Below are 144,179 nucleotides of genomic sequence, written 5' to 3' on the forward strand. Positions count from 1 at the left end.
TCACATCTGAGTATACCCTTCCACACTTGTGGTGGCCAAAACGATTCATAAAGGGGATGGTGATGGACAGAGTATCTGAATTAAGCAGAACACTCCTACCCAGTCAAAAGATCAGGGCTTGATCCATCACCGTTTTTTAGCTCACTGCACCATCCCAGCTCAGAACCTGGCTATATGCAAATTAGGCTGACCCTGGCCCAGTGCATCATGGGAACAGGGCAGACCAAACTACCAAGCCAATTCTTTACTGGAAAGGAATCAAACTTCCGGGAACCGATTTCTGGCATTACAGCCGTCTTCGGCCCGGCTTGCTTCAATCCTGATGGTGCAGTGAGCAAGGGACTCACATCTGAGTATACCCTTCCACACTTGTGGTGGCCAAAATGATTCATAAAGGGGGTGGTGATGGACAGAGTATCTGAATTAAGCGGAACACTCCTACCCAGTCAAAAGATCAGGGCTTGATCCATCACCGTTTTTTAGCTCACTGCACCATCCCAGCTCAGAACCTGGCTATATGCAAATTAGTCTGACCCTGGCCCAGTGCATCATGGGAACAGGGCAGACCAAACTACCAAGCCAATTCTTTACTGGAAAGGAATCAAGCTTCCGGGAACCGATTTCTGGCATTACAGCCGTCTTCGGCCCGGCTTGCTTCAATCCTGATGGTGCAGTGAGCAAGGGACTCACATCTGAGTATACCCTTCCACACTTGTGGTGGCCAAAACGATTCATAAAGGGGGTGGTGAAGGACAGAGTATCTGAATAAAGCAGAACACTCCTACCCAGTCAAAAGATCAGGGCTTGATCCATCACCGTTTTTTAGCTCACTGCACCATCCCAGCTCAGAACCTGGCTATATGCAAATTAGTCTGACCCTGGCCCAGTGCATCATGGGAACAGGGCAGACCAAACTACCAAGCCAATTCTTTACTGGAAAGGAATCAAGCTTCCGGGAACCGGTTTCTGGCATTACAGCCGTCTTCGGCCCGGCTTGCTTCAATCCTGATGGTGCAGTGAGCAAGGGACTCACATCTAAGTATACCCTTCCACACTTGTGGTGGCCAAAACGATTCATAAAGAAGGTGGTGATGGAGAGAGTATCTGAATTAAGCAGAACACTCCTACCCAGTCAAAAGATCAGGGCTTGATCCATCACCGTTTTTTAGCTCACTGCACCATCCCAGCTCAGAACCTGGCTATATGCAAATTAGTCTGACCCTGGCCCAGTGCATCATGGGAACAGGGCAGACCAAACTACCAAGCCAATTCTTTACTGGAAAGGAATCAAGCTTCCGAGAACCGGTTTCTGGCATTACAGCCGTCTTCGGCCCGGCTTGCTTGAATCCTGATGGTGCAGTGAGCAAGGGACTCACATCTGAGTATACCCTTCCACACTTGTGGTGGCCAAAACGATTCATAAAGGGGATGGTGATGGACAGAGTATCTGAATTAAGCAGAACACTCCTACCCAGTCAAAAGATCAGGGCTTGATCCATCACCGTTTTTTAGCTCACTGCACCATCCCAGCTCAGAACCTGGCTATATGCAAATTAGTCTGACCCTGGCCCAGTGCATCATGGGAACAGGGCAGACCAAACTACCAAGCCAATTCTTTACTGGAAAGGAATCAAGCTTCCGGGAACCGGTTTCTGGCTTTACAGCTGTCTTCGGCCCGGCTTGCTTGAATCCTGATGGTGCAGTGACCAAGGGACCCACATCTGAGTATACCCTTCCACACTTGTGGTGGCCAAAACGATTCATAAAGGGGGTGGTGATGGACAGAGTATCTGAATTAATCAGAACACTCCTACCCAGTCAAAAGATCAGGGCTTGATCCATCACCGTTTTTTAGCTCACTGCACCCTCCCAGCTCAGAACCTGGCTATATGCAAATTAGTCTGACCTTGGCCCAGTGCATCATGGGAACAGGGCAGACCAAACTACCAAGCCAATTCTTTACTGGAAAGGAATCAAGCTTCCGGGAACCGGTTTCTGGCATTACAGCCGTCTTCGGCCCGGCTTGCTTGAATCCTGATGGTGCAGTGAGCAAGGGACTCACATCTGAGTATACCCTTCCACACTTGTGGTGGCCAAAACGATTCATAAAGGGGGTGGTGATGGACAGAGTATCTGAATTAAGCAGAACTCTCCTACCCAGTCAAAAGATCATGGCTTGATCCATCACCGTTTTTTAGCTCACTGCACCATCCCAGCTCAGAACCTGGCTATATGCAAATTAGTCTGACCCTGGCCCAGTGCATCATGGGAACAGGGCAGACCAAAATACCAAGCCAATTCTTTACTGGAAAGGAATCAAGCTTCCGGGAACCGGTTTCTGGCATTACAGCCGTCTTCGGCCCGGCTTGCTTGAATCCTGATGGTGCAGTGAGCAAGGGACTCACATCTGAGTATACCCTTCCACACTTGTGGTGGCCAAAACGATTCATAAAGGGGGTGGTGATGGACAGAGTATCTGAATTAAGCAGAACACTCCTACCCAGTCAAAAGATCAGGGCTTGATCCATCACCGTTTTTTAGCTCACTGCACCATCCCAGCTCAGAACCTGGCTATATGCAAATTAGTCTGACCCTGGCCCAGTGCATCATGGAAACAGGGCAGACCAAACTACCAAGCCAATTCTTTACTGGAAAGGAATCAAGCTTCCGGGAACCGGTTTCTGGCATTACAGCCGTCTTCGGCCCGGCTTGCTTGAATCCTGATGGTGCAGTGAGCAAGGGACTCACATCTGAGTATACCCTTCCACACTTGTGGTGGCCAAAACGATTCATAAAGGGGGTGGTGATGGACAGAGTATTTGAATTAAGCAGAACACTCCTACCCAGTCAAAAGATCAGGGCTTGATCCATCACCGTTTTTTAGCGCACTGCACCATCCCAGCTCAGAACCTGGCTATATGCAAATTAGTCTGACCCTGGCCCAGTGCATCATGGGAACAGGGCAGACCAAATTACCAAGCCAATTCTTTACCGGAAAGGAATCAAGCTTCCGGGAACCGGTTTGTGGCATTACAGCCGTCTTCGGCCCGGCTTGCTTGAATCCTGATGGTGCAGTGAGCAAGGGACTCACATCTGAGTATACCCTTCCACACTTGTGGTGGCCAAAACGATTAATAAAGGGGGTGGTGATGGACAGAGTATCTGAATTAAGCAGAACACTCCTACCCAGTCAAAAGCTCAGGGCTTGATCCATCACCGTTTTTTAGCTCACTGCACCATCCCAGCTCAGAACCTGGCTATATGCAAATTAGTCTGACCCTGGCCCAGTGCATCATGGGAACAGGGCAGACCAAACTACCAAGCCAATTCTTTACTGGAAAGGAATCAAGCTTCCGGGAACCGGTTTCTGGCATTACAGCCGTCTTCGGCCCGGCTTGCTTGAATCCTGATGGTGCAGTGAGCAAGGGACTCACATCTGAGTATACCCTTCCACACTTGTGGTGGCCATAACGATTCATAAAGGGGGTGGTGATGGACAGAGTATCTGAATTAAGCAGAACACTCCTACCCAGTCAAAAGATCAGGGCTTGATCCATCACCGTTTTTTAGCTCACTGCACCATCCCAGCTCAGAACCTGGCTATATGCAAATTAGTCTGACCCTGGCCCAGTGCATCATGGGAACAGGGCAGACCAAACTACCAAGCCAATTCTTTACGGGAAAGGAATCAAGCTTCCGGAACCGGTTTCTGGCATTACAGCCGTCTTCGGCCCGGCTTGCTTGAATCCTGATGGTGCAGTGAGCAAGGGACTCACATCTGAGTATACCCTTCCACACTTGTGGTGGCCAAAACGATTCATAAAGGGGGTGGTGATGGACAGAGTATCTGAATTAAGCAGAACACTCCTACCCAGTCAAAAGATCAGGGCTTGATCCATCACCGTTTTTTAGCTCACTGCACCATCCCAGCTCAGAACCTGGCTATATGCAAATTAGTCTGACCCTGGCCCAGTGCATCATGGGAGCAGGGCAGACCAAACTACCAAGCCAATTCTTTACTGGAAAGGACTCAAGCTTCCGGGAACCGGTTTCTGGCATTACAGCCGTCTTCGGCCCGGCTTGCTTGAATCCTGATGGTGCAGTGAGCAAGGGACTCACATCTGAGTATACCCTTCCACACTTGTGGTGGCCAAAACGATTCATAAAGGGGGTGGTGATGGACAGAGTATCTGAATTAGGCGGAACACTCCTACCCAGTCAAAAGATCAGGGCTTGATCCATCACCGTTTTTTAGCTCACTGCACCATCCCAGCTCAGAACCTGGCTATATGCAAATTAGTCTGACCCTGGCCCAGTGCATCATGGGAACAGGGCAGACCAAATTACCAAGCCAATTCTTTACCGGAAAGGAATCAAGCTTCCGGGAACCGGTTTGTGGCATTACAGCCGTCTTCGGCCCGGCTTGCTTGAATCCTGATGGTGCAGTGAGCAAGGGACTCACATCTGAGTATACCCTTCCACACTTGTGGTGGCCAAAACGATTAATAAAGGGGGTGGTGATGGACAGAGTACCTGAATTAAGCAGAACACTCCTACCCAGTCAAAAGATCAGGGCTTGATCCATCACCGTTTTTTACCTCACTGCACCATCCCAGCTCAGAACCTGGCTATATGCAAATTAGTCTGACCCTGGCCCAGTGCATCATGGGAACAGGGCAGACCAAATTACCAAGCCAATTCTTTACCGGAAAGGAATCAAGCTTCCGGGAACCGGTTTGTGGCATTACAGCCGTCTTCGGCCCGGCTTGCTTGAATCCTGATGGTGCAGTGAGCAAGGGACTCACATCTGAGTATACCCTTCCACACTTGTGGTGGCCAAAACGATTAATAAAGGGGGTGGTGATGGACAGAGTATCTGAATTAAGCAGAACACTCCTTCCCAGTCAAAAGATCAGGGCTTGATCCATCACCGTTTTTTAGCTCACTGCACCATCCCAGCTCAGAACCTGGCTATATGCAAATTAGTCTGACCTTGGCCCAGTGCATCATGGGAACAGGGCAGACCAAACTACCAAGCCAATTCTTTACTGGAAAGGAATCAAGCTTCCGGGAACCGGTTTCTGGCATTACAGCCGTCTTCGGTCCGGCTTGCTTGAATCCTGATGGTGCAGTGAGCAAGGGACTCACATCTGAGTATACCCTTCCACACTTGTGGTGGCCATAACGATTCATAAAGGGGGTGGTGATGGACAGAGTATCTGAATTAAGCAGAACACTCCTACCCAGTCAAAAGATCAGGGCTTGATCCATCACCGTTTTTTAGCTCACTGCACCATCCCAGCTCAGAACCTGGCTATATGCAAATTAGTCTGACCCTGGCCCAGTGCATCATGGGAACAGGGCAGACCAAACTACCAAGCCAATTCTTTACTGGAAAGGAATCAAGCTTCCGGGAACCGGTTTCTGGCATTACAGCCGTCTTCGGCCCGGCTTGCTTGAATCCTGATGGTGCAGTGAGCAAGGGACTCACATCTGAGTATACCCTTCCACACTTGTGGTGGCCAAAACGATTCATAAAGGGGGTGGTGATGGACAGAGTATCTGAATTAAGCAGAACACTCCTACCCAGTCAAAAGATCAGGGCTTGATCCATCACCGTTTTTTAGCTCACTGCACCATCCCAGCTCAGAACCTGGCTATATGCAAATTAGTCTGACCCTGGCCCAGTGCATCATGGGAACAGGGCAGACCAAAATAACAAGCCAATTCTTTACTGGAAAGGAATCAAGCTTCCGGAACCGGTTTCTGGCATTACAGCCGTCTTCGGCCCGGCTTGCTTGAATCCTGATGGTGCAGTGAGCAAGGGACTCACATCTGAGTATACCCTTCCACACTTGTGGTGGCCAAAACGATTCATAAAGGGGGTGGTGATGGACAGAGTATCTGAATTAAGCAGAACACTCCTACCCAGTCAAAAGATCAGGGCTTGATCCATCACCGTTTTTTAGCTCACTGCACCATCCCAGCTCAGAACCTGGCTATATGCAAATTAGTCTGACCCTGGCCCAGTGCATCATGGGAACAGGGCAGACCAAACTACCAAGCCAATTCTTTACTGGAAAGGAATCAAGCTTCCGGGAACCGGTTTCTGGCATTACAGCCGTCTTCGGCCCGGCTTGCTTGAATCCTGATGGTGCAGTGAGCAAGGGACTCACATCTGAGTATACCCTTCCACACTTGTGGTGGCCAAAACGATTCATAAAGGGGGTGGTGATGGACAGAGTATCTGAATTAAGCAGAACACTCCTACCCAGTCAAAAGATCAGGGCTTGATCCATCACCGTTTTTTAGCTCACTGCACCATCCCAGCTCAGAACCTGGCTATTTGCAAATTAGTCTGACCCTGGCCCAGTGCATCATGGGAACAGGGCAGACCAAACTACCAAGCCAATTCTTTACCGGAAAGGACTCAAGCTTCCGGGAACCGGTTTCTGGCATTACAGCCGTCTTCGGCCCGGCTTGCTTGAATCCTGATGGTGCAGTGAGCACGGGACTCACATCTGAGTATACCCTTCCACACTTGTGGTGGCCAAAACGATTCATAAAGGGGGTGGTGATGGACAGAGTATCTGAATTAAGCAGAACACTCCTACCCAGTCAAAAGATCAGGGCTTGATCCATCACCGTTTTTTAGCTCACTGCACCATCCCAGCTCAGAACCTGGCTATATGCAAATTAGTCTGACCCTCGTCCAGTGCATCATGGGAACAGGGCAGACCAAACTACCAAGCCAATTCTTTACTGGAAAGGAATCAAGCTTCCGGGAACCGGTTTCTGGCATTACAGCCGTCTTCGGCCCGGCTTGCTTGAATCCTGATGGTGCAGTGAGCAAGGGACTCACATCTGAGTATACCCTTCCACACTTGTGGTGGCCAAAATGATTCATAAAGTTCTGTTCATCAGCACCCCCTTTTCTGAATCGTTTTTGGCCACTATAGGTGTGGCAGGGTATACTCAGACATGAGTCCCTTGCTCACTGCTCCATCAGGATTCAAGCAAGCCGGGCCGACGAGGCTGAAATGCCAGAAACCGGTCCCCGGTAGCTTGTCTCCTTTCTGGTGAAGAATTGGCTTGGTAGTTTGGTCTGCCCTGTTCCCATGATGCACTGGGCCAGGGACAGACTAATTTGCATATAGCCAGGTTCTGAGCTGGGATGGGGCAGTGAGCTAAATAACGGTGATGGATCAAGCCCTGATCTTTGGACTGGGTAAGAGTGGTCTGCTTAATTCAGACACTCTGTTCATCACCACCCCCTTTTCTGAATCGTTTTTGGCCACTATAGGTGTGGCAGGGTATACTCAGACATGAGTCCCTTGCTCACTGCTCCATCAGGATTCAAGCAAGCCGGGCCGACGAGGCTGAAATGCCAGAAACCGGTCCCCGGTAGCTTGTCTCCTTTCTGGTGAGGAATTGGCTTGGTAGTTTGGTCTGCCCTGTTCCCATGATGCACTGGGCCAGGGACAGACTAATATGCATATAGCCAGGTTCTGAGCTGGGATGGGGCAGTGAGCTAAATAACGGTGATGGATCAAGCCCTGATCTTTGGACTGGGTAAGAGTGGTCTGCTTAATTCAGACACTCTGTTCATCACCACCCCCTTTTCTGAATCGTTTTTGGCCACTATAGGTGTGGCAGGGTATACTCAGACATGAGTCCCTTGCTCACTGCTCCATCAGGATTCAAGCAAGCCGGGCCGACGAGGCTGAAATGCCAGAAACCGGTCCCCGGTAGCTTGTCTCCTTTCTGGTGAAGAATTGGCTTGGTAGTTTGGTCTGCCCTGTTCCCATGATGCACTGGGCCAGGGACAGACTAATTTGCATATAGCCAGGTTCTGAGCTGGGATGGGGCAGTGAGCTAAATAACGGTGATGGATCAAGCCCTGATCTTTGGACTGGGTAAGAGTGGTCTGCTTAATTCAGACACTCTGTTCATCACCACCCCCTTTTCTGAATCGTTTTTGGCCACTATAGGTGTGGCAGGGTATACTCAGACATGAGTCCCTTGCTCACTGCTCCATCAGGATTCAAGCAAGCCGGGCCGACGAGGCTGAAATGCCAGAAACCGGTCCCCGGTAGCTTGTCTCCTTTCTGGTGAAGAATTGGCTTGGTAGTTTGGTCTGCCCTGTTCCCACGATGCACTGGGCCAGGGACAGACTAATTTGCATATAGCCAGGTTCTGAGCTGGGATGGGGCAGTGAGTTAAATAACGGTGATGGATCAAGCCCTGATCTTTGGACTGGGTAGGAGTGGTCTGCTTAATTCAGACACTCTGTTCATCACCACCCCCTTTTCTGAATCGTTTTTGGCCACTATAGGTGTGGCAGGGTATACTCAGACATGAGTCCCTTGCTCACTGCTCCATCAGGATTCAAGCAAGCCGGGCCGACGTGGCTGAAATGCCAGAAACCAGTCCCCGGTAGCTTGTCTCCTTTCTGGTGAAGAATTGGCATGGTAGTTTGGTCTGCCCTGTTCCCATGATGCACTGGGCCAGGGACAGACTAATTTGCATATAGCCAGGTTCTGAGCTGGGATGGGGCAGTGAGCTAAATAACGGTGATGGATCAAGCCCTGATCTTTGGACTGGGTAAGAGTGGTCTGCTTAATTCAGACACTCTGTTCATCACCACCCCCTTTTCTGAATCGTTTTTGGCCACTATAGGTGTGGCAGGGTATACTCAGACATGAGTCCCTTGCTCACTGCCCCATCAGGATTCAAGCAAGCCGGGCCGACGAGGCTGAAATGCCAGAAACCGGTCCCCGGTAGCTTGTCTCCTTTCTGGTGAAGAATTGGCTTGGTAGTTTGGTCTGCCCTGTTCCCATGATGCACTGGGCCAGGGACAGACTAATTTGCATATAGCCAGGTTCTGAGCTGGGATGGGGCAGTGAGCTAAATAACGGTGATGGATCAAGCCCTGATCTTTGGACTGGGTAAAAGTGGTCTGCTTAATTCAGACACTCTGTTCATCACCACCCCCTTTTCTGAATCGTTTTTGGCCACTATAGGTGTGGCAGGGTATACTCAGACATGAGTCCCTTGCTCACTGCTCCATCAGGATTCAAGCAAGCCGGGCCGACGAGGCTGAAATGCCAGAAACCGGTCCCCGGTAGCTTGTCTCCTTTCTGGTGAAGAATTGGCTTGGTAGTTTGGTCTGCCCTGTTCACATGATGCACTGGGCCAGGGACAGACTAATTTGCATATAGCCAGGTTCTGAGCTGGGATGGGGCAGTGAGCTAAATAACGGTGATGGATCAAGCCCTGATCTTTGGACTGGGTAAGAGTGGTCTGCTTAATTCAGACACTCTGTTCATCACCACCCCCTTTTCTGAATCGTTTTTGGCCACTATAGGTGTGGCAGGGTATACTCAGACATGAGTCCCTTGCTCACTGCTCCATCAGGATTCAAGCAAGCCGGGCCGACGAGGCTGAAATGCCAGAAACCAGTCCCCGGTAGCTTGTCTCCTTTCTGGTGAAGAATTGGCTTGGTAGTTTGGTCTGCCCTGTTCCTATGATGCACTGGGCCAGGGACAGACTAATTTGCATATAGCCAGGTTCTGAGCTGGGATGGGGCAGTGAGCTAAATAACGGTGAAGGATCAAGCCCTGATCTTTGGACTGGGTAAGAGTGGTCTGCTTAATTCAGACACTCTGTTCATCACCACCCCCTTTTCTGAATCGTTTTTGGCCACTATAGGTGTGGCAGGGTATACTCAGACATGAGTCCCTTGCTCACTGCTCCATCAGGATTCAAGCAAGCCGGGCCGACGAGGCTGAAATGCCAGAAACCGGTCCCCGGTAGCTTGTCTCCTTTCTGGTGAAGAATTGGCTTGGTAGCTTGGTCTGCCCTATTCCCATGATGCACTGGGCCAGGGACAGACTAATTTGCATATAGCCAGGTTCTGAGCTGGGATGGGGCAGTGAGCTAAATAACGGTGATGGATCAAGCCCTGATCTTTGGACTGGGTAAGAGTGGTCTGCTTAATTCAGACACTCTGTTCATCACCACCCCCTTTTCTGAATCGTTTTTGGCCACTATAGGTGTGGCAGGGTATACTCAGACATGAGTCCCTTGCTCACTGCTCCATCAGGATTCAAGCAAGCTGGGCCGATGAGGCTGAAATGCCAGAAACCGGTCCCCGGTAGCTTGTCTCCTTTCTGGTGAAGAATTGGCTTGGTAGTTTGGTCTGCCCTGTTCCCATGATGCACTGGGCCAGGGACCGACTAATTTGCATATAGCCAGGTTCTGAGCTGGGATGGGGCAGTGAGCTAAATAACGGTGATGGATCAAGCCCTGATCTTCGGACTGGGTAAGAGTGGTCTGCTTAATTCAGACACTCTGTTCATCACCACCCCCTTTTCTGAATCATTTTTGGCCACTATAGGTGTGGCAGGGAATACTCAGACATGAGTCCCTTGCTCACTGCTCCATCAGGATTCAAGCAAGCCGGGCCGACGAGGCTGAAATGCCAGAAACCGGTCCCCGGTAGCTTGTCTCCTTTCTGGTGAAGAATTGGCTTGGTAGTTTGGTCTGCCCTGTTCCCACGATGCACTGGGCCAGGGACAGACTAATTTGCATATAGCCAGGTTCTGAGCTGGGATGGGGCAGTGAGTTAAATAACGGTGATGGATCAAGCCCTGATCTTTGGACTGGGTAGGAGTGGTCTGCTTAATTCAGACACTCTATTCATCACCACCCCCTTTTCTGAATCGTTTTTGGCCACTATAGGTGTGGCAGGGTATACTCAGACATGAGTCCCTTGCTCACTGCTCCATCAGGATTCAAGCAAGCCGGGCCGACGTGGCTGAAATGCCAGAAACCAGTCCCCGGTAGCTTGTCTCCTTTCTGGTGAAGAATTGGCATGGTAGTTTGGTCTGCCCTGTTCCCATGATGCACTGGGCCAGGGACAGACTAATTTGCATATAGCCAGGTTCTGAGCTGGGATGGGGCAGTGAGCTAAATAACGGTGATGGATCAAGCCCTGATCTTTGGACTGGGTAAGAGTGGTCTGCTTAATTCAGACACTCTGTTCATCACCACCCCCTTTTCTGAATCGTTTTTGGCCACTATAGGTGTGGCAGGGTATACTCAGACATGAGTCCCTTGCTCACTGCTCCATCAGGATTCAAGCAAGCCGGGCCGACGAGGCTGAAATGCCAGAAACCGGTCCCCGGTAGCTTGTCTCCTTTCTGGTGAAGAATTGGCTTGGTAGTTTGGTCTGCCCTGTTCCCATGATGCACTGGGCCAGGGACAGACTAATTTGCATATAGCCAGGTTCTGAGCTGGGATGGGGCAGTGAGCTAAATAACGGTGATGGATCAAGCCCTGATCTTTGGACTGGGTAAAAGTGGTCTGCTTAATTCAGACACTCTGTTCATCACCACCCCCTTTTCTGAATCGTTTTTGGCCACTATAGGTGTGGCAGGGTATACTCAGACATGAGTCCCTTGCTCACTGCTCCATCAGGATTCAAGCAAGCCGGGCCGACGAGGCTGAAATGCCAGAAACCGGTCCCCGGTAGCTTGTCTCCTTTCTGGTGAAGAATTGGCTTGGTAGTTTGGTCTGCCCTGTTCACATGATGCACTGGGCCAGGGACAGACTAATTTGCATATAGCCAGGTTCTGAGCTGGGATGGGGCAGTGAGCTAAATAACGGTGATGGATCAAGCCCTGATCTTTGGACTGGGTAAGAGTGGTCTGCTTAATTCAGACACTCTGTTCATCACCACCCCCTTTTCTGAATCGTTTTTGGCCACTATAGGTGTGGCAGGGTATACTCAGACATGAGTCCCTTGCTCACTGCTCCATCAGGATTCAAGCAAGCCGGGCCGACGAGGCTGAAATGCCAGAAACCAGTCCCCGGTAGCTTGTCTCCTTTCTGGTGAAGAATTGGCTTGGTAGTTTGGTCTGCCCTGTTCCTATGATGCACTGGGCCAGGGACAGACTAATTTGCATATAGCCAGGTTCTGAGCTGGGATGGGGCAGTGAGCTAAATAACGGTGAAGGATCAAGCCCTGATCTTTGGACTGGGTAAGAGTGGTCTGCTTAATTCAGACACTCTGTTCATCACCACCCCCTTTTCTGAATCGTTTTTGGCCACTATAGGTGTGGCAGGGTATACTCAGACATGAGTCCCTTGCTCACTGCTCCATCAGGATTCAAGCAAGCCGGGCCGACGAGGCTGAAATGCCAGAAACCGGTCCCCGGTAGCTTGTCTCCTTTCTGGTGAAGAATTGGCTTGGTAGCTTGGTCTGCCCTATTCCCATGATGCACTGGGCCAGGGACAGACTAATTTGCATATAGCCAGGTTCTGAGCTGGGATGGGGCAGTGAGCTAAATAACGGTGATGGATCAAGCCCTGATCTTTGGACTGGGTAAGAGTGGTCTGCTTAATTCAGACACTCTGTTCATCACCACCCCCTTTTCTGAATCGTTTTTGGCCACTATAGGTGTGGCAGGGTATACTCAGACATGAGTCCCTTGCTCACTGCTCCATCAGGATTCAAGCAAGCTGGGCCGATGAGGCTGAAATGCCAGAAACCGGTCCCCGGTAGCTTGTCTCCTTTCTGGTGAAGAATTGGCTTGGTAGTTTGGTCTGCCCTGTTCCCATGATGCACTGGGCCAGGGACCGACTAATTTGCATATAGCCAGGTTCTGAGCTGGGATGGGGCAGTGAGCTAAATAACGGTGATGGATCAAGCCCTGATCTTCGGACTGGGTAAGAGTGGTCTGCTTAATTCAGACACTCTGTTCATCACCACCCCCTTTTCTGAATCATTTTTGGCCACTATAGGTGTGGCAGGGAATACTCAGACATGAGTCCCTTGCTCACTGCTCCATCAGGATTCAAGCAAGCCGGGCCGACGAGGCTGAAATGCCAGAAACCGGTCCCCGGTAGCTTGTCTCCTTTCTGGTGAAGAATTGGCTTGGTAGTTTGGTCTGCCCTGTTCCCATGATGCACTGGGCCAGGGACAGACTAATTTGCATATAGCCAGGTTCTGAGCTGGGATGGGGCAGTGAGCTAAATAACGGTGATGGATCAAGCCCTGATCTTTGGACTGGGTAAGAGTGGTCTGCTTAATTCAGACACTCTGTTCATCACCACCCCCTTTTCTGAATCGTTTTTGGCCACTATAGGTGTGGCAGGGTATACTCAGACATGAGTCCCTTGCTCACTGCTCCATCAGGATTCAAGCAAGCCGGGCCGACGAGGCTGAAATGCCAGAAACCGGTCCCCGGTAGCTTGTCTCCTTTCTGGTGAGGAATTGGCTTGGTAGTTTGGTCTGCCCTGTTCCCATGATGCACTGGGCCAGGGACAGACTAATATGCATATAGCCAGGTTCTGAGCTGGGATGGGGCAGTGAGCTAAATAACGGTGATGGATCAAGCCCTGATCTTTGGACTGGGTAAGAGTGGTCTGCTTAATTCAGACACTCTGTTCATCACCACCCCCTTTTCTGAATCGTTTTTGGCCACTATAGGTGTGGCAGGGTATACTCAGACATGAGTCCCTTGCTCACTGCTCCATCAGGATTCAAGCAAGCCGGGCCGACGAGGCTGAAATGCCAGAAACCGGTCCCCGGTAGCTTGTCTCCTTTCTGGTGAAGAATTGGCTTGGTAGTTTGGTCTGCCCTGTTCCCATGATGCACTGGGCCAGGGACAGACTAATTTGCATATAGCCAGGTTCTGAGCTGGGATGGGGCAGTGAGCTAAATAACGGTGATGGATCAAGCCCTGATCTTTGGACTGGGTAAGAGTGGTCTGCTTAATTCAGACACTCTGTTCATCACCACCCCCTTTTCTGAATCGTTTTTGGCCACTATAGGTGTGGCAGGGTATACTCAGACATGAGTCCCTTGCTCACTGCTCCATCAGGATTCAAGCAAGCCGGGCCGACGAGGCTGAAATGCCAGAAACCGGTCCCCGGTAGCTTGTCTCCTTTCTGGTGAAGAATTGGCTTGGTAGTTTGGTCTGCCCTGTTCCCATGATGCACTGGGCCAGGGACAGACTAATTTGCATATAGCCAGGTTCTGAGCTGGGATGGGGCAGTGAGTTAAATAACGGTGATGGATCAAGCCCTGATCTTTGGACTGGGTAGGAGTGGTCTGCTTAATTCAGACACTCTGTTCATCACCACCCCCTTTTCTGAATCGTTTTTGGCCACTATAGGTGTGGCAGGGTATACTCAGACATGAGTCCCTTGCTCACTGCTCCATCAGGATTCAAGCAAGCCGGGCCGACGTGGCTGAAATGCCAGAAACCAGTCCCCGGTAGCTTGTCTCCTTTCTGGTGAAGAATTGGCATGGTAGTTTGGTCTGCCCTGTTCCCATGATGCACTGGGCCAGGGACAGACTAATTTGCATATAGCCAGGTTCTGAGCTGGGATGGGGCAGTGAGCTAAATAACGGTGATGGATCAAGCCCTGATCTTTGGACTGGGTAAGAGTGGTCTGCTTAATTCAGACACTCTGTTCATCACCACCCCCTTTTCTGAATCGTTTTTGGCCACTATAGGTGTGGCAGGGTATACTCAGACATGAGTCCCTTGCTCACTGCTCCATCAGGATTCAAGCAAGCCGGGCCGACGAGGCTGAAATGCCAGAAACCGGTCCCCGGTAGCTTGTCTCCTTTCTGGTGAAGAATTGGCTTGGTAGTTTGGTCTGCCCTGTTCCCATGATGCACTGGGCCAGGGACAGACTAATTTGCATATAGCCAGGTTCTGAGCTGGGATGGGGCAGTGAGCTAAATAACGGTGATGGATCAAGCCCTGATCTTTGGACTGGGTAAAAGTGGTCTGCTTAATTCAGACACTCTGTTCATCACCACCCCCTTTTCTGAATCGTTTTTGGCCACTATAGGTGTGGCAGGGTATACTCAGACATGAGTCCCTTGCTCACTGCTCCATCAGGATTCAAGCAAGCCGGGCCGACGAGGCTGAAATGCCAGAAACCGGTCCCCGGTAGCTTGTCTCCTTTCTGGTGAAGAATTGGCTTGGTAGTTTGGTCTGCCCTGTTCACATGATGCACTGGGCCAGGGACAGACTAATTTGCATATAGCCAGGTTCTGAGCTGGGATGGGGCAGTGAGCTAAATAACGGTGATGGATCAAGCCCTGATCTTTGGACTGGGTAAGAGTGGTCTGCTTAATTCAGACACTCTGTTCATCACCACCCCCTTTTCTGAATCGTTTTTGGCCACTATAGGTGTGGCAGGGAATACTCAGACATGAGTCCCTTGCTCACTGCTCCATCAGGATTCAAGCAAGCCGGGCCGACGAGGCTGAAATGCCAGAAACCAGTCCCCGGTAGCTTGTCTCCTTTCTGGTGAAGAATTGGCTTGGTAGTTTGGTCTGCCCTGTTCCCATGATACACTGGGCCAGGGACAGACTAATTTGCATATAGCCAGGTTCTGAGCTGGGATGGGGCAGTGAGCTAAATAACGGTGATGGATCAAGCCCTGATCTTTGGACTGGGTAAGAGTGGTCTGCTTAATTCAGACACTCTGTTCATCACCACCCCCTTTTCTGAATCGTTTTTGGCCACTATAGGTGTGGCAGGGTATACTCAGACATGAGTCCCTTGCTCACTGCTCCATCAGGATTCAAGCAAGCCGGGCCGACGAGGCTGAAATGCCAGAAACCAGTCCCCGGTAGCTTGTCTCCTTTCTGGTGAAGAATTGGCTTGGTAGTTTGGTCTGCCCTGTTCCTATGATGCACTGGGCCAGGGACAGACTAATTTGCATATAGCCAGGTTCTGAGCTGGGATGGGGCAGTGAGCTAAATAACGGTGAAGGATCAAGCCCTGATCTTTGGACTGGGTAAGAGTGGTCTGCTTAATTCAGACACTCTGTTCATCACCACCCCCTTTTCTGAATCGTTTTTGGCCACTATAGGTGTGGCAGGGTATACTCAGACATGAGTCCCTTGCTCACTGCTCCATCAGGATTCAAGCAAGCCGGGCCGACGAGGCTGAAATGCCAGAAACCGGTCCCCGGTAGCTTGTCTCCTTTCTGGTGAAGAATTGGCTTGGTAGCTTGGTCTGCCCTATTCCCATGATGCACTGGGCCAGGGACAGACTAATTTGCATATAGCCAGGTTCTGAGCTGGGATGGGGCAGTGAGCTAAATAACGGTGATGGATCAAGCCCTGATCTTTGGACTGGGTAAGAGTGGTCTGCTTAATTCAGACACTCTGTTCATCACCACCCCCTTTTCTGAATCGTTTTTGGCCACTATAGGTGTGGCAGGGTATACTCAGACATGAGTCCCTTGCTCACTGCTCCATCAGGATTCAAGCAAGCTGGGCCGATGAGGCTGAAATGCCAGAAACCGGTCCCCGGTAGCTTGTCTCCTTTCTGGTGAAGAATTGGCTTGGTAGTTTGGTCTGCCCTGTTCCCATGATGCACTGGGCCAGGGACCGACTAATTTGCATATAGCCAGGTTCTGAGCTGGGATGGGGCAGTGAGCTAAATAACGGTGATGGATCAAGCCCTGATCTTCGGACTGGGTAAGAGTGGTCTGCTTAATTCAGACACTCTGTTCATCACCACCCCCTTTTCTGAATCATTTTTGGCCACTATAGGTGTGGCAGGGTATACTCAGACATGAGTCCCTTGCTCACTGCTCCATCAGGATTCAAGCAAGCCGGGCCGACGAGGCTGAAATGCCAGAAACCGGTCCCCGGTAGCTTGTCTCCTTTCTGGTGAAGAATTGGCTTGGTAGTTTGGTCTGCCCTGTTCCCATGATGCACTGGGCCAGGGACAGACTACTTTGCATATAGCCAGGTTCTGAGCTGGGATGGGGCAGTGAGCTAAATAACGGTGATGGATCAAGCCCTGATCTTTGGACTGGGTAAGAGTGGTCTGCTTAATTCAGACACTCTGTTCATCACCACCCCCTTTTCTGAATCGCAAATTTCTGTACAGCACAGCTTAAAGACATAGGTAAAGTCAATATCTCCGGCTAAACACATAAGTTCCCAATGCTTGTTTCTGTTGTCCACTACACTACACAGCATGGAGCAATGGGCTAACTTCACTGCCTATGATGACATTTTACTCTTTCACATGCACACATCTAACTAAAATGTAGGCCACTTCAGTACCAGTGGAGGTATACCAGTCTCTCATTTGAAGTCAACTGGCCGAATCCTAGACGCTTCAGAGAACCTGCTGTTGGAACATTGGTCCTGACAGTGCTAATTAACTAAATCCCAAAGATGAAATTAGAAACCTAACTGCGAATGTATATGCATTTTTCTCTTTTCTCCTATTGACTTCAATGGCGCGTAATTGCAGATAAAAGTAATACATTATTCAAACTTTGAAAATTGCTATCATGAAAAGTGGTTACTGTAGAAAATTATTAGTCTAAAAAACTACATGAAATTCAATGTTTTTTTTACAAATTGGTTTCGGATGTATTCTTGAGTGTGTGTCTCATTTATTGCTTCAATGAGTTACAACAAATGCTTATCATGATCCTCTGATAAAACTAACTGCAGGGGGGCGGAGCTTGCTGGCGCCAAAGATTGCCGCCTAAGAGAAGAGCTCCGCACAAGTATCCCACAATCCTGAAGGAATCTGGCATTGGCAGAAAGCGCCAATTCATTAATGCAGCATTAGCAACAGCTGAGGCGCTCCGCTGCGCTTTGAGCCGCCCCTGACGTCTAGGGGTAAAGTGTGGGCTGAACGGATGTCATCGGTGGAGCGGAGCGCCGATCAGGCCTCGAAGCACCGGCCTCTGGTAGTTACACATGCCCAGAGGCTGAGGACCTCACTGGGGTGCTGTGCCTCGGTGTGCCGGCCGGAACTGCGGAACAGCGTAAAGCACTCTCAAGGCCATGTGATCAACTTCGGGGCGGGGAGAGCAATCGGCGCCTACCTGATTACCAGTAGGAGGTGGCAGGACAGCGAGCACACCTGGGTCGGGGCCACGATTGGCGAACGCTCCGAGATCGAACTGTGAGGATGACATTTTATACTGGGCAGTAATGCGGGGCTTAGTTTGATCACAGGCCTATGCTTGGAATTGATAAAGATGCTTTAAAGACATCATCCCAGCTGTACTACTTCCGTGGCTGAGTGATACTGCTGCTCTGGGGGCCCCTTCCTCCCTCATGCAATTTTGTCTTTTATAATCAAACAGACCCGAGATGCCTCCGTCCAGCTCCACTTGCTTTATGGCGATCAATGGTGGCTGGGAGCCTGCCAGAGTCCATGGGGGATGTTCGCAGAAGTGCACTGCTGCTGACTGAGAGCACTGTAGTGCGACGGCCCACAAGAGATCCAGTGGGAGTAGGGCTACGGGCATCAGAGTGATTGGTCTTGTCAAGCAGTTGTCCTGGAGTGGCACACAGAAGACACGACTGGTCTGAGAGCCCAATACGTGCCTTAACCTGCTACACACCAGGAGAGAGCTAGTTGCGACTGCACTGTGGCTTCCTGCCTTAGTGATAACAACCAAAGCTGGCAAGTATGGGCAGAATGGACAGAACAAAGCCGATATTAACATTTGAGCAATGCAAACCTAGAGAGCGTGCAACGTCTACCGAGGAAGGGGAAAATGGTAGAGAACAAGACCGGGAGACACACGACGGAAATATAAAGTCCATATTTGCCTCGATGGAGAAGGGTCTACAAAACTCATTAGCTGTCTTGGGCACGAAGATGGATTCTCTATACTATCACATGGACAGGATGTCCGAGAGGCTTGACAAGCATGCGGAACACATTGATATGGCCAAACGGTGTATCACAGAGGTCGAGGAGTTGCAGACGGAATTGGTCACTGGTCACAAACAACTAGATAAGACGCTTCAGGTGTTGCAAGATAAAGCCGAAGACTTAGAAGCAAGATCCCGGAGGAGCTACCCTAGAATTACAGGCCAGCCGGAATCGACACCGACTGGCAACATGGAACAATTCATGGAGAAATTGCTGGTCACGCTCCTTGGTAGTGACATCTTCTCACCCATGTTTGTGGTTGAGAGAGCGCATCGCTCCCTGGGCCCTCGCCCTCCGCCTGGTGTCCCCCCAGGCCAATAATTGCAAAGCTGCTAAATTACTGCAACAGGGACGCCGCACTGAGAGTAGCCAGAGAGAAAAAGACCTTACACTATGAAGGTTCCATCCTCTCACTATTTCCAGACTTCACGATGAAGGTTCAGGAGGCGCGCCGTCAGTTTGCGCCACTCAAGAGGCAGTTAAAAGAGCATAATATAGACTATGCAATGCTGTACCCTGCTCGCCTACGTGTTAACCGCTAAGGCCAGTCACAGATTTTCACAGTCCCCAAGATCCTACAGAAAGCCATGAAAGACTGGACCAGGGAACCGTGACGCTGTCCGGATAGAGGCGTCTCAGCCGGAGCAGATAGAGGTTCCACGGAAAAACAGGACTGAACTCTTGCATGACCACAACACAGATAAGAATTGTGCATAAATGGGGGATAGAGTAAGACAAAGCCATTTAGGAGATTTTACTGATCTCGGGGGGGTAATGGTTGGTTGCATGGCACCTGGCTATGCCACAGAAGTCCTGTTGTAGTTTCTCCCTCCCCTGGTTAAATGCCCTGAGCCCTGCAGTGGTGTAGACTTGGTCGGTTCCTGGGCAGCTCATGTTCACCGGGGTGGGAAATGAATTCCTTCCTGCTACTGCATACTATTAGTTTGATGGTGTGCAGAGGAGTTTGATAAGTAAACATCGCTGTTTGGAAGATTTCTGTTGCAAACCTCCGCCTACGAGTGAAACACACCCTTGGGGTATTGGAATTGTTTTTGTTTGTGAGGGTGGGATGGGTTATGGCTGTTCTGGACAGTATTACATAAGTATTGTACTGGGTGGCTATTGGGGTATTTTTCATCAGGTCAAGGTCTGGGGTGTCCTGATGTGGGTTGGGGTGGAGGGTTATTGAGACTCAGACGACGTAATGTACCAGAAAACAGACATTCACACCTGCTATACTGCAAATCTGTATCAAACATAATCACACCATGGCTACATTGACTGATTCCATGACGCACATGACTAAAAGCAATCGAGAGACAAAGGTGGACACTCTTAGAACACATACATGGAATGTTAAAGGACTGAATAATCACAGAAAATTTTGTAAAGTCATTTCATATCTGACGAGACACACAATGGATTTAGCCCTACTGCAAGAAACACACCTCCCTCCCAAGTTCCCTATGTTACGCTGCAGAGGATTGCATGACAACATTCATGACGCAGGCTTTACCACCCATGCACTAGGTGTACTTACTTGGGTTAACCCTAAATCGTCCCTCACCCTCAATCTAGTGATCACTGACACAGCAGGCAGATACGCGGTCTCAAGGGGCTGTGGGAAGGGCATGGATATACTCATTGTAAATACAACTTCGACAACCCAGAATTTGTTTCTACACTGTCTGACAGATTAGGCAGCTTCAACGAGGGGGAGAATCTTTGGGGGGGTGATTATAATTTAGTTCGGAACCCAAGACTAGATAGATCAGGTGGACCAGAGAGGCATACTACAGCAGCAGATAGGGTGGTATAGTGTGTGATGGTCAAATTTGATCTCAATGACGTTTGGAGCATGAAATACCGGCACCAAGGAGGCTTCACACACTACTTAGCATACCATACCCTACATACCCGTATTGATCACTGGCATGCTGCCAGGACACTGAGCGACAGGGTCAGCTCATGCCAGGTGCTACCCCATACACACTCAGACCACTCGCCGATTCTACTGGTGCTGGACACTCCTCACAGGCATATTTCCCCAGTCACATGGCGGTTTCCACCCTACTCACTATTAGACGCGGTGTTCAAAGAAGAACTGACTGAGGCAATAGATACGTTTTTTGATAAGAATGTGGGTTCTGTGGACAACTACCAAGTTGTCTGGGACGCTTTCAAAGTTTATATAAGGGGTCACAATATCAAAACACTTCTGAGGTCCTTCGCTCTATACGAAAACGCCTAACTGACTTAGAGAGGAAAATTAGGATTTTAGTACAGTGCCAATTGATGGATAAGGATGACACCATCAGGAGGAAACTCTTGGACTTGCTAGAGGCATACCATATGACATCAGATGACTAAATTAAACACCTGGGTAAATATGCCACAGCTAGGGCATATGGTGAGATCGAAAAACCGGAGTCAGTCTTAGCCCAATTGAGTAAAAAACGTAGGGAAAAAGTACAGGTGGCCGAAACCAAGTCAGCAGAAGGCGAGATTTTAACTGGGGTTAACGAGGTGGCAGACAGATACTGTGAATACTATACCGAACTATATGCAACTCGAAGTACCGCCTCAATAGACAAGATTATAGATTTAGCACACATAAAACTTCCATGGCTCTCTAACACACACAGGGAGTTCCTCATGAGACCCATTGAACATGACAAAATCCTACTAGCTTTGTCAAGTATGAGAGCAGGGGTGCTCCAGGCTCGAACAGGATGACAGTTTCCTTCTATAGGGCCTTCATAGATCAACTACTTCCACAGCTGGCTACTCTATTTGATGACGTGTGTTACAGGAATTATGCCACCCTCCATGATGGAAGCAGTGATAGTTGCCCTGCCTAAACGAGGTAAGCCCACAGAGGACTGCCCCTCTTATCTCCTGCTGTCATTGCTAAACGTGGACACGAAAATATTCGCAAAATTCCTCGCAAATTGATTGGTCCCTTTGGTCCCACTACTAGTTACACTGGAACAAGCGGGTTTTGTCCCAGGCAGAAATTTGACATATAATTTACTTACATTTTTTAGGACTCTACAGCACACCAAACCAGAAACACCAGTAGTGGCTGTCTTCCAAGACAGCGAAAGCCTTCGATTCTGTAGAGTGGCATTTCATGACACAAGTACTGACTAGGATGGGTGTGGGCCAGAATAAAAATAGGCTATAGTGATTGACCCATATGCATTACAAGGGGTATGCAACAAGACTGCCCCCTGAGTTCCACTGCTAAACGCGTTAGTGGCAGAGCCTCTTGCGTGTGCGCTTAAGGAATATCACCAGCATCGAGGTATATGCTATCCACACTACAAAATCATAGTTTCCACATACACTAATGACACACTTTTATACGTTAGAAACCCTGAAACCAACCTTTCTACAGCCTTACAAGAGGTAATGCACTTTGGCGCCCTGTCAGGTCTCCATGTCAACTGGCCGAAATCCATTATCTTTCCACTTACACCGAGCACACCCCAAATTGACCTGGATTATCCTTTACATTGGACCACAGAGGGGGTGAGATATTTGGGTATAAAAATCCACACAGACTCTGAAATACTGTTCAGGGAAAACTACAGAGTGACTTTCAGCAAACTTGAAGATGAGGTTGACTCCCGCTGTTCCTAATAGGTAGAATTTCCATCATGAAAATGGTGGTGTTGCCGCGTCTGTTGTTTTTATTTTCCAATATCCCTATGATACTCCTGCGTGCCTTTTTCAGCCGTCTCACCACACTGATGATCAAGTTATCTTGGACAGGTAAACAAACGCACGTTAAGTGGCAGATACTAGTCTTACCTTCTCATATGGGAGGACTGGAAGCACCAGATTTCAATTTATATTACACGGCTGCACAGAGTGCGCATGCATACCATTGGATTCATGCCTCTCCAGACATCCCACACCTTCGAATAGAAACTGAAGTTGCGTCACCGCTCCCACTCCCTGCCTTGCTGTTCAAAGACGTTGACCGGAGGACGGGTATACTAGACTCGATTAACGCAACAACGCATACCTGGAACTGTTGTATGGCGTTTTAGATTCCGATTAAAATTCCCGATTCATGCTCTTATATAGGTACAATTCACGTCGCCCTTATATAGGCATAGAAATCAAGCCCTTATTTAGGCATAGCCCATGCTACCCAAATACAGGCATGGCTACTTCCATCCGTACACCAAACGTCACAACGATTTCTTGGAAAACCGGACTCTTAAGCAGAAGGGACTTCCTCTAGCCTGGATATTGATTTCTCCAAGATACTCATCATTATGCATTAACAACTATTCCCTAGGGGTTCATTCATGATGTTCAAATGCCTGACTTTACGTCAAAGGTGGCATTCCTAAAACACCTAAATGTACCTTCACTTGCTATGGCAAAGCACGGTGTGGATCGGTGCAGTTCGACTACCTACTTGCCCGACGCAGCTCGCTACACCAAGTGCCGAAGGAAGCCAACTCTCCAGCTGACGCACTGAACGGAAGCTGTCCTCTTCTGCTGAGAATCCAGCTCCAGTGTTTCTGGCTCCCCTTGCGGGGTGTTGGGCAATCGAGTACGAGACAGAGATACCAACCTCCTTCATTCTAAGGTATGGAGCTGATTAGAACCTAGAGAAACCTTTGGCAAATTCTTGGCAAAAACTAAACCTATGCTAAAGACCACACTTACTTCTTCCCTGGTACTAGACCTAGGTTTGGTAAATTGGGGTAGGCGTATTTTAAAAGCACCAGTTGAGTATTTTAGCCTGTGTTATTTATGTATGTATTTTTATATGTCATAGCACCAGAAAATGCTATTACAGTATTATTTTATATTACTGTTTACGCTGTACGCATTATACTTTGCATTCTGTCTAACGATTGTAGCAGTTCACCTCTCTTGCATGAGAAAGAAGACTGTTCAATAAACACCTTTTATTGAAACGCCCGTCTCTACATTTTCTCTACAACTCTCTAGAAACGAAGCATGCAAGATTGACCGAGTAAAATAGTTATCTATTGTTTCCACGACTCTGAAGATATTTGTTCCAGTCCTAGGGAAACAAAACTTCATGTTTATGTGGTTGTCAGAAACTAATCCCTTCTTGGGTATTTGAGAAAGTTTCTAGTGACCTCTGAGCTAGCTGGCACTCACAATTAAGTTTAGTATATTCGATAGAGACATACTGACCTAAGTCCTATGTCATATCTATAGGGTATATTATTCCAATGGGCAGAGCCTATTGGGAATATAGGAACTACACTACATGGCGCCCAGCGTTTGGTAAGGCACTAATTTAACGCTAGATACTCAGTCGTGCTTTTCTCAGAGACCCTTTCTCTGTAATACTCCAATAGACGTCTGGAGTGGGTAAAGGGATAAAATCCACCATATATGAGTAGGACGAGAAATCCTATGTATTAGCTTTTTGGTTTATTCAACGTTGAAGAATACAGTTTTCCAAAATATTGTGCACCTTATCTTTGTTTCCTTGAAGCTTGCTCTGCAAACTTTCAGTCAACAAAATGGCAGACGAAGATAATCCCGGGGCCAGTGGAGCTACAGGCGACAACGCCGTACAAGCTTTAAACTATACAGGTTTCCAAGAAAACGACGAGGATGCTATATGCATTCCTTTGAATTTAAGGAAAGCCATCACTATAAAACGTATAAAAAATGGCCTAACATCGAGAGGTGGTAGGATAGTTTTTGTAATAGAGGCACATGAATATCACCAGACAGAGGTATTCTATTCATGGATAGTCTTCCCTGAAGCAAATCCAATAACAAATGTGTTTCACTCCTACAAAGAAGATGATCCACCGGAAGAATACATTCCTTTTGGGGATATTGAAATCCACTAACTTACCAGGGGCTTGCGCTCTGGTTTAAAGGCGCCCTAAAACATTTAAATCACATTACCAGGCTCGGTCCACTAGGTATACCAGGAGCAACATGGCCGGTCTTAGCCAGCTATTCACCACATCCTGACATTAATGAAATATCAGAAGTAGAATTACGAACTCAACTAAAAGAGTTAATCAACATTTATAGACAATTGGTTCAATATGTCATGCGGACTCTTACAGTACAACCTGCAATAATGATTCCACCACATACCCCTCACTAGTGGAACACACTAAAAATAACACCACAGACTTTACACTCAGTCATTGGTAAATTACCTGAAAAGCGGTTCAGAAACTCCATTTTGGATAGCTCAAAAAATTACTCAAATCGAAGCAGTATTTCCTAATACTACCACTCATGAGAAACACAGAATTTTAACAATCTGTTTACCAATGGGGATCGCACCACATCTGGAGAACTGCAACACTTGGGGTACAGTATTCGCTGCAATCTATACTAAAACATATGGTGTTCCGTCCATGGCGGTAATACCTGATGTCCTGAAACAGATTCAAAATGAATACGGGGCAGAGCCTGCTTTAAATCTGGGAATAAAATTACTGAAGGATTTGAAACAGGTCTCAACAATAATATTAACTAATATTAAAGGTGAAGCAGCATCAGTGGCGATTCGCCAGAATTTAAGGGAATTTGATGTAACTGAGCAACCACAAGAACTAGCCAGAATAATAAAAAAATCCTATTAAGAATTAGGCAAGGATAGTCGGGGTGGGAAACCAGTGAAACCCCAATTGTCTGAAAGTCCTGAAAAGGTATTTACTAAAAACACTCCTACTCCTTCTAAAAAGAAGTGGAAAATAGCAAACAAACTTCTAAAGAGAAGCGTTCTCATTCCAGAGGTAGGTCTCCTCAAAGGAGCCCTCTGGAAGGAGGTATTACCTCAGGAATAGGGATAATTTGCGAAAACTCGTTAGATATCAAGATACTGATATATGTTCCTCTCGTACCTTCAGACTTCATCACAGAAACCTGAAAGAAGAGGAGGGTCAGAACACAAGGAAGAACGTGTAAAGTCCAAAGACGATCAACACGTTCAGAAAAACAAGAAACCTCAATTCACCAAAAAGAAGGTAGCAGGTCTAAAAATCAGACATGCATAGGATCTTGAGGACATAACTCAAGAATGGAGAATGGGCTTAGACAATGTTGGACAGAGCAGTAGAAGTCACCATAGCTCGCAAGAACTTAAAGGATCACCTGGACACAGTGGACTTGAATGTATTCATACAAGTTGAAACTGCAGATACCAGGGTTAGTTCTCCACATAAGTTATATGAAGTAACAATCCGGATAGAGGGAGATATACCAATAAAAGTGAGAGCACTCTTTTGGGATCGACTTTCTAAGGGTTATGACATTCTTCTAGCTGAACAAGACTGGCCACCAAAATTTGCCAGGGAGTGCCCACATGGCGAAGACATCATTATGCCAGCCTTCTCCAACCACATTCCAATTCATTTAAAATATACTTATGCCAGGAAATGGGCAGTTGCCCAGGCTCCTGCATTATACAAAAATCATGTAGGATGGGATGAGGATTCTCCTCATCATAAAATCCAGTTAAAAAATCAGCCAACTGCACAAAGTCAGGATCTAGTTAATCAAGAAGCTAAAAAACAGGTCAGGGAGATCTTCTATACCACAGGGGTGTTTGAAACATGCAGCTCGTCAATGAACAATCATTTGTTTCCTGTCTTCAAACCAGACAATATGTATCATCTAGTTTTGGATTACAGACCCTTAAACTCTTGTTGCAAAACAATAACATTGTGTGTAAATAATATAAAACAACATTAGATATTTCTAACGGTTTCTTTTGTCAAAACATGCACCAGAAAGTAGGTATTTGACCGCTTTCTCAATTATGGGGACACAGCGTCACTTCTGTTGTCTCCCTCAATGATTCAAGAATAGTCCTGGGTTCTTTCAGCGAGGGTAACAGAGTTACTACAAATGTATGATGATGAAGCATTGTCATATGTGGATGACATCTATCTAACAGACGATGACTTGGACAGGCACTTGAACAGGGTGAACACCATTATACTGGGCTTCCCGTCTGAAGGGTACGAATTTAATTTTAAGAAATCAAGAATTGCCCACCTCAACGTCCTTTTCCTAGGATTTGAGTTATCAAGTGAAGGCAAAAGCCTGGCAGCCAACTTTTTAGAAAAGTGTGCACTGCTCCAACCTCCAAAAACGCTGAAAAACATACAGTCGATTCTAGGTTTCCTGAATTTCAAAAGAACATACATTCTAAATTACGCAGAAAGGGTGATACCTCTCTACAAATTAATTAAACCTGATTTTAAAAGAGTAAATTGGACACAAAAACACACAGAAATTTTGCGTTCATTGCAAACAGACATGTTAGTAACAAACCATTTGCAAATACGCGTAAACCTACACCTGAATCTGAATCATTCCAGGACAATACGGATTCACATACTTAACTTTTAACGAAGGTGAAAAAGTACCAATAGCTTACAAATCACATTTGTACACACAAACAGAAATGAAATTCACTTCAACAGAAAAAATTCTGACAGCGGTTCAGACTGCTGTAGCAAAAGAGAAAGCCCTGGCTCAGGGTAAGCGCCTATGGTCATTACACCTGTACCTGCCTTAGAAGCAGTGACAAAAGGGAGCATTCCAAATGCTAAAGCTTTACATCCAAGATGGATACAATGGGTTAATTCTCTTGCTGCAACAGACGTTGAATACGTCTTTGAGCCTTATTTGAAAACACAAGCATTTCTACAATATGAACAAGAATGTCCTCTGCCTACTGAAATTCTGCCTCTAGAGCAGTATGAATGTATAATTTTTACTGACGGATCAGTTCAACCCGCTACGGGGGGTAAACAAGCCTATTGTGCAGCGTGCTCGATCGTTAAAGGTCTTTGGCGCGATGGCAAATTCCGACCAATGGTCACTAAAACTCAATCTCTAGGAGATTGTACAGCTCAGCGAGCTGAACTACAAGCATTCAAAATGGCACTTGAAAAAACGGATCACGAACTCCCCACACTCATAGTGTGCGATTTGTAATATTGTGCTCAATATTACAATCAATATTTGTAAAATTGGCTTCAAAACGGTTTCGAAGATGTAAAAGGTGACACAATCAAGCATGAAATGCTTTGGGAACAAGTAGTTCAGTTACGACAAGGACTACAAAATACTCACGTGATACATATGCTGAGTCATCAACGTGATGGTGTTCACGTTGAAGGGAATTCATTGGCTGATGAATCTACGAAGGCAGCTGTGCAAACGGCATCCGTAGCTGCAATCACTGGTTAAAAAATTAAAATAGACGGCAAAATACCGCTAGCTGTCAATGCCACAAGCAAAGGCAGCGGTGCAGCGTTACCTAATAAGTTCCCACTTGAATACTCATATATAATTGATGCAAACAGTGTTCCTTTTGCTCGAATCCATGGAATGGGAGGGTAGAGTGATTCCAAACAGGAAACGTAGAGTAGCTTTGATATACGAAGCACATTTGGGAGAGGGTTTGATACATCAAGGGATCTCTAAAATTGTATTAAATGTTAAAGAGACATACTAGTGGCCAGGAATGAATGCTCACATTCATATGTTTGTCGTTGACTGCATAGACTGCACTAGAGATCGCAATACAGAACGCCGCCAGATACCTGACTATAGCATAGCCAGCCCAGTACAGACACCATTGTTAGACAGCATTAGATGTTCTACATGCAGTTCCTGTGGACAAATGCGGTCCCACAAATTTTAAGACAAGATTCATTTGGATGTGGCCTCAGCACTCGGCTGACGCTTAAACTGTTATAAAAGATTTGCAAGTCTTTATTTGCACATACGCAGTCGGCACGCTACATTCTGACCAGGGTCCTGCGTTTAGCTCTCGAGCTTACGAGGAGGCCATGGCCAAATTGGGTGTTGCATTGCAGTACTCTAGTCTATTCCATCCTGAGGGAAATTCAGTAGTGGAGAGAAAAAAATGGTACATAAAGCAATCTATAGCAGCTAGGGTATTAGACTTGGGTGACTGGTGGGTCAAACATCTAATAAGTGTCCAACGTAGTCTTAACAATCTGCCAAGAAGTTCTTTAGGGGGTATCACTCCATATGAAGTCTTTTTTGAGACCAGAATGTTAGTAGCGGACCTCAATTGTCAGACTTCAGTGGTAGACCAAAAAGCTTTCAATATCAATGAACGTTTATCTGTTTTACAGGACTTAAATGAAATAAGAACGAAATAAAGTAACATCCGTCCCAGCAAAGCCTGTCTGGATTCCTAAGCTTGGGGATCTAGCCAGAAAAAAGATCGCGGACAAGAAGGAATTTGGGCTTTCTTACAGACAACCTGAACCTGTCCTTGCAATCCACGGATCAAGAACAGTATAACTGCCACCCCTTGCTGGTAAAAAGGAGAACAGGTTTGTGTCAATCGACCTGGTCACACCACATCATGTAGCCGATAATAAGCAGTCGGCCAAGTGGACTCTGCTAATGTAGCAGACTCCCAGCTCTGGCTACTATCCAAGAGGTTCAAACTGAGAGACTCATCACCTTTGAAGAACCTGCAGGGCGAAATGAAGGACTAAGCAACAAAGCTATGGAACTTGTACCTCTTGAGACCCAAATAACAGTTTGTCAAGAAACGCCTGTCTACAACGAGGTAGCATCTAACTACACAAATGTAGCAAGTGATCCTGAGGTTCCAGCGATTTCAATGAATCCTTATGCAATCCCTACAATTGGCAGAATGGCCTCTGGGTATTTCATTAACTTTGATACATTTTCCAAGGATCCCAGCAAACCTGAAACAATGCCAGAAAAAAGAACTTTGAAAGAACAAGCAACAGACCTTTTTCATCACCTGGAAAATACTTATCTGGTTTCACCATGGATTGAACTTTGGATTGCATTGGGTTTGCTTTTTCTTCTACTTTGGTTGACTCTAGTAATAACTTTGGGAATGCTGATAAATGGAAGATATGTCAAATTGGATACAGCAAGTAAGAGCATCAACGTACTCCTCAATCCCCACAAATCATCTCATCGTGAACAAAGAGACTTGTCATCAGTGAACATCACAGCCGGTCCGATACCTGGGGGTATAGCCTGGGACAGAACTGATTATGAAATTTTTGGCCCGTCTGAGCTGTTGAAGATTCCACACTTATTCAAGATTTCATTAAGTGATTTTGTTTCATCAAGTACCATTTCTGATGATTGGGACTTCGAGACTGTTAATAATATGATGTCAGACTTAGAAATGTCTGCAGTATTTACAAATCATGAATATTTAGAAGGTTCATCAGACTATGAACAAATGTAATGTTATAACCATTATGGTCATCATTTCTTGCACAAATCTGCAAATCCTAGAAATGTATTAATGTATAACCAATGGGAAAATTGTCCTACGCCACCAAAGGGTAGCTGAAAAACATTTGCTAGAAAATTTCCGTATTTTTCAGGGTTCAATGTATCCAATCCAGAATCATGTTACTTTAAAAATATAAACAAAACAGGCATGAAAAGTATCAACTATTAATAATGGTAACCAGGTATGCACTTGGGCGCACAACTTGATGTAAAGGCAAATGTTGGTGAAATGTAATAAGTGAGTGCTCCTAAGAGAGAAGGATAGGTTACCAATCTATCCCACAGGTCCCCAAAAAAATAGGGTACATCAGTAATAGCAAATAGATTCCCCCTGAGCACTTCAAGAATCAATAATAAAATACATAAATTCATATGACACAATATAATATCCGTGATAGTGTAAAGCAGCCCAAATGTTTTCTATGCAAAGTCCAAATAATGAAGTTCCGTTTGTAGAAAACCAAACTCAAATATCCAGCAAGGTAAGTACGTCCAGAAGGAATTTATTTGTTGTCATCACAAAGAACTTCCTATGCAGCCAGCACGTGTTTCGTCATGCAAAATTCACATGTATCATTGACTTCATAAAGGTAGCAACCCAAAAATGTATCCTGCCACCTGCAAGGTTCACCAGCCGCGGTGATTGATCCAATTTTTGGACAACTCTCGAATGTGAGTTACCTTATTGTTGAATGATCACAGCTGCTGTGACATTTTGCCAGGAATAGCCCATCTCGTAACTGGGTCATCCAGGGTCACTTGTTGTATGCAAGTATTGTTTCCAAAAACTAAGAAAGACGGGGAGTCGCCGTTATGGCCTTCACTGAACATCTCTTCTATACAAATTGATCCTTTAAGCAGAAGGAAAGCCATTCTTTTGCAAAAAACTGTGCCACTGACCTCGGCCAAAGAAACTTATGATCTGCAAGTCGCAAGGACTTCTGCCGAGATACATGCCCTCTTAACTACAAACTGCCCTATATATTTCTCAGAAATGTGAAGTTGTATCTTAAACATGTCTGATACGAGTGGCATTGTACATGTATTTAAGACCGTATTTTCAGGACTGTTAGCACCTTTTGAAGCAGTACTAGGAATATTTCCAAACTTTGTGCACTCTGTGTTCGGCGGACTGCTCCTCATTTTGGGACTCGCTGCAGGGAAACTATTTTTGCTCCTACTGCTGCGATATGGCAAGCCAATTCACCAGCGACACCCAGTTCTCCATGGAGACAACTCTACTGGCGATGAAGTGTCATGAGCGCATTGTCCAAATTTTGGGACTACCTTGTCTAAGAGAATTAAATACCACATGGATTCTGTCATTCAGACCAATTTGGCAAGATTGCATCTTACCTGTTCTACGCTGCCGGCTATGCAGAGAAGAATGTGTGTTCGACTCATGTCTCACACTAACATCAGTCATGCCAACGGATGTTGATACTTTGCTTGAATCATTAACGGACCATGGACTGTGTTGTCCCCAGCGGCTACCAATTCTGATGACGGCATTCATTTTGATCTCACAGAAGCAAAATGCTGACGTTGAGGTACGAGAGGAAACAGGCGCGCAGATACCATCCATTATGAACATTGCGACCAATGCTGACGGCGATGCTTCACATCTATGTGTGGTTAATCTTCTAAACAAGGTAATCCAACTTTCACCTACAATGGTAGATGAATTTTTAACAGACTTAGAAGATTTGATGTTTTCTCTAAACGCAAACACTGACTTTTGAGTTGGCACACAGTGTTCTGAGAGACTGTGAATTCGACCTTCATTTTTCAAAACACAAAGTAATCTGCCTAAAGTAGAACTATTCATAGAGAACAAGAATTCTTTGAAAAAACTTCCAGAGACAATATTTGCCCTTTTGCACATACCAGCAGTTTCATGTAATCCGACATGAAATGGTTTCGGCACATTTTTCTTCTGTATTAACAAGCCGTTTCATACATTTATATTTTCATGATTCATTCAAACAGCATTTTTTTCAAATGTCATCTATATGCTTATAATGAAACATTGCTTTAAATGTGTACAGCACCATTGCTCGTTTGTGTACAACCAGTACCAATGCATTTGTATATATTTTGGGTGGGTTTTAAACACTTGTTGTGTAGATGTATTTTAGATATGTTTCAACATGTTTAGGACTTAGGGCTAGATGTAGGTAATTGAAATTTACCGATTCGAAAATACCGAATTTTACTGATTCAGTATTTTTTAATCCATAAATGGTATGTAGCTAAAACATCGGTAAAAATTACCAAATTGTTAAGATTACCGATTCGGTAATTGACATTTATTCCTATGGGCCCGGAGGCTCATAAGAATGAATGTCAATTACCGAATCGGTAAATACCGATTCAGTAAAATAGGGAAAGAGTCAAGGGTGGCAGGGTGTCAGATTGACACCCTGTTGCACCCCTAAATAGTGCTTGTGTGCGCATGTGGCAAACATACATGCCCCTAAGGGTATTTACCGAATCTGTAAGTTGGCCACCTACATCACAAAAGCCTATTACCGGTCGCTAACAGCCGAAATTCGTTAATTTCGTCCGTTACCGACCGGTAATAGCCTTCCTGCATCTGGCCCTTAGTATTTTAGTAAAAGTCGTACATAAGAAAGTGGAGTGAGTGTTGTATGGCGTTTTAGATTCTGATTGAAATTCCTGATTCATGCCCTTATATAGGTACAATTCGCATTGCACTTATATAGGCATAGAAATCAAGCCCTTATTTAGGCATAGCCCATGCTATCCAAATACAGGCATGGCTACTTCCATCCGTTCACCAAACATCACAACGATTTCTTGGAAAACCAGACTCTTAAGCAGAAGGGACTTCCCCTAGCTTGGATGTTGATTTCTCCAAGAAACTCATCATCATGCATGAAAAACTATTCCTTAGGGGTTCATTCATATGCCCGACTTTACGTCAAATGTGGCTTTCCTAAAACACCTTCAAGGTAAAAAATATCCTTTCACTTGCTATGGCAAAGCACGGTGTGGTTCGGTGTAGTTGGACTACCTACTTGGCCGACGCAGCTCGCTACAGCAAGTGCCGAAGGAAGCCGACTCTCCAGCTGATGCACTGATCGGAAGCTGTCCTCTGCCGAGAATCCATCTCCAGTGTTTCTGGCTCCCCTTGCGTGGTGTTGGGAAATCGAGTCTAAGACAGAGATACCAACCTCCTTCATTCTAAGGTATGGAGCTGATTAGAACCTAGAGAAACCTATTCTTGGCAAAAACTTAACCTATGCTAAAGACCACACTTACTTCTTCCCTGGTACTAGACCTAGGTTAGGTACATTGGGGTAGGCTTATTTTAGAAGCACCAGTTGAGTATTTTAGCCTGTGTTATTTTTGTATGTATTTTTATATGTCATAGCACCAGACAATGCTATTACAGTATTATTTTATATTACTGTTTACGTTTTACGCATTATACTTTGCATTCTGTCTAACAATTGTAACAGTTCACCTCTCTTGCATGAGAAAGAAGACTGTTCAATAAACCCCTTTTATTGAAAGGCCCTTCTCTCTATTTTCTCTGCAACTCTGTAGAAACGAAGCATACACGATTGACTAAGTAAAATAGTTATCTATTGCTTCCACGACTCTGAAGATATTTGTTCCAGTCCTAGGGAAACAAAGTTGTCATGTTCAGGCGGTTGTCAGAAACTAATCCCTTCTTGTGTATTCGAGAAAGTTTCTAGTGACCTCTGAGCTAGCTGCCACTCACAATTAAGTTTAGTATATTCGATAAAGACATAGTGACCTAAGTCCTCGGTCATATCTATGGGGTATATTATTCCAATGCGCAGAGCCTATTGGGAATATAGGAAACACACTACAGCACCACCAATTGCAACAACTAGCAGGCACGATCATGTATTCACCGTCTACCCCACTTGATTGGTGCTTGTGGCTGCCACCATGTAAGGAAAGGGGGGTTACACAGGCACTTAACACTCTGGGCATACAGACAGTGGGCAAGTTGTTTGAAGATGGTGTGGCCAAAGCATGGGAAGACTTTACCCCTCTTGAACCAGAACCCACCACAATGACCAAATTTCAATTACATAGAATACGGCAGGCGCTGCGGATTACTCTAGGAGACGAATACCTCGAACCCCCAGAACTACTAACCTTAACACACACAATAAGGACGAAATCCCCTAAACAAATCGTATCTGCAATTTATAATTCATCAATGTCATATAGAGCGAACCATTACACCAAGGCCCGTTTGGCATGGCAATGGGACTTGAACATAGAAATAGCTGACACTATGTGGACCTATTGCTGCATCAGCACCTAATGTATCTCAGTTAATGGGCGGCACAGACTTGTACATTTTAAATACCTTAATAGGGTATATTACACCCCAAAGAGACTGCATAGATAGGGATTACTGGAAGACTCAACCTGTGACCGCTGCGCAGCACACTTAGCAAATTTCCTCCATTTAGCCTGGACCTGCCCTGGTATCTCTGCTTTTTGGGTTTCAGTCTTCAAAGAACTTGGACAAATGACTAAGCTAACCTTGGACCCTGATCCAGCGTTGGCTTTATTGGGCTACTCTAAATCAATACCAAAGGGAGTCCGTCTTCTAGTAGATATGGGACTGTTGATGGCCAAATGTAGGGTATCTATCAACTGGTCTCATGGTCCAGTCCCTTCGATCACACAGTGGACACGTGACATGACATATTGTAGTACACAGACTGAACTTTTCAGCGACTTACTCCCCACAAGTAACAGACCTAAAAACTTCTGGGAGACATATTACACTTATCTATGCACCACAGCTAGTGAAGTTACTGTGACACCAGATTGAACTCTAGACAAGATCATTCCGTTACTGACATCAGCAGACAACAACACTGCTGACCCAATTATTCACACCCCAGCTAGTTACAACAACATCATGTCGCTCGACTTAACTGACAGGTATGCAAGTGTTACAGATATGCCTCAGTCGATGTTTACTTCTCAGTCATGATGTATAGATGATTAATCAGACTACAATGGTTACCTACTGTCTTCATTCTGGATAGTGTGTGAAATGTACAATGTACTCCTGCAATCTTGAGTGTCACTATTGGCTGTACTAAGAAAACCAATAGGAAAAAAAAGACTAACTGCTCGCCCATATTACCACAAAATAGAGCATTAGGGTTATCTGTTTTGCCTCTTTATATCAATCTGAGTCTCACTGGACTCTATGCACAGTGTACTTCATTTTAGTACACGATGTAGAGATTAGGCTTCATTTCACCAGGTCTGTGCATTTTAACTATATGCTGCTGACACCCATCGACTCACAAGAAGACCGAGTAGCTGACAGGATGCATGGACGATGAATCTTAGCGTGACATTTCTGGCAGAGCACCAGCTAAACCAGTTACCCAGGAAAGGGGGACTGCAGCCTAGGCGGTGCCTCAGATTCTAGTAATCTCTAGATACATGGATGCGGAGAGCCCTGTGGCCCAGTCCCAGCAGTGCTGAGCAAAAGTAGTCTATATATCCTGCTGGGAATCACAACACCAACACCTCCTAGAAAAACCCCAAGAACAATGACACATCTGCATATGAGCCCCATATCGCACAGCGTGTGAACCTGGGAGGCACTTTGAGTGTGGGACATGGACCAGGTCACCCCTGACTCCAAAGGTTTACAGGACTGGTCCAGAAGCAAGCAGTGCCAATGTTTACTTTACTTTTGGCAGGTCCTTTCAACTGTCTAATCATAGTATAAATCGCAGAGTGGTGGCACACTCGCTGGCCAGTGTGCTGGGGCCACGTGTGTCGAGGCTGCTGGTGGAAGCGATGCACTGGCTGCAATACACACATGCAAACCCCCTCACCATGTTACACATGAAATACACTGCCTGCCACAAAGGTAAATGTAAATCCAGTGGATGTCAGGTATGGAGCCTTGACAGCTGGCAATTGAACGTCCAAATCTTCCCTATTATAAATATATACAACTAGTCATTTTCCTCATGTTACATGGTAGGTCCTGGGCATAGCATTATCTGTGGGGCATGCAGGTTCTCACTTCCACAACAGAAAAGAATTGCCGCCCTTGAATATCCTCAGAATCTCATGACTCATGATTTTAACATCCCTTATTAGAAGTCTACGCTTCATGGCGGTCTTGTTAATGCTGGATCTTTGGTTAAGCATAAATATGAAGTAGCCTACATTATAGAAAACCTGGGTCTGGATATTCTTTTTATAACTGAAACTTGGGCAGATGATGCTTCAGACCCCGATTTTGTCACTGCTACCAATGTGGGTTTTAGAGTGATTAGAGTAGACAGGCCTTTGAAAAGAGGGGGCGGAGTAGCAATTATCTTTAGGGAACACCTCACAGTTACTTACTACCCTGTCTCCACTCCTTCTTACGAGGCTCTGCAATTTATGTTTGAACTTATTTTGAAACTGACATTTAAAGGTATATTACTGTATCGCCCGCCAGGGATGAGAAATACGTTTTTTAGCAAATTTTGATACCCTGCTTGAATCTACTTTTTAAGTAAGGATTTTACTATTCTTGGAGATTTTAACTTCCATTTGGAAGACACAGGCAATAGAGAGACAGCTATGCTCTTAGACTCCTTAGGAGCGGTAGGACTTGTTCATTAGTGGTAGTACCCACCCACTAGGCTGGTCATACACTGGATGGTGTCTTCTCATCAGCACATGGACTTATAGTGAAAGACATCCTCCCTCTGTCATGGTCTGACCATTCTCTTATTAGGTTTAGTCTTCCTTGTAGTACGGTTGGACAGGCGAGTAATAGGAAGCCGCATGCATCCTCATGTAAAGCATGGAGCAAAGTGGATAAAACTGTCCTTCGTACTCATTTGCAAGCCTCATGCCCTCAATTTCAGGACCAGGTGGATGTAGCGGTCACTAAATATACTATCTGGATTTCCGAGGCAGTGAGGGCCGCAATTCCTATAAAAAAACTGTCTGGAAATAGGACCATCCCGTCGGCCCCTTGGTTTTCTGATTTACTTCGTAAGGAAAAGTAAAACTGTCGCCGTCTAGAACATCGCCGGTGAACAAATTACTTTGAGTCAGATAGACAAGTATAAAAAAAAGCCTTAATGAACTATAAAAAAGTACTTACTGTAGAAAAGAAAAACTATTTTACTCTACAGATTGAGTTAGCTAACAATTCCTCAAAGGAATTGTTTTCGGTCATTAACAAACACACCCTGCCTGCCAACGCTGGAAAAAAGGGTAATTGTGATATTGCGACAACCTTCAAATCAAAAGTGTTGGGCATCTTTAAAGCTTTTAAAGATGGACCAGGTCCCAGTATCTCATCCCAAGACCATGACCTGGACCCCAACAAAAACACCTTGTTGAATTTTTCCCCTGTGTCCTTGGTAGTGGGAAAGTGAATAACTGAAGCCAGATCTGGATCCCCATTGGACCCGTGTCCGCCAGCTCTTCTGAAAGAGTTGGGTGATCTGGTGAGTCCTGAGTCCTGGGCTGGTGGAGATTTTTAATCTTATCTTTGATTCGGAAATCTTTCCCACCAGTTGGAAGGAGACGTCTATCCTTCTTCTAATAACTCCTTTGGCGCTGATGACGGAACCGCTCCGTCATCAGCCGCGGTAGCGCTGTGCTGATGACGGAGCGGTTCCGTCATGGCCCGCTCGCCGCGCCTGCGCAGCGCGTATTCCGCGCCTGTGCAGGACATTCCATTGAGCGGGTGGGGCCATGACGGAACCGCTCCGTCATGAGCACAGCTCAACCGAGGTTGGTGACGGAGTGGCTCCGTCACCAACATGGGCGCGCCGCGCGGCCGCCCCGCCCCCTTAGCGCCGCAGCGAAGGTGTTAAAAAAGCCAATGTTGGATGCCACAAATCCATTGAACTATCGACCCATTGCTAGATTACCCGTACCAGCCAAGATAGTTGACAAAATTATGAACACTCAATTGTCACAATTTACCAGGGAGTATAGTTTGCTGGATGATTCCCAGTTTGGTTTCCGTAAGGAACACAGCACAGAAACAGCGCTTATTAAGGCGACCGAAGAAATCAGAGCGGTGATGGACGGAGGAGGCACAGCTGCTCTTGTGCTCCTCGATCTATCAGCTGCTTTTGATACGGTGGACCATGCTCTCTTACAACATCGGCTGAAAAAGATGGGATTGGACGGAATGGCGTTGGCTCTTCTGTCGTCTTTTCTAATAGATCGGAAATCACCGGTATCACTTGACGGTTTAAATTTGGCCCCTTACATTCTACCATGTGGAGTCCCCCAGGCCAGTTCATTGAGCCCCTCCTTGTTTAACATTTATGTCTCCGAACTGGCCCCACTGCCCGGGATTTTGGATTTAGTTTGACATCCTATGCCGCTGGCACCCAGATTGTGGTAGCGGCTTATAAACATCAGACATCTCCTTTTCAGTAGTTTCAAAACTGCATGAGTGCTATCAACAACTGGATGACTGCACATTGCCTCAAACTTAATTCCGATAAAACAGTGGTTTTGCATTTTGGCAATATGCAGCCTTGCTGGAGCAATCTATGGTGGCCGGCAGAGATTGGTGCCCCCCCAAACCTGAGGTAGAAGTAAAAAACTTAGGGGTTGTGATTGACAATAGACTTACGCTTTGTCAACAGACTAATGCCATTGTATCTGCCTCATACTTTCTTATAAAGAAAATAAGGAAGATTCTTCCCTATATACCGGCAGACACAAAGAAAACAGTAGTCCCGTCTCTCATTCAATCCAAATTGGACTACTGCAATGGGCTGTATCTGCACACCCAGAAGCAGTGTCTAAAGAAGCTCCAGATGGTGCAAAACTCAGCAGCGCGTCTTCTGCTTAATCTTCCCAGGCATAAAGCAGTTTCCAACAAAATTAGTAATCTTCATTGGCTGCCGGTACCTCAGCGCATTAAATTTAAGGAGTTGTTTTTTGCCTATAAAGCTTTAAATCACTCTAGTCCGGCGTTTTTACATAATCTTTTTGCTTGGTACCAACCTACTAGACTTCTTCAGTCAGCAGGTGCTAAATTTCTCCTAGTGCCTGAAATTCGGACCTCACACTGGGGTGGCCGCAGCTTCTACTACGGGACATCCAAACTCTGGAATTCTCTTCCATTTGAGCTTAGGAACGCTAGTTCCCTAACTAGTTTCAGGAGAAATTCGAAAACCTGGCTGTTCCGGGGCTAGGCGTACAACAGGTCAATGTGGTACTCAGCGCCAAGACACCATTAGGTATTCGTGCGCTTTTATAAATTTTATTAACATAACATAACATAACAGGTACATGGAATGTCGTGACCTTTCCACATCATTCTCTCTAAAGCTAAGACACCCTTTCCAAAGAAACTGAATAAGGATAACCACTGTGAGGCCAGGTAAATATAACCTTATGCTACTGTTATGGCGTTAACATATAATTGCTGCCAGCACCCTAATCAGACGTTATTGCACTTACATAGGCTTTACAATATGCACATCCAGAGCATTTGAACGATTGATCCAGTGGCTGCACCGAGTTGCAGTTCAGCTCATCTGTCATCTCGTTCCTTCCCCTCACTGGGGTAAGTTCTGTGTATTATACCAGCGATTGACATGCTGAGTTACCAGTCACTTTGGGGCACATGCTTCAAAGGATTTTGCGATCGCAAACAGTGCGATTCGCAAAAATCGGAGGTTTGCAATCCCAAATTGGCCTTTGGAGATGCATGAAAGTGTTTCTTATGCGCAATTTAAGAATTCGCAATTTGTTGCAAATTCCTACATTGCAACTGCATTTAAGGAATCACAATTTGTGACTCCTTAAATGCAATGCTAGAAGCACTTTCAAATAGCAATTTCACTATTTGGGATTGCAAATTACAGACAAATCAAACTTGTCTGTAATTTGCAAAAACTTTGACAGATGCACTAAAATGCATTTTTTAAAGTTTTAGGTTCCACACACACATGCCCTTGGGGCATGTGTGTGCGCAACATGGGTGCACATAATTTCAGGGGTGCAACAGGGTGTCATTTTGACACTCTTGAAATCGCACAAGCAATTTGCGAGTACCTGCTGGTACTCGCAAATTGCGCATGCAATCTCCAATTCATTCATATGGGCCTGTAGGCCCGTAGGAATGAATGGGACGGCATTCCTAAATTGTGACTTGCAATTTGCGAGTCTCAATTAAGGAATGTTTAGGAATCTCTATTTTCATAGAGATTCCTACATGCATAGGCTTTTGCGATTCCTTAATTGCGATTCCTTAATAAACTCAATTAAGAAATCGCAAAAGCCTACCTTGATGCATGTGCCAGTTTGTGCTTACCCAGTCTCATTTTATTTTACCACATGTGCAGCGCCCGGCTGGGATCCACATGAGTTACTTTTTTGTTATCACTCTTCGCTTCCCGTGGTGCACACATATGATGAAAGGCCATAATCCTTTCAGGTATAGGCCCTTTCTAGTCTCCCTATACAGTAACGCTGTTGCCCCTAAGGCTCATATCAGTCACAATATTCGTTTTTACCTTTTAGATGTCCCTATATCGTTAGGTCCTGAAGAGACATTTCATCCCCACAAGGATCGAAACGCAGTCGACGAAAATAAAGAAAACCATTCCTATCACAGATCTCTTTGGATGGTCAACTTTAATACTGTTTTGGAAACCCTTTATAATTGGTACAATTTTGTCACAAAGTGTTGTAGGTTCCATGTTCACTGGGGACACAATGCACTGTTCAGTTTTGTAATTATTTTTCATATATATATCTACATAAAAGTTATTTTTGTCTACATTTAACACTGAGTTGTGTAAGGTTCTTCTCCTTTTGATATCACCGTAACCCAATTGTTCAGAAAAAGGAATGGTGGCAGTGGAATAACTGAACCCGCCAGCACCTCCGCCGTGTTCGCATTAAAGTCAGTAAATAACCCTTTATTTTTCTCTATGTCTGCATACCGTGCCACCCACAGTATCACCTAATACAAACAGAATTTTCCGTATGTATTAATACATTTCTAAACATAGACAGAGCACAGCAAAAGGTAAGTAAACAGCCGATTGATCTCAACCAGCAAAGTTATTTTAATCCAAAATTCATGTAACAAATTCTGTTCAGTCAGCGATCTTCATGACAGTTGTTTTACACCAATGATACAGCTACATCCAGCCGACACGTGTTTCGTCGCCATTTGTGACTTTTTCAAGGCTGTTGGCAAGATCATACAGAATATTACCTTGTTTGTTCAGTTACAATTTGATGGAGAGATATAGCGAATTTGTCATAAAAATTCATTTTTAACAATTTGAATCTCTCGGGGGACCGAGGTCTTTGGGGGCATCACCCTCTCACCAGTACTAGCGTGGCTGTTCCCGGACCCGCGGACACCTTTGCTCTCCTCCGTCGCCGCAGCTGGCATAGCGGCCGCCAAGAGGGGAGAGCGAGCACCAGAAAACTACATTTCCCAGCGTCCCATGTGTGCCCCACAGGGACGCAGACCGCCGCATCACACAGCCGCGACCGGAGGCGCATAAGAAGGAGTTGCTTCTGCGGCGGAGCGGGGGACCGAGGTCTTTGGGGGCATCACCCTCTCACCAGTACTAGCGTGGCTGTTCCCGGATCCGTGGACACCTTTGCTCTCCTCCGCCGCCGCAGCTGGCATAGCGGCCGCCGAGAGGGGAGAGCGAGCACCAGGAAACTACATTTCCCAGCATCCCACGCCTGCCCCACAGGGACGCCGACCGCCGCATCACACAGACGCGACCGGAGGCGCATAAGAAGGAGCTGCGCCTGCGGCGGAGCGGGGGACCGAGGTCTTTGGGGGCATCACCCTCTCACCAGTACTAGCGTGGCTGTTCCCCCGACCCGCGGACACCTTTGCTCTCCTCCGCCGCCACAGCTGGCATAGCGGCCGCCGACAGGGGGGAGCGAGCACCAGGAAACTACATTTCCCAGCATCCCATGCCTGCCCCACAGGGCGCCGACCGCCGCATCACACAGCCGCGACCCGAGGCGCATAAGAAGGAGCTGCACCTCCCGCATCGCGGGACGCACGCAGGCGGCGCCGGGCTGAGCCCGGGCAGAGGGTGGGCCACCTAAGGCCATCAGGGGCCATAAGAGGCCAAGCAAGGCTAACCTCCTGAGACTACAATATGGGTTAGAGGAAGCAGCCTTCCAGGAGCACAGATGAAAGGAAAAAGGCGAAACACCCAAGGAAGGCTGATTCTATAATGTTGTATCTTACTTCAGCGGTGGGTATACTGACAAAAGAAATTGCCATTGCAGAGAAAGAACTGGGGCTAGCTAATGTGGTTAGCGACTCAACTAAACCGATAGAAAATGCAGGGTTTGTACCTTTGGAGCCGACTATTATTGCCAGTAACCCCCCCCCCGTGGCTCTGGACCCTTTACAACCTACTGAACACCCTGTTTCCCCAGTTGAAGTCCCAAATATTCTACACTGCCCGAACCTGCAGAAAGCACCCAGATCTAGAAAGTCATATGTGAAACGAAAGGGGGGTGGCTTCCCCTTCATTTAAAGGTCTCAAAGCACACATTGGGAAAATCATTGAGGATCTATTTACTTCCAGATTAGAGCCAGTTTTAGTAAATATGGCCTCGGACATTGTGGACACATTTAACTCTTGTGTATCGGGATTATTGTCTAAATGTGATAAAATGGACCGATTGCTAAATCAATATTCTGGGGGTGTGGGGCGTAGTGACCCGCCTCACCAACCAATTCTGTATAGGCCCTCTATGGTCATAGTGCCAACAGGTCAGATACCAACCAAAACTGGTAACATGGTTACGGAGGAGGGCCAGGTGGGGACTCGACCTAATGGAGGGGGGGCTGCTAGTCTGAGCCCCGGTGTTCCCACTTCCGGCAACCAGGCACAAGCTAGCACTAGGCATGGCTTCACTTTTTCTGGACATCTAGAGTTGCCCCTGGAGGCTGCTCTTTTGGTGGCTCTCTTCACTGGGAGAGAATGTTCAGGAATCAACTTACGATCTTATGATCCTAGCAAAGGAATGGTGTAGACTGCATAGTACTGGGGGAAATGACATTATAAACTCTGTCATCATGGCAAGAAGGGTCAGTTGGGTAGGCCGCTGTCCTAAAAATATACCCGGCGATTGTGTGGTTGTAAATTTTAATACCCACACGAGCCCTCAAAGGTTATTCTGGGACAACTCAGATCTGGACTATCAGGGTATTAGACCTTTACCTCTTGGATTCTTCTACCCCCCAGTCAGGCCTAATAACCTTCCCCGGCTAGTTAAGGGCAACACTTTTACATGGCCCACAAGCATACTCAATCAGAAAGGGGAGGCGGGATCCCCCAACCTAGATATCTAAAAGGGGTGACAGGGAGGGCTGTTAATGCTCACATAACATCACCTTTACGGGTGGGTAAGGTTGCAAATGCACCCATAACACCAGTCCCTTTACCAGGGTGTCAACCAATGGAGGGTATAAGTGTTCCAAACCGTTTCTCTCCCCTGTCTCAGTTGGAGTCAAACGGTTGACTACCCGAGGTCACCCTTAGCCCAGGGAAATTAACAGGAGACTCTAGGGTAAGAACCTCATGCAAATTGTTAAGCTGGAATGTTGCAGGTACTAGAACTAAATGGACATATCCTAATTGGATAACTTTCATAAGGTACTATGATATCTTGGCGCTCCAAGAAACGTGGGAAACTTCACATAGTCTTAGCCTGGATGGATATCGCAGTTTTGTTATACTTGCAGTATCAGGAACAGTAGGTAGATCTAGGGGCGGACTTCTCTTCTTAATTTCACTAAAGCTTGAGGGTACCTATAAGAAATTGGATTCCGTCTCGCCCAACTATTTCATTATTGAATGGATGGTCCCGGATCAACCTCCCCTTTTGTTAATAAATTTTTATAATGCCAAGGAAGGTGATAGCTATATGGTACACATTAGCTCCCTGAATCAATTCTTGTCAGTCTATCAGTTAAATCAGACCCATGTATCCGAGGTGATCCTTATGGGTGATTTTAATATACATCCCTGCTTGTGGGACTGTTACGGAGAGGATCAGGAAGGGTTACTGAGTGGGGGGTTGCCTCATTTTGAGCACAGTAAACAGGGTGAAGCTCTGGAGGAGGTCCTATCTAACCTAAATTTACTTGAACCGGGCAGGGAGGGGGGGGCAGGAAAGGGATCCCACTTTTATAGGCCATGGATCCAATACAGTGATTGACTATATCTTTGCCACCCCACTAATCCTGGATAGGTCCATAGGATACAGAGTAGTCAAGTCAGCATTCAGTGACCATAACCCGGTCTTGTTGGAGATTGAGCCGGAGGGATTGTTTGCTATCACTGAGGGAGGAGGGCCCCGTGTAGATTATCTACAAAAGATCAAGGTAGGCGCATTAAATGGGACTTTGTCGTCCCTGAAACTTTTTTTGAAGACCTGGCACTCATAGCGGAGGCTAATTTTGCTACCTGCCTTGATGACTCTGTTCCAGCTGGGGAAACTATTATAGCTTATGAAGCACTTTGTAATCAGGGAGCTGGGAAATAACAGGCAGCCAGCAGATTTAATACAAAGAAACCCTACAAATGGTTTGATCTTTCCTGTACTAGGGTTCACAAGGTGTTTTTGGAAGCTCTTAAGATGAGTCCAAGAGACAGGGCCTGGTTGCTTCATTACGTAAAGAGTATAAACTGGCCATTAGTGCGCGTAAACACACAATTAAAGAGGAAGCGTGAAGTCATCTTCAAACAGTCGATGTTTTAAGGTATAGCAGAAAGTTCTGGTCTATAATCAATCAGCCCTTCTTTAAAGAAAGTGAAATTAGAGATACAGATTGTGTAATTCCCGATGACATTTGGCTGATACATTTCAAGAATATCTACGCGATACCGAAAATATAGAGCCCGCCCCTAGGAGTGCTATCACTGTTGAGTCCCCTGCTACGCTGGTTTTTGACGTAGCAGACGTAGAAAAGGCAATTAGAGAAATGGCCAATCAGAAGGCGCCGGGTCCTGACGGGGTGCCCGCAGATCTTTATATCTTGTACCCTCAGTTCTGGGCAAAAGTTCTGACAAATGTTTTTAATGCGTCAGTCTCTGCAGGCTTCCCTGCCTCCTGGTCCACTTTGGTTATAGTACCGATTTTTAAAAAACGGAGTAGAGGGGACCCGGCCTGTTATAGGCCGATCTCCCTGATAGACTCTGCAGTTAAAATCATGGGCAGAGTCAGTTAAAAAAAATTAGGGGATTGGCTTACTAGCAGAGGGGTACTCTCTAACCTCCAATATGGTTTCCGAAAGCACAGAAGCACTATAGACCAATGTCTTAACCTGTATCTTTTGATAGGGAAATATACATTAGCAAAACCTGGCCACTTATACCTAGGTTTTATGGATTTGTCTTCGGCATTCGACCTGGTTAATCGGTCGAAACTATGGTCTACCCTCCGAGAAATGGGGATGGAAGCATCTCTGATTAATTTTCTTAGTGACCTCCATCAGGACCTTTCTGCCAAAGTGAGGACTACGTCAGATGGCCGATGCACTGGACACTTTAGCTCTAGGAGAGGGGTCAGACAAGGTTACATTTTGGCCCCTCTCCTTTTTACCTTGTATATCAATGCCCTGGAAGACTCTTTAGTTAAGGCTACAGTAGACGTCACGCGTATAGGAGGAAAAGGAATCCCGGCTCTCCTATACCTGGACGACGCTGTCCTACTGGCGCGTACAGGAACGTGCCTACAGAGGCTGCTAGATAACTTTGGCAGCTTTATGCAGTCCCTCGATCTAAAAGTCAACAGCAAAAAATCACATGTGATGGTAGCGGGAGTTACAAGGAAGAAGTTAAAGATCAGAAGTTTTACTTGTATGGGTGCTCCCGTGACACTATATACCTTCGATCTCTCATTTTTTAACAGTGTCACATCGGACACTACACGTTTAAAGACTTGCTTTTGGAGGCTACTGCGGCAAACAACATTTTCAGGAATTGATTTCTCTATACATTGAATTGGAAATACGAAGTGTATTTAAGAGAATTCTGGTAATGATTTAATTTTACTTTTCACTAGTGATGATTAGCAATAATGAGCTTCTTGAATTCATAGAGTTCCAATTTGGGTACTTGATTTCTAGTGGATGACTGGTGATATTTTCAGTCGTGTGTCAGACTAGAATTCCCATTTTTTGGATTGTTTTTTTCAGGTGATTTAATACAAAATGTGTGTTGGTTTTAAGTCTTTTCACCTTCTACATAGTTCTCTCTTTGTTGTGTTTGGCCTACATCAGTTTATAGTTCTGAGTTTTCGACCTTTTGTCTTTGTAGTATCCTGGTTATTATGTTTTACATGCTTTCCACTCTTCCATCTGTAGAACACTCTTGAGTTGATGTCACTTAGAATGTTGGTGTATGAAACAGACAGTTGGAGAAGGGCTGAGCGCCTTGCTGGCTGCTCCTGGTGGGGCTGCTTTCTATTGCACTACATATCTGTATCCAACTTGAATAAATCTTCATGAAACTTCACAATCAGCCTGGACTTGATTACTACATTTTATTTATATACACCTGAATAAATGTTCTTCTCTTTTGTTTTCCTTTGGAAGAAAGGAGTATAATAAAATGTAGTAACTGACTCCACGCAGGTAGATGATATTCAGGAGGATTTATTGAAGTTAGTTAGAAGATTAGAAGTACAATGGTAATCAGCCCCACCAGGAGCAGCCAGCAAGGCGCTCAGCCCTTCTCCAACTGTGTGATTCGTACACCAACATTCTAAGTGACATCATCTTAAGAGTGTTCCACTGGTAATGGGAATAGTAATGACAGGACTAAAACTCGGATCGCTGACATAATATCGAGTACACAAATATAGACATACAAAAATATCGAGGATAAAATATCGACTACAAAAATATTGAATTATTATCTACAAACAGGTAAGTACAAAAATATCGAATCAAACATATCGCTTAAAAATAATATAGATAGTAAAAATGTCGAATTTTTGTAAATGTCTTAAAAGTAATTTAAAATAAATGAAATATTAAAAATAATTAACTAAAAAATACTTAAAAATACTTCAATAACCTTAAAATTATAAAATAATTAATTTAAGCTAAAAAAAATAACATTTTATTTTTTAAAACATATATATATATTCGTCAGTTTCTCTTTAACACTGTCTTCAACATTTTCTTAAATTTAACCTTATGGAAATCTCACGTGGGTACTACACCCTTAATAACATTTTTCAAACCTTTTACCTAAAAACAAGGTATTGCATTGCATAAATCACACAATATTGGAATTGTGCCCTACGTTTTTAAACACCAATGAACATTGTTTCAATATTATGATTTGTAGTGGTACAACTGGGAACTCTGTGTGACTCGAACACAGAGTCTCTCTGCCATGTTTATTATTTTGTTGTCTATAAACACAGTAAAATGTCCGTGGTGGTCATGTGACCAAGAGCCTGTGCGCTCGAAACGCGTCTTCTTTGTGCCCAATAAAGAAAAATTGGAACAGTACCTGGCTGGTGTGGCTTGTCTTCCCTTCGCTTGCTGCGTAGGATAGAGTGGATATATATATATATATATATATATTCACTGAAAAAACCATAGGTTATAGACCATATATAGTTAGGAATTAGCATTTACAAAACCTTGAAAATTCACTGAAAAAACCATAGGTTATAGACCATATATAGTTAGGGATTAGCATTTACAAAACCTTATTTTACTCACACAAAACCATTGAAATTCCATATATAGTTAGTTGTACTAACTATATATCGCGCACCCCCAATCCACTGCTGATCATGTCACATATTACATCATTCATGACATGGTCAGTGACATCACTGATGACATCACTGATGACATCTCAAATGACATCACTGATGACATCACTGATGACATCTCAAATGACATCACTGATGACATCACTGATGACATCTCAAATGACATCACTGATGACATCACTGATGACATCTCATTTGACATTACTGATCACATCACTGATGACATCATTCATGTGATAATACGATGAACCTCTTCAGACTCTAATATAACCTTAGATACACTCAGTGTAAACACAGACTCACAGATTGTCATTCATCCATGAAGTTACACACACACACCTAGTCAGTCATGCAAACAATCAATCACACCTCCATTTTCCCAACTATTCAGTTATACACACCTTACTTATTCAAACATATACTAAAACATATTTACTCTCTTATACAATCCTGGATACAAGTTCACAATGATGCATACAGCCACTCACACATTCACTGGCTCTTATGGACAGTTATTTATATATGTCAAGTCTCACATGTACTGTGTTTTACATATGTACTTACTTTGACATGTAGCACTGAGATATCCATTCACTCACCAATAAACTGATGCACACAGTCAACCGCCCATACAGCTGTTTCCACATGCACTTTTGAACCCATACATCTAGTGAATCAACTGCTCACACATCTATGCACAGAGTCATACACCTCCCAGCCACCCACACATACACTCAGTCTCCCATACAAATACTTGGGCAACCAATCAATAACCCATATAGTTACTCATTTAGCTACTGAACAACACATGCAGCAGTTTTCAGAACAACAGACATAATGATGCACAAATTAAGACAGTTTAGTCACTAACCCATGCACTCAGTGAGACACATTTAATCACTCACTCATACAGTCAGTCATGCACCTACTAAATCCTTCATCCAGACACTTATACATCCACTCAAGACATATTTTAACTTTACAGAAAAATACAGTCACTGGGTATTGTCATCAGTGATGTCATCAGTGATGTCATTTGAGATGTCATCAGTGATGTCATCAGTGATGTCATTTGAGATGTCATCAGTGATGTCATCAGTGATGTCATTTGAGATGTCATCAGTGATGTCATCAGTGATGTCACTGACCATGTCATGAATGATGTAATATGTGACATGATCAGCAGTGGATTGCGGGTGCGCGATATATAGTTAGTACAACTAACTATATATGGAATTTCAATGGTTTTGTGTGAGTAAAATAAGGTTTTGTAAATGCTAATCCCTAACTATATATGGTCTATAACCTATGGTTTTTTCAGTGAATTTTCAAGGTTTTGTAAATGCTAATTCCTAACTATATATGGTCTATAACCTATGGTTTTTTCAGTGAATTTCAATGGTTTTTTAATAGCAAATATCAAAACCTTTACAATGTATTCTTCTTTAAATCGAAAAATATTTTTTACATGTTTTTAATACAATTTTTTTTTAATTATTTTTATTGTTTCGCTCCCGGTACGCGAACCGGTTAGCTTCCCGTTAGCTCAATTCGGAGCCGCGACCTGGTCCGCGAACCGGTAAACGTTCCGTTTGCGCAACTGTCGCGTCGCGTCAGCATGACGTTTCGCGTTCTCGCGTGATACGTCATATGACGTGCTACGTTAGCGTACCCGAAAGCGCAGCGGTACGCGAACCGGAAGCGATCCGCGGCGCGGCGCCGACCGCGTAACGTAAACACAGCAGGTCATGTGACTCGGTAATAACACTTTTCATTGGTTCATTTCACTTTTGGTTTCCTAATGATGTAATACTAGGTCATGTGATCTAAAATGAACACTTTTCATTGGTTTAGAACTTTTGCTTTTCCCAAATGATGAAAACCCCTCCTTCTTTCCTCACTCTGACTTTCATCTTGGTGAGAGAAAGACCCTTTATTTGCATTCTGACATGGCTTCATTAGTGGCTTCAGCTGGTTCTAACCCACCACCTCCACCAAATCCAAAGAAGAGAGGACCACCTGCTGAAGTAATTTTACAACAAGAAGAGGAAGAACAGGAAGAGGAGGAAGAGGAGGAAGAGCCAAGGTTTTTGCCAGAGGAGCCCAGGAGGTATAATCGAAAAGAGAACTACATTTGGCAATTCTATAAATTTCCTGAGGGGCAAAAAAAAGTAAATGCACGCTACGTGTTTTGCCGTATATGCGGTGATAGACTGTCAAGGGGAACTGAAAAAAAATACAGTTACGGCAACTACACTATGCATCGGCATATGAGTAGGTGGCATCCTAATAATTATAGTGCTGCCCAGCTACGTGATGAGCAACAAAATCCCCTTCCGATGGCAAGAAGATCGGTTGTTCCAGAGGTGTCGGGACCAGAGGCGAGGGAGATGATCCCAAACATTCAAATGTTGTTTGGGCACGTGAAGCAAGTGTGCGTGCACTGCGGCGATTTCATTTGCTACAGGGAACGTAGCATCATTTTGATTATGCGAGCTATTCAGAATCATGTTAATGTTTGTCCGAAATGCCCCAAAAAATAAATTCTTTTTTTTTTGTTGCTCCTGTTGAGCCCTTTCCAATGGATCGTTTTTGTTTCCCCCCCCCCAAAAAACCAAAAAAAATATAAAAACGTTCAGAAAATACAAAAAAAGTAAAAAAATGTTCAAAAAATACTAAAAAAAATATAAAACAACAAAAACATTAAAAAAAAGTTCTTTTCAGAACTACCTCCCCGTTATAAAAAAATTGGTAGAATATTTGGAACTCTGCCAACCTCTATTTCTCTTAGTTCGCTCCCCGGAGCGCTACCCGGTACGCGAACCGGAAGCTAACCAAAAAAATTATTTTTAAAAAAAAAGAACAGTAAGTATAAGGGAAGGAAACAGACAGTTATGTGAAAAGAAAGACAGCTCTAGGGAGTAAACAAGAGATACTGTTACCCACAATCCACTGCTGATGATGTCACATATTACATCATTCATGACATGGTCAGTAATATCATCAGCAGTGGATTGCGGGTAACAGTATCCTTAGTTTACTCTCTATAGCTGTCTTTCTTTTAACATAACTGTCTGTTTCCTTCCCTTATAGTTACTGTTCTTTTTTTAAAAAAATTTTTTTGATCAGTCAGAAACAATGACATTAATAGAAACAGAGAGAGTGAACAAGAGTGAAGAACTATGGTCCTCCTCAGCCACCCTCAGAAAACCAAGTGGGTCAAGATACATCTACCGTGCCCCCTTCTACCCATTCTGAACATTATTTGCCCTCCATCTTGTATCTTGATTCGACCGAAACACAAAATGGTGGACTCCCGTAACGCTGCTGGTTTGCGAACCGGGCCACTTCCCGGGAAGCGGTCCAAAAAAAAAGGTGGGTAAGTAATTCACAGACACTAAGAGTAATAGAGACGGAGTGAGTGAACAAGACTGAGGAACTATGAGAAGAGAGGGACTGAGAAAAAGAGTGGAAGGAGTTGAGTAAGTAGGTAATAGAGAAAGGAATGAGGAAAGTACCAAAGGCAGGAAACTGAGGGTTAAAGAAGTGAAGCAGTGGAACTAATAGTAGGTGAATGTGATAGAAATGTAACGAAAAGAGTACAACTATTTACCTTATAATTGCCGTTAAATTACTCACTTTTTATTTTTATACTTTCAATCTGTGAAAGAGAGAACCAACATTTGAAAAATATTAAAACATGTATTTAAAAATTACAAAAGACAAGGGAAAAGATTGAAGGACAAATAGTTTTTCAACAACTTTGACACTGACAGAAGCTTCTGCTTCTCCAGGTCCCCTACACAGTCCTAAAGATATACATTTTAAACTAACAGTATCTTGATACAGATGAAGTGAGGCCTATCTTAAAACATGGTGCATCTTTTGCATTGCTCTTGTTTCAGAAAAGTGTCGCTTCAGGATGCCAATAACATGTCTCCTATCCAGAGGTTTGTTTGAGGTGAGGCCTACTCAGAGTTCAAGATGAGATTTACACTTGTTGAAGTGTACAGAGGAGATAATATCTGTGAAAGTCTACCAATGAAGCGAGTCATGTCCACTGCACTCTTCAACAAAGTAGAAACCTCCTATGTTTCCCTGGACAGACCTAAACTTGATCTGCACAATGTGATTCGTAATGATAGGAAACACAGGTGATGTAATTAAAATACGTGCAATTTATTTTGCTCATTTCTGAATCACATCACTTGCGTTTCCTTTGCTTAGGTATCTCATTGTGCAGATGTAGTCTAGCATATGAAAGAATACGCAGAAGTGCAGCACTGCATGCAACAACTTTGACACTTACAGAAGCCTCACCTTCTCCATGCCTCCTACACAGTTCTACATATACATCATAAATGCAAACAGTACAGAATTAATTATACATGTTAAATGGTTTATTTTTGCTGTTCTCAGAATGTATCAAAATTCACTAAAAACAGTGACTTGAAGGTATTCATCATGTAACAGCGGGGAAAAAAAAACACAATCAAAATGATTGTGTTTAAAAAACCCATACAACATCAGAAATCAAAATTCAGAACTCCTTAAAGTTAACTTACTTTCCATGACGTCCAAGGATGTCCTATGAACAGCTTACACTCTTTTGTGCTGTTATTACTTTCAGCCCGCCACTTTCTGAAAGAAAATCTCCATCGTTTTTAAAAACACGTTACATGCAATAAATGACTTCTTGCTCTCTACCACAATTTTCCACAAGGCCAAATCTGGTCAGAGCAATTTATAACTCTTGGATTTCTTGTAAGCCAATCCCGTCATTTGGCATTTCCGCAACTTTCAGAATTAAAATGTTGAAGATCATTTTCACAATCCTGGAATAGTAATATCTTCCCCTTCTTGCTCAGTCATGTTCTACTTTTCCTATGACACTGATACAAGCAGACTTACACTACCTCTATGACTACTACAATTATTTAATTCTCTACATCACTTTTAATCACAAAGCAATGTAAAACAGTAGACAGCATTGCAGACTTACATTCCCTCTACTCCATGTTTTGATTGGCTGCTTCAATTAGTTTATAAAAAGAAACAGTTTTTCTGAACTCATTCAAAGTGCACGTATTTCTCCATAATGTCCAGTCCTATGGTTAGAAGTTATGTCTCTGAACTACACTTATCCTCAAGGCCAAATTGTGTAGGAGCCATTAGAACTTCTTGAAATTCCACAGAGCACATCCCGAGATTATTTCCCTAAAATTTTGGTTTTAAAAACACCAGGTAAGAGTTTTTAAGGTCATACGGCAATTTTTTTGTGAAAATTAAAACAGAATCATTGCAGAATGACCAGCCATTTTTAGACTTTAAATAAGCTGTGTAATGTCCTGATGTTATTGAAGGGCCGTCATGATATATAATTGCTGCAGTTACAAAAGTCCTTCCTGATATTGACAACTGCGAAGCTACAAAATTTTTAATTAAAGTTGTCAATTTTGTTCCATCAGGCCTACATCGTTGGAACATTAAAATGACATACTGGCCATATGTTCGTATAAATAATGTGGACATCATTTCAGATTTACATTGGCTACACTCCATGTTGTGATCAGCTGCTTTTACTAGCTTATTAAAGGAGACTGATTTACTGTCTGGCAAAGTTAAATATATAAATCTTTCTGAGTCTACACTAGTAGTACTTGATACCATACAGTTCTCGCAGTCATGCTGCCATTGATAAGAAAGCCCAAACAGCTGATCTACATCTACACCTTCAGCATGTAATACATCAAGCATATACATTAAAAACTCCTGACAATCTTGCTGAATATTTTGAGAGAATTGTGTTTGGCCTGAACATCTGTCTAACAGATTTCGAATTTCAGACACACTTTCTATGTTTCTTCTATCAGTGGTACATTTCTCTAACACAGAATTTAACAAACTGCTAAATCTTTGATCAGAATTGACCACAATCTCTTCTTTTACATATTTTAGAGAAAACAAAACATTAACAACTACATTAGCATAGCAGTTGACACCAGAACTGTTTTCAAACTGAAAACCAACAACATCTTCAACAGAATCCTTTTTGTTTCTGCTTGTAATTTTAGGTTCATTGACTTTTTGTCTTTTTGCTACAACCTCCCCAATATTGTTCTCATTTCTTCGTTTCCGGCCTACCACACGTTTCTCAAACAAAGGATACTGAGGCAAATGTGGCGCATACTCTCTTCTTAACCTATTGTATTCCTTAACACAATCTAGATCCGCACAAATGTTTGTGACATCACACTCAATCAAGTACAATCCCGATAAAGTTCTAACTCGTGACAATGCCACATATGCCATACCCTCCTTGAACACAGAACTGCCAATATTCACCAATGCACTGTCTACACTTAAACCTTGCGATTTATGAATTGTCACCGCATATGCCAAGCAAACAGGAAACTGCTTACGGCGAACATATAAGTCTTTTACAAGCAAAAATCTAGCAGAACAACGAGCAATTAGCTGTACTTCCTCAATGCCATCAAATTTAATTTTTAAAAATTCAATTCCATCTCTATTTCTGTATTTCACAAAATCAACAACATTACCCATTGATCCATTTACCAGACCTCTTTCAACATGTAAATTCCTTCTTAAAATTATACGGCAGTTCAAGCACACATTCAGAGTCTTTTCAAAACCTGCAGTTTTAGATATACTCTTCTCTAATGAATCCAATTTTGTTTTCAGATTCTCAGACAAAATAATTGTTGATCCCATATGCTCTACTCTATCAATAGCTTCCAGTTTCACAATCTCTTGCTTTTCTAAATGCAACATTTTGTTGTTAAATTTGGCACATTCTGCAAGAGTTGGCATCAAACATATTCCAGATTTCTTCTCAGTAATTTTCTGAAAAATATTCTCAGGCACAACATCTTGTTCTGGATATAAATTTGACAGTAATCGTGCATGTAAAGCTTCTTTCCCATGCTCGGTCACTTTTCCAATTCTAACATCTTGTAGAATAGTCTTGTAAACTTCATCCTTCGCCTGACGCATATTTTCATGCAGTTCAGCATAATTGAAGTTTAACCATATATTGACGTTGCCAATGCTGCCTAGGCACTTCCTGGTATCTTCATGCGTGAGCATTTTGAACACAGGTTGCCCTTTCACTGGTGTCAGCTGCAGAAGATCTCCGAAAACAATGAGGTGTTTGCCACCAAATAACACATCATACTCTGTTTTGAGAACTTCTTGCATCCTCAAATGCACAAAGGCAAGCATGACATTGGAAACCATGCTTACTTCGTCAATGATAAGAAGTTTCATTTTCCTCAAGATTCTTGAAACTTCAAAACAAGCATCTCCAGATAGCTTGTGATATTGTAATTTGTTGTCATGCTCCACTGGCAGCATCAGTAAACGATGTAAAGTAATCCCTTTAATATTATGTGCTGCCAGTCCAGTTGGAGCGGTGACAACACAAGACAGCGATGACTCTGTCCTTTCCTGCAAATAGCATGAAATTGCTTTAATGAGGAAACTTTTTCCAGTTCCCGCTTCTCCACTCACGTACAGTCGGACAGGCTTCAACGACGTACATGAGCACTCTTTCTTGTCATGACTTAATCCATGATCAATTTGCATGGTAACTTCGTCATATATTTTCCTCTGCTCAACGTTGAGTTGTCTTTCCAACTCTTCTAAGTTAACCGCATCCTCCTGAGCATGTGCCATGGCTCTTTCCACTTCATTCATAGCAGTGGCAGCTTCGTTTTCAATAACAGGTCCTCCTAGTGGATCCTGACTCAATGAAGCAGAACTCTGACTGTCCTGAGAACTGTCTCTGGCAATCTCGGCTGCAATCGTTGCTTCCTGCTCAATTTCCGCATTCAACATTTCTACATATTTGGGAAAAGCAGGACATTCTATGGTCTCCTTGGCGGCATTGAAAGAGTCTTCGTAACAGAGGAAATCTCCAAGCAGTTCCTCTTCTGCACGCCAAGGCTTGAAAAGTTGCAAAAGTGCTTAATAGAAAAACTCCTTTTTTTCAGGAGATTCACCACTCAATTTTCGATGGTTTACCAAGTGGCATTTTCTTTGCTTGACCAGACATCCCTCACTTCCTATTACAGCATACACTCCTTTCTCAGTATCTTCTTTGATGTTCCTCTTGAATATGTAATTTTGCAGAACCTCATACAGACAAACATTCTCGAGGTGACTGCTTCGATTTGGATAATATGTATCCAACATGTTTGTCTTCAAAATGTTGGTACTGTTTGGCTCCTTTTCCGCCAAATACTCAATTTCCCGCACAGGTTTGAGAACTCGATTACGCGTTGCTGCAAGACCAAGACTCGCCCAAACGATACTCCTGGACTTGGCATAGAGACTTGCTGAAGACAACCGGTCAGAACATTCGTACGCTCCGATTTCTCGATGCGACAACATCTTCAGACTGAAACTGTACAACTTCTTGCTGAGGCTCTTTTCATGGGAAATGTCCTCCCACATATCCTTCAATTCTGTCTTCTCTTTTTTGGTGATGTAAGACGTCACATACCGAGCCACAGCCATACAGTTATCAGCCACAAACTGTATATCCATGTTAGCATTCCACATGGACAAAATCACCGGGTTGTAGTCGTTGATGTACTTGGACTCTTCATTCCTCTTCAAATTGTAAGTGTTTTTAGGTGATTTCTTCATGACATTGTGTCGCAGCGAAGACATCAAACTGTTTACTCTTCCTTTAGAAATCACCGGTCGTGGAAAGCCGAAACGACATTTAGTGTAGAACTTGTCTTTGTTTCGGAATTTACGACGGCAGTACTTTCCACATCGATGGCTTTGGAAACGCAGAACTTTTTCTCTTAGGTTTTTCTTCTCCTTTGCGTTTGGAACAGCACACGTAGAATACTGTTGGATGAAACTCATCACTGAGTCTTCTGGATCCGTTCCAAATTTAGGTGCATCCTTGATCCACAGCAACATATGTATATGAGGAGCACCTCTTGCTTGGTACTCTTTTCTCCAGAAGAAATCCAACACCTCTCCAAGAGGTGGATTCTTCTTATTCATGATGAAAGACATCATAGCTTCAAATCTATGATTGAAGTACCTACATACATTGACTGGATCCAAAGAGCACAGTTCTCCGGGTGTCTTGAATTCGATGTTATCTACGTTAGCATTTGCCTCTCGTAGAAATTCAAGTAAGTCTTCCCAGCCATACTCGGCACAGCTCAGAGTGAGGAACCATGTGGGAGTACCTAAGTTCCTCAGCATACATTTTAAATCACCATGACGACGGTACCAGTACTCATTAGTACCACGCTGACACGCCATGAGATTAATCAGGTGAGAATCCAAAATACTATCTTGGACATTGACTTTATCCATAAAGTCACTTGCCGAGATGTTTTGCATGTGTATACCACTTTTCAAAATGTGGTTCACTGCATATGACAGTCCAGACAGATCGCTTTCAAACAGGAGATGAAACAAATAAGGAATGCATTGTCGAAACCTAGCATCTCCTGCATACAATCGCAAAGTCCGGTATTCAGAAGCAGGAATTTGATGAGGTCGCTCATCATATCTTCCTCCCTGACCTGTTGGAAAAAGCTGTGGGAAACACCGAGCTTCCAAACTTTCCTCCCAAACACTAATGGGACTCCCTTTGGCTTGTTTCATTTGAAACAACTCAATAGCATTCCCCATGACTTCCTTGGAATGCAAAGGATGAACACTATAATGTTCATATATTTCTTCACTAGTAGAGGGTTCTACTTTCTCAATTTGACCAGCACACAAATCGCTATCCTCTTCCTCACTTACTTCCTCTTCTGCAACATATACATTCTTACAGTATTTATTATTTTTTTTCAAATACAATGTTGCCTTTTTAACTTTCCTAACATCTACTAAATCTTGCCATATTTTCTTATTCTTTGTCGGAACCCCATTAACTAAGATAACCAGAGGTTCCTCTTCCACTTTTTCTACTCCAATTGTGTTAATGTTTTTCTTCAAATCTAGAGGCAAATAAACAACTCTTCCCTTTAATCCTCTCTGTAAATCTGATGGAGGCAATTTCCCTGTCTTTGGCTCCATTCTTACAATAGCCTGAAAGGGATGGATACTTTGAATCAAAATAGATTCATAAGTATTTAAATCCTTCAATTCAGAAGGAATCTCAACCAATTCCAGATTATTATGAACTGCTCTAGCAGGCATCTGGTTTTGATTTAATTTGCAAGAACAATAAGTACACACACGTTGATCCAATCCCAAATCAAAACAATTTTCTACCATCAAGTATGTTGCGAACACCTTCCATTCACTATTATTTTCCCTTTCACTTTTTGCATATAAATCCACTAACTTAGTCTGATTCTTATAATAAGTGCGTCGACAACACACACAAGTGAAATTCGGCCTCTCACTTGATTTCACCTCAAACGTCGCAATTTCCCTCTGGAAATTATCTGTACTGGAAACCTGTACACTATCTTCCACAAGACCCTCTTCTTCTTGCTCAATTTCAACATTCTCCTCTTTACTTCCAAAGTAACAAAACTCAATTTATTCACATATATTCTTCACATCTATTTCAGAACCATGCAAAAGAGCAGCGCATAATTGTTTAAGCATAATTGCTGGACTCTTAGCATAATACAACATTCTAACTAATTTCCTCACTTTGTTATGATGCACTGCTAGCATCCTGAAATGATGAAAAACACTCTGGCATATTCTCCTGGAAAGACAAGCCAGTGAATGTCCATGCAAACCTGTCACTTCTCTTACTCTGCAAGGATCTAATTCTTGCAACAACATCATTTTCTGCTTCAAACTTTTCTTATTAAATGACCGTACAAAATCACAAAGCAAATTGATGGAATCCTGTCGCACACTGCAAATACTACTACACTTCCAGGTGTACACAGGACCCTTAGCACGTCTTCCTAAAACCTCATTACCTAACACCTCTTCTGCCTCTGTTGTCACAAGTTTTTCTTTTTCAACTGGACAACCATCTTTCACTTCATAAGCACGACCACTGGTGTCAACTGCATGCACCAAATCATTATCCTGGAAATAACTCTCCTCATTAAAAAATGCCTCACAGCTTGAACTATGCATCCATTCTCCAGAAAAAACTTCACAAAAATTACTACGATTAACTATTCTCTTCCATCTACTATTTCTTTTGAAATCAAAAATTGCCTTGTTTAGCTTCCTAATTCTATTGATTATCAAAATAAATAACTTACGTTTAATTTCAAATGCCTGATCAATAACTTTCTCAATTTTTTTTTTTGTCTTATAAAAAACTAGTTTATGTTGACCTTTCTTAATATTTTTTAACAAATTGCCAATTATCCTGTTCCGGAACATTCGTTTACGAATCTCCCTAAACTGTTGTTTCCTTCTACTATCATGCACAGAGTTATCTCTTGCTCTAGCAGTAACATTTTTCATTGGCCTTTCTTTTCCATTTGATTTCCTTCTCGTTTTATGGACTGAAACATTTTCTGTAGTAATATTTTTTTTATTACACATATTTCTTATAAAGTGTTTTGTGCTCTTACCCGGTTGCTTTCTTCGTGACTTGACAAATCTTTTTGTTAGAGGACTGCTGCGTATTATTTTTCACCTGCTGTCTTTGACGTTTTGCAGCCTTTCTCTGTCTTTCTATTGTAGGCATGGTGAAATCTTGAAATGATCTGCAGTTGAATCTGTGGAAAAATATAATAAATAATGTTATTAACCATTATTACCAAACAGTAAATCAGTAACAGTGATAAAAAACTTAACACACTACTTGACATTTTATTTAGAAGATTTTTTAGTCGTTGGCAAATTTACAATACAGAAATACCAGAAAAGAAATGACATTTATATTTATGTTACCTATGCTATTTTATATGTGAATCTGATCTAATTTTATGAGCATATTTTAATATTTTATTGAAGACACTACACATAACCTGCTTTTGAAGGTGTCTTTATTTTTAAATTAAACGGTTTACCTTTTTACTTTTTATTAATTATAAATTTTAAAAATAAATGTTTATATTTCCAAAGGCTCAAGCAGGTCAGCTTCCCATCCTATATCATATAATTCGGACAAATCTGCATCCTCATCACGCTCTTCTTCATCCTCAGGATTTAAATCATCCAATGGATCAACATCCACTGATGTTTCAATTACAAGTTCAATGATGAGGTCAAAATCAACTGATTGCAGATTGTCGCTCATGTTGAGGTTGTCTTTATCTTTAAAGAAAGATAACAACAATGAGATGTTGCAGAGTAAGAGACAAATCTCACAGATTATAATAGTAAAATTGTTTAACAAGAGTAACATTTTGCAGCTATTATTTAGCCATGTCCAGCGATGCTGAGCAGGTGAAGCCTATGTCTAATTTTTCACTGAACAGGACTCATCTCTTCTTAACCTTGGATAAGCCTCACCGACTCTGTGTCCCCTGCACATACTTAAATGTAAAGGGGCAGATTTATGTTAAATGGCACATCCCCAGGCATGCACCAGTTAACGTGCACCACTGCTCTGCCACCCATGGTGTGCCGCATTTACAATCAGATAGGAGAAACCTGTGTCAAAACCCTGCGCCTGCTTGAAGCAGGCATAGGTCTTGACGCAACATTGTGGAGATGGTGCACCCCTGAGCCTTGCTGGAGCTGCATCGCACTTGCGATACAACTCCAGCAATGCGCCACCTTAAAGGCACAGATGCGTCAAGCATCTGTGCCGTTTTTGCCCCATGCTGCGCCGCATTGTAAATGCAGCACACCATGGGTGGCGGAACAGCGGCGCAAGATGACTGGCACATCCCTGGTGATGCACCAGTCATCATAAATCTATCCCTAAGCTTCTTATCTTGTTAGAGATGAACTGCCATATGTATCATCAAAATATTTTGCATTTCCTAAATAGCGAATTTTAAGGAATAAATAGCGATTCTTTACCATTCCTAATTTGCGATGAGCAAATTGCTAATTGCAAGTTACCCATTCATTTCCATGGGCTAGGAGGCTCATAGGAATGAAGGTTTAATTTGCGATTAGCAATTTGCTCATCACAAATTAGGAATTTTTCCAAGGGTGCAGGGGTGTCTCAAGAACACCCTGCTGCACCCCTGAAAAAGAAATTTGGGGGCATATGGCACACATACATGCCCTAAGGGCATGTGTTGGCGTCATATGGGACCTTTTGTTTTTTAAAAAAAAAGCTTTTTGAAAAGAATTCACAAATTACCACCAATTTACCACAATAGTTTCCAAATCCTTAATGTCATTTTTTACATATTTTTTGTTTGATACATTGCATTTAAGGAATCACAAAATTTGCAAATCCTTCAGTGCAATCGCAAAATAAGGAATAGCAAATTTTGCTACTCCTTATTTTGCATCAAACTTGTTTGATACATACCATTTGTCTAATTAACATTCGCAAAGGCCAAAATTCGTAGAATTTTGATCTTTGCGAATGCTAATTAGCTTGATACATATGGCCCCAAGTGAGGCCTGTCTTACGACATGGTGCATCTTTTGCATCACTGCTGCATCGGTTTCATGTGGTACGTTTTTTTTACACCATGACATATCTGCCTAAATGCATCAATTTGTAATGTTGTCGCCTCATAGCAAATCTTTTGCACCACCGCTGCATCATAAAAGTGACGCACAGTGGCACAAAAGAGGCATACACCTATCATAAATCTGTCCCTAGCATTTTAAATGATTAATCCAGGATGACGATAAAGTGTGGCCTATCCAGAGGTTTGTTTAAGGTGAGGCCTACTCAGGATTGCAGATTAAAGTTACGCTTGATGAAGAATACAGAGGAGATAATACATGTAAAGGCCTACCAATGAAGTAAGTAATGTGCACTTTATTGCGCCAGTCATCATAAATGTATCCCTAAGCTTCTTATCTTGTTACAGATCAACCACCATATCTACCATCAAACTATTTTGCATTTCCTAAATAGCAAATTTTAAGGAATAAATAGCAATTCTTTACCATTCATAATTTGCAATGAGCAAATTGCTAATTGCAAATTAGCACCGCCGTTGCATCATAAAAGTGACGCACAGTGGCACAAAAGAGGCATACACCTATCATAAATCTGTCCCTACCATTTTAAATGATTAATCCAGGATGACAATAAGGTGTGGCCTATCCAAAAGTTTGTTTAAGTTGAGGCCTACTCAGGATTGCAGATTAAAGTTACGCTTGATGAAGAATACAGAGGAGATAATACATGTAAAGGCCTACCAATGAAGTAAGTAATGTCCACTTTATTGCGCCAGTCATCATAAATGTATCCCTAAGCTTCTTATCTTGTTACAGATGAACCACCATATGTACCATCAAACTATTTTGCATTTCCTAAATAGCAAATTTTAAGGAATAAATAGCAATTCTTTACTATTCCTAATTTGCAATGAGCAAATTGCTAATTGCAAATTACCCATTCATTTCCATGGGCTAGGAGGCTCATAGGAATGAAGGTTGCAATTTGCGATTAGCAATTAGCTCATCACAAAATAGGAATTTTTTCAAGCGTGCAGGGGTATCTCAAGAACACCCTGCTGCACCCCTGAAAAATAAATTTGGGGGCATATGGCACACCTACATGCCCTAAGGGCATGTATGGGCGTCATATGGGACCTTTTGTTTTTTGGAAAAAAATGCTTTTTGAAAAGAATTCGCAAATTACCACAAACTAGAAGTTGGTGGTAGTTTCCAAATCCTTAATATCATTTTTTACATATTTTTTGTTTGATACATTGCATTTAAGGAATCGCACATTTTGAATTAAGGACATTTTAAGTCATTTCCACATGTGCAGTGTTTTCAAATTATGATTTGAAAATCGTTTTTGGGGAAAAGTAATGGTTTGCAAATTTATGACAAGGACATAATGGTGTATGCTTCTCTATAAGGCATTTCAGTGTCTCTGATGTCATTTTTCCCATATTACATTATAAGACCTTTCCCCATGGAGCACATTCCTTGTAAATATGCTCCCACCTGTGCATGGCGAATTTAGATTTTGACTGTTTGAGTCACATAGCCATGTTAAAAGTGACCCAAAAAAATTGCAAACGTTTTAAAAAAACACATTCATGTGTCTTAAGGACATTTTAAGTCATTTCCCCATGGACAATGTTTTCTAAGTGGCGCAAAAGAGGCATACACCTATCATAAATCTGTCCCTAGCATTTTAAATGATTAATTCAGGATAACAATAAGATGTGGCCTATCCAGAGGTTTGTTTAAAGTGAGGCCTACTCAGGATTGCAGATTAAAGTTACGCTTGATGAAGAATACAGAGGAGATAATACATGTAAAGCTCTACCAATGAAGTAAGTGATTTCTACTTCATTGCGCCAGTCATCATAAATGTATGCCTAAGCTTCTTATCTTGTTAGACATCAACCGCCATATGTATCATATAACTATATTGCATTTCCAAAAAAGCGAATTTTAAGGAATAAATAGCGATTCTTTACCATTCCAAATTTGCGATGAGAAAATTGCTAATTGCAAATTACCCATTCATTTCCATGGGCTAGGAGGCTCATATAAATGAAGGTGCAATTTGCGATTAACAATGTGCTCATCACAAATTAGGAATTTTTCCAAAGCTGCAGGGGTGTCTCAATAACACCCTGCTGCACCCCTGAAAAAGAAATTTGGGGGCATATGGCGCACATAAATTTTAACAACATTCCTTTACCTCAAAAACGATTTTCAAATCATAATTTCAAAACACTACACATGGGAAAATTACTTAAAATGTCCTTAAGACACATAAAAGCGTTTTTTGATTGCCTTTCCTGCATGGTTGGGTCACTTTTAACATGGCTATGTAACACAAACATTCAAAATCTAAATTTTCCATGCACATGTGGGAGCATATTTACAAGCAATTTGCGCCACAGAGAAAGGTCTTACACTAAAATGAGAAAAATAACATCAGGGACAGTCAATTGCCTTATAAAGAAGCATACACCATTATGTCCTTGTCATAAATTTAAATCAATTCCTTTTCCCCAAAAACGATTTTCAAATCATAATTTCAAAACACTGCACATGGCAAAATTACTTAAAATGTCCTTAAGACACATAAAAGCATTATTTCATTGCCTTTCCTGCATGTTTGTATCACTTTTAACATGGCTATGTAACACAAACATTCAAAATCAAAATTTTCCATGCACATGTGGGAGCATATTTACAAGCAATTTGCGCCACATAATTCATAATTTTCTCCTTAAAGCACACTATTCTCTATCTAAATTAAAGAAATATTTTCTCACCTTAGCAAATACTTTGAGTTTGAAAACAGTCTCAGAAACACACCAATTTGTCTTCAGCAGAGCAAAAGGTATGCACTCCAGAGTCTGCAGCTATCAAAAGCACAGAAATGCTGTAATTCTTCACACATATTTCTCATGTCACCCAATCAAAACTCTTCCCTCACTTTTTTCAAATGAAAACCCTTCCCCCCTCTGCCCTTTCTGTCTTTTCTGCATGGCAACCACCTCTTGGAAGACTTCTGGTGTTTGCAAGTTCACACAACTTTGTTGCAATTGAACTCTGAACTCTCAGTGCACCTGCATATCCAGTGCATTCTTTCATTTAATGATTTTTTATTGACCATTCAAAATACATCTTTCAAAGAACACATCCGTGCACCCTAACATTTTCTGTTTTCAGCAATCAAAATCCACCAATCACTGTTACTGCTTCATGAACACAGAAACTCCACAGTTTTTTTCATTTTAAACTCTCATTTTTTCAACTGCCATTTCATTGCCACACTTCATCTGACTGCAGGAGAACCTTCTCTCACCATGTTTTCTGTCTGGATTGTTGGACATAGTTATATTCACTGGGCTCAAAGGTACGTTGAAAACAGGAAATTACCTAACCTCAATTTACAAGATGTGGAAATTAAGTGGTTTGGCCACAGAGGATTAAAATGTCACCAATTGATACCATTGGTGAAAACCTTTATGCATTTGCCCAAACCTGACCTGTTAATTGTGCACTGTGGAGGTAATGACTTGGGCACTTTGACTGGTGTAAGTCTGGAAATGCTTTTAAAGGACACCTTTGAGCAATTAATGGCACTTTTTCCTCAGACTGCCTTGGTATATTCAAATATATGCCAAAGACAGAAATGGAGGTGGTCAAACCAATTTTGTCCACAAATTGAGAAGTCGAGGAAGCATGTAAACAAATCTGTTTCAGCTTACATGAGAGACCATGGAATGGGCTCCCTGTACAACAATAACTTGCGTTACTACATGCAAGATATCTACAGAGGAGATGGAGTTCACTTCTCAGATGAGGGCAACAGAGTTTTCACTCTGAATTTAAGAATGTGCATTGGTACCTACTTATAAGTACCTAAATGTACCATAAACCCAAAAGCTCTTCTCAGAGCTACCCTACATCTAATCACTCACAATTATTATTTTACTCTAACATTTTTCACTAATTTTCAACAAAGTACGCTCCCTGGGGCGCTACCCGGTACGCGAACCGGGAGCTAACCTCGCGAAATTTTTTTAAAAAATGTTTTTTTTCGCACATATAAGCCTCCTCAGCCACCCTCACAAAACCTAGGGGGTCAAGATAACTCTACCGTGCCCCCTTCTACCCATTCTGAACATTATTTACCCTCCATCTTGTATCTTAATTCGACCGAAATACAAAATGGTGGACTCCCGTAACGCTTAAAGTTCGCGAACCGGGGCGCTCAACAGTTCGCGTACCGGGTCGCTCCCTGGGAAGCGCACCATCAAAAAAGGTGGGAAAGTAGTTCACAGAAAATCTACTGGAGACAATTTCACCAAATATAGATTAGCTCATACTACATACCAATCCCTACCATTTTCACAAATTTGATTGGAATTCCATTTAACCATTTAACCTGTAGAACTCTCTAAATACCCTGAGGTAAATTACTTCTCAAAACACATCTGAAGTGTTGGAATTGACAACCAATGAAAATGTTACTTTCATTTTCTACTTTTTTTACCTGACATTTGATTGGTTATGTACCTGAATATATATAAAGAAAGAGAGAGAAACACAGCCATTTTGACTACTACTTCCTGAATTACATTGCAAGATCATTTTCACTCACAACTTAAACTTCTTTTTAGAAGGTGAGATATTATTTTATAAAATTGAAAACATTTTCAGATAGTTATATACTATCCCTCTGTAAGAGTTAGACATTGAGAAAGGCTTCTTTATTATAATTATGGATTGATTTAGGTTTCTGTGGTATAATTATGAATTTACTTAGGCTTCTTCACAGGCACTTTTTAATAGTACTACTTCACGCCTGAAACCATACAGTGCCCATAGATTACTTCTCTGTTATAAACTCACAAGTACCTGTCTGAACTTAAACCCAACAGTGCCCTATCTCTACTGATATATTTATTTTTTATGCAAATTACAGCAAGAAAATGGAAGGAGATCAGAATATTTCCTTCGAAATTGTTCTGGAGAACAACACAGGAAAAGATATTGAGGACAATGATGACTCAGATTTCATGGATGAATCACGGGACCATGAATTAGTTCAATGTGTAGAATCTGTGGATCATTTACTTCATTATGATGACGGTCAAATGTGGGAAGTTATGTTCACTCAACAAGAGGACATATCTGACAGTCAAATGTTAGACATTCTATTAAATTTTGAAAAACAATCCGAAAAATAAAATTATATGTAATATTAAAAAATTATTTGAGTCTTTAATCATTTTTATATGTAATTCATAAACTAGTGAAATGTTAGAAATGTTATTAAATGTTGAAACACAATCACAATAATAAATAATTGCTTAAAAAATAAAAAAATTAAAAAATAATCAACAAAACCAACAATCAATTAACATACAGTATTTGAAAAATCTATCATTCATTTTTCATTATAGTACGCTGGCTAGAACGCTTCCCGGTTCGCGGACCGGGCGCTAACCACGAAAAAAAACAAAAAAAAAATATTTTTTTTTTTGCCCCGCGGTGCCCTTTTAAAGCCTGCACATTAAACCTAGGGGATCAGGGAGGATCTACTATGCCCCCTTATGGTTATTTCCACCTTTGTTTTGGCCTCCTCTTGTCTCTCAATCCTCCCGAGAGACAAGATGGCGGCCGCTCCGGACTGTTTAGAATGTTGACAGACACCGGAGAGCCAATCAGCTTCGCTACGCGAAGTTCCGTTACGCTTAAGGTCCGCGGACCGGAGCGCTGCCCGGAGCGCGCTTACAGATATATATCTTTTTTTAAACGTTAATTTCTCAAAATCCACTGGAGCACATATATTGAGACCTAGAAAAGGCACATCGGGCTACCAGTCCCTACAATTTTGCGAAGTTTCATGGAAATCCATTCAGCCGTTCGGGCTAAAAGTGAGGCCAACCGCCCTATGGAAAACTCAATGTTAAAAACACGTTTTGGGACCCCCCTTTTTTTTCGGCCCCCCCTTGACGAAACCCACCCACATTTTCAATGGCTGCTCAGAAACAAAATGTTCCATTTTCCAGAAAATTTCAGCCAATTCCGTCCACAAACGCCAAAGTTATTAGACATAGAATTTTCAAAAATCCCATAGGGAAAAAATCCTAACTATATATACCTACTGGCGACCGCCAGTAGGTAATATATATACATATATATATATATTCACATGATATTAATAAAAAACATACAATATTTTTACCATAGGATAGCAGGAGGATAAAATTTACTATTCCCACTCCAGTGAGTGCAACAGTAGGGAAAGCGTTGGATAGCGTAGGGGTAAAAATTACTATTCCCACTCCAGTGAGTGCAACAGTAGGGAAAGCGTTGGATAGCATAGGGGTAAACATTACTATTCCCACTCCAGTGAGTGCAACAGTAGGTAAAGCGTTGGATAGCATAGGGGTAAAAATTACTATCCCACTTCAGTGAGTGCAACAGTAGGGAAAGCGTTGGATAGGGTAGGGGTAAAAATTACTATTCCGACTCCAGTGAGTGCAACAGTAGGGAAAGCGTTGGATAGCGTAGGGGTAAAAATTACTATTCCCACTCCAGTGAGTGCAACAGTAGGGAAAGCGTTGGATAGCGTAGGGGTAAAAAGTACTATTCCTACTCGAGTGAGTGCAACAGTGGGGAAAGCGTTGGAGAGCTTAGGGGTAAAATTTACTATTCCGATTCCAGAGAGTGCAACAGTAGGGAAAGCGTTGGATAGCGTAGGGGTAAAAATTACTATATCCACTCCAGTGAGTGCAACAGTAGGGAAAGCGTTGGATAGCGTAGGGGTAAAAATTACTATTCCCACTCTAGTGAGCTTAACAGTAGAGAAAGTAAATATTTATTATATTAATAAATATAAATTAAATATCAATACCAATAAAACATGATTTAAAAGTAAATACCAATTTAATACAATATATTAATTAATCAATTCAATTTTTATATTAAAATTCATTAACTATTAATACAAATTAATTACCAATTTACAATTAATAATTAAAAAATAAAATTTAATTACCAATTAATTCAAAATAAATACCAATAAATAAATAAAAACATTTAATTAATTACAATTAAATAACTTCCCACCCTATTTCCCTATAAACCCACAACCCGCTATGGAAAATAAATTAATTAAATTCACATAATTATCAATTAATCCATTAATACAAATTAATTACCAATCAAGTAGTAATTAATTACTAATTAAAAATGAATTAACATTTTTTTCAAAATAAATACCAATATATAAATTAAAATATTTAAATCATTACAATTAAATTACTTCCCACCTTATTCCCCTATAAACCCACAACCCGCTACAGAAAATAAATTAATACAATTCACATAATTATCAATTAATCAATTAATAAAATTAATTACCAATTAAGAATTAATTAATTACCAATTAAAAATGAATTAACAATGTATTCAGAATAAATACCAATAAATAAATTAACATATTTCATAAGTATATTTAAATTACTTCCCACCCTATTCCGGTATAAACCCACAACCCGCTACAGAATTAAATTACACAAAAATTAAATAACATAACATTCATTACTTAAAATGAATTACAAAAAAAATATACACTTATACTAACATACAAAACACTTAAAAAAATTCGATATTATTAAAAATTGGATAATTTTAATTCCCTATATTAGATACTTTTATATTTTGACTTTCTATATTTATAAAAATCAATATTACATTACTTACCTTAAAAACGATATTTTTGATGACTATATTCTGTCCAGTCGTTATTTTGTCCATTCTATATTTTGAAGTCGATATTTGTGTAATTCGATATTTTGAACTTGATATTTTGTCTGTATACCCTAAAACTCCTATGTGACGCCTCAAATTGAGGTACAGATTGTGCACTGTAGTGAAGGTAAGAACGTTAGACACCCAATGTAGGGTAAAAATAAAAACATTGTGCACTGTGTGAAGATACCCTAAGTAGAGTAAAAAAAACGTATTGTGCACTAAAACAACGTGAATGTAGACTTTTCGGGAAGGAACCCAAAATAAATAGGTAGGTACCCATGACTTATCTCTTATGAAAGAAAAGCCCCAAAAAAATGCAAGAGGACTGGAACCTATGCATAATTGCCCTGAAAAAATACACTTAAATATAAAACAAAATAGCAAGAGTACTAAAATAATGCATAAAAAGCGACATAGCAGTATGCATAGAATTAGGATTAAACAGACATTGTAACTTTTTGAAAATACTCCTAGCTTGTGTAAGAAAGGGTTAACATTGCTGCCAACGTAGATGTGGCTGTGAGCGAAAATAAATAGTACCAAAAAAAAACCATGTACAGCAAATACTTCAACACAAATCTCGGTGTAAAACAAACCACAATGTCCGCTCCACAGGTGACAGACGTGAGAAGTCCAATGCCGCAGATCCAGATTCCTTCAACATCGATGCATCGACAAGAGGCTATACCAGTGGTTCCCAAACTGTGCACCACGGCTCCCTAGTGCGCCATTAGGAGTTGTCAGGGGCGCCGTGCACGATTTGGGAAACAGCTTGTACCGAGGAAGTAGCTAATCATGTGAGAATGAATCAATTAAAAAATGATGCGTCTTTTGACGCCTTCTAACGGATTCCACCAACAACTGTAGTACTGCTCTATAATTAGAGCTCCACTCTAGTCTGTATTTGTTTTCATCTGAATTATATTTGTCCTCATTTTATCTGCATTTATCCGTATTTAGCGTTTTCTGAGACAATGAACTTGTAACTGGTATTTTTCCTATTTTCTTTCACCGGAAAAGGTACACTTGAAACTGGATGGCTGATGGGTTTTACTGATGCTACAAGAGGCCATGTATAATGCATCACTCTTAGTTAAAATATAGATATGAAATTAGTACTTTTTTATTAATTCTTCTCGTCTCCTCGTTGCTCTGCACAGCTATTGGCATCATGATGGGCAGCACAAAAGATCCGAATGCCTCGTTTCTGTGTTTGTTTTCATATGTAACAATACATGTAGACAGAGAAATTGTGTTCTCTCTGTAGTTTCTGTTAAAGGGCGGTACTCTACTTCAAAGTGAATGACAGAATCACAGCCCCCTTGTCTATTTTGGAACAGATTATTGAATTTGCGGCAATTGCAGGGGTTAATTTTGGCCGGTGCTTGAAGGTGGGGCCCACGGGCACACATGTTTTTGGGGACTGGCGCCTGTTTTTCCTCAACAAACTTTTATCTGGGGCACGAGACAGAGAGAAAACACAAAAGGGAGAAGAAAGAGAAATATGGAAACGCCATAGCAAAGGGAGAAAGTAGGGATGAAAAAGAACGTGCGAGCATGAGCTAAAGGGGCAGGGAGTCTCAGATGTGGATGAAGGTTGAAGTGAGTTGGAACTATGGGCACAGAACAACTCAAACCTCCCATAGTTTAACAATAAAAATATCCAGTCTTGGATGTATAATCCGCTTTTTTTACGTATCAGAATCTGACGGGATGAACCTGTGAAATGTTCCACTTTGCTGTGAGCAACAAGCATTGGCAAAGGCTTTAGGTCTCACCTATGCAAGATCTATTGGCTTTGTCAATTATTTTTGAGCCATGCTGTGCAGCAGCACAGCTTCTGTGCTCCATTGCTAAAAGAAATGAGGGGGCAGGATACTGAATGGGAGGGGGAAGTAGGATGTGGCGCTAAGGCAGAGCTGCCATCCTCAGAACTGGAGTACCTGGTTTGAGTCTCAGCATCAGCACAACATCCGCTGGATCTGGGCCAATCACTCAATCACCTTTTCTTTCCAAAATTAATAAATGTGAAGTTGTTCGATGTAATTAGTGCTCATTTGAAGCGCTAAAAAAAAGAAAAAATATGAATTTGTGTAATGTAACTGGTGCTCCTGTAAAGCGCTGATACCTTCAAGTCGAGTTTGCGCTATAAAATAAAATGCCAAAAAAAGAAGAAATGGTACATTAATCACAACACGAGCAGCCGATGGACACTAATTAACATTAATTAATTTGTACTTTTGTCATACGCTCGCAAACAAAACAAAAGTGACGCCTTAAATATTCTGCCGAATTAGAAGGGAGCAAAAAAGAGTGATAGGGATTCCAACAAATGTTAAGTAATGGGCGGGCTAAACACTCCCTTTTAGAGGTTTTTTTTTAGACACAAGCGATCATCACCATAGTGCACTGCCTGCAAGTGAGACCTAAAAACGGGCTTACATCCCCCCCAACGGTAAAAAAAAAGTGACATGATGGGGAGCCACGGCCAACTGCCAATTAGGTCGAGGGAGCCACAGGTCGAAAAAGTTTGGGAACCACTGGGCTATACTGAAGAAAGGACGTGGTTGGCAAATGGAAAGACAAGAATAGAAAACTGTATAAGCTGGAAATTCGAAGATGTTGCAGTGGTGCTAGATGGCCACTAGATTATTTGTATACAGGGAGATAGGTCCTGGGACGTAAGGACAGCTGGACCATATGTACATTTTTGAAAAAGGATAGTGCTGACCATACATAAAGTTTGTAACATCCCCTTATTTAGGGAAACAAATCAACTTCAATTGGAGATTTGTTTGGTATTATTTATTTATACCCTTTGAATTCATTTGTTTTTTGGTTAGAAAATAGTAAGTACGAAAAGACATACCATATATATACACTTATTCAAAAAAAGACATACTCAAAATGATAAAACTAAATCACAACATCATTACATAAGACATAAATCTAGACATTTCATATGTACATTTGCACAAGTATTTGTGTACCAACACAAATTTTCAATATCTGCATTTTCGATACAGTTAGTTTATAATCAAGAAAATAGTGCTTGTCTCCATTTTGGCCGACGCGTTTCGAACTCGCTATATTAATTCGCGTGTTCTCCTCAGGGCTTTATGACTTTTTCCTGCATGGTTTTGTGCAAAAAATATAAATGAAAGAGGAAGTTTGCATCAGTTCATCTTAAATAATAAATAGCCTCATTTTGTCGCTCAAAAATGACCTTTTTGGATGTGGAAATAAGATATATCGATGGGTGCCTCAAATTGTCTCTTTTTAAAAAAGAGACAGATAGAAATACCATTCTCCGCCACCACAGCGCACATCCCAGTAATTTGAGGACTAATTTGCCTTACGGGCAGCTTCTCCGAATTAGGAGGAACTGTTCAGAAATTAAGGATTATGATTTGCACTCCAAGAAGTTCTGTGAAGAAATGATCACCAGGGGATACCCCAAAAAATTGTTGAAACACGCATGCAAGAGGGCACGCTACACTCCACGAGAATGCCTCCTTGAACGAAAAAACAAACATGAATTAGAAAAAATGATTTGTGTTACAACGTTTGGCCCCCATGCCCATCAGGTACGACAGACCATACTTAAAAATTGGAAGAACTAGAATGCCCATTTCCAAAACCGATCTTTGCTTTAAAAAAACAAACGAAGCATAGGCCAGCAGATTGTTCGCGCTGATGTAATGATGGAAAAACCCAAACACGATTTGCTATCAGTATGGGGTCTAAAACAGATCACGGGCCACCATAGATGTGGTAACTGTGTGTCGTGTGACACAACAATTGAGGGCAGTGAATTTCTTCACAGGAACATAAGATGGAAGAATGAAAACTTCAGCAATTGCAAAACCAAAAATGTGGTTTATGCAATTATTTGTAGTTGTGACAAACTATATATAGGCAAAACAAATCAGCATATCAACACTTGTGTTACACAACACAGATCGCGCATCAAAAATAAAGTAGCGTCTGCTCCAATGGTCCAACATTTTATTGAACAAGGCCATTCAGAAATGGACTTCAAATGGACAGTCCTGTACACAATAGGGCACCGCAGAAGAGTCCAAGATGTTGATGATGCCTTACTCAAGAAGGAAGCCTACCTGATATTGCGATTTAATAGTTTTCAGACCGGGTTAAATTCCATGTCTGAAATTTCTAGATTGTAGACGCCCCTCAAATGTGATCTTGTTTAAACCTCCATGAGAAAGGGACTGAATTAGACTTCATAGCCCATAATTCCCAACTCTTAAAATGCAACACTCAAACCTACCACGAGAATGGTACTGAATGAAACTACATGTACCACAATTCCCGAGGTCGTGTGATTTGATAAAACACCCACACCCCCTTCCAACATGGCGCAATGATGGTATGCCGCTACGAGTTGGAATCACAGCCCTAAACAGAAGACAACGGGTAGGTGACTAACACGCGGTAACGCTTAACTCGAATTATGACAGAAATGACAAGCAGCGATTAACTGAGCGCTTGTCTCCTCTGCAGGACCCGGACCGCTCAAATTGATATTTAGCTGTCCCTGCCTGAAGACGCCTGGAGCAGTCATAATATATTCCGTCGAGTGCGGAGCACAGGTACATACTGGTGTGAGCTGAGGATGATTCAAGTGTTTTTAAATGGAAGGGGTACGAGTTACAGTTCCTCTTCATTTCACACTTTCAGGCTCACTAACGGGACCCGTGGGTGCTCGACATAACGCTACATAAAAAACATCCCTAAATACGTCGGATGACTACCGCAACTTGATTAAAAAACCGGAACATACGGACAAGGTTGGAAAGAGGGATGCACATTGCTTTGGCATCTGGTAATCCGCTCTCTAGTGGAACATTGTATTAATTAGGTTTCCCCTTCTTTCAGAAACCACGGCAGGGACCGTCACATAATAATTGAACCCTAACAAACTGCGACGATTTTTGTAAGGTAAACCCCTTGCATTTAACGTACATTTTTGAGCGACAAAATGAGGCTATTTATTATTTAAGATGAACTGATGCAAACTTCCTCTTTCATTTATATATTTTGCACAAAACCATGCAGGAAAAAGTCATAAAGCCCTGAGGAGAACACGCGAATTATTATAGCGAGTTCGAAACGCGTCGGCCAAAATGGAGACAAGCACTGTTTAAACATCTGGGAACAAAGTGCTCCCTTAATGACTGAAATTCTGATTAAGCCCTTCAGTCTGATTTACATTGTGCATGTTATTTATTTATCTCTTCTCCACTTGATTTTTTCTCTATTTTCTTGATTATAAACTAACTGTATCGAAAGTGCAGATATTGAAAATTTGTGTTGGTACACAAATACTTGTGCAAATGTACATATGAAATGTCTAGATTTATGTCTTATGTAATGATGTTGTGATTTAGTTTTATCATTTTGAGTATGTCTTTTTTTGAATAAGTGTATATATATATGGTATGCCTTTTCGTACTTACTATTTTCTAACCAAAAAACAAATGAATTTAAAGGGTATAAATGAATAATACCAAACAAATCTCCAATTGAAGTTGATTTGTTTCCCTAAATAGGGGGATGTTTCAAACTTTATGTATGGTCAGCACTATCTTTTTTCAAAAATGTACATATGGTCCAGCTGTCCTTACGTCCCAGGACCTATCTCCCTGTATACAAAAGTTCAGGGCGGGTGCATACCCGCGAGAGTGGTAAGGGCACCTTAAGTAGAACGTGTTCTTAAATCACTGTGATTTCATCAAGTAGGGGGACAGTCTCGTCCTTCTAAGATATGTCCAATAAAGACACTCTGTCGTTCTCAGAAAATCATATTCAGTCTCTAATAGCCTCAGCTCCATTTTCCAATATCGCTCTGAGCACTTCCGCGCAGCAGCAAAATGAATCTGATAAATTAATCAGATTAAGTAAGAAACATATTGGAACTGAGTTGCATGGCCATTTTCTTCTGAGGCACCTGAAGGGTGGCACCATCCCTTGGGGGCTATAGGTGAAAAATGTGCCAGTTATTTTTACGGAAGATGCAGAATACAAAAAGGGTTTTAACTGCATAAATACAAAATGCAGTAGGGACCTCATGGCCCACACGATTGAGACAGCCCAGCGTTTATGTAAAAAGGAACTAGAAGAAATTGAGGAAGTCACTAGAAGTATCCAAGAGAGCCAGCTGGTTCCTGATGCCAAAGCACTCCTTGAAAAAATTGAGAAGGAAATTTTGTCCTTTAAAGACACTGCTATAAACAATAAAACCACTCAGTACGAAAGGGACTCAAAATCTTTCACTCTGGAAAAAGCCTATCCGTTCCTGAAGGACGATTATTACTCACAGGCTGATTCCAGGGGGGCCCTATATAATTACCAAGGACGCTCACGAAACAGGTATAAAACTTTTTCAGAAACATCATCTTCATCGGACTCATCCGGCCCTGAAATACGAGGTAACAGTAACAAAAAGCAGGTCTCTTTTTTAGAGAAGGGCCAGCAAAGCAAACCCAGACAAAAGATACCATGGGAGATGCGCACTCGGAAAAACTCCTACAAATCATAGAGGCTCCATCAACTGTAGTTAATTTGTCAACAAAAATTTTAACATCGGATGAAGAGTCTGTGTTAAACTTGGGACTAAAATTTGTTCCAAGTACACAATGGAAATGATTGCTTTCTGTCGCAAAATTCGACTGAAGGCCTACTTTCATAACCAGCCACCCATAAATAATTATGAAACAACTGGGCTGAGGAACAAGTCCACATTTATCCCTAATCAGAATATTCCGAAACAGATTCATGCTTTTGAGCAAGTGGTTCTGTCTTCAATAAATAAGCTTGAGAAAAAGAACATGTATGTCAAGCCAAATTTAAGTAAAGGCCAGTTGACAGCATTGAAAGGTCTTAGTGAGGAACGCACAATTATAGTTAAACCTGCCGATAAGGGCGGAGCCACTGTTCTGTGGCCTAGGGACAAATATCTGAAGGAAGGTGAATCCCAGGTAAACAATCAAACCTGGTATAGAAAACTATCTGTGGATCCAACGAAGGAAATTCAATCAAAAATAGCCGATCTGATCCAAATGGGATGTGACGGTGGTTATGTAGGTTTGAAAGAAAGGGACTTTCGTTTGAAGAAATTCCCCTGCATACCACTGTTGTATCTACTCCCCAAGATACACAAAAACCCAGCCGAGCCCCCGGGAAGACCAATCGTCTCAGGGTGTGACTTGTGCTTGGAACCTCTCTCGAAGTACGTTGACTACTTTTTGAAGCCCTTTGTGAATACTGTAAAGTCGTATCTACAAGATACCACTGACTTTTTGGTCAAAATTGAAAACATGGAGTTTAACCCCTCCACTGAGATCATGGTCACGATGGACGTGACCTCACTATATACGCAAATCCCACAAAGTGAAGCACTTGAGGTCATGGAGCTATACCTGGACAGGAGAACAAGACCCCATAGGGTACCCACGTCTTTCATTTTAGAACTCGCTGAACTAACACTGAAGAAAAATGATTTTCGCTTCAATGACGAGTTCTTTGCACAAATCAAGGGGACAGCCATGGGCTGTCCTTATGCGCCGGAGATGGCCATATTGTTTATGGCAGAGTATGAGAACAAGTTCGTGGAGAACAATAATCCCTACAAGAAACATATAAAACAGTGGCTCAGATACATTGACGACATGTGGCTCCTGTGGCAGGGGAGCCACAATGAACTGATAGAATTCTATCAGTGGCTGAATAACAAGCATCAGGACATTAAATTCTCTATGGAACAGAGCAACTCAAAAATGACCTTTTTGGATGTGGAAATAAGATATATCGATGGGTGCCTCAAATCGTCTCTTTTTAAAAAAGAGACAGATAGAAATACCATTCTCCACCACCACAGCGCACATCCCAGAAATTTGAGGACTAATTTGCCTTATGGGCAGCTTCTCCAAATTAGGAGGAACTGTTCAGAAATTAAGGATTATGATTTGCACTCCAAGAAGTTCTGTGAAGAAATGATCACCAGGGGATACCCCAAAAAATTGTTGAAACACGCATGCAAGAGGGCACGCTACACTCCACGAGAATGCCTCCTTGAACGAAAAAACAAACATGAATTAGAAGAAATGGTTTGTGTTACAACGTTTGGCCCCCATGCCCATCAGGTACGACAGACCATACTTAAAAATTGGCATCTGTTGGAAGAACTAGAATGCCCATTTCCAAAACCGATCTTTGCTTTAAAAAAAACCGAAGCATAGGCCAGCAGATTGTTCGCGCTGATGTAATGATGGAAAAACCCAAACACGATTTGCTATCAGTATGGGGTCTAAAACAGATCACGGGCCACCATAGATGTGGTAACTGTGTGTCGTGTGACACAACAATTCAGGGCAGTGAATTTCTTCACAGGAACATAAGATGGAAGAATGAAAACTTCAGCAATTGCAAAACCAAAAATGTGGTTTATGCAATTATTTGTAGTTGTGACACACTATATATAGGCAAAACAAATCAGCAAATCAACACTCGTGTTACACAACACAGATCGCGCATCAAAAATAAAGTAGCGTCTGCTCCAATGGTCCAAAATTTTATTGAACAAGGCCATTCCGAAATGGACTTCAAATGGACAGTCCTGTACACAATATGGCAAAGCAGAAGAGTCCAAGATGTTGATGATGCCTTACTCAAGAAGGAAGCCTACCTGATATTGCGATTTAATAGTTTTCAGACCGGGTTAAATTCCATGTCTGAAATTTCTAGATTGTAGACGCCCCTCAAATGTGATCTTGTTTAAACCTCCATGAGAAAGGGACTGAATTAGACTTCATAGCCCATAATTCCCAACTCTTAAAATGCAACACTCAAACCTTCCACGAGAATGGTACTGAATGAGACTACATGTACCACAATTCCCGAGGTCATGTGATTTGATAAAACACCCACACCCCCTTCCAACATTGCGCAATGATGGTATGCCGCTACGAGTTGGAATCACAGCCCTAAACAGAAGACAACGGGTAGGTGACTAACACGCGGTAACGCTTAACTCGAATTATGACAGAAATGACAAGCAGCGATTAACTGAGCGCTTGTCTCCTCTGCAGGACCCGGACCGCTCCAATTGATATTTAGCTGTCCCTGCCTGAAGACGCCTGGAGCAGTCATAATATATTCCGCCGAGTGCGGAGCACAGGTACATACTGGTGTGAGCTGAGGATGATTCAAGTGTTTTTAAATGGAAGGGGTACGAGTTACAGTTCCTCTTCATTTCACTCTTTCAGGCTCACTAATGGGACCCGTGGGTGCTCGACATAACACTACATAAAAAACATCCCTAAATACGTCGGATGACTACCGCATCTTGATTAAAAAACCGGAACATACGGACAAGGTTTGAAAGAGGGATGCACATTGCTTTGGCATCTGGTAATCTGCTCTCTAGTGGAACATTGTATTAATTAGGGTTCCCCTTCTTTCAGAAACCACGGCAGGGACCGTCACATAATAATTGAACCCTAACAAACTGCGACGATTTTTGTAAGGTAAACCCCTTGCATTTAACGTACATTTTTGAGCGACAAAATGAGGCTATTTATTATTTAAGATGAACTGATGCAAACTTCCTCTTTCATTCATATTTTTTGCACAAAACCATGCAGGAAAAAGTCATAAAGCCCTGAGGAGAACACGCAAATTAATATAGCGAGTTCGAAACGCGTCGGCCAAAATGGAGACAAGCACTGTTTAAACATCTGGGAACAAAGTGCTCCCTTAATGACTGAAATCCCGATTAAGCCCTTCAGTCTGATTTACATTGTGCATGTTATTTATTTATCTCTTCTCCACTTGATTTTTTCTCTATTTTCTTGATTATAAACTAACTGTATCGAAAGTGCAGATATTGAAAATTTGTGTTGGTACACAAATACTTGTGCAAATGTACATATGAAATGTCTAGATTTATGTCTTATGTAATGATGTTGTGATTTAGTTTTATCATTTTGAGTATGTCTTTTTTTGAATAAGTGTATATATATGGTATGTCTTTTCGTACTTACTATTTTCTAACCAAAAAACAAATGAATTCAAAGGGTATAAATAAATAATACCAAACAAATCTCCAATTGAAGTTGATTTGTTTCCCTAAATAAGGGGATGTTACAAACTTTATGTATGGTCAGCACTATCTTTTTTCAAAAGATGGCCACTAGATGGTATGGCTGAATACCTGTTGTATTTTCCTGGTTCCGAAATATAAACGACACTCCAAAAGCACATGAAAACGAAAAAATAAAAGAAAAACGCTGTAGATGTAGAGACTCAAATAGTATCAGTATACATTTTCATCCACAAAATGGGGGCACGTAGCATACGCTGCACCGGGTGGCTCTCGACACGTTGATGCAGGACAGACGTGAGTGAGCATGGTAGAAGCAGTGAAGATGCCAGTAGCGTCAGAGAGCACACGGAGCTCAAGCACGAGACAGCACAATCAGGTAAGCTTTACGCGCTCGCGCACAGTTTTTTAAATACATCGTGACAGTTAAACTGCTGTCAGCCACACGGAGACAATATAAATTGTAAAATAAATAAAAAATCGAAGCACTGGTGCAGTAACACTTGTAAATAGCAGAAAACTCACTTGATGACTGCCAGGAACTCCCCAAGCAAACGCTCTCTAAGTAGCAAATACAGGCAGTATGCAGTACTTCTCTTGTGCAAAGAAGGTAGCTCACGATGATCTTTTTATAAAAAAGGCCATAAGCCATACAAAATGTTTAACCCTTACTGGTGCAGAAACACAGGCCACCACAGATTACTTTATTTGAAAAGGCACTGTATACAATTGATGTGGCTCTTGAAAACGTTTTTTGAGGCTTTATAGACATTTATTGTAGTATTAGATCATCTGTGCAACGTAGACAGAGTTGAGACAGGCTGTAGGAACAGCAGGCAAAAACTTGAGGTGCAAGTAGACTGGAACTGGCATTCGCATGAGAAAATACACTTCTTCACCAGACAGTGTACAGGCGAGATGATGGCAGACTCACCACACAAGACGCAAGCGTTGGCAGGCTTAATCTCACTGCAGAAGCTAGAACAGGCACTTTTGCGTTAAGAGCGACCGGTGGGAGGTCACTGGTGGGGTTGATGTGTGCCAGAAGAAGAGTTGGAGCTGCTGTAGATTCAGAAGTAGCTTGAGGTTAAGAGTAGGACCGGTCCTCAGAGGTAGCAGAGGCAGGTTCTTTAGATAAAATCGTCGCCAATAAAATGTAGTAACTGACTCCACGCAGGTAGATGATATTCAGGAGGATTTATTGAAGTTAGTTAGAAGATTAGAAGTACAATGGTAATCAGCCCCACCTGAAGCAGCCTGCAAGGCGCTCAGCCCTTCTCCAACTGTGTGAATCATACACCAACATTCTAAGTGACATCATCTTATGAGTGTTCCACTGGTGAAGCAGTGGAAGACATGTAAAACATAATAACCAAGATACCACAGTCTTTTTATACTTCTAAAAGGAAAATTGATATAAGGATGTGATTTACAGGCTATATTCGAACTACTACTTCTAGCTCTGGACTATTTTATCCATATTTTGCGTGCTTTGATCTATCAAATTAGATGTGATTTTCAATTTTTGTTCTGACGTTACATAGAAGGTATTTGTATCTAATTTCAACTCTGTTTTATTAATCACCAACTCGGTGTTCTCATTGGGCATTTTGATTGGTTCCTCTCTTCTATTTTTCATTCACAAATTTTTTTGGGGGTTTGCACACCACTCTTGATGACTATACATCCTTTTTAGATTAAGGGGAGTCTCGCAATTAATTCTTGGGAGATTCCCTGTCTTGGTCACTTTCTCTTTTTTGTGTATGATCACTAACGTAAAGGGGATAGGGACTCTTTGATTAAGCACATTAGAGAGATTCAAAGTGTTAAAATTGAATTTTTACAACAAATTCGCTATATCTCTCCATCAAATTGTAACTGAACAAACAAAGTAATATTCTGTATGATCTTGCCAACAGCCTTGAAAAAGTCGTGAATGGCGAAGAAACACGTGTTGGCTGGCTGTAGCTGTATCATTGGTGTAAAACAACTGTCATGAAGATCGCTGGCTGAACAGAATTACATGAATTTTGGATTAAAATAACTTTGCTGGTTGGGAGCAATCGGCTGTTTACTTACCTTGTGCTGTGCTCTGTCTATGTTTAGAAATAACCCATTTGTTCATTGCCATTGTGCACAATATTTATTGTCATTCCCAGTATTATTGCACAGGAATCATTGTTTCTGATTATAACACATGCCCCCTGGTTCCGTTGTGAGTAGTGTTCCCTGGTATTTTTCGACAAATGTACAGAGGGCTTCACAACTTGCTCCCTGAAGCGGATCACTGACGGCTGAAAAGCCATGCCTACCTCACTTCTCAGCAGCCTGGTTAAAACAAACACTGAGTCCTCCAAGAAGTGAAAACCTGCCGCAGGACTTCATGTGGTAATCTCAGTCTCTACACTAAACGCTGAGCAGCTTACTTTACAGGGCGCAAAGTGCACTGTCTCCAGGGGCATGTCTACCAGTGCTTCTACTGAATTTACTACTGTATAGGCACTTGCATTTCATAAATCTATTCCTGGGACGTGGCCTAACCGGGGAACATATAAAAAAATGAACTATTTTCTTTTTTTAATTTTGCCGTAGATACATAAATACATTTGTGATTTTGCAGCAAAATTAGAGAAAAAATGTTTTCATCCCCAGAAGGGTCACTGTAGGACCCCACCACCACACATAGGGGTCAGGGTATTCCTATCCCACCCGTTTTTCTTAATTTTAACCATTGTTATTGAGACTTGGCTGAAGCCTGCCTGGTTGAAGTGTTGGCAGTCAATCGGATTTCAGCGCGGGACTGTCAGATCTTCAGATCTGCAGAGGATCTGTGCCCCTATATGTATTTATTTATTAATTAATTTTTTTAGTCCTCATTTGCCAATGTTTGTATTAGGTGTCAAAGGATCCAAGCGGCTGCAGTTCGATGAAAGACCTCGACCTCTCCTTCAGGAGAGGAATCTATAAACATCCTGAGTCTTTTATGTGCTGCCAACCTGGAAACAACCCCTTTAAACAGGTGCTAAGCTTTGTACCACGGAACTAATGAGCTCGAGGACGCCTTCCTCCCTTTCAAGCTAATTGTGTATCATGTTGTTAATTATTGGACCAGTCAAATTAAAAAAAATAATATGGAGAAATATTTACATAGGCAACAAAACAAAAATGAAGAATAGAGAAAAACAAGCCAAACCCATCACAGCCTTTTTTTCCCAATTATCCAATAGGTCCAAAACCTTCCGGGCCTGCCGCTTTCCCTTTCTTTAAGCTACTTAAGGCTTTTTCAACCTCTTCCATACAAATAGGATTATTTAGTTTTTCTCTTAAAGCCCTTGAAGGTGTGGAAGGTCTAAATTTTGAAAAAAGCCTTAATTTGCTGTTTGCTTGGTGCTACATCCTCCATGTACTGGTCTTGAAAAAACTATACTAAGGCATTTTCAATTTCGCAACCTTCCAAAATTAGGTTACCTGAATTCAGGCATTTTAGGTCTTTTATGAAGTTCCTGGACTGGTTAGCGTTGATCTTCCAAGCTAACAATTTTCTGCGCCCCACCCCATATTCATAATAGGATAACCTGCTGGTCTCCCATTTCCGCCTTACTATAACCTCCAAAGAATCAGCTAGCTTGGATTTTGCCATCTGCAATTCCTGATTTGAGCTATATTTAAAGGGGTAGGTACCTGTGCAAAAGTACATTGGAGAGTTTTTATGGTGATTTCGAGAGTATTAATTTCTTCCCTGACCTTCTAGCTAATGGCAGAACCTAGGCTGGATAGAATGCCTCCAAGGAACGCCTTTATGTGTCCCCAAAAACATTTCAAGGGTTGAAAAGGAAAAACGCCTTTGTGGCCGCCCCAGGATTTTCCACCACCGCAACATGCGATTTACTGTCCAATGCTGCAGAGGGGCTTTATCTCTGAACATAATCTTGAGACAAACTGCAGAATGATCCAATAGATGTTCAGGAACATGCATGACTGTCCTAATGTTTTTACTAATAATTAAATCTACCACAAAGAAAACAATGACTGTGTTTTGTATTGTGGAAAATGAAGCTTTCCCCTTCTATCCCACCCTTGTAGTTCATAGTCCTGCAGATGAATACAAGACCTTTGTCAGCTATCAGTTGTTTCAGAGTCCCTCTAGTATTAGGGTTTGACAACGCTGCCCTCTTAGAGGTTGTATATTGTGCTGGATCCAGACAAACATTAAAGTCACTTCCCAATATGATGGGATGACTAATGCCAACTAAGTGTGAAAATAGGGTGCGTAAAGGTGCAGGGTCATCTAGGTTAGGGTCATAATATCCAACAAAAGCCAACCAAACATTATACATTTTAGCCTTAACTATTACCCACCTACCGGATGGCTCTACTACACACTCCCCCAATATGGCTTGGATGAATTTTTTTAAAAGAAGAAGAACCCCTTACACTGTACAGGACTGTGAAGTGTATATGCAATGCTCAATCCATTGCTGACTCCTTAAGATCTCAGGCCATTCTTTTTTGGCCAAATGTGATTCCTGAATAAAGAAAACATCTATATCCTTAATTCTCAAATACTCTAAGATTTTCCTCCTTCTTGCAGGAACCCTGAGACCATTGACTTTTCAGGATAGAATCTTTACAAACCTGGGCTTATCCAAATTTGCGATGAGGTGAATAGTAAATTAAAAAAATAAATGCCTAACCGCCTAGTTCTTCCAATCAGACTAGGAGACTTACATAACTAAAAAAAGGATCCTGGTCTGACAATTACAAAGGAACACAAACTATTTTCGTTTTTTTCCACATACTCTTTCACCCGGTGCAAAAGTGCTTTATTTACATTTTCCTGTGAATCCCTCCTTCCTGAAGTCGCCCCCACCCTGGGTAACCCTCCCTTTACACTAGAGGCATACTGATGTTACCTCATATGAACTCTCTCGCTATGCTAGGATGGAAATATTGAGAATTATACTTATTGTGCCTTAATCTGTTCGATAAATGTAGTAAATTCGCTTGGGACCCTGAAGTTGAACGTTTTATATTTAGCATCATCCTCAGCGTGGCTGGAAATCATATGTTTGCGGTACCTCCCATCTCCCTCAATTCCTGAATGAATTTGGCCCATTGCCTGCCCTGCGAGGCAGGCAAAATATCTGATCTAATACAGAAGGTCCAGCCATCTTTTTTTAAAGACTCTTGCTTTGAGGGCTTCTGCGAGAATTTTGTCTTTTAAGGTGTAAGATTTAAAGTTAACAAGGATCCTTCTTGGATTTTTCATCCCCGAACGCCTCGTTAAAGGATCCCTGTGTACTCTTAGAATATCCTTTTCTAGGCAACATTGATTAATTTCCATAGTAAATTCCTTCAGAAGATTTATCACAAAACATTCTAATGTCTCCCCTTTCGAGGCCCTCGGGCACATTCAGATTTCGAATATTGTTTCTTCTGGCATTATTCTCTAAAGACTCCAATTTATTTCTGAGCTCTTTCTCACTGTTCTTCAGACTCTATCTCTCCCTTATTGGCAGTTACTTTATTGGAGAGGTCCTCTAATGAGAACTCCATGACCACGACTTTTTCCACCAAATTATTAATCTTGACCTCAAGAGCCTCAACAGTACCCTACATTTTTGGCTGATTTAGTTCACAAATTGCAAACTTCTCCCGGACCTCTGTTAATAGAGTAGATAGAATTTTTTCCAGTTCAGGGCTGTTAGTCTGCTTAAAGTCTGCAATAACTTATCCATCCTGAACCCGCAAATGGCTCTCAGAGACTGTAGGACTTAGGGTCAAATATGTTCTCTAATTGTAGGGCATCTTCCTGAATGTTACCAGAAACTGTGTCCTCCATAGTTTTTTAGGGGGCTCTTGTCTCAACACGATGAGACAATGATATTGAGGGACAGGCCATTAAAGTATCATGTCCTTGAGCTTGGGCTTTGACTTTAAAATACGAGTGGAGTGATGAAGTTATTTGTATATTCTCTGTCTTCTTTTTCGTATGCCTGGTATTTGCTTTCTTCTGTGCCATTTCCCCTTGAGAGATTTTTTGACACACGATCACGAGAAACCTGGGAGGATAGAGGGGGAGCACATGGTATTTTGTAGCTTGTATGTATTGCTTTCAGGGAGGCTAGAGGAGCAGAGAAGATCTTTCTCTCCCCAAGATCATTATGAATATTGCACCCTCCTCTGCTTCTCAATGTATACCTCTTAATACTGCACACTGACCCTTCCCTGGACTCCTCGTTACTTTGAGCAATGACCACTTTATGCCTGGAGACACCTCCTAAGCTGCCATTGACTTTTTCAGAGGCGCGCTTCACTTCTCCTTACCGGAGTCATCAGTGGGCCCTGGATGGCATCTCCCTGCCTTGTCTGTCGCTCGATGGTGCATCCCCTGACGAACTGTAAACATACATCTTTCGCTCCCTGCGAGGCCCGCAAAGATGATCCTTGCTGCAATGTGGTCGCCCCAGCTGAGTCGTGCTGCAGCTTCCGCCCACACGCCTCTTCAGGGCTCCGTCCCCGCAGCGAGCAACACGGAGAGCCAAGTCCAGAAAAAGCAACCCTCTCCATCATCACAGCCAGGAAAACAACCTTAACAACGTGGTTGTTATGTTATGTTACAACCGCACTTTTTGAGCGCACGGCTACCCTGAAAGGGTGTCCCGGCGCTTTAGCAAAGAGGCCTGCATTGCGTTAGCATTACAACGACCACGTTTTACAACGCGATGCCATTACATCGCAAGTCATTAGATCAACCTGCTCTAGATGGCGCTCCAACCTAAGGAATGGTATGATTTACCATTCCAACACCTTCCCTACTGTTGCCCAGGGTGGAGTTGGAATAGTCAATTATATTTCGGAAAGCACTTGGACTACCTCCTCCCCTTCGGTGATATTGAGTATGGCTCAGTACTATGAGCATCGAGAAAATAAGGAAAAGGACAAGGTGGAGAAGAAGAGTAAGGATTTGAAAATGAGGGTATTGCAGTAGTAGGTTGCAATAGGGTCCAGAAGGGGATAAGGCACTGGTCCTGCTCAGAGGTTGCTGGGTGCCAGTAGAGGAGGTACACCCTTAGGGCCGAATCAGTGTGCATCTTGCAAGAAGGAGGGACATTGGCGAAGGGGGTGTCCAGATTAGTTACAGAAAATTGCAGTACCTAGAAGGCATGGTTTGAGTGGAAGGGTTTGTGATGAGATTGGTTGGGATGAGGTTCAAGCAGGTGCATCCTTGGGGGGTCGTTGTGATCAGAACTATTTTGATGACCCTCGGGGAAGGCAGTACTATTATGATGATTATGACATGAATGTAGCTGCGGGGATGTCTCATGGGTAGGACAGCCAGGGGCAGGGGAAGGGACCAGTCCAAATTCCTGTAGATCAGCGTGGTCCTTATGTCACAGCAGATTTGCATGATTCGGCACAGAAAATGTTGGTGGATACAGGTGCAATGAATAGCTCTGTTTCTCGTTCGCTGATCCCCAAGGCAGCCATGTCTGGCCGTAATAATGTTTTGGTAGGTTTTCCAGGCGTACCGTTTATGAGCCCTATCACCAAACCTCCTGCTTTGACTGTTGGTCCTTTCACTGTGGACTTCCCATTTTTGTTGACTGCGAATTGTGAAGAAAATGTATTAGCATTGGATTTGTTGAAAAAGCTACATGCTACCATTCCTCGGATGGTGTTTACATGACTGTTGGACCTAATATGGTTAGTGCAAAACAGTGTTTGGAATTAAGGATGTGCAGTCCTCATTGTGGCCCACAGGGGATATGGATGTGGGGTTGTTGCAGATACCACCAGTTTCTATAAAGGTCAAGGATAATGCTGTGCTCCCTTGTATTACCCAGAATAAAATATCACAAGCTGAAGAACAGGCGCTGATGCAGTATATACAGGACCTGATTAAGTCGGGATGGTTGAGAAGACAGTAGAAAATGTATGCAATAGCCCCATTCTTCCTATTCTTAAGAAGGCACCTCTGGATTCCCCTGATGCACGTCCTGAGATATATTGCTTTGTGATTGATCTACGGTAGAATAATAAGATATTAGTACCCCAGTTCCCAGTGGTTCCAGACATCACCGTTCTCTTGGCTATGATGCCTCCCACAGCGAAATTCTTTTCTGTGATTTATTTGAAAAATGCTTTCTTTAGTATTCCAATTCATCCAGATAGTAGGAATCTTTTTGGATTTGCTTTGGCTGGTAGGAGCTTCCAATTTTGTTGAGCTCCTCAGGGGTGCACTGAAAGTCCGAGTATTTATAACCAGGCTTTGAAAAGTCAATTGGACTCTCTCCCTGTTCCCCCAGGTAATGTATTATTGCAGTACGTGGATGACATTTTGGTAGCCTCCGATACCGAAGAGGGTTGTCGGGATGCCACGGTAAAATTGTGAAGCATTTGGTGAATAAAGGACATAAAGTGTCTCTTTGCAAATTCCTATATTGTCAACAGCAGGTCACCTATTTAGGTCACCTGCTGTCGAAAGAGATCGGAGGCTAACACATGAACAAGTTGATGCTATTGTCAAGATTCCTGTCCCTATGACACAGAGGGATGTGCGTGCTTTCACCGCATATTGTTGACACTTGATACCTGCTTATTCTTTACTAATACAGCCCCTGCTTCTTTTAACAACTAAAGATGTACATGAACCCTTGCCCTGGACACATGAATGTCAGCATGCTTTTGAACAATTAAAAGTTGCCCTTTGCTCTGCATCTGTGCCTGGTACACCTGATTATAAAGAAGCCTTTCGTGCAGTACATACACAAAATGGCTGGAAGTGCACTTTCGGTGTAAACACAATCCTTTGGAGGTAAGCAGAGGCTGTTTACTTACTTTTCTGCTACTCTTAACCTGGTCGCCAGAGCCCTCCCGAGTTGTTTTAGAGCCACCACGGCTCTGGCGGTCCCTATTCGACAATCTGCTGAATATATGATAATGCTGACCAACACTGAGTAATATATATTTGTGCCATAGGGAAACTATGATTTTTTTTCTTTTGAGGAATATATAGGGAACAAAAAAGTAATAAATGCAAATTTGACTGAATGGTCGTTCCATCACAAGTACAAGAGGGCAGCTCATTCATTGAATTGTGTTAGGGGGAAACCAGCATAAGAGGAATATACTTTTTACAAAACATTGTTAATATAAAATAGTGCTGGGTATTTTGGACAAGCACCATGTAAGACTGCACATAATACTTCAGGGGGGAACCATATGATGTAGTCCTACAGTGCTTTTAATGTTGTTTTGCTCCCAGCTATAAATAGCAGACTTTGTTAAAAAAAATCTCTTTAAGCTTAGCGTTAGGGAAAATGGCACATATAGATGGAGAGTCAAATAACACTCAAAAACCCAGGGCTGTCAGGGTGGACTCTACATTGTTCAGCCATGGTATCTTATTTGCGAAATCCAATTTTAAACAATCTTTTAGCACCACTTGGTTCAATATTGCATTCTCCCTTTTCAATATTGTATGTCAAAATATTAGTGAATCAGATGGAATCGTATCAACAATATGCAGTAGACATAACTCACTATGACAAATATAGTTTGCACAGCTACAAGACAAGGAGAGCACTCTTACCACATGGAGGCCCTGATGAGGCGTGCACTAATGCCAGGTAGGTGGCCATGGAATTTGCTACGGCTGAGTCCAAATTCGGTGTCCCAAATCTTGATGTTGCGGGTATTGCTGAAATAGAAGAATAGCTCTGTTTAAAACCATATCTTTCCATAAAAACTTTCCATCAAATAATACCCCAAGGTACGAAAGTGTTTCTACTACCTCTACCCTCCTGTAGGCTATATGGAATTTTGAGTTTGAGTTTGAGTTTGAGTTTGAGTAGGAATTTCTAAAGCGCATAGCTTCCCTGGGGCATCCCAGCGCTGGCATGACCTAAGTTCCGGAGAGGAGAGCATAGATGTTTAGGGTTCTGGGAAGAGACATGTTTGTAATTGCCTCCGAAAGGCCAGGAGGTTGTGTTCCTTCCGCATGACCAGGGGGAGGGAGTTCCACAGTTTTGGGGCGTTGTAAGTGAACTGGCGCCCTCCGGATCGGGACCTTTTTATTCTGGGAATGTTGGCAAGGGAGAGAGAGTCAGATCTGAGCTGTTTGTTGGAATGGTAGGGTTTAATGAACTGCCTCAGAATCGGGGGGCCTTTGCCTTGCAATATTTTATGCAAAATGCATAGGGTCTTAAAGGTGACCCTTTCTTTGACCGGGAGCCAGTGTAGGCTCTTGAGAGGTGGCTTGGCCGAGAGTCTTGATTTGGTTCCAGTTAGGAGCCTGGCAGCAGCGTCCTTGGCACATTGTAGTTTATGGATGACTGAAGCCGGTGCCCCTAGGTACAGGACGTTGCCATAGTCCAGTCTGGAGTTCACCAATCCCTGCATCAGTAGTTTCCTAGATTGAAATGGGATCAGGTGGAGGATCTTTCGTGCCATACGGATGAGACTAAGGCAGGTCCCCGAGGTTTTTCTGGCCTGGGTTTTGAAATTGAGGTCTTGATCCAACCAAATGCCTAGACTTTTAACCTCGGTTTTGGGGGTAGGGGGGGTTCCCATGCAAGGCGGCCAGGGGAGGAGTGGAGTTAGTTTGTGAGGGTTGCCTAGGGGAAGTATCTCAGACTTTTCACCATTCAGTTTCAGTCGAGATTCACACATCCAGTGGAAAACACTCTCGAGACAGTTTGCCAGATTGTCTAGGCTGTTGCTCAGCTGGTTAATCGAGACCACCAGCTGAGTGTCGTCGGCATACATAACTGTTTTTATTCCATATGGGGCGGTAATGTCCTCTAGCGGGGACATATAAACGTTAAACAGTGTGGGGCTCAAGGAGGAGCCCTGGGGGACCCCACACTGGAGAGTCATGGTTTTGGACGCAGTGGTGCCATCCGACACTTGGAAGGTTCTTTTTCCCAGAAAGGATTTGATCCAGGACAGGGCAGAGTCTGCGACTCCTATCAGACTTAGCCGGTGGATGAGGATGGTGTGGTCCACTGTGTCGAAGGCAGCACTCAGGTCGAGGAGGATCACTGCCACTGATCGTCCTGCGTCCATGATGGTTCTTGCTTCTTCGACCACGGCTAGTAGAGCGGTGTCAGTGCCCTGTCCCTGCCTGAACCCTGTCTGGGATTGCCGCAGGAGTTGGTTAGCTTCCAGGAAATTAGAGAGTTGGTGGTTGATGATTCGTTCGGCCACTTTACTTATGGCAGGAAGGAGAGAAATGGGTCTGAAGTTGGTTGGGTCTGAGGGATCGAGTTGAGGTTTTTTTAGGAGAGCCCTGACGGTGGCTTTCTTCCAGTTGGCAGGGACAGCCCCCAGTTTGAAGGAGGAATTAATGAGGTGGGTAAATGGAGGGGCGATCCTAGAGGCGACTAGTTTTAATTTGCTAGTGGGAGCTGGGTCTGAAGGGGCACCACTTTTTATAGTTTGTATAGGGTGGACAGAAATATCTCTGTGGTGATCTCGGGGAGGGATCGGAGGCGTGGTGCCTCCGGACAGGGTGGGGGGGGTGACTGGGATTTGTAAGGAGTGGGGGCCAGGAAGAGAAATGAGAATTTTGTCAATTTTCGACGAGAAGAACTCGGCCAGCTGGTTGCATCTTTTGCCCGATGGGTCCGGTGTAGGTGAGGGGTCTGGAATTTTGGTGAGAAGGCGCACGATGCGATACATTTCTTTCGCGGAATTGGCTGCCGCTGATATCTTTTCCTCGTAGAAGGTTGCTTGTGTTTTTTTTATGCAGTTTTTATAGAGCTTGATGACGGCCCTGTACTGGTCTTTGCTTTCCATCGACCAATTTCTTCTCCACAGGCGCTCGAGTTTTTTACATGTCTTCCTGAGGTTGCGTAGTTCTTGGGTGAACCACGGGGATTTGGCGGTTTTCTTTCTGCTGGGAAGGGATTTGACGGGCAGGGTATCGTCAAGGGATTGGGTGATCCACTCGTGGATTTGGACATCTGCTTTTGAGGGATCTGGGTCAAGTACTGGGATGGTGGAAGAAAGTGCTTGTGCCCAGGAGTTAATGTCAAGATTTTTCCACGGGCGAGAGGGTGCTTGTGGGGGGGGTCTCTCAGGTGTCTCCGCCGAGAGTTTTAGTTTAAAGGGGACTAAGAAGTGGTCAGACCATGGTACGGGAATGGGGGAGTGTATTACCAGTCTAGTAAGATTGGAAAATATGGGGTCCAACAAGTGGCCTTTATTATGGGTGGGTTGATTGCTTTGTAGCTGAAGGCTTATTGAAGCAAGATCTGCTTTGAGGTCAGTGGCTATTTTTTTGGATAGGTCATCGAAGTGGAGGTTAAAATCTCCCAAGACCGTGAAGTTCGGGGTTCGGCATGCAAGGGAGCAGATTGAATCCAATAAGGAGTCACAGAAGCGTCGTTGGAGACCTGGTGGGCGATACACTAGTATCCCTGAGATGGTGGTGGAAGGGGGCCGGTGGATGGAGAAAAGTACGTTTTCACAGTCCAGGATAGGGCTTTCTTTAAACTGCCAGGATAGGTAGTCTCCATATATAATCGCTATCCCGCCACCAATACCGGATGTACCTGATGTTTTATGAGGAAACCTGGTGGGAGCGATTGAATGATATCAGGCTCTGAGTCAGAGGTGAGCCATGTTTCTGTAAGAAAGAGTGCTTCAATTTCCGAGCCCTGTAGGAGTGTGTTGATTTCTGTCTGGTGCTTTGGGAGGGATCTGCAATTAACCAGGGCCATCCATAAACAGGGTGGTTTAGCGGGAAAGTGAGGGGTAAATTTGTAGGTGCACTTCGGACAGTTTCTTTGTGTGTTTACCCACAATAACAGCACAATTTTGATTCATTCACATGTAGGTCCAAGCCATCCATAAACCTCCGCAATGCAAGGGGAGTCCTGGCTAAAATCATGAGGAGTATCAGAAGAGGGGCTGCCTCAATATAGGAAACGCCCCTAACACTCCCCGCCAGGACTGCATCCACTCTATTAGTGTAGAGAGAAAACAGGAATGGTGCAAAGATGCACCCTTGTCTCACAAGATTTTATACAATCCCCATTTCGTGCTGTACCGCACACATGCCATTGCACCTGAGTAAGCTGTCTTATGGATCTAATAAAAAGTAGGTCAACTCCCATGCTCTCTATAATTGCCATAATTTACTATGGACCATGTAATCAAATGCGGCTGAGAGGTCCATAATGGCCATAAAATGTTGGCCTTTCTTAGGCACCGTGTATTTGGCCATCACCATACTCAAGATAAGGCACTGATCGATGGTCGCTTTACCTTTTCGGAAACCATACTGTGCTTCGGTCAGGGCTTTTGTTTTCCCCACGCATTCCTCTACTGTATTTAGTCTCATCAACTTAGCCGTACTATCCATTAGAGATATTGCCCTATAAATTACTGGGGTTGCCTTGCCCTCCTTTTAAATATGGAAACAATTATTGAATGCTTGTTTTAAGAGGGCTCATCTTGGTTATAGCAATAAATACATCCTTCAATATGGGAGCCCATAAGACCTTAGTCTCCAAGAAGATATTTACATGGACCCTATCGGGTCCGGGGGCCTTCAGGAAAATACTGTTCTATGGCTCAAAAGGGTTCCCCAGCATCTTTTAAAAATGGGGCATTCACCACCTGCCAAAACCCTCTACTATCATTCATCTCATTTTCTTGTCTCTGATCCACCCATGCTTCCTTCCTTAAACTACTTCTCCTAATCCCTCTCATCTCTTTATACTTAGTACACAAATCTTATACATGGGAAGCATCTCTGGGAACAGTGTGCAAGGTATTGTTCAAGTTTAAGAAGGCCTTAGCGCCATTTGTATCAAACCATCGCTCTGGAGGACACACTCTAGTTGGTAATGGGTGTGTCATGTGCACTCTAATCATCCAAAACCTCCTCCAATGCCCTTGTAACCTATTCAGGGATAGCACTAGCATCTATACTGGCCATAACCTCAGCTTGTTTACATGTAAGTTCCATTGCAAAAGGGTTGCCTTGTCCACATTTTCCCATTTCAATATGTAACCTTTGCTTCTGGGGCTTTTTCCCACATTCTTTTTAAAATTTAACTCCCAGTTCAAATCTCAAGTGAGAGAGGCATAGTCAATAAACCCTGAAAAGCTTACCTGCATATTAGATAGATTGTCATTCAAGATTTCGGAAGCTAATACATAAACAATTGTGGACCTTTTATCTCCACTTCACTAAGGTCCCATCCATGGATCCTGTGAGCGGATTTACCTGGTTATTATCCTCAGGTTCCATTCACAACAGTCTATTTTTTTGCATTCCGATAATTACTGTGGTAAGAATGGTTAATGGTGTCTATTTTAAGCATGGGCTGAAAATTCGTTTCGCTAGCTGAATTTGCTGATTTTTCGCGATTTCGCGATCCACGAATCTCGCGAAATCGCGGTAAAATCCGCGAATCAGCAAGAACGAATTTTCAGCCAAGCACTTACAGGGTTACAGCAGCAGGTGTAAAAGTTGAAGCTAATTTTTTGTAACATTTTACAAAAGGGTTACAAAGAAATAAACTTCAACCTGGGCACCTGCTGCTGTAAGCCTGTAAGTGCTTCCTGGCGCCTCGTTGCCTACTTGCAACTATTCTCTGACCCTGCTCTGACCCTTGAAGCAGGGTCAGAGAATAGTTACAAGTAGGCAATGAGGCACCTGTCACGACAATTAAACCTCAACCGGAAGCACTGACAGATAAAAACAAGCATTTGCAATGCAATAGGTCTCGCATTAGGAAAGTTTGAGCTATTGGTCTTGTAAATGACAAAATAGCTAAATTAATAGCTTTGTCATTTACAATGCCAATAGTTATAACTTTCACAAATGTGACACCTATAGCATTTGTAATGCAACATGTTTTGTATGTACGTGACTTACATGTATTGATATTACAAATTACAATGGCTTTTAATTTTTTTAAATAATTAATACTTAAATAAAAGCGATTTTAATTTATAATGGCAATAGCTTAAACTTTTGTAAATAACTTTTGTGAAGATTATGTTCAGTGTATTTTATTGTGACAAAAATCCAAGAACAGAAGTGAAATATTAACATCTTTTTGTGACATTTGTAATAAAGCTTGAAACATTGATAGAACATATTTGAACCAGTTGTTGTTGAATGGTTGCGCAGATTGATGCTGGGGTGGCGCTGAGTGGTGCTCTGATGGTGCTGAGTGGTGCTGTGGTGATGCTGAGTGGCGCTGTGGTGGTGCTGAGTGATACTGGGATGGTGCTGAGTGATGCTGGGGTGGTGCTGAGTGGTGCTGTGGTGGTGCTGAGTGATGCTGTGGTGGTGCTGAGTGATGCTGTGGTGGCGCTGAGTGGTAATCTGGTGGTGCTGATTGGTGCTGTGGTGGTGCTGAGTGATGCTGTGGTGGTGCTGAGTGATGCTGTGGTGGTGCTGAGTGGTGCTGTGGCGGTGCTGAGTGACAATGTGGTGGCGCTGAGTGATGCTGTGCTGGCACTGAGTGATGCTGTGGTGGCGCTGAGTGGTGCTGTTGTGGTGCTGAGTGATGCTGTGGTGGTGCTGGGTGGTGCTGTGGTGATGCTGAGTGGTGCTGTGGTGGTGCTGAGTGATGCTGTGGTGGTGCTGAGTGGTGCTGTGGTGATGCTGAGTGATGCTGTGGTGGTGCTGAGTGGTGCTGTGGTGGTGCTGAGTGATAATGTGGTGGTGCTGAGTGATGCTGTGGTAGTGCTGAGTAATGCAGTGGTGGTGCTGTGGTGGTGCTGAGTGGTGCTGTGGTGGTGCTGAGTGATGCTGTGGTGGTGCTGAGTGGTGCTGTGGTGGTGCTGAGTGATGCTGTGGTGGTGCTGAGTGGTGCTGTGGTGGTGCTGAGTGATAATGTGGTGGTGCTGAGTGATGCTGTGGTGGTGCTGAGTAATGCAGTTGTGGCACTGAGTGGTGCTGTGGTGGTGCTGAGTGGTGCTGTGGTGGTGCTGAGTGATGCTGTGGTGGTGCTGAGTGGTGCTGTGGTGGTGCTGAGTGATAATGTGGTGGTGCTGAGTGATGCTGTGGTAGTGCTGAGTAATGCAGTGGTGGTGCTGTGGTGGTGCTGAGTGGTGCTGTGGTGGTGCTGAGTGATGCTGTGGTGGTGCTGAGTGGTGCTGTGGTGGTGCTGAGTGATGCTGTGGTGGTGCTGAGTGGTGCTGTGGTGGTGCTGAGTGATAATGTGGTGGTGCTGAGTGATGCTGTGGTGGTGCTGAGTAATGCAGTGGTGGCACTGAGTGGTGCTGTGGTGGTGCTGAGTGGTGCTGTGGTGGTGCTGAGTGATGCTGTGGTGGTGCTGAGTGATGCTGTGGTGGTGGTGAGTGATGCAGTGATGGTGCTGAGTGATAATGTGGTGGTGCCGAGTGATGCTGGGGTAGCGCTGAGTGATGATGTGGTGATGTAGAGGGCAGAAAGGCACAAAAAGCAGTCTAACAGAGGGCAGAAGGGCACAAAAAATGAGTCTAACAGAGGGCAGAAGGGCACAAAAACAAGGGAATAACAGGGCAGAAGGGCACAAAAAACAAGTCTAACTGAGGGCAGAAGGGCAGAAAAACAAGGGAAAAATGAGTCTAACAGAGGGCAGAAGGGCACAAAAAACGAGTCTAACAGGGAGCAGAAGAGCAGAAAAACAAGGGAAAAACAAGTATAACAGAGGGCAGAAAAACAAGGGAAAAACGAGTCTAACAGAGGGCAGAAGGGCATGAAAAATGAGTCTAACAGGGGGCAGAATGAATTCCCGCCCTGCGTGTTTGTCCACGAAGATGCCAACTTTTTGTGCAATACCTCTCCTCAACTGGAGTACTTTCTACTGTCTAATCAGTAAGTGCTCCCTCGTTGGCTAAATGTATAGGCGCAGATTTACAATAATTGGCGCCTGTTATTGTACGCCGCAGCTCCGCCACCCATGGTGCGCCGCACCATGTGGCAAAAACGGCATAGATGCATCACGCATCTGTGCCGTAAAAGCAGCGTATTGCTGGAGCTGCGTCGCAAGCGCGACGCAGCTCTAGCAACGCTCTGGGAGGCCCTATCTCCCCAATGCTGCGTCAAGCCTTGCGCCTGCCTCAAGCAGGCGCAGGGTTTTGACACAGCATTGGCCTAAAAGTGACTGAGTGAAATTTTGTAGATTTTACTCAGCCACTTTTAGGAGCCGTTCCTGCGCAGGAACGGCCTCCCCTGCGCCGGAACGCCTCCTGATGGTGCAGGGCTTTACAACGTGATGCATCTCTCAGATGCGTCTCGTTGTTAATACCCAGCACCATGGCGCATCTTTTGTGCTGCCGCTGCATCACAAAAGTGACGCAACTGCGGCGCAAAAGAGGCGCAAGCGGGTTGTAAATCTGCCCCATAGTGCTTTTACTACACTGTAGCTGCGTAAAGGGCCAGAAGATGTGTCTCCAGTGACCATGTGTGCCTGTGCCTGTGTTACAGGCACACATGGTCACGGGAGATACATCTTCTGGCCCTTTACGCAGCTGCAGTGTAGTAAAAGCACTATACATTTACCCAATGAGGGAGCACTTACTGGATTAGCCAGGAGAAAGTACTCGAGGGCAAATCGCAAAAAAATCTGCGATTTCGCGGAAAAATTCGCGAATTCGTGGATTTTTTGGCGATTTCGCAGGGAAATCCACGAATTCGCGGAACACGAATTCCCAAATTTCACCCATGCTTAATCTATTTCACAATCCATTATCCAACAAACTGGCGTCCCTACTTTTTGACAGCTTCTGGCAATAAAATCTCCCAGCCAAATACATTTCAGGTGCTGGGATGTTGAGTGCTCATATCATTAATCACCTGCTCCAGTTCTCCTGCCACCTTAGACATATTGGCCTCAAAGTTAATAATTTATAATTATCAGATCCTAGTCTCCTTGCCCCCATATACTAAATGATGAAAGTAGAGTGAATTGAAAAACGAAAGAATTCTCATTTTGAGAGTGTTAACTATCAATGTCAGAACTCTATCTTTTACTCTACAGGCCCTGGATGTTACTGCTGAGGTTTGGTAGGAGCGAAAGCCATCCATGGGACCCACTTCCCATGTTTCCTGAAGGCACGTGTTGTCATATTATATTATCTCTATTATCCAGTCCATGTCATCCCTCTTTCGTCTGAAACCCACTATGTTTCAGGGTACTATCTTGATTACTTCTGTCTCCCTCACCATCTTATCCTTCACCCATTTTAGTGATTCCCTACAACTCCCACCCTTAACTGTCTTGTTTCAGCTACTGGCCAGTCAATCACAATCCTCTAAGTTCTCCAGGGGACAAACTTATTTCTGGCTAGAATCTCAGGCTTCCTTTGAAAGGGTTGCTACAAAAGGGAGGAAAATGATTTATTTCTCTCCCTTCCTCTGACTGGAGAATATCTTGTGGTTTGTAAAAGAAACCTAATGATAGGGTATATATCATAGCAATTAGCTGTAGATAAGAATAATTTTGCTAGATCATTGCTTACTTGTCCACCTAGTATTATTCCCCTGACTCCAATTTTTGTATTTAGGCATCAGAAGAATTTCTCACTAAAATGTCCTGAAGCCACATGTGTATTGGGTATGCCTGTGGACTACCCCAGAACTCAATGAATATAGGGATTCTTTGAGGGAATTTAGGGGTATATTTACCAGAACTACCGGTAACTAGCGTTACCTGTAGTTAGCAGCAATTTTCTTATTGCTCCGTATCACCGACAACTATCACCTTGGTACCGATGTATATACAATACGTCGCAACATGGCAGTAGTTTTAGATAAACACGGTGAAAACTGTTGCTAACACTAGCAAAAGGGGATAAAAGGTCTGACATTAGCGGGCAAAAAATAACACAACCCCCACGTGCACAATGCACAATGGAGCAGCCAGGTTCAAGTGCAGCACAGATCAACAACCAACCCTAGACCCCAATAGCAAAAATGACCACCCTGATTCCAGGGAATGAGAACATTCAGGACTACATCTATTAAAAGAGGTGCATCCCTGGACAGAACCAGTGATTTATCACTTTTCATTGCTCACTCCTTGCAACACCATGGCATCCAAAACCGTGAAAGCGCAGACATACCCTGGGGCCTCACTGGGCCTGTGTCTGGGACCCAGAGTGGGATGCGGAGGTGGTGTGGAGTTGCTGGGCTGTGGCAGTAGACATTGAGGCTCGGCGATCGCCCATACATATTGATGAAGTCTGGTAGGTCGTACAGAGAAACGTTTGCTGACCTGTGTGAGAAGACCGCCTTGGGCTCCTTGGAGCTGTGAACGGTAAAGGTGCTCATGTGCACCAATGTAGGGAGGCCTGTATCACATACTAAGCACCACAACTACACTGGGGTGCACAGAGGAGATAACCAATGGTGGGCCATGTCCCTCTGCATGACAGGCCGTAGGATGTTGTGCTGGTGTGCCACTGGTGCGCCGAAGGGAAGCCAAAGGCAAGCCCATCTGTATCCGTCTGCTCTTGTACCATACCCAGCACCAGAAACCCTCCCGCTCAGACACTCCACCGCTACAACACCAGCACGCTCCTCACCCTCAACCCTGGATGCAACGCCACCTGCCATCTGGCATCATCGAAGAATACCCTTGTACCCTCCTCCTGCTAAAACTGCAAACGCATCTCCTGTAACATCAGCACACCAGCGCCTCTTGCCACCCAGCCGACCAACAGCGCACCCAACCAACTCATCTGCATCCTCCTCAACGTGCTGTCCCTCCACAAATATGGTACAGACATCTGGGACCTCCTCAGCACTACCTCTTCAGACAACACCTTCTTCATGGAAACCTGGACCAACCTCTGCTCCGGACTGGACATTGCCATCACCATCCACAATGGCTACAAAATCACCCGCAAGGACCAACCCGACTATGCAGGAGGACGTATTGCTATTGTCTACAAAATCCCACCGTGGACAACCTCCACTTCCAGATCCAGACCAACTCCAACACCACCCTCCATGGCAACTGCATATATTGGCCCCCCTGGCCATACACCCCCATTTACTGAAGCCATTGTAGACCTCATCGGACCTCAGGCTCTCCCATCCACCAACTACATCCTGCTCCGAGACCTCAAGTTCCACCTGAAAAACCCCAGTGACCAGAACACCGCTGCCCTCCTGGGGAACCTCACCAACATCGTACTCAAGCAGCTAGTCACCAAACCAACCTACGTAGCCTGACACATGCTCGAGCCCATCTTCTCCACCAGTGGGAACTTCATAATTTACGTGACATATTTGCACTGCATTTGCAAAGAGTTGCATCTGGGCATATGCATGAACTTATTAAGGCCTATGCCACATTATACCTGTGTCAGGTATGATGTATGCAGGGTGGGCATTCCAAAGTTCCTCTGCGGAGAGGAGTTGGCCTAACGGCTAAGGCGGTCAACCTCGATTCTGGTGAACTGGGTTCGAGTCTCCGCAATGACGCAGAACATCCTGTGATTCTGGGCAAATCACTTAATCTCCATGTACCTACCAAAAATGAATGTGTCCTAATGTAATGTAACTGGTGCTGTGTAAAGCACTCTGATACCCGATTTGGGTAAAATTTGCACTATATAAATTCAGTTAAATAAAACGCAACAAAGCCTCAGGAGTGGCGCAGTGAAATCCATCAGATGTCATTGCAACCATTCTAGGATGCCACTGCGTCAGAACCTTACACCTGACTCACAGCAGGTGTAAGGGTGATGCAGTGCCAAAGGGATAGGCTGGCCCCATGTAATGCTGGAGTTGCGTCATGCTTGTGACACAACTGCAGCAATGTGTGACTTTAGCTTTGACTTTTGCAGACGTATCTGTCATTAATTGCAACATGGAGCGCCAAACAGTGGATACCGCGCATCCATGGTGTCGCAAGGAGGGCGCAGGGAAAAGTGTTGCAGCTCTCTTTTGTCGAAGCAATGCAATACTTTTCATGAGTGGGGCCCAGGAATGCGCCCTATCTCACTGCCCTTTTGTTTTGTGGCAAAAACTTTGCAATGAGGCCCCAAATGTTAGCTCAATTTTAAGAGCAGGTATTCTCTGTTCTTAAAAAATTCCCTAGCAGGAGTTTTGAGAGGATATTGCCGGACGGAAAATTAATCGTAAATATCGCGAAGTGGGGTTAGCGTCAGTTTTTGCTCGGGAACACCCACCTTGGATCTCATTTTGGTTAAGTCCTGCTAACAGGAGTGGTGGTTGAGAAAATTAACGTTTACAATAGAAAAGCGATGATAACTGCAATTGGCGGCACTCTGTAAATAAGGCAATAAAAAAAGTTGCAGTAACGTCAACAAATTGAGGCTATTGCGGTGTTAAGTTCGTGTAAATATGCCCCTTATAGTCCTTAGTACTGTCCAACAAATCCCTTGGTTTAACTTTGTACGCAATTGGCTTTTGAAGCTCTATGTTGAAAATATTTGGCTTTGGCGCTATCAGCATTCACAAGTCCGTTGCAAGAATAATAAAAGAACGTTATTGGGCTCTTGTCTGTGAAAACTGTACTTTGCAAGAAACTAATGGACAGCTAATTAAGAAATTCCTTAAATTTAAGGATACTCCTTCTTTTGAACTTGACCGTGGCATAATTAGTGCTGCACTCACAAAGAGTTTGTACGTGCAGTTTCGTTTTAACTGTCTGCCTACAAAAGTGTTTACCTGCAGGTGTAACAAGGATGCTGGTTCCATTCTTTGCCCTGCCTGTGTGCTGACACCGGAGACCGGGTAGCATTTATTGTCCTTTTGTCCGAAATATTTATATTTGAGGCGTAAATGGATACGGACGATATTTCTAAATCTTGGGACCAGAATCCACTCAATAGCTTATAGGATTCTGACATGAGACACTTCTACACCAGTAGTGTTTGCTGTCAGACGTTATCTGGTTGTAGTTTGGTGCTAGAGTGAATTCATTTTGCCTGTGGTTGGTTCAGCCTTCAAGCTGTGATATCGTTTGCAGTATTCTCTGGTGGGAAGGGATGTGGGTGATGCTTTGGTATTGGCTGGGATGTATAGTTAAGTAATATTTTTATGTACAAACTAGGATATTTTTAAAGTTTTGTTCTGAGTCAAGCAAAATACATTAGAATGTTTGTATTTCCTACATTAGATTAAATCTTTCTTTTTTTAATATATTTATTTGTTTTCTCAATTGAACACCATCATTAAATATACAAATAGTTCATCAGGAAGTTTGTACATAAGTTAAAGAGAAAAGAGAAGAGCAATAAATACCATTAAATATTACAAAACAAAAGGATTCTAAAAGAGAGTGACAACAGGATATTGTTATATACATATTAAATTCATAGCAGCCATTACATGGTTTCCAAATAGATAGGCTTTAAATAATTGAGTTATTGCTTAATAAATAATACTTAATAATATAACCCTAAAACAATTTATAAGCCAATAGTTATAAGCACCCAGCAGCCTGTTGTAATACTCACAGATATAACCCTAAAAAAAGAGCGATTGGTTAAGGTCTGTTATCCAGTCTTTCCTCCTTCCATCTATAGACTGAGGCCCCGATAGACCTGCCAAGTCTTCTGTCCGCCTCCCCTTTCTTTCACAGACCCCGTTTTCTGATTTGAAAATGGCTAGCAACCTTCCAAGCCATTGCTGAAATGAAGGAGCCAGCTGGTCCAGTCACACCGAGGCTATGCAAATTCTCACAACGGCTGTAGCCACAAGTAAAAAATATTGGCATGCACCTTGTATTTCACCATTGCTGACCCCGAGGAGCATTAATTTAGGTGTTAGCATTACTTTTATGTTTAGGGTTTGATCTAAAAATGTTTCTATTTCCTACTTCAAAGTTTTTAAACGGGAGCAGGACAAGAACATGTGTATTAAATCTGGTTCTATATTGCTGCAGCAGGGACACCTGATCCCTTCCGGTCCCCCCATTGAGCTATTTTGGCTGTGGTTTGATACAGTGAAAAGATTTTTTTTTTTATGTTCTGTTTGTAGCCCAGCAGAACACAAGATGGTCTGCCGTAGTTCAAGAGACTCAAAAAAATCTACCCTGATCTATCCTAAGTGTACCCACCCATAACCACCCTTGTTTCTCAAGATCATTCTGTTTCAACTGGGACAGTTCTGAGTAACGTTTTCTGATGGTGCAGCTCTAACTACCCCTAAACACCTTGATAATATGGACTTCACAACATTTGTTAGATCCCCCTTTCTTCGTTCCTAATAAGCTACATATTTGCAAATATTTGAAAATGTCTCTTTTGCCAATTTCAAATTTAGTTTGTACATCTATAAATGGCCGAATTCCATCTGCCCCAAAATAACTCCTATCTTCCAGATTTCCAAACCCTCCCTCCTAGCTATTATATTATCTTTAAAGATTTCCGAGAATGTCGGATTTCTAAAAAGCTATGTATAAAACTTTACTCTCCTAAGTCCAGTTTCCCTTTTAAAAATCTGAAATGCTGCTACCAGTGTTTTAAATCTAGTTTTTCATGATATCTGGGTTTTCTATACTTCAGCAAGCAATTACGGGCCTTGTCTCCCAATAGTAACTCATATATATCTGGTGACCCTGCTCTGCTCCAACGGTCTTCTACATTGCCTCCCATTAATCCCTGCATATATTGTAGAGCAGCTGACCAAAAATACATTCTGAGATTTGGCACCGCCCTACCTCCCCTCTCTCTTGAAAGTGTAATTTATCTCAGTGCTCTCTTGGTCCTGCCTTGAGGCAAAATTAACCTATTTAGCATATATATTCCGGTGTTTTAAATCATTGTTTCCCAAATTCTAAAGGTATTGCCTTAAAAAGGTAAAGCACTTTGGGTAGGAAGACTATCTTAATAATATCACACCAGCATACAATGGATAGATGAAGGTTATGCATTCTCTCAAAGACCTTCTTTGCTTTTTGAATAGCTGGAGCAATATTTCCCTCCACTAGTTGTCCCAGTTTGAAGGTAATATAACTACCTAGATAAGTGGCTGCCTGCTTCACCCGAGGATCATCCAGATCGTGGCTTGGTTAATCTTGCGCAAAGCCAGCTTTTACAGTAACTCCTAAAGTAAATTGCTCCAGGGAACAAAGGAAAAACGGCAACTTACGTCCTCAAAACTCCTCTGTGTAAACACAAAGAATACAAGAAAAAAGAATTACTGTCCCCGAGCACAACACAGCCAATATTGAGTCTTAAGAGAAAAGAAAAACCAGATCATATTCTTTCCGTACTATAAGTTCATTAAATCAGTTCCTTTTATTTTATTTTATTTTCTCTTCACAAACGTGAGATTTCCATCACATAATCAGTCTTCATACAATGTTCAAGTCGCCACAACTTTAGAAGCACCGTAGATGACGACGGGAGCACTCTCCCAGAAATTTCTATATAATCTTTTCTGAATCACAACGGATTCATGAACTATATGGAGATATTGAACCTATTAATGATGGACAGAGACTTGATCGTTTGAAGAGAATACAATTTTACCTAGTCTTATATAGTACTGGACTGTAGACAGGTCATACCTGGAATGTGGTGTATGACTTTGTGAGGAGTTTTTTATGCCCTGAAGAAGTCATTGGGTGATTGCTTCCCGTGACGAAACACGTGTCGGCTTTGCTTTTCTGGCTACATTTTGTATGACTCCAATGAACATTGTATGAAGACTGATTATGTGATGGAAATCTCACGTTTGTGAAGAGAAAATAAAATAAAATAAAAGGAACTGATTTAATGAACTTAAAATACGGAAAGAATATGATCTGGTTTTTCTTTTCTCTTAAGACTCAATATTTGCTTTATTGTGCTCGAGGACAGTAATTCTTTTATCATGCAGATCAGTTGTCCTATTCATAACTATCTGCGTCTTCTGCTGATTAAGTGAGTAGCCTGAAATTGTGCCAAATACCTGTGCTTCCTCCAAAATTGCAAATAGTGTGGTTTATGGATTGGGGACTAACATGGCCACATCATCAGTGTAGGCGAAGACTTTAGTTTCTTGCTCTTGAAACCTCATTGGCCTTATATCGCTACTTATGCGCTACTTCTGGAGGCACCAAAAAATCTGCTGGGGAAGCTACAACGGGTGCAGAACATGGCTGCTAAGCTGGCTCTTTCTCGTCCAAACTTCAGCTCCTCTACCCTAGCATTAAGGGACCTTCACTGGCTGCCGGTGCACCTGCGCGTAATGTACAAAGCGGCATGCCTAGTATTTAAGGCGGTACACCGACAGGGCCCAGTGCCATTGCAAAATATGTTTGCTTGGTATTCCGCCCCGCGGCCCCTTCGCTCCTCTTCGGCTCATTTGTTGGTGGTTCCGAGGTTTCAGAGAGTAAGGATGGGTGGCCGCTCGTTCAGTGTCGCAGCGTCTCAACTCTGGAACTCCCTGCCACTTCCTTTAAGAAGTCTGGGGGACTACCTGCCATTCAGGAAAGCCTTAAAACCCATCTTTTCCCTAGAATTGGCTGAGCAATGGAAGTGCTATCGATTGGAACTCAAGCGCCAGGATGCCCTTGGGGCGACAGGATCGCGCTATACAAGTACACAAAATAAATAAATAAATAAATAAATATCCTTATTAGTCTTGCTCTTCCGGATGAAAGGATCAATGTATAAGGCAAACAGAAGGGGAGAGCACGGGTATCCTTGCCTAGTACCCTGTATACCCGTGTTCAATCTTAATCAAGCTACTGGAGCCTTGTATAGGCCCTGGATGGCCTTGATGAAACCTTTCCTGAAACCTAAAAATGCAATGACCGCCCAAATATAGTCCTAGGAGACCCTATCAAATGCTTTCTTCTTGTGTCCCTTGGAAAGCTACGAGCACAAGCGGACGCCTACTCTTGATGAATGTGTGACTACAGAATCCGTCCTTCCCTGGTACTCTCATGATGTCTGTTGAAAAAACAAGTAATTTACAACCATACAAGGAAAAGGTCCTATAAATATGGAATGTATGGTAACGTGAATGTTTATTACTATTTACTTGCACAGAATATTAGCAAATGCAAAAACAGGGTAAAAACAAGGTCCTGGGGAACCCTAGTCACCCTTCATGGGCTATATAAATGCTGAAACATGTCGATCTATCAGATGCCTACTAACACTTATTCTTAAAAGCATCACACTGATCTATTTTAACCTAGCCCTAGTTCCCAGAATAATACATTTGTTACAAAGGATTTAAAGGCTATTTTAAGTCACTCACACCACTCAAAGAGCTTCACTTACAAACATGTAGAGCTCACCCATTCACCTTCAGTGCCTGGGTGAGGGTCTAATGATGAAGCATGCCACAGGTGGTACCTGTGGGTGAGGATCATATATATATATATATATATATATATATATATATATATATATATATATATATATATATATATATATATATATATATACACTGAAAAAAACATAGGTTTCAGGCCTTATATAGTTAGGAATTAGCATTTAAAAAACCTTGCAAATTCACAGAAAAAAACATAGGTTTCAGGCCTTATATAGTTGCTCCTATATAATGAATTTGCAAGGTTTTTTAAATGCTAATTCCTAACTATATATTCTATTAGCGGATAACGTTTAAATATATTACTATCCTAGTGGGACCACCTGAGCAGCCCTAAGGGGTCAGGGTGTTTCTACCCTGCCCCCTTTTTGTATTCTACACGTTTGTTTTTCTGCTTTCTTGTGCCTCAGTCTACTAAGACCCAAGATGGATGCCAACACTTCCTGGTTAGAAGTGTTGACAGCCAATGAGCATGCAGCTTTCTCGGGAAGGCATGCTAATTGGCTGTCACTGTCTGTCAACACTAGCACAAGATGGATGCCAATACCTCCTGGTTAGAAGTGTTGACAGGCAATGACCATGTAGCTTTCTCGGGAAGGCATGCTGATTGGCTGCCACTGTCTGTCAACACTCAAAACCAGGAAGTGTTGGCAGCCATCTTGTGCCTTGTTAGAACCAAGCGATACAAAAGGGGATGATAGACGGAGCGTTTGAACAAATGAAACACTCACCCCCAGTCAACTGATCTGGGTTTAATCCATCACCATTCTTTAGTTCACTCAGCCACACCAGTTCAGAAATGGCTATATGCAAATCAGTCTGACCCTGTGCCTTATGGGAACAGTCCAGCCCGAACTGCCAAGCCATGTCTTCCCTGGACCGTAAACAAGCATCCTGGGACCGGTTTCGGATTCATAATCCTCATCAGCCAGGCTATCTTGAATCCAGTGGCCAAGTGAGCAAGGGACTCACGTCTGAGTATACCCTGCCACACTTAGGGCGAACAAAGCGATACAAAAGGGGATGATGGACGGAGCGTTTGAACACATGAAACACTCACCCCCAGTCAACTGATCTGGGTTTAATCCATCACCATTCTTTAGTTCACTCAGCCACCCCAGTTCAGACATGGCTATATGCAAATTAGTCTGACCCTGTGCCTTATGGGAACAGTCCAGCCCGAACTGCCAAGCGATGTCTTCCTGGGACCGGTTTCGGATTCATAATCCTCATCAGCCAGGCTATCTTGAATCCAGTGGCCAAGTGAGCAAGGGACTCACGTCTGAGTATACCCTGCCACACTTAGGGCGAACAAAGCGATACAAAAGGGGATGATGGACGGAGCGTTTGAACACATGAAACACTCACCCCCAGTCAACTGATCTGGGTTTAATCCATCACCATTCTTTAGTTCACTCAGCCACCCCAGTTCAGACATGGCTATATGCAAATCAGTCTGACCCTGTGCCTTATGGGAACAGTCCAGCCCGAACTGCCAAGCCATGTCTTCCCTGGACCGGAAACAAGCATCCTGGGACCGGTTTCAGATTCATAATCCTCATCAGCCAGGCTATCTTGAATCCAGTGGCCAAGTGAACAAGGGACTCACGTCTGAGTATACCCTGCCACACTTAGGGCGAACAAAGCGATACAAAAGGGGATGATGGACAGAGCGTTTGAACAAATGAAACACTCACCCCCAGTCAACTGATCTGGGTTTAATCCATCACCATTTTTTAGTGGCTGAGTGGGCTAAAGAATGGTGATGGATTAAACACAAATCAGTTGACTGGGGGTGAGTGTTTGATTTGCTCAAACGCTCCGTCCATCATCCCCTTTTGTATCGCTTTGTTCGCCCTAAGTGTGGCAGGGTATGCTCAGACGTGAGTCCCTTGCTCACTTGGCCACTGGATTCAAGATAGCCTGGCTGATGAGGATTATAAATCCGAAACCAGTCTCAGGATGCTTGTTTCCGGTCCATGGAAAACATGGCTTGGCAGTTCTGGCTGGACTGTTCCCATGAGGCACAGGGTCAGACTGATTTGCATATAACCATGTCTGAAATGGGGTGGCTGAGTGGGCTAAAGAAAGGTGATGGATTAAACCCAGATCAGTTGACTGGGGGTGAGTGTTTGATTTGCTCAAACGCTCCATCCATCATCCCCTTTTGTATCGCTTTGTTCGCCCTAAGTGTGGCAGGGTATGCTCAGACGTGAGTCCCTTGCTCACTTGGCCACTGGATTCAAGATAGCCTGGCTGATGAGGATTATAAATCCAAAACCGGTCCCAGGATGCTTGTTTCCGGTCCATGGAAGACATGGCTTGGCAGTTCGGGCTGGACTGTTCCCATGAGGCACAGGGTCAGACTGATTTGCATATAGCCATGTCTGAAATGGGGTGGCTGAGTGGGCTAAAGAATGGTGATGGATTAAACCCAGATCAGTTGACTGGGGGTGAGTGTTTGATTTGCTCAAACGCTCCGTCCATCATCCCCTTTTGTATCGCTTTGTTCGCCCTAAGTGTGGCAGGGTATGCTCAGACATGAGTCCCTTGCTCACTTGGCCACTGGATTCAAGATAGCCTGGCTGATGAGGATTATAAATCCGAAACCGGTCCCAGGATGCTTGTTTCCGGTCCATGGAAGACATGGCTTGGCAGTTCGGACTGGACTGTTCCCATGAGGCACAGGGTCAGACTGATTTGCATATAGCCATGTCTGAAATGGGGTGGCTGAGTGGGCTAAAGAATGGTGATGGATTAAACCCAGATCAGTTGACTGGGGGTGAGTGTTTGATTTGCTCAAACGCTCCGTCCATCATCCCCTTTTGTATCGCTTTGTTCGCCCTAAGTGTGGCAGGGTATGCTCAGACGTGAGTCCCTTGCTCACTTGGCCACTGGATTCAAGATAGCCTGGCTGATGATGATTATAAATCCAAAACCGGTCCCAGGATGCTTGTTTCCAGTCCATGGAAGACATGGCTTGGCAGTTCGGGCTGGACTGTTCCCATGAGGCACAGGGTCAGACTGATTTGCATATAGCCATGTCTGAAATGGGGTGGCTGAGTGGGCTAAAGAATGGTGATGGATTAAACCCAGATCAGTTGACTGGGGGTGAGTGTTTGATTTGCTCAAACGCTCCGTCCATCATCCCCTTTTGTATCGCTTTGTTCACCCTAAATTTGGCAGGGTATGCTCAGACGTGAGTCCCTTGCTCACTTGGCCACTGGATTCAAGATAGCCTGGCTGATGAGGATTATAAATCCGAAACCGGTCCCAGGATGCTTGTTTTCGGTCCATGGAAGACATGGCTTGGCAGTTCGGGCTGGACTGTTCCCATGAGACACAGGGTCAGACTGATTTGCATATAGCCATGTCTGAAATGGGGTGGCTGAGTGGGCTAAAGAATGGTGATGGATTAAACCCAGATCAGTTGACTGGAGTGAGTGTTTGATTTCCTCAAACGCTCCGTCCATCATCCCCTTTTGTATCGCTTTGTTCGCCCTAAGTGTGGCAGGGTATGCTCAGACGTGAGTCCCTTGCTCACTTGGCCACTGGATTCAAGATAGCCTGGCTGATGAGGATTATAAATCCGAAACCGGTCCCAGGAAGCTTGTTTCCGGTCCATGGAAGACATGGCTTGGCAGTTCGGGCTGGACTGTTCCCATGAGGTACAGGGTCAGACTGATTTGCATATAGCCATGTCTGAAATGGGGTGGCAGAGTGGGCTAAATAATGGTGATGGATTAAACCCAGATCAGTTGACTGGGGGTGAGTGTTTGATTTGCTCAAACGCTCCGTCCATCATCCCCTTTTGTATCGCTTTGTTCGCCCTAAGTGTGGCAGGGTATGCTCTGACGTGAGTCCCTTGCTCACTTGGCCACTGGATTCAAGATAGCCTGGCTGATGAGGATTATAAATCCGAAACCGGTCCCAGGATGCTTGTTTCCGGTCCATGGAAGACATGGCTTGGCAGTTCGGGCTGGACTGTTCCCATGAGGCACAGGGTCAGACTGATTTGCATATAGCCATGTCTGAAATGGGGTGGCTGAGTGGGCTAAAGAATGGTGATGGATTAAACCCAGATCAGTTGACTGGGGGTGAGTGTTTGATTTGCTCAAATGCTCCGTCCATCATCCCCTTTTGTATCGCTTTGTTCGCCCTAAGTGCGGCAGGGTATGCTCAGACGTGAGTCCCTTGCTCACTTGGCCACTGGATTCAAGATAGCCTGGCTGATGAGGATTATAAATCCGAAACCGGTCCCAGGATGCTTGTTTCCGGTCCATGGAAGACATGGCTTGGCAGTTCGGGCTGGACTGTTCCCATGAGGCACAGGGTCAGACTGATTTGCATATAGCCATTTCTGAAATGGGGTGGCTGAGTGGGCTAAAGAATGGTGATGGATTAAACCCAGATCAGTTGACTGGGGGTGAGTGTTTGATTTGCTCAAACGCTCCGTCCATCATCCCCTTTTGTATCGCTTTGTTCGCCCTAAGTGTGGCAGGGTATGCTCAGACGTGAGTCCCTTGCTCACTTGGCCACTGGATTCAAGATAGCCTGGCTGATGAGGATTATAAATCCGAAACCGGTCCCAGGATGCTTGTTTCCGGTCCATGGAAGACATGGCTTGGCAGTTCGGGCTGGACTGTTCCCATGAGGCACAGGGTCAGACTGATTTGCATATAGCCATGTCTGAAATGGGGTGGCTGAGTGGGCTAAAGAATGGTGATGGATTAAACCCAGATCAGTTGACTGGGGTGAGTGTTTGATTTGCTCAAACGCTCCGTCCATCATCCCCTTTTGTATCGCTTTGTTCGCCCTAAATGGCGCCATTTTGGTCGAGGCCAGGCAGGTCCAGAGTATAGTTCAATGTCTCCAATAAGTAGCGGCAGGAGCAGAATCCCTTTCGGCAGTTCTGGCTTCGTCATTACGAGCACTAGAAAACAAGACATTCTGGGCAATACCACCCTTGACGCAGCCCTTTATTCTACAACATGGTGTCTTTCAAAAGCCAGGGGTATAGGAGTATGTAACAAGCGAGCCATTTAATTGAAAAAACTAAACGTGACAAACGGTTGCAGAATCAGTGAAGGTTGATTTTTTAATTGAAAGTATAACAGGATCAGTTACAATAAAATCATCCATACGCACACCATGGGCGAGTATCACGGGTAACATTACTTCGAAGCTTTATTAATACAATAATCAATAATGAAAAATCGACATCAATAGGGTTGTCCGTATTCCCAGTCAGTACCCTTCCACGCCCGCCATGTGCACAAAGACCGCATACATCCCCCATAACGTCAAGGCTAAGTAACTAGAACGTCATAAGGAGTTGCAAGTCGCTCCCATACTGGCACCATTTTGGTCGAGGCCAGGCAGGTCCAGAGTATAGTTCAATGTCTCCAATAAGTAGCGGCAGGACCAGAATCCCTTTCGGCAGTTCTGGCTTGGTCATTACGAGCACTAGAAAACAAGACATTCTGGGCAATACCACCCTTGACGCAGCCCTTTATGCTACAAGATGGTGTCTTCCATTCAGAAAATATTGTTGGCAGCATTTTGAAAGGAAAGATAAACGGCCGTTCTCCTAGTGAGTCTCACATTGTTACATTTATGAAGAATGTTGAAGAGTAGTATGTTGAAAATCTGAAGCCATCTTTCTACAAACTCTCAACCAGCCTTGGATGGAAAAATCCTGAAGAATGTTCAAACTGAAAACCAGTTTTTGTCTGCATAGCATCAGCAGCAACACTTGAGTCAGCTTTGTGTGAAGCCGCCATCTTGATCCAATCAATACTGTCCACTTGCACACATTCAGGGTCCAGGCCGCATTGCGAGGTCACCGCAAGACGTGTCTTCAGGTCAAACGGATTGTGGGACAAGGTCCAGAATGAAGAGTCACCAAAAGGCAAAAAGTTCCGCCGGACCCCGGGAGCCGGCCGCCTATGTCGGGGGCGATCTCAGGCCACACCAGGGCAACAAGACTTGGGGAGGGGGCAGGAGCCAAGCGCCCCCTCCCAGTCCGCGCCACCACACCGCCCCTCGGGGGCCTCCGTCAAGCGGTTCAGGGAGGCACCGCAGGCAGCGGTTCTTCAGATCAGTGGCTCTCACCGGCAAGGCTCCCCTCCTTCAGCAGCGATCATTGGCGCTGTGGTTGCGGCCGGAGGCCCCGCCTAGTCAACGCCCCGGCCTCTCCATGTCGTAGGCCGCAAGAGTGGGCGCAACTCAGCTGGCCGAGTGAGGCACTGTGCCGCAACAGTGGGCGGAACTCAGCTGGCCGAGTGAGGCACTGTGCCGCAAGAGCGGGCGGAACTCAGCTGGCCGAGCGAGGCACTGTGCCGCAAGAGTGGGCGGAACTCAGCTGGCCGAGCGAGGCACTGTGCCGCAAGAGCGGGCGGAACTCAGCTGGCCGAGCGAGGCACTGTGCCGCAAAAGTGGGCGGAACTCAGCTGGCCGAGCGAGGCACTGTGCCGCAACAGTGGGCGCAACCCAGCTGTCCGAGCGAGGCACTGTGCCGCAAGAGCGGGCGTAACTCAGGTGGCCGAGCGAGGCACTGTAGGTCTTCCTCTCACAAAGATGAAAGTCAGAGTGAGGAACCAAGGAGGGGTTTTCATCATTTGGGACAAAAAAATAGTTCTAAACCAATGAAAAGTGTCATTTTTAGGTCACATGACCTAGCCTTACATCATTAGGAAACCAAAAGTGAAATGAACCAATGAAAATTTTTATTAACAAGTCACATGACCTGTTATGCTTACGTTACGCGCTCCGCGCCGCGCCCCGGATTGCTTCCGGGAAGCTGCGCTTCGCGCCTCGCTTCATGCATCGGGTGCGCTAACGCGGCGCGTCATATGACGCATTACGCGACAACGCGATACTACAGTGTTTCTGGATGTTTCAGACTGAAGCTGGCGTCAGCATGAGAGCACCCCGTGGCTACGTCGTGACCGTTCCGCGAGCAATCATGGCAGTCGCTCCCCACCGGAAGTCTGCGGGAGTCGGGGGCCCCGGTGACTCTTGCAGAATCTTCAAGGCTGAGGGGACGCTTTTGGGGATGGGGCCCATGCCCTAGCAGTCAAGCGTCCGAGTTCCAGGGTTGCCCAGAGCCATCCTTGCAGGCCAGGCCCAAGTCTGTGGAGCCGACCGCCATTTCGTGAGCTCCGTGGCAGCCGCCTGTCGCTGTACCGCAAGAGTGGGTGCAATTCAGCCGGATGGCGGGTGAGACGCTGTAATAGCAAGAGCAGGCGCAACTCAGCTGGCCGAGAGAGGCACTGTGCCGCAAGAGTGGGCGTAACTCAGCTGCCGAATGAAGCGCTGGGGTGCAGCTGAGAAACCTCCACCTGGGGAGGTGGGGGACGCTCGTTCGCGCCGCCTCTCCCTTCCAGTGCACCCCACGCCGTCTCCTGGCGCAGGTATATGTGATGGTCGGACCAGGGCACCGCAGGACGTGTCTTCAGGTCAAACGGATTGTGGGACAAGGTCCAGAATGGAAGAGTCACAAAAAGGCTAAAAGTTCCGCCGGACCCCGGGAGACGGCCGCCTATGTCGAGTGAAGCGCTGGGGTGCAGCTGTGAAACCTCCACCTGGGGAGGTGATGGAGGCTCGTTCGCGCCGCCTCTCCCTTCCAGTGCACCCCACGCCGTCTCCTGGTGCAGGTATATGTGATGGTCGGACCAGGGCACCGCAGGACATGTCTTCAGGTCAAACGGATTGTGGGACAAGGTCCAGAATGGAAGAGTCACCAAAAGGCAAAAAGTTCCGCCGGACCCCGGGAGCCGGCCGCCTATGTCGGGGGCGATCTCAAGCCACACCAGGGCAACAAGACTTGGGGAGGGGGCAGGAGCCAAGCGCCCCCTCCAAGTCCGCGCCACCACACCGCCCCTCGGGGGCCTCCGTCAAGCGGCTCAGGGAGGCACCGCAGGCAGCGGTTCTTCAGATCAGTGGTCTCACCGGCAAGGCTCCCCTCTGTCAGCAGCGATCGTTGGCGCTGTGGTTGCAGCCGGAGGCCCCGCCTAGTCAACGCCCCGGCCTCTCCATCTCGTAGGCCGCAGAGTAGTCGGGGAGAAATCCCGGGAACGGCGGCATGTATTTGGATCGATGTTGCAGCAGGCTGCCATGTAAATAGTTATTTAATAAAACGTTTTACCCTGTTACTTTGCTGGTGTGTTGTATATATTTATAATATTTGCATAGGGTTTGTCGTTATTTTGGGCGGGGTGGGCGGCGGAGCCGAGCTGTCTTGCAGCCATCATGGCGTCGAGCTCGGTTCCTCTCACTAGTTTCATATTTCTCATGAGGGGTTGTTCCTAATGTTTCTATTTTAGCGAGGTCAAAAAGAGATCCCATTAGTGGCCTACTGATTTTGCTTGATTCCTTTTGTTTTTTCTAACGATTTTTCACAATCTGCAAAGACTAAACAGAGTATTGCGACTCCGTGCTTGTTTGTAAATAGAGAATAAACCAAAGGGAAGCAATTCCAAAACAGTAAATGCTTTGATAACAATCAATCAAATGGAGAGGGAAGCAGGCACGACGGATTACAACGGTGGCAAAGGCCTGCGTTACCTACCCTTCACTATCTGCAAAGAGAGAATATTCCTAAAAGAAAAGAGGGGGGGGCAGGGTTCAAAGCACATCAGCGTGCATAAACACGAAAATGTTTTTACCTACCACGTACTTGACATTTTAAAGCTTTTGATATTTGCTAATAAAAAACCATTGAAATTCACTGAAAAAACCATAGGTTATAGACCATATATAGTTAGGAATTAGCATTTACAAAACCTTGAAAATTCAGTGAAAAAACCATGGGTATAGACCATATATAGTTAGGAATTAGCATTTACAAAACCTTATTTTACTCACACAAAACCATTGAAATTCCATATATAGTTAGTTGCACTAACAATATATCGCGCACCGGCAATCCACTGCTGCTGATGTCACATATTACATCATTCATGACATGGTCAGTGACATCACTGATGACATCACTGATGACATCACTGATGACATCTCAAATGACATCACTGATGACATCACTGATGACATCTCAAATGACATCACTGATAACATCTCAAATGACATCACTGATGACATCACTGATGACATCACTGATGACATCTCAAATGACATCACTGATGACATCTCATTTGACATCAATGGTCACATCACTGATGATATCATTCATGTGACAATACAATGCATCTCCTCACACTTTAATATAACCTCTGTTACACCCAGTGTTAAATACAGAATATAATTTTTTAAACCATTGACACACCAATACTAGTTACTACATACGCACTCACTGATTCCTACGTCTACACACACATTCACTCATTCACCCATACAATCATTCATACATACAATCACTCATCTTTACAACACTATCATATGCACTCATACACCTATACAGACACTCACACTCTGCCACTCATCCATGGAGTTACTCACACACCTAGTCAGTCCTGTAAAGAATCAATCACACTTCCATTTTCTAATCTATACAGTTAAACATAGAGTACCTTACATTTTCAAACATATACTAACACATACTTACTCTCTTATACAATCATTGATACAAGAACACATTGATCTGCACAGAGTCACACATCTCCCAGCCAGCCACACACACACTCAGTCTCCCATACAAATACTTGGACAATCAATCAATAACCCATACAGTTACTCATATAGCTACTGATCAACACATGCAGCAGTTTACAGAACAACAGACATAATGATGCACACATTAAGACAGTTTAGTCACTAACCCATGCATTCAGTGAGACACATTTAATCACTCACTCATACAGTCAGTCACGCACCTACTAAATCCTTCATCCAGACACTTCTACATCTACTCATTCTTCAATATGTAAAACATATTTAAGCTTTACAGAAACACACAGTCACTGGATGATGTCATCAGTGATGTCATCAGTGATGTCATTTGAGATGTCATCAGTGATGTCTTCAGTGATGTCACTGACCATGTCATGAATGATGTAATATGTGACATCATCAGCAGTGGATTGCGGGTGCGCGATATATAGTTAGTGCAACTAACTATATATGGAATTTCAATGGTTTTGTGTGAGTAAAATAAGGTTTTGTAAATGCTAATTCCTAACTATATATGGTCTATAACCCATGGTTTTTTCAGTGAATTTTCAAGGTTTTGTAAATGCTAATTCCTAACTATATATGGTCTATAACCTATGGTTTTTTCAGTGAATATATATATATATATCTCCAAACAAAGTTGCTCAAAGCGTGAGGACCCCACACACGACGTATAAAATATGCCCTTTTATTCTTTGACAGGCAGCAGCTGAATAACGATTTTCTTCACAGCATATCATTTTTGCCGTTTAACGCCATACGTGTTTCAGGACTCATACCCTTGTTCACTGGCTTCGGCATGATGGAGAAGAACCTTTTGCGTTGTTCACTCACGTTTTTAAATTGTCATAGTCCCGCCCCCTCGGGCACATGCATTAGTGCATTGTGGTCTTGCGAGTTTAGTTCAAATAAAATCCGTAGTGGAAAGGGTATGTTTCTCCCTTTGAAAATATTAATCCATCAGGTAGCTATTACAGGCAAAGGTTATCTGCTGCTTTTCTTGCGCCTGGCAGAGAGGCTACGCCGTTCCTATTGTACCTCCGTAGTACGGGTGTACGGACCCACATCAACTGCAGTGGAGAGTCCTCGTGACCGGAGCAGGCCACTAGAAATCCAAACAAAGTTGCTCAAAGCATGAGGACTCCACACACGACGGATAAAATATGCCCTTTTATTCTTTGACAGGCAGCAGCTGAATACCGATTTTCTTCAGCATATCATTTTTGCCGTTTAACACCATACGCGTTTCAGGACACATACCCTTGTTCACTGGTTACGGCATGGTGGAGAAAAACCTTTTGTGTTGTGCACTCACATTTTTAAATTGTCATATTTCAAAAGTAGAAACATAACCTTTTCCACTACGAATTTTATTTGAACTAAACTTGCAAGACCACAATGCACTAATGCACGCGCCCGAGGGGGCGGGACAATGACAATTTCAAAACGTGAGTTCACAACGCAAAAAGATCTTCACCATGCCGAAGCCAGTGAACAAGGGTATGAGTCCTGAAACGCGTATGGCGTAAACGGCAAAAATGATATGCTGTGAAGAAAATCGTTATTCAGCTGCTGCCTGTCAAAGAATAAAAGGGCATATTTTATACGTCGTGTGTGGGGTCCTCACGCTTTGAGCAACTTTGTTTGGATTTCTAGTGGCCTGCTCCAGTCACGAGGACTCTCCACTGCAGTTGATGTGGGTCCGTACACCCGTACTACGGAGATACAATAGGAACGGCGTAGCCTCTCTGCCAGGCGCAAGAAAAGCAGCAGATAACCCTTGCCTGTAACAGCTACCTGATGGATTAATATTTTCAAAAGGAGAAACATAACCTTTTCCACTACTGATTTTATTTGAACTAAACCCGCAAGACCAGAATGCACTAATGCACGCGCCCGAGGGGGCCGGACTATGACAATTTAAAAACGTGAGTGCACAACGCAAAATGTTCTTCTCCACGATGCCGAAGCCAGTGAACAAGGTTATGAGTCCTGAAACGCGTATGGCATTAAACGGCAAAAATGATATGCTGTGAAGAAAATCGTTATTCAGCTGCTGCCTGTCAAAGAATAAAAGGGCATATTTTATACGTCGTTTGTGGGTTCCTCACACTTTGAGCAACTTTGTTTGGATTTCTAGTGACCTGCTCGGGTCATGAGGACTCTCCACTACAGTTGATGTGGGTCCGTACACCCGTACTACGGAGGTACAATAGGAACGGCGTAGCCTCTCTGCCAGGCGCAAGAAAAGCAGTAGATAGTCTTTGCCTGTAACAGCTACCTAATGGATTAATATTTTCAAAAGGAGAAACATAACCTTTTCCACTACGGATTTTATTTGAACTAAACTCGCAAGACCCCAATGCACTAATGCACGCGTCCGATGTGGCGGGACTATGACAATTTAAAAACATGAGTGCACAACGCAAAAGGTTCTTCTCCACCATGCTGAAGCCAGTGAACAAGGGTATGAGTCCTGAAACGCGTATGGCGTTAAACGGCAAAAATGATATGCTGTGCAGAAAATCGTTATTCAGCTGCTGCCTGTCAAAGAATAAAAGGGCATTTTTATACGTCGTGTGTGGGGTCCTCACGCTTTGAGCAACTTTGTTTGGATTTCTAGTGGCCTGCTCCGGTCACGAGGACTCTCCACTGCAGTTGATGCGGGTCCGTACACCCGTACTACGGAGGTACAATAGGAACAGCGTAGCCTCTCTGCCAGGCGCAAGAAAAGCAGTAGATAACCTTTGCCTGTAACGGCTACCTGATGGATTAATATTTTCAAAAGGAGAAACATAACCTTTTCCACTACGGATTTTATTTGAACTAAACTTGCAAGACCCCGATGCACTAATGCACGCGCCCGAGGGGGCCGGACTATGACAATTTAAAACCGTGAGTGCACAACGCAAAAGGTTCTTCTCCACCATGCCGAAGCCAGTGAACAAGGGTATGAGTCCTGAAACGCGTATGGCGTTAAACGGCAAAAATGATATGCTGTGAAGAAAATCGTTATTCAGCTGCTGCCTGTCAAAAAAGTAAAAGGGCATATTTTATACGTCATGTGTGGGGTCCTCACGCTTTGAGCAACTTTGTTTGGATTTCTAGTGGCCTGCTCCGGTCACGATGACTCTCCACTGCAGTTGATGCCGGTCCGTACACCCGTACTACGGAGGTACAATAGGAACAGCGTAGCCTCTCTGCCAGGTGCAAGAAAAGCAGCAGATAACCTCTGCCTGTACCAGCTACCTGATGGATTAATATTTTCAATAGGAGAAACATAACCTTTTCCACTACGGATTTTATTTGAACTAAACTCGCAAGACCACAATGCACTAATGCACGCGCCCAAGGGGGGCGGGACTATGACAATTGTAAAATTTGATTGCACAACGGAAAAGATTCTTCTCCACCATGCCGAAGCCAGTGAACAAGGGTTTGAGTCCTGAAACGCGTATGGCGTTAAACGGCAAAAATGATATGCTGTGAAGAAAATCGTTATTCAGCTGCTGCCTGTCAAAAAACTAAAATGGCATATTTTATACGTCATGTGTGGGGTCCTCACACTTTGAGCAACTTTGTTTGTATTTCTAGTGGCATGCTCCGGTCACGAAGACTCTCCACTGCAGTTGATGTGGGTCCGTATACCCATACTACGGAGGTACAATAGGAACGGCGTAGCCTCTCTGCCAGGCGCAAGAAAAGCAGCAGATAACCTTTGCCTGTAACAGCTACCTGATGGAATAATATTTTCAATAGGAGAAACATTACCTTTTCCACGACGGATTTTATTTGAACTAAACTCGCAAGACCCCAATGCACCAATGCACGCGCCCGAGGGAGCGGGACTATGACAATTTAAAAACGTGAGTGCACAACACAAAAGGTTCTTCTCCACCATGCCGAAGCCAGTGAACAAGGGTATGAGTCATGAAACGCGTATGGCGTTAAACGACAAAAATGATATGCTGTAAAAAAAATCGTTATTCAGCTGCTGCCTGTCAAAGAATAAAAGGGCATATTTTATACGTCGTGTGTGGGGTCCTCATGCTTCGAGCAACTTTGTTTGGATTTCTAGTGGCCTCCTCCGGTCACGAGGACTCTCCACTGCAGTTGATGCGGGTCCGTACCCCCGTACTACGGATGTACAATAGGAACGGCGTAGACTCTCTGCCAGGCACAAGAAAAGCAGCAGATAACCTTTGCCTGTAACAGCTACCTGATGGATTAATATTTTCAATGGGAGAAACATAACCTTCTCCACTACGGATTTTATTTGAACTAAACTCGCAAGACCACAATGCACTAATGCATGCGCCCGAGGGGGCGGGACTATGACAATTTAAAAACGTGAGTGCACAACGCAAAAGGTTCTTCACCATGCCGAAGCCAGTGAACAAGGGTATGAGTCCTAAAACGCGTATGGCGTTAAACGGCAAAAATGATATGCTGTGAAGAAAATCGTTATTCTGCTGCTGCCTGTCAAAGAATAAAAGGGCATATTTTATACGTCGTGTGTGGGTCCTCACGCTTTGAGCAACTTTGTTTGTATTTCTAGTGGCCTGTTCCGGTCACGAAGACTCTCCACTGCAGTTGATGTGGGTCCGGACACCCGTACTACGGAGGTACAATAGGAACGGCGTAGCCTCTCTGCCAGGCGCAAGAAAAGCAGCAGATAACCTTTGCCTGTAACAGCTACCTGATGGATTAATATTTTCAATAGGAGAAACATTACCTTTTGCACTACGGATTTTATTTGAACTAAACTCGCAAGACCCCAATGCACCAATGCACGCGCCCGAGGGAGCGGGACTATGACAATTTAAAAACGTGAGTGCACAACACAAAAGGTTCTTCTCCACCATGCCGAAGCCAGTGAACAAGGGTATGAGTCATGAAACGCGTATGGCGTTAAACGACAAAAATGATATGCTGTAAAGAAAATCGTTATTCAGCTGCTGCCTGTCAAAGAATAAAAGGGCATATTTTATACGTCGTGTGTGGGGTCCTCATGCTTCGAGCAACTTTGTTTGGATTTCTAGTGGCCTCCTCCGGTCACGAGGACTCTACACTGCAGTTTATGCGGGTCCGTACCCCCGTACTACGGATGTACAATAGGAACTGCGTAGACTCTCTGCCAGGCACAAGAAAAGCAGCAGATAACCTTTGCCTGTAACAGCTTCCTGATGGATTAATATTTTCAATAAGAGAAACATAACCATTTCCACTACGGATTTTATTTGAACTAAACTCGCAAGACCACAATGCACTAATGCATGCGCCCGAGGGGGCGGGACTATGACAATTTAAAAATGTGAGTGCACAACGCAAAAGGTTCTTCCCCACCATGCCGAAGCCAATGAACAAGGGTATGAGTTCTGAAACGCGTTTGGCGTTAAACGGCAAAAATTATATGCTGTGCAGAAAATCTTTATTCAGCTGCTGTCTGTCAAAGAATAAAAGGGCATATTTTATAAGTCGTGTGTGGGGTCCTCACGCTTTGAGCAACTTTGTTTGGATTTCTAGTGGCCTGCTCCGGTCATGAGGACTCTTCACTGCAGTTGATGCGGGTCCGTACACTCGTACTACAGAGGCACAATAGGAACAGCGTAGCCTGTCTGCCAGGCGCAAGAAAAGCAGTAGATAACCTTTGCCTGTAACAGCTACCTGATGGATTAATATTTTCAAAAGGAGAAACATAACCTTTTCCACTATGGATTTTATTTGAACTAAACTCGCAAGACCACAATGCACTAATGCACGCTCCCGAGGGGGCGGTACTATGACAATTTAAAAACGTGAGTGCACAACGCAAAAGGTTCTTCTCCACCATGCCGAAGCCAGTGAACAAGTGTATGAGTCCTGAAACGCGTATGGCATTAAACGGCAAAAAGTATATGCTGTGAAGAAAATCGTTATTCAGCTGCTGCCTATCAAAGAATAAAATGGCATATTTTATACGTCGTGTGTGGGGTCCTCACGCTTTGAGCAACTTTGTTTGTATTTCTAGTGGCCTGCTCTGGTCACGAAGACTCTCCATAGCAGTTGATGTGGGTCCGTACACCCGTACTACGGAGGTACAATCGGAACGGCGTAGCCTCTCTGCCAGGCGCTAGAAAAGCAGCAGATAACCTTTACCTGAAACAGCTACCTAATGGATTAATATTTTCAAAAGGAGAAACATAACCTTTTCCACTACGGATTTTATTTGAACTAAACTCGCAAGACCACAATGCACTAATGTACGGGCCCGAGGGGGCGGGACAATGACAATTTAAAAACGTGAGTGCACAACGCAAAAGGTTCTTTTCCACCATGCCGAAGCCAGTGAACAAGGGTATGAGTCCTAAAACGCGTATGGCATTAAACGGCAAAAATGATATGCTGTGACGGAAATCGTTATTCAGCTGCTTCCTGTCAAAGAATAAAAGGGCATATTTTATACGTCGTGTGTGGGGTCCTCACGTTTTGCGCACCTTTGTTTGGATTTCTAGTGGCCTGCTCCGGTCACGAGGAGTCTCCACTGCAGTTGATGCGGGTCCGTACACCCGTACTACGGAGGTACAATAGGAACGGCATAGCTTTTCTACCGGGCACAAGAAAAGCAGCAGATAACCCTTGCCTGTAACAGCTACCTGATGGATTACTATTTTCAATAGGAGAAACAACCTTTTCCACTACGGATTTTATTTTAACTAAACTCGCAAGACCACAATGCACTAATGCACGCGCCCGAGGGGGCGAGACTATGACAATTTAAAAACGTGAGTGCACAACGCAAAAGGTTCTTCTCCACCATGCCGAAGCCAGTGAACAAGGGTATGAGTCCTGAAACGCGTATGGCGTTAAACGGCAAAAATGATATGCTGTGAAGAAAATCGTTATTCAGCTGCTGCCTGTCAAAGAATAAAAGCGCATATTTTATACGTCGTGTGTGGGGTCCTCACGCTTTGAGCAACTTTGTTTGTTATTCTAATGGCCTGCTCCGGTCACGAAGACTCTCCACTGCAGTTGATGTGGGTCCGTAGACCCGTACTACGGAGGTACAATAGGAATGGCGTAGCCTCTCTGCCAGGGGCAAGAAAAGCAGCAGATATCCATTGCCTGTAACAGCTACCTGATGGATTCATATTTTCAAAAGGAGAAACATAACCTTTTCCACTTCGGATTTTATTTGAACTAACCTCGCAAGACCACAATGCACTAATGCATGCGCCCGAGGGGGCGGGACTATGACAATTTAAAAATGTGAGTGCACAACGCAAAAGGTTCTTCTTCACCATGCCGAAGCCAGTGAACAAGGGTATGAGTCATGAAATGCGTATGGCGTTAAACGACAAAAATGATATGCTGTAAAGAAAATCGTTATTCAGCTGCTGCCTGTCAAAGAATAAAAGGGCATATTTTATACGTCGTGTGTGGGGTCCTCATGCTTCGAGCAACTTTGTTTGGATTTCTAGTGGCCTCCTCCGGTCACGAGGACTCTCCACTGCAGTTGATGCGGGTCTGTACCCCCGTACTACGGATGTACAATAGGAACGGCCTAGACTCTCTGCCAGGCACAAGAAAAGCAGCAGATAACCTTTGCCTGTAACAGCTACCTGATGGATTAATATTTTCAATGGGAGAAACATAACCTTCTCCACTACGGATTTTATTTAAACTAAACTCGCAAGACCACAATGCACTAATGCATGCGCCCGAGGGGGCGGGACTATGACAATTTAAAAACGCGAGTGCACAACGCAAAACGTTCTTCACCATGCCGAAGCCAGTGAACAAGGGTATGAGTCCTGAAATGCGTATGGCGTTAAACGGCAAAAATGATATGCTGTGAAGAAAATCGTTATTCTGCTGCTGCCTGTCAAAGAATAAAAGGGCATATTTTATACGTCGTGTGTGGGTCCTCACGCTTTGAGCAACTTTGTTTGTATTTCTAGTGGCCTGCTCCGGTCACGAAGACTCTCCACTGCAGTTGATGTGGGTCCGTACACCCGTACTACGGAGGTACAATAGGAACGGCGTAGCCTCTCTGCCAGGCGCAAGAAAAGCAGCAGATAGCCTTTGCCTGTAACAGCTACCTGATGGATTAATATTTTCAATAGGAGAAACATTACCTTTTCCACTACGGATTTTATTTAAACTAAACTCGCAAGACCCCAATGCACCAATGCACGCGCCCGAGGGAGCGGGACTATGACAATTTAAAAACGTGAGTGCACAACACAAAAGGTTCTTCTCCACCATGCCGAAGCCAGTGAACAAGGGTATGAGTCATGAAACGCGTATGGCGTTAAACGACAAAAATGATATGCTGTAAAGAAAATCGCTATTCAGCTGCTGCCTGTCAAAGAATAAAAGGGCATATTTTATACGTCGTGTGTGGGGTCCTCATGCTTCGAGCAACTTTGTTTGGATTTCTAGTGGCCTCCTCCGGTCACGAGGACTCTCCACTGCAGTTGATGCGGGTCCGTACCCCCGTACTACGGATGTACAATAGGAACGGCGTAGACTCTCTGCCAGGCACAAGAAAAGCAGCAGATAACCTTTGCCTGTAACAGCTTCCTGATGGATTAATATTTTCAATAAGACAAACATAACCTTTTCCACTACGGATTTTATTTGAACTAAACTCGCAAGACCACAATGCACTAATGCATGCGCCCGAGGGGGCGGGACTATGACAATTTAAAAACGTGAGTGCACAACGCAAAAGGTTCTTCTCCGCCATGCCGAAGCCAGTGAACAAGGGTATGAGTCCTGAAACGCGTATGGCGTTAAACGGCAAAAATGATATGCTGTGAAGAAAATCGTTATTCTGCTGCTGCCTGTCAAAGAATAAAAGGGTATATTTTATACGTCGCGTGTGGGGTCCTCACGCTTTGAGAAACTTTGTTTGTATTTCTAGTGGCCTGCTCCGGTCACGAAGACTCTCCACTGCAGTTGATGTGGGTTCTTACACCCGTACTACCGAGGTACAATAGAAACGGCGTAGCCTCTCTGCCAGGCACAAGAAAAGCAGCAGATAACCTTTGCCTGTAACAGCTACCTGATGGATTAATATTTTCAATAGGAGAAACATAACCTTTTCCACTACGGATTTTATTTGAACTAAACTCGCAAGACCCCAATGCACCAATGCACGCGCCCGAGGGAGAGGGACTATGACAATTTAAAAACGTGAGTGCACAACTCAAAAGGTTCTTCTCCACCATGCCGAAACCAGTGAACAAGGGTATGAGTCCTGACACGCATATGGCGTTAAACGGCAAAAATGATATGCTGTGAAGAAAATCGTTATTCAGTTGCTGCCTGTCACTGAATAAAAGGGCATATTTTATACGTCGTGTGTGGGGTCCTCACGCTTTGAGCAACTTTGTTTGTATTTCTAGTGGCCTGCTCCGGTCACCAAGACTCTCCACTGCAGTTGATGTGGGTCCGTACACCCGTACTATGGAGGTACAATAGTAACGGCGTAGCCTCTCTGCCAGGCGCAAGAAAAGCAGCAGATACCTTTGCCTGTAACAGCTACCTGATGGATTAATATTTTCAAAAGGAGAAACATAACCTTTTACACTACGGATTTTATTTGAACTATACTCGCAAGACGAAAATGCACTAATGCACGCGCCCGAGGGGGGCGGGACTATGACAATTTAAAAACGTGAGTGCACAACGCAAAAGGTTCTTCCCCACCATGCCGAAGCCAATGAACAAGGGTATGAGTCCTGAAACACGTTTGGCGTTAAACGGCAAAAATTATATGCTGTGCAGAAAATCGTTATTCAGCTGCTGTCTGTCAAAGAATAAAAGGGCATATTTTATAAGTCGTGTGTGGGGTCCTCACGCTTTGAGCAACTTTGTTTGGATTTCTAGTGGCCTGCTCCGGTCATGAGGACTCTCCACTGCAGTTGATGCAGGTCCGTACACTCGTACTACGGAGGCACAATAGGAACGGCGTAGCCTCTCTGCCAGGCGCAAGAAAAGCAGTAGATAACCTTTGCCTGTAACAGCTACCTGATGGATTAATATTTTCAAAAGGAGAAACATAACCTTTTCCACTACGGATTTTATTTGAACTAAACTCGCAAGACGAAAATGCACTAATGCACGCGCCCGAGGGGGGCGGGACTATGACAATTTAAAAACGTGAGTGCACAACGCAAAAGGTTCTTCTCCACCATGCCGAAGCCAGTGAACAATGGTATGAGTCCTAAAACGCGTATGGCATTAAACGGCAAAAATGATATGCTGTGAAGAAAATCGTTATTCAGCTGCTGCCTGTCAAAGAATAAAATGGCATATTTTATACGTCGTGTGTGGTGTCCTCACGCTTTGAGCAACTTTGTTTGTATTTCTAGTGGCCTGCTCCGGTCACGAAGACTCTCCATAGCAGTTGATGTGTGTCCGTACACCCGTACTACGGAGGTACAATCGGAACGGCGTAGCCTCTCTGCCAGGCGCTAGAAAAGCAGCAGATAACCTTTACCTGAAACAGCTACCTAATGGATTAATATTTTCAAAAGGAGAAACATAACCTTTTCCACTACGGATTTTATTTGAACTAAACTCGCAAGACCACAATGCACTAATGCACGGGCCCGAGGGGGCGGGACTATGACAATTTAAAAACGTGAGTGCACAACGCAAAAGGTTCTTTTCCACCATGCCGAAGCCAGTGAACAATGGTATGAGTCCTAAAACGCGTATGGCATTAAACGGCAAAAATGATATGCTGTGAAGAAAATCGTTATTCAGCTGCTTCCTGTCAAAGAATAAAAGGGCATATTTTATACGTCGTGTGTGGGGTCCTCACGCTTTGCGCACCTTTGTTTGGATTTCTAGTGGCCTGCTCCGGTCACGAGGAGTCTCCACTGCAGTTGATGCGGGTCCGTACACCCGTACTACGGAGGTACAATAGGAACGGCGTAGCCTTTCTACCGGGCACAAGAAAAGCAGCAGATAACCTTTGCCTGTAACAGCTACCTGATGGATTAATATTTCCAATAGGAGAAACAACCTTTTCCACTACGGATTTTATTTTAACTAAACTCGCAAGACCACAATGCACTAAAGCACGCGCCCGAGGGAGCGGGACTATGACAATTTAAAAACGTGAGTGCACAACGCAAAAGGTTCTTCTCCACCATGCCGAAGCCAGTGAACAAGGGTATGAGTCCTGAAACGCGTATGGCGTTCAACGGCAAAAATGATATGCTGTGAAGAAAATCGTTATTCAGCTGCTGCCTGTCAAAGAATAAAAGCGCATATTTTATACTTCGTGTGTGGGGTCCTCACGCTTTGAGCAACTTTGTTTGGATTTCTAGTGGCCTGCTCCGGTCATGAGGACTCTCCACTGCAGTTGATGCAGGTCCGTACACTCGTACTACGGAGGCACAATAGGAACGGCGTAGCCTCTCTGCCAGGCGCAAGAAAAGCAGTAGATAACCTTTGCCTGTAACAGCTACCTGATGGATTAATATTTTCAAAAGGAGAAACATAACCTTTTCCACTACGGATTTTATTTGAACTAAACTCGCAAGACGAAAATGCACTAATGCACGCGCCCGAGGGGGGCGGGACTATGACAATTTAAAAACGTGAGTGCACAACGCAAAAGGTTCTTCTCCACCATGCCGAAGCCAGTGAACAAGTGTATGAGTCCTGAAACGCGTATGGCGTTAAACGGCAAAAATGATATGCTGTGCAGAAAAACATTATTCAGCTGCTGCCTGTCAAAGAATAAAAGGGCATATTTTATACGTCGTATGTGGGGTCCTCACGCTTTGAGCAACTTTGTTTGGATTTCTAGTAGCCTGCTCCTGTCACGAGGACTCTCCACTGCAGTTGATGCCGGTCCGTACACCCGTACTACGGAGGTACAATAGGAACGGCGTAGCCTCTCTGCCAGGTGCAAGAAAAGCAGTAGATAACCTTTGCTTGTAACAGCTACCTGATGGATTAATATTTTCAAAAGGAGAAATATAACCTTTTCCACTACGGGTTTTATTTGAACTAAACTCGCAAGACCGCAATGCACTAATGCCGCGCCTGAGGGGGCGGGACTATGACAATTTAAAAACGTGAGTGCACTACGCAAAAGGTCTTCTCCACGATGCCGAAGCCAGTGAACAAGGGTATGAGTCCTGAAACGCGTATGGCATTAAACGGCACAAATGATATGCTGTGAAGAAAATCGTTATTCAGCTGCTGCCTGTCAAAGAATAAAAGCGCATATTTTATACGTCGTGTGTGGGGTCCTCACGCTTTGAACAACTTTGTTTGTTATTCTAGTGGCCTACTCTGGTCACGAAGACTCTCCACTGCAGTTGATGTGGGTCCGTAGACCCGTACTACGGAGGTACAATAGGAATGGCGTAGCCTCTCTGCCATGCGCAAGAAAAGCAGCAGATATCCATTGCCTGTAACAGCTACCTGATGGATTAATATTTTCAAAAGGAGAAACATAACCTTTTCCACTACGGATTTTATTTGAACTAACCTCGCAAGACCACAATGCACTAATGCACGCGCCCGAGGGGGCGGGACTATGACAATTTAAAAACGTGAGTGCACAACACAAAAGGTTCTTCTCCACCATGCCGAAGCCAGTGAACAAGTGTATGAGTCCTGAAACGCGTATGGCGTTAAACGGCAATAATGATATGCTGTAAAGAAAATCGTTATTCAGCTGCTGCCTGTCAAAAAATAAAAGGGCATATTTTATACGTCGTGTGTGGGCTCCTCACGCTTTGCGCAACTTTGTTTGGATTTCTAGTGGCCTGCTCCGGTCACGAGGACTCTCCACTGCAGTTGATGCGGGTCCGTACACCCGTACTACGGAGGTACAATAGGAACGGCGTAGCCGCTCTGCCAGGCGCAAGAAAAGCAGCAGATAACCTGTGCCTGTAACAGCTACCTGATGGATTAATTTTTTCAAAAGGAGAAACATAACCTTTTCCACTACGGATTTTATTTGAACTAAACTCGCAAGACCACAATGCACTAATGCACGCGCCCGAGGGGGCGGGACTATGACAATTTAAAAACGTGAGTGCACTACGCAAAAGGTCTTCTCCACGATGCCGAAGCCAGTGAACAAGGGTATGAGTCCTGAAACGCGTATGCCGTTAAACGGCAAAAATTATCTGCTGTGAAGAAAATCGTTTTTCAGCTGCTGCCTGTCAAAGAATAAAAGGGCATATTTTATACGTCCTGTGTGGGGTCCTCATGCTTTGAGCAACTTTGTTTGGATTTCTAGTGGCCTGCTCCGGTCACGAGGACACTCCACTGCAGTTGATGCGGGTCCGTACACCCGTACTACGGAGGTACAATAGGAACGGCGTAGCCTCTCTGCCAGGCGCAAGAAAAGCAGCAGATAACCTTTGCCTGTAACAGCTACCTGATAGATTAATATTTTCAAAAGGAGAAACAACCTTTTCCACTATGGATTTTATTTGAACTAAACTCACAAGACCCCAATGCACTAATGCACGCGCCTGAGGGGGCGGGACTAAGACAATTTAAAAATGTGAGTGCACAACGCAAAAGGTTCTTCTCCACCATGCTGAAGCCAGTGAACAAGGGTATGAGTCCTGAAACGCGTATGGCGTTAAACAGCAAAAATGATATGCTGTGAAGAAAATCGATATTCAGCTGCTGCCTGTCAAAGAATAAAAGGGCATATTTTATACGTCGTTTGTGGGTTCCTCACACTTTGAGCAACTTTGTTTGGATTTCTAGTGACCTGCTCCGGTCATGAGGACTCTCCACTACAGTTGATGTGGGTCCGTACACCCGTACTACGGAGGTACAATAGGAACGGCGTAGCCTCTCTGCCAGGCGCAAGAAAAGCAGTAGATAGCCTTTGCCTGTAACAGCTACCTAATGGATTAATATTTTCAAAAGGAGAAACATAACCTTTTCCACTACGGATTTTATTTGAACTAAACTCGCGAGACCACAATGCACTATTGCACGCGCCCGAGGGGGCGGGACTATGACAATTTAAAAACGTGAGTGCACAACGCAAAAGGTTCTTTTTCACCATGCCGAAGCCAGTGAACAAGGGTATGCGTCCTGAAACGCGTATGGCGTTAAACGGCAAAAATGATATGCTGTGAAGAAACTCGTTATTCAGCTGCTGCCTGTCAAAAAACTACAATGCCATATTTTATACGTCGTGTGTGGGGTCCTCACACTTTGAGCAACTTTGTTTGGATTTCTAGTGGCCTGCTCCGGTCACGAGGACTCTCCACTGCAGTTGATGCGGGTCCGTACACCCGTACTACGGAGGTACAATAGGAACAGCGAAGCCTCTCTTCCAGGCGCAAGAAAAGCAGCAGATAACCTTTGCCTGTAACAGCTACCTGATGGATTAATATTTTCAAAAGGAGAAACATAACCTTTTCCACTACGGATTTTATTTGAACTAACTCGCAAGACCACAATGCACTAATGCACGCGCCCGAGGGGGCGGGACTATGACAATTTAAAAACGTGAGTGCACAACGCAAAAGGTTCTGCTCCACCATGCCGAAGCCAGTGAACAAGGGTATGAGTCCTGAAACACGTATGGCGTTAAACGGCAAAAATGATATGCTGTGATGAAAATCGTTGTTCAGCTGCTGCCTGTCAAAGAATAAAAGGGCATATTTTATACGTCGTGTGTGGGGTCCTCACGCTTTGCGCGCCTTTGTTTGGATTTCTAGTGGCCTGCTCCGGTCACGAGGAGTCTCCACTGCAGTTGATGCGGGTCCGTACACCCGTACTACGGAGGTACAATAGGAACGGCGTAGCCTTTCTACCGGGCACAAGAAAAGCAGCAGATAACCTTTGCCTGTAACAGCTACCTGATGGATTAATATTTTCAATAGGACAAACAACCTTTTCCACTACGGATTTTATTTTAACTAAACTCGCAAGACCACAATGCACTAATGCACGCACCCGAGGGAGCGGGACTATGACAATTTAAAAACGTGAGTGCACAACGCAAAAGGTTCTTCTCCACCATGCCGAAGCCAGTGAACAAGGGTATGAGTCCTGAAACGCGTATGGCGTTAAACGGCAAAAATGATATGCTGTGCAGAAAAACGTTATTCAGCTGCTGCCTGTCAAAGAATAAAAGGGCATATTTTATACGTCGTATGTGGGGTCCTCACGCTTTGAGCAACTTTGTTTGGATTTCTAGTAGCCTGCTCCTGTCACGAGGACTCTCCACTGCAGTTGATGCCGGTCCGTACACCCGTACTACGGAGGTACAATAGGAACGGCGTAGCCTCTCTGCCAGGTGCAAGAAAAGCAGTAGATAACCTTTGCTTGTAACAGCTACCTGATGGATTAATATTTTCAAAAGGAGAAATATAACCTTTTCCACTAGGGGTTTTATTTGAACTAAACTCGCAAGACCGCAATGCACTAATGCCGTGCCTGAGGGGGCGGGACTATGACAATTTAAAAACGTGAGTGCACTACGCAAAAGGTCTTCCCCACGATGCCGAAGCCAGTGAACAAGGGTATGAGTCCTGAAACGCGTATGGCATTAAACGGCACAAATGATATGCTGTGTAGAAAATCGTTATTCAGCTGCTGCCTGTCAAAGAATAAAAGCGCATATTTTATACGTCGTGTGTGGGGTCCTCACGCTTTGAGCAACTTTGTTTGTTATTCTAGTGGCCTACTCCGGTCACGAAGACTCTCCACTGCAGTTGATGTGGGTCCGTAGACCCGTACTACGGAGGTACAATAGGAATGGCGTAGCCTCTCTGCCAGGCGCAAGAAAAGCAGCAGATATCCATTGCCTGTAACAGCTACCTGATGGATTAATATTTTCAAAAGGAGAAACATAACCTTTTCCACTACGGATTTTATTTGAACTAACCTCGCAAGACCACAATGCACTAATGCACGCGCCCGAGGGGGCGGGACTATGACAATTTAAAAACGTGAGTGCACAACACAAAAGGTTCTTCTCCACCATGCCGAAGCCAGTGAACAAGTGTATGAGTCCTGAAACGCCTATGGCGTTAAACGGCAAAAATGATATGCTGTGCAGAAAAACGTCATTCAGCTGCTCCCTGTCAAAGAATAAAAGGGCATATTTTATACGTCGTATGTGGGGTCCTCACGCTTTGAGCAACTTTGTTTGGATTTCTAGGGGCCTGCTCCTGTCACGAGGACTCTCCACTGCAGTTGATGCCAGTCAGTACACCTGTACTATGGAGGTACAATAGGAACGGCGTAGCCTCTCTGCCAGGTGCAAGAAAAGCAGTAGATAACCTTTGCTTGTAACAGCTACCTGATGGATTAATATTTTCAAAAGGAGAAACATAACCTTTTCCACTACGGATTTTATTTGAACTAAACTCGCAAGACTGCAATGCACTAATGCCGCGCCTGAGGGGGCGGGACGATGACAATTTAAAAACGTGAGTGCACAACTCAAAAGTTTCTTCTCCACCATGCCGAAGCCAGTGAACAAGTGTATGATTCCAGAAACGCGTATGGCGTTAAACGGCAAAAATGATATGCTGTAAAGAAAATCGTTATTCAGCTGCTGCCTGTCAAAAAATAAAAGGGCATATTTTATACGTCGTGTGTGGGCTCCTCACGCTTTGCGCAACTTTGTTTGGATTTCTAGTGGCCTGCTCCGGTCACGAGGACTCTCCACTGCAGTTGATGCGGGTCCGTACACCCGTACTACGGAGGTACAATAGGAACGGCGTAGCCGCTCTGCCAGGCGCAAGAAAAGCAGCAGATAACCTGTGCCTGTAACAGCTACCTGATAGATTAATATTTTCAAAAGGAGTAACATAACCTTTTCCACTACGGATTTTATTTGAACTAAACTCGCAAGACCACAATGCACTAATGCACGCGCCCGAGGGGGCGGGACTATGACAATTTAAAAACGTGAGTGCACTACGCAAAAGGTCTTCTCCACGATGCCGAAGCCAGTGAACAAGGGTATGAGTCCTGAAACGCGTATGCCGTTAAACGGCAAAAATTATCTGCTGTGAAGAAAATCGTTTTTCAGCTGCTGCCTGTCAAAGAATAAAAGGGCATATTTTATACGTCCTGTGTGGGGTCCTCACGCTTTGAGCAACTTTGTTTGGATTTCTAGTGGCCTGCTCCGGTCACGAGGACACTCCACTGCAGTTGATGAGGGTCCGTACACCCGTACTACGGAGGTACAATAGGAACGGCGTAGCCTCTCTGCCAGGCGCAAGAAAAGCAGCAGATAACCTTTGCCTGTAACAGCTACCTGATAGATTAATATTTTCAAAAGGAGAAACAACCTTTTCCACTACGGATTTTATTTGAACTAAACTCACAAGACCCCAATGCACTAATGCACGCGCCTGAGGGGGCGGGACTATGACAATTTAAAAATGTGAGTGCACAACGCAAAAGGTTCTTCTCCACCATGCCGAAGCCAGTGAACAAGGGTATGAGTCCTGAAACGCGTATGGCGTTAAACGGCAAAAATGATATGCTGTGAAGAAAATCGTTATTCAGCTGCTGCCTGTCAATGAATAAAAGGGCATATTTTATACGTCGTGTGTGGGGTCCTCACGCTTTGAGCAACTTTGTTTGTATTTCTAGTGGCCTGCTCCGGTCACCAAGACTCTCCACTGCAGTTGATGTGGGTCCGTACACCCGTACTACGGAGGTATAATAGGAACGGCGTAGCCTCTCTGCCAGGCGCAAGAAAAGCAGCAGATACCTTTGCCTGTAACAGCTGCCTGATGGATTAATATTTCCAAAAGGAGAAACATAACCTTTTCCACTACGGATTTTATTTGAACTAAACTCGCAAGACGACAATGCACTAATGCACGCGCCCGAGGGGGGCGGGACTATGACAATTTAAAAACGTGAGTGCACAACGCAAAAGGTTCTTCCCCACCATGCCAAAGCCAAGGAACAAGGGTATGAGTCCTGAAACGCGTATGGCGTTAAACGGCAAAAATGATATGCTGTGCAGAAAATCGTTATTCAGCTGCTGCCTGTCAAAGAATAAAAGGGCATATTTTATACGTCGTATGTGGGGTCCTCACGCTTTGAGCAACTTTGTTTGGATTTCTAGTGGCCTGCTCCGGTCACGAGGACTCTCCACTACAGTTGATGCGGGTCCGTACACCCGTACTACGGAGGTACAATAGGAACGGCGTAGCCTCTCTGCCAGGTGCAAGAAAAGCAGTAGATAACCTTTGCTTGTAACAGCTACCTGATGGATTAATATTTTCAAAAGGAGAAATATAACCTTTTCCACTAGGGGTTTTATTTGAACTAAACTCGCAAGACCGCAATGCACTAATGCCGTGCCTGAGGGGGCGGGACTATGACAATTTAAAAACGTGAGTGCACTACGCAAAAGGTCTTCCCCACGATGCCGAAGCCAGTGAACAAGGGTATGAGTCCTGAAACGCGTATGGCATTAAACGGCACAAATGATATGCTGTGTAGAAAATCGTTATTCAGCTGCTGCCTGTCAAAGAATAAAAGCGCATATTTTATACGTCGTGTGTGGGGTCCTCACGCTTTGAGCAACTTTGTTTGTTATTCTAGTGGCCTACTCCGGTCACGAAGACTCTCCACTGCAGTTGATGTGGGTCCGTAGACCCGTACTACGGAGGTACAATAGGAATGGCGTAGCCTCTCTGCCAGGCGCAAGAAAAGCAGCAGATATCCATTGCCTGTAACAGCTACCTGATGGATTAATATTTTCAAAAGGAGAAACATAACCTTTTCCACTACGGATTTTATTTGAACTAACCTCGCAAGACCACAATGCACTAATGCACGCGCCCGAGGGGGCGGGACTATGACAATTTAAAAACGTGAGTGCACAACACAAAAGGTTCTTCTCCACCATGCCGAAGCCAGTGAACAAGTGTATGAGTCCTGAAACGCCTATGGCGTTAAACGGCAAAAATGATATGCTGTGCAGAAAAACGTCATTCAGCTGCTCCCTGTCAAAGAATAAAAGGGCATATTTTATACGTCGTATGTGGGGTCCTCACGCTTTGAGCAACTTTGTTTGGATTTCTAGGGGCCTGCTCCTGTCACGAGGACTCTCCACTGCAGTTGATGCCAGTCAGTACACCTGTACTATGGAGGTACAATAGGAACGGCGTAGCCTCTCTGCCAGGTGCAAGAAAAGCAGTAGATAACCTTTGCTTGTAACAGCTACCTGATGGATTAATATTTTCAAAAGGAGAAACATAACCTTTTCCACTACGGATTTTATTTGAACTAAACTCGCAAGACTGCAATGCACTAATGCCGCGCCTGAGGGGGCGGGATGATGACAATTTAAAAACGTGAGTGCACAACTCAAAAGTTTCTTCTCCACCATGCCGAAGCCAGTGAACAAGTGTATGATTCCAGAAACGCGTATGGCGTTAAACGGCAAAAATGATATGCTGTAAAGAAAATCGTTATTCAGCTGCTGCCTGTCAAAAAATAAAAGGGCATATTTTATACGTCGTGTGTGGGCTCCTCACGCTTTGCGCAACTTTGTTTGGATTTCTAGTGGCCTGCTCCGGTCACGAGGACTCTCCACTGCAGTTGATGCGGGTCCGTACACCCGTACTACGGAGGTACAATAGGAACGGCGTAGCCGCTCTGCCAGGCGCAAGAAAAGCAGCAGATAACCTGTGCCTGTAACAGCTACCTGATAGATTAATATTTTCAAAAGGAGTAACATAACCTTTTCCACTACGGATTTTATTTGAACTAAACTCGCAAGACCACAATGCACTAATGCACGCGCCCGAGGGGGCGGGACTATGACAATTTAAAAACGTGAGTGCACTACGCAAAAGGTCTTCTCCACGATGCCGAAGCCAGTGAACAAGGGTATGAGTCCTGAAACGCGTATGCCGTTAAACGGCAAAAATTATCTGCTGTGAAGAAAATCGTTTTTCAGCTGCTGCCTGTCAAAGAATAAAAGGGCATATTTTATACATCCTGTGTGGGGTCCTCACGCTTTGAGCAACTTTGTTTGGATTTCTAGTGGCCTGCTCCGGTCACGAGGACACTCCACTGCAGTTGATGCGGGTCCGTACACCCGTACTACGGAGGTACAATAGGAACGGCGTAGCCTCTCTGCCAGGCGCAAGAAAAGCAGCAGATAACCTTTGCCTGTAACAGCTACCTGATAGATTAATATTTTCAAAAGGAGAAACAACCTTTTCCACTACGGATTTTATTTGAACTAAACTCACAAGACCCCAATGCACTAATGCACGCGCCTGAGGGGGCGGGACTATGACAATTTAAAAATGTGAGTGCACAACGCAAAAGGTTCTTCTCCACCATGCCGAAGCCAGTGAACAAGGGTATGAGTCCTGAAACGCGTATGGCGTTAAACGGCAAAAATGATATGCTGTGAAGAAAATCGTTATTCAGCTGCTGCCTGTCAATGAATAAAAGGGCATATTTTATACGTCGTGTGTGGGGTCCTCACGCTTTGAGCAACTTTGTTTGTATTTCTAGTGGCCTGCTCCGGTCACCAAGACTCTCCACTGCAGTTGATGTGGGTCCGTACACCCGTACTACGGAGGTATAATAGGAACGGCGTAGCCTCTCTGCCAGGCGCAAGAAAAGCAGCAGATACCTTTGCCTGTAACAGCTGCCTGATGGATTAATATTTCCAAAAGGAGAAACATAACCTTTTCCACTACGGATTTTATTTGAACTAAACTCGCAAGACGACAATGCACTAATGCACGCGCCCGAGGGGGGCGGGACTATGACAATTTAAAAACGTGAGTGCACAACGCAAAAGGTTCTTCCCCACCATGCCGAAGCCAATGAACAAGGGTATGAGTCCTGAAACGCGTATGGCGTTAAACGGCAAAAATGATATGCTGTGCAGAAAATCGTTATTCAGCTGCTGCCTGTCAAAGAATAAAAGGGCATATTTTATACGTCGTATGTGGGGTCCTCACGCTTTGAGCAACTTTGTTTGGATTTCTAGTGGCCTGCTCCGGTCACGAGGACTCTCCACTACAGTTGATGCGGGTCCGTACACCCGTACTACGGAGGTACAATAGGAACGGCGTAGCCTCTCTGCCAGGCGCAAGAAAATCAGTAGATAACCTTTGCCTGTAACAGCTACCTGATGGATTAATATTTTAAAATGAGAAACATAACCTTTTCCACTACGGATTTTATTTGAACTAAACTCGCAAGACCACAATGCACTAATTCACGCTCCCGAGGGGGCGGGACTATGACAATTTAAAAACGTGAGTGCACAACTCAAAAGGTTCTGCTCCACCACGCCGATGCCAGTGAACAAGGGTATGAGTCCTGAAACACGTATGGCGTTAAACGGCAAAAATGATTTGCTGTGATGAAAATCGTTGTTCAGCTGCTGCCTGTCAAAGAATAAAAGGGCATATTTTATACGTCGTGTGTGGGGTCCTAACACTTTGAGCAACTTTGTTTGGATTTCTAGTGGCCTGCTCTGGTCACCAGGACTCTTCACTGCAGTTGATGCGAGTCCGTACACCTGTACTACGGAGGTACAATAGAAACGGCGTAGCCTCTCTGCCAGGCGCAAGAAAAGCAGTAGATAACCTTTGCCTGTAACAGCTACCTGATGGATTCATATTTTCAAAAGTAGAAACATAACCTTTTCCACTACGGATTCTGTTTGAACAAAACTCGCGAGACCACAATGCACTATTGCACGCGCCCGAGGGGGCGGGACTATGACAATTTAAAAACGTGAGTGCACAACGCAAAAGGTTCTTTTTCACCATGCCGAAGCCAGTGAACAAGGGTATGAGTCCTGAAACTCGTATGGCGTTAAACGGCAAAAATGATATGCTGTGAAGAAACTCGTTATTCAGCTGCTGCCTGTCAAAAAACTAAAATTCCATATTTTATACGTCGTGTGTGGGGTCCTCACACTTTGAGCAACTTTGTTTGGATTTCTAGTGGCCTGCTCAGGTCACGAGGACTCTCCACTGCAGTTGATGCGGGTCCGTACACCCGTACTACGGAGGTACAATAGGAACAGCGAAGCCTCTCTTCCAGGCGCAAGAAAAGCAGCAGATAACCTTTGCCTGTAACAGCTACCTGATGGATTAATATTTTCAAAAGGAGAAACATAACCTTTTCCACTACGGATTTTATTTGAACTAAACTCGCAAGACGACAATGCACTAATGCACGCGCCCGAGGGGGGCGGGACTATGACAATTTAAAAACGTGAGTGCACAACGCAAAAGGTTCTTCCCCACCATGCCGAAGCCAATGAACAAGGGTATGAGTCCTGAAACGCGTATGGCGTTAAACGGCAAAAATGATATGCTGTGCAGAAAATCGTTATTCAGCTGCTGTCTGTCAAAGAATAAAAGGGCATATTTTATACGTCGTATGTGGGGTCCTCACGCTTTGAGCAACTTTGTTTGGATTTCTAGTGGCCTGCTCCGGTCACGAGGACTCTCCAGTACAGTTGATGCGGGTCCGTACACCCGTACTACGGAGGTACAATAGGAACGGCGTAGCCTCTCTGCCAGGCGCAAGAAAATCAGTAGATAACCTTTGCCTGTAACAGCTACCTGATGGATTAATATTTTAAAATGAGAAACATAACCTTTTCCACTACGGATTTTATTTGAACTAAACTCGCAAGACCACAATGCACTAATTCACGCTCCCGAGGGGGCGGGACTATGACAATTTAAAAACGTGAGTGCACAACTCAAAAGGTTCTGCTCCACCACGCCGATGCCAGTGAACAAGGGTATGAGTCCTGAAACACGTATGGCGTTAAACGGCAAAAATGATTTGCTGTGATGAAAATCGTTGTTCAGCTGCTGCCTGTCAAAGAATAAAAGGGCATATTTTATACGTCGTGTGTGGGGTCCTAACACTTTGAGCAACTTTGTTTGGATTTCTAGTGGCCTGCTCTGGTCACCAGGGCTCTTCACTGCAGTTGATGCGAGTCCGTACACCTGTACTACGGAGGTACAATAGAAACGGCGTAGCCTCTCTGCCAGGCGCAAGAAAAGCAGTAGATAACCTTTGCCTGTAACAGCTACCTGATGGATTCATATTTTCAAAAGTAGAAACATAACCTTTTCCACTACGGATTCTGTTTGAACAAAACTCGCGAGACCACAATGCACTATTGCACGCTCCCGAGGGGGCGGGACTATGACAATTTAAAAACGTGAGTGCACAACGCAAAAGGTTCTTTTTCACCATGCCGAAGCCAGTGAACAAGGGTATGAGTCCTGAAACTCGTATGGCGTTAAACGGCAAAAATGATATGCTGTGAAGAAACTCGTTATTCAGCTGCTGCCTGTCAAAAAACTAAAATGCCATATTTTATACGTCGTGTGTGGGGTCCTCACACTTTGAGCAACTTTGTTTGGATTTCTAGTGGCCTGCTCAGGTCACGAGGACTCTCCACTGCAGTTGATGCGGGTCCGTACACCCGTACTATGGAGGTACAATAGGAACAGCGAAGCCTCTCTTCCAGGCGCAAGAAAAGCAGCAGATAACCTTTGCCTGTAACAGCTACCTGATGGATTAATATTGTCAAAAGGAGAAACATAACCTTTTCCACTACGGATTTTATTTGAACTAAACTCGCAAGACCACAATGCACTAATGCACGCGCCCGAGGGGGCGGGACTATGACAATTTAAAAACGTGAGTGCACAACGCAAAAGGTTCTGCTCCACCATGCCGAAGCCAGTGAACAAGGGTATGAGTCCTGAAACACGTATGGCGTTAAACGGCAAAAATGATATGCTGTGATGAAAATCGTTGTTCAGCTGCTGCCTGTCAAAGAATAAAAGGGCATATTTTATACGTCGTGTGTGGGGTCCTAACGCTTTGAGCAACTTTGTTTGGATTTCTAGTGGCCTGCTCCGGTCACGAGGACTCTCCACTGCAGTTCATGTGAGTCCGTACACCTGTACTACGGAGGTACAATAAAAAACGGCGTAGCCTCTCTGCCAGGCGCAAGAAAAGCAGTAGATAACCTTTGCCTGTAACAGCTACCTGATGGATTCATATTTTCAAAAGGAGAAACATAACCTTTTCCACTACGGATTTTGTTTGAACAAAACTCGCAAGACCACAATGCACTATTGCACGCGCCCGAGGGGGCGGGACTATGACAATTTAAAAACGTGAGTGCACAACGCAAAAGGTTCTTTTTCACCATGCCGAAGCCAGTGAACAAGGGTAAGAGTCCTGAAACGCGTATGGCGTTAAACGGCAAAAATGATATGCTGTGAAGAAAATCGTTAATAAGCTGCTGCCTGTCAAAGAATAAAATTGCATATTTTATACATCGTGTGTGGGGTCCTCACGCTTTGAGCAACTTTGTTTGGATTTCTAGTGGCCTGCTCCGGTCACAAGGACAATCCACTGCAGTTGATGCGGGTCCGTACACCCGTACTACGGGGGTACAATAGGAACGGCGTAGCCTCTCTGCCAGGCGCAAGAAAAGCAGCTGAAAAACCTTTGCCTGTAACAGCTACCTGATGGATTAATATTTTCAATAGGAGAAACATAACCTTTTCCACTATGGATTTTATTTGAACTAAACTCGCAAGACCCCAATGCACCAATGCACGCGCCCGAGGGAGCGGGACTATGACAATTTAAAAACGTGAGTGCACAACACAAAACGTTCTTCTCCACCATGCCGAAGCCAGTGAACAAGGGTATGAGTCATGAAACGCGTATGGCGTTAAACGGCAAAAATTATATGCTGTGAAGAAAATCGTTATTCAGCTGCTGCCTGTCAAAGAATAAAAGGGCATATTTTATACGTCGTGTGTGGGGTCCTCATGCTTCGAGCAACTTTGTTTGGATTTCTAGTGGCCTGCTCCGGTCACGAGGACTCTCCACTGCAGTTGATGTGGGTCCGTACCCCCGTACTACGGATGTACAATATGAACGGCGTAGCCTCTCTGCCAGGCGCAAGAAAAGCAGCAGATAACCTTTGCCTGTAACAGCTACCTGACGGATTCATATTTTCAATAGGAGAAACATAACCTTTTCCACTACGGATTTTATTTGAACTAAACTCGCAAGACCCCAATACACTAATGCACGCGCGCGAGGGGGCGGGAATATGACAATTTAAAAACGTGAGTGCACAACGCAAAAGGTTCTTCTCCACCATGCCGAAGCCAGTGAACAAGGGTATGAGGCCTGAAACGTGTATGGCATTAAACGGCAAAAATGATATGCTGTGAAGAAAATTGTTATTCAGCTGCTGCCTGTCAAAGAATAAAAGGGCATATTTTATACGTCGTGTGTGGGGTCCTCATGCTTCGAGCAACTTTGTTTGGATTTCTAGTGGCCTGCTCCGGTCACGAGGACTCTCCACTGCAGTTGATGCGGGTCCGTACCCCCGTACTACGGATGTACAATAGGAACGGTGTAGCCTCTCTGCCAGGCGCAAGAAAAGCAGCAGATAACCTTTGCCTGTAACAGCTACCTGATGGATTCATATTTTCAAAAGGAGAAACATAACCTTTTCCACTACGGATTTTGTTTGAACAAAACTCGCAAGACCACAATGCACTATTGCACGCGCCCGAGGGGGCGGGACTATGACAATTTAAAAACGTGAGTGCACAACGCAAAAGGTTCTTTTTCACCATGCCGAAGCCAGTGAACAAGGGTAAGAGTCCTGAAACGCGTATGGCGTTAAACGGCAAAAATGATATGCTGTGAAGAAAATCGTTAATAAGCTGCTGCCTGTCAAAGAATAAAATTGCATATTTTATACATCGTGTGTGGGGTCCTCACGCTTTGAGCAACTTTGTTTGGATTTCTAGTGGCCTGCTCCGGTCACAAGGACAATCCACTGCAGTTGATGCGGGTCCGTACACCCGTACTACGGGGGTACAATAGGAATGGCGTAGCCTCTCTGCCAGGCGCAAGAAAAGCAGCAGAAAAACCTTTGCCTGTAACAGCTACCTGATGGATTAATATTTTCAATAGGAGAAACATAACCTTTTCCACTATGGATTTTATTTGAACTAAACTCGCAAGACCCCAATGCACCAATGCACGCGCCCGAGGGAGCGGGACTATGACAATTTAAAAACGTGAGTGCACAACACAAAACGTTCTTCTCCACCATGCCGAAGCCAGTGAACAAGGGTATGAGTCATGAAACGCGTATGGTGTTAAACGGCAAAAATTATATGCTGTGAAGAAAATCGTTATTCAGCTGCTGCCTGTCAAAGAATAAAAGGGCATATTTTATACGTCGTGTGTGGGGTCCTCATGCTTCGAGCAACTTTGTTTGGATTTCTAGTGGCCTGCTCCGGTCACGAGGACTCTCCACTGCAGTTGATGTGGGTCCGTACCCCCGTACTACGGATGTACAATATGAACGGCGTAGCCTCTCTGCCAGGCGCAAGAAAAGCAGCAGATAACCTTTGCCTGTAACAGCTACCTGACGGATTCATATTTTCAATAGGAGAAACATAACCTTTTCCACTACGGATTTTATTTGAACTAAACTCGCAAGACCCCAATACACTAATGCACGCGCGCGAGGGGGCGGGAATATGACAATTTAAAAACGTGAGTGCACAACGCAAAAGGTTCTTCTCCACCATGCCGAAGCCAGTGAACAAGGGTATGAGGCCTGAAACGTGTATGGCATTAAACGGCAAAAATGATATTCTGTGAAGAAAATTGTTATTCAGCTGCTGCCTGTCAAAGAATAAAAGGGCATATTTTATACGTCGTGTGTGGGGTCCTCATGCTTCGAGCAACTTTGTTTGGATTTCTAGTGGCCTGCTCCGGTCACGAGGACTCTTCACTGCAGTTGATGCGGGTCCGTACCCCCGTACTACGGATGTACAATAGGAACGGTGTAGCCTCTCTGCCAGGCACAAGAAAAGCAGCAGATAACCTTTGCCTGTAACAGCTAACTGATGGATTAATATTTTCAATAGGAGAAACATAACCTTTTCCACTGCGGATTTTATTTGAACTAAACTCGCAAGACCACAATGCACTAATGCATGCGCCCGAGGGGGCGGGACTATGACAATTTAAAAACGTGAGTGCACAACGCAAAAGGTTCTTCTCCGCCATGCCAAAGCCAGTGAACAAGGGTATGAGTCGTGAAACGCTTATGGCGTTAAACGGCAAAAATTATATGCTGTGAAGAAAATCGTTATTCTGCTGCTGCCTGTCAAAGAATAAAAGGGCATATTTTATACGTCGCGTGTGGGGTCCTCGCGCTTTGAGCAACTTTGTTTGTATTTCTAGTGGCCTGCTCCGGTCATGAAGACTCTCCACTGCAGTTGATGTGGGTTCTTACACCCGTACTACGGAGGTACAATAGGAACACCGTAGCCTCTCTGCCAGGCGCAAGAAAAGCAGCAGATAACCTTTGCCTGTAACAGCTACCTGATGGATTAATATTTTCAATAGGAGAAACATAACCTTTTCCACTACGGATTTTATTTGAACTAAACTCGCAAGACCCCAATGCACTAATGCACGCGCCCGAGGGGGCGGGACTATGACAATTTAAAAACGTGAGTGCACAACGCAAAAGGTTCTTCTCCACCATGCCGAAGCCAGTGAAAAAGGGTATGAGTCCTGAAACGCGTATGGCGTTAAACGGCAAAAATTATATGCTGTGAAGAAAATCGTTATTCAGCTGCTGCCTGTCAATGAATAAAAGGGCATATTTTATACTTAGTGTGTGGGGTCCTCACGCTTTGAGCAACTTTGTATTTCTAGTGGCCTGCTCCGGTCACCAAGACTCTCCACTGCAGTTGATGTGGGTCCGTACACCCGTACTACGGAGGTACAATAGGAACGGCGTAGCCTCTCTGCCAGGCGCAAGAAAAGCAGCAGATACCTTTGCCTGTAACAGCTACCTGATGGATTAATATTTTCAAAAGGAGAAACATAACCTTTTCCACTACGGATTTTATTTGAACTAAACTCGCAAGACGACAATGCACTAATGCACGCGCCCGAGGGGGGCGGGACTATGACAATTTAAAAACGAGAGTGCACAACGCAAAAGGTTCTTCCCCACCATGCCGAAGCCAATGAACAAGGGTATGAGTCCTGAAACGCGTATGGCGTTAAACGGCAAAAATGATATGCTGTGCAGAAAATCGTTATTCAGCTGCTGCCTGCCCTAGAATAAAGGAGCATATTTTATACGTCGTGTGTGGGGTCCTCACGCTTTGAGCAACTTTGTTTGGATTTCTAGTGGCCTGCTCCGGTCACGAGGACTCTCCACTGCAGTTGATGCGGGTCCCTACACCCGTACTACGGAGGTACAATAGGAACAGCGAAGCCTCTCTGCCAGGTGCAAGAAAAGCAGTAGATAACCTTTGCCTGTAACAGCTACCTGATGGATTAATATTTTCAAAAGGAGAAACATAACCTTTTTCACTACGGATTTTGTTTGAACAAAACTCGCGAGACCACAATGCACTAATGCACGCGCCAGAGGGGGCGGGACTATGACAATTTAAAAACGTGAGTGCACAACGCAAAACGTTCTTTTCCACCATGCCGAAGCCAGTGAACAAGGGTATCAGTCCTGAAACGCGTATGGCGTTAAACGGCAAAAATGATATGCTGTGAAGAAAATCGTTATTAAGCTGCTGCCTGTCAAAGAATAAAAGGGCATATTTTATACATCGTGTGTGGGGTCCTCACGCTTTGAGCAACTTTGTTTGGATTTCTAGTGGCCTGCTCCGGTCACGAGGACACTCCACTGCAGTTGATGCGGGTCCGTACACCCGTACTACGGGGGTACAATAGGAACGGCATAGCCTCTCTGCCAGGCGCAAGAAAAGCAGCAGATAACCTTTGCCTGTAACAGCTACCTGATGGATTAATATTTTCAAAAGGAGAAACATAACCTTTTCCACTACGGATTTTATTTGAACTAAACTCACAAGACCACAATGCACTA

This window comes from Lissotriton helveticus, chromosome 2_1 (genome assembly GCF_964261635.1).
Source record: "Lissotriton helveticus chromosome 2_1, aLisHel1.1, whole genome shotgun sequence".
Classification (NCBI taxonomy): Eukaryota; Metazoa; Chordata; class Amphibia; order Caudata; family Salamandridae; genus Lissotriton; species Lissotriton helveticus.